At 42.6% G+C, this 114,941-nt stretch overlaps 2 protein-coding genes and 1 long non-coding RNA gene across 15 annotated transcripts; 1 reads left to right on the forward strand and 2 right to left on the reverse strand.

The window, feature by feature from the left end:
* The first annotated feature begins 2,786 nt into the window (after nucleotides 1-2,786).
* Nucleotides 2,787-8,394, forward strand: LOC308196463. The gene is made up of 2 exons (XR_013952225.1): nucleotides 2,787-6,496; nucleotides 6,673-8,394. It is a non-coding gene; the product is annotated as an uncharacterized lncRNA (long non-coding RNA).
* A 1,701-nt stretch (nucleotides 8,395-10,095) lies between these two features.
* Nucleotides 10,096-58,526, reverse strand: COX16 (cytochrome c oxidase assembly factor COX16). Of its 7 annotated transcripts, XM_080595467.1 has the most exons (7): nucleotides 58,389-58,526; nucleotides 53,985-56,302; nucleotides 42,651-42,728; nucleotides 36,874-36,958; nucleotides 33,264-33,314; nucleotides 22,674-22,736; nucleotides 10,096-10,458 (listed from the first exon to the last, which is right to left on the reverse strand). In XM_080595467.1, exons 3-7 carry the CDS (start codon nucleotides 42,671-42,673, stop codon nucleotides 10,342-10,344), a joined length of 339 nt encoding a protein of 112 aa, XP_080451593.1. In that variant the 5' UTR covers nucleotides 42,674-42,728; nucleotides 53,985-56,302; nucleotides 58,389-58,526; the 3' UTR covers nucleotides 10,096-10,341. The 7 variants fall into 7 exon arrangements, with proteins under 7 accessions (XP_080451593.1, XP_080451598.1, XP_080451596.1 ...); XM_080595472.1 differs by lacking the exon at nucleotides 33,264-33,314; XM_080595470.1 differs by lacking the exon at nucleotides 58,389-58,526 and having other exon boundaries at nucleotides 36,874-36,962; nucleotides 53,985-54,045.
* Nucleotides 56,453-112,209, reverse strand: LOC308196455 (deubiquitinase DESI2-like). 7 transcript variants are annotated; one of them, XM_080595456.1, is made up of 7 exons: nucleotides 106,110-106,194; nucleotides 98,412-98,534; nucleotides 79,251-79,390; nucleotides 76,189-76,261; nucleotides 74,765-74,858; nucleotides 73,114-73,255; nucleotides 56,453-59,553 (listed from the first exon to the last, which is right to left on the reverse strand). In XM_080595456.1, exons 2-7 carry the CDS (start codon nucleotides 98,464-98,466, stop codon nucleotides 59,311-59,313), a joined length of 747 nt encoding a protein of 248 aa, XP_080451582.1. In that variant the 5' UTR covers nucleotides 98,467-98,534; nucleotides 106,110-106,194; the 3' UTR covers nucleotides 56,453-59,310. The 7 variants fall into 7 exon arrangements, with proteins under 7 accessions (XP_080451582.1, XP_080451583.1, XP_080451585.1 ...); XM_080595462.1 differs by lacking the exon at nucleotides 106,110-106,194 and adding an exon at nucleotides 71,591-71,660 and having other exon boundaries at nucleotides 59,426-59,553; XM_080595461.1 differs by lacking the exons at nucleotides 56,453-59,553; nucleotides 106,110-106,194 and adding exons at nucleotides 64,938-70,656; nucleotides 71,591-71,660.
* Between the last annotated feature and the right edge of the window lie 2,732 nt (nucleotides 112,210-114,941).

Below are 114,941 nucleotides of genomic sequence, written 5' to 3' on the forward strand. Positions count from 1 at the left end.
CTGGGAGACTAAGGCTATGAAAGACATTGCTGCCTTCCCACAAAATCCAACGAGGGGGGTCCTGCAGCAGAAGCCTCCTACATCCCTCCCTACACCCCAAGATGCAGAGCTGGCTGGTGCTGCCCCTCGACTCTTTTTGGAGGGTTTTGGCCAGCCCTCCCTTGGTGGAAGGCAAATTCACAGCATCCTCCATGTACCTTCTCTGCAAAGGGTAGCTGCAGAGTCAAGGGTGGAGTTTTCAGATAGTCTCCCCCAACACACAGACTGCAAGATACCCTGCAGTTACCATAGGAATGCTGGAGTGAAATTCCTTTGAGTTATACAAAAGGCCCTACTATATCATTTTATGGTCTCTTCCAGAGATAATACATATGATTTCCTGTTCCATGAATGACTGAGGGATTACTTAGGCAAAACTAAACACCCTGCATTGTGTAATTACATAAAACCATAAGGTGTGCCCCCTACAGAAAGCAAAGCAAGGACCACTCTGAGCAAATTCACTAGGAAGAGGGTGCACAGATCTCTGGCTGAAATTTGCTGGTGGAGACCTCCTTGGGAGATCAGACTGCTGCAGCTGCAGCTGCATCAGGATGAAAAACAAACTGGGAAGGAAAGGACATGCCCCCGGCATGATACCACAGGCTGCAACAGATGCACCCATCTCCAGTCACAGTACCTAGAATGGGTCACAGCTCAGGAGAGAAAGACACAGAAAAACCCAGTGTCCCAACAAAATCCCAGACAAAATAGCATTCAGCGCTCTTTATATGGGATGTCAGAACCTTCCCTCTGTTCTGGCTGCCTCTTTTTCATTTCAAGTTAACAGATCTGGGTACAAAAGCCTGGGCTGGAAAAAGCTTTCAGGCACTAAGTCTGGCTGGCAATTACAGCGCCCCCTGTGGATACTTATGTTTGGATTTAGGAAGTTCAGGAACTACCAAAACCAGAAAAAATATGGAAGTATTATCAATATATTATCATCACAATATTTTAAGGGCTTCCAGGCTTTTGCCTGGTCCCAGAACCTTACAAATGGAGGGGTGCAAAACTCTCAGAGGACTTACCTGCGTTGTCTTCTTCCCAAAAAAGGTTTGCATATTTCCTCTAAGAGTTAAAGTAACTAAAAAAGAAAAGAGTCTGTTATTACAAACAGTCTTTTTGCTGGCCTTTACAAAAAAGGAATTGAGACCTCCAGCTGCTTTATAATTTCTCCCACTATAGCAAGCAGAGGCACACCTGCCTTCTGGAACAGCAGTAATTCAGGCCAATGCAGATCAGCTGTACTTGCAAGGCACGCTAAAGGTGACTTGACTTCTAAAAGCTGTCAGGTCTCTTAAAGAGCAGGAATGACAGTAGTTACAGATGCAAAAGAGCCAGTAGGTCACTGAATCCAGCCTGCTGCAAGGGCAGGATGGAGTCTCCAAAGAGACACGCTAAGGACACGTCGAGCCTTATGCTGATACTACACTTGATCTTAGCCAAAAGGCCAAGAAGTGATAATAGGAAGGGGACTGAGGATAAAAGTGACTGGTGGCTGCCCCCATGCACTCTGCCAAGGAGATCCAGAGCAAACCTCTTTGGAATAATACTCAGAATTTATCAAGTTGGGCAGATGGTATTTGATCTGCTCTTCTTAATACATAATCCTGAAAGGTCTATGCCCAGTTTTCTGCTGTAATAATAATGCTGTTTTGCATGTTACAAGAAACCTGAATCAATAAAGTGGTCTCAAAGGGCTGGTTTGCTGACACACTGTTCATGCCTTTGCTGTACACAAGGTTATCTTTAATGGCAGAAAATATCTTTTTATTGCTCCCTGCTGACTTGGAGGAGACTATAGATCCTCTGACCTTATTGCCCATGCAACTTGTGCTCTGGCTGAAGGACGGTCCAAGCAAAACTTGCTTTCAAATTAGGAAAGATGCCTTAGCCTGTTTCATGCAGCAGACAGGACTGTGCTCAGTCCTGCTCAAACAAGTTTATGATTTCCCCTCCTCTGTGACATGACTCCCCTCCTCAGAAAGATAGCTTAGATACGCTGCCTCTGCAGTAGGCAATGCTGGGATTGCAATTATATCTAAAGATCGGTGTTACAGTGTAAAATTTCTGCTGATCTTTGAAGTAAATAATTTACTGAGATAATCATTACGTTGCCAAGAAACTCAGAAGCTTTTCAAAAGAAAGAAGAAATAATAACTTTTAAAAGGATGTCAATATCAGAGATGATCTGATTTTCAAACTTCACTCAGAGTCTATGACCCTGTCCCAGAGGGCTTGGGGAGAGAAGCCCAAGGGCACCAGCAGTGGAGCACAAGCCCTCTGTATTTTTCCAAGCACCCATGGGAAGGTTTTGTCTTAACTTTCCATTAAAGCCAAAAGTGGAGCTTGCCAGACTGCCTACTAAATGAGGAGACTTCTTGGACTGGCAAATGTAGTCTTTGGGACTGTCTATATATGTATGCATATCTATATCTAGCTATTTGATAAAGTCATATAACAACACACTAGGGACATTAAGGTATTCTACATTTTTTTATATTTCATTAAAATTTCATTAAGGTATCCTACGTTTCTTAAATTTCAGATTTCCAGCTACACCTCTTTGCACAAGGTAAAACAGAGAGTGGTGAATCCTCCGAAGGCAAAAGAAACTTTTCCAAGGAGAAAAGGACAACGCACAGAAATATCTTGGTCCAGTACTTCAGGAGCTCCTGGATCACGCTCTCTCTGGCCTGGGAGTGTAAAAGACAACTAACACCTCTTCTCTCAGTAGGTTCTTGGCATTAGCTAAACACACGGAAAGAGAGATGCAAAAACTGTATAGAATATGTGGCAGTTAAAGCGGACACTGCCGGCAACATAATGAATATATATATATATATATATATATAGTATATATAAAAGGAAATATCCTTTTGGGGAGAAGAACTTTTGACGTTTTAACCCTAGGGAACTGCAGAAAACCCTGTGCATCCTTCTGCTGCTAGCAAAGGGGGACGAGGAGGGGAACAACAGACACCTCAGGGATTAATAACTGAGAACCCCACATACCACATGATATATGTAGAAGATACTATCAAATTACCTGAGTCCTTGAGGTTAGTCGAAGGTAGTAATGTACATATCTGGCTTCACCTGGAAATTATCATATCTGCATTATTAAGATCATGTGCAGGATGGGTTAGAAGAACACACCTGTCAGATAACATTGCACATCCCAATGTAGCTTCAAGGGACAAAGACAGCTCAAATTTTAATTTCTGTTGTGAATAATTCATTATGTGGCTAAGAAATCTTGAATACATGAAAGATAAGGTCTCCTCCTCCTGTATGTGCTCCAAATCACTGACCAGACAACCAAGTTTGTCCACAGAAAGTACAGGTTCCCAAATCCAGCTTTTTCTTGCAAAGTCTGAATAACCTGGGTTAGTCAGAAACTTCACTCCAGGTAACAAAAAAGTGCATGATCTGTGTTGGCTGTCGAGGAACAGTGTTCAAATAAGTACTTAAGACAAATTTAAATTTCTGGATATTTGCAAATATTGGTCTTTTCAGCTAAGCTGAAACATACTGTGAACACTCCCAGCTGCTCCATTACAATTACTACCCTAAGTCAAGTTAAAAAACAGTGTTGTAATTCACTTTTAAACCTTCCAACCCCTCCTGTCATTTGTAAAAGGTGAAGTTTTACAGACTTGATCAAATTACATTCAAGTTCATCTGCTCTTAAAGGTTGATAAAAAATAAAAACGATTTTGCTGTTTATTTTTCTAGCATGACCAATAAGGATGCTTGCACTTCACAGGGAGCTCACAGACCAAAAGGCCTGTTATGAGAAATGTGCAATCTCAGAATTTTGTACTGAAAACACGTTTGCATGGTAAAAAGCATCACCAGTGGGGTGGAGAGCCAAATGACAGTAAGACATGACCCCAGAATTGGATGGACTACGGTCACTTCAAATATATATGAATTTGAGTAGGACTGGAGTCTTTCCATCTTTGATTGCCAATTTGTTGCTAGACAGGCAACTTAAAATGATGGAAAGCCTACAACTATCATTTAAACAGGGGCAGTGCCCTTTGTAGACTGGGAAAAATGTTGGTTTTCTTCTTATTGTATTATGGTACATGAGAATTCTCTTTGAATACTTAATACAAAATGACATAATTTAAGATGAAATAAACAGAAATAAATTCACATTGTATTATTAGTGAAAGCAGGGAGAAAGGAGGACTTGTTTCCAGAGGCAACTTCATCAGTTAACGTGAAAGTGACAATGTCATCGGCCAGGGTAGCAGCATGCTGGAGGCAGTAAGGGGCAGCTCTTTTTTTTTTTTATGAGTAGCCAAACAGGTCATGAAAGCTGCTGTAAACTGCAAGCATACAACTTAACTAATGCACGTGTGCTTGTCTGCTGGGCGTAATGCTTGTGTACACAGCCACAGAGGTGTGCAGTGACACACTCAGCCAGAATGTAGGATGCAGGTTCACCAGTTGATTAAAGAATCAACTGGGATAGCTGGGATAGCTGGTTAAAAAAACATATTGTAAAGCATTTTCTATCTGGTTGATTGACATTTTGCAACCTGTTCACTGAGAGGGATTTATTTTGGCAAATTACTGAGAATATTTTTTGTGAAAAGTTTTGGAAACTGCTGAAACATTCTGTGTTGACAGTCTTTTGAGTGAAAAACGCTCTTTAAAGATCAGTTGTGGCTTTTCATTTCCAAAGTTAAGCTGCCTCAGAAAAAAGAATCAAGAAGAGAAAAACATGAAAGGCAAAATAAAACATCGCAGTTCACCCAAACAAAAACATTTCTAAAACTATTACCTTGCAAAATATTCTACTTGACTTTTTGTTCCGACTTGAGACAAGAGCATTTTTAAGCCCAGTTTTTCCTGAGACAGAAACAATTTTCCTTCCTACTCCATCCAGAGGAACCAGTCAGAAAGAACACTTTGTTTTGTATTACTATTTTTGTCCTTAAGCTTTTTTTCTTTCCACTTTTTTTTATTATTTTCTCTTACTTCCTTTTTTTTCCACTTTCATTTTCTTTCCTTTTCTTTCTTAAAATGCCCTATGCACTACAAAACAGGGAAGGAACTTGAGCCTGGAAGCCAAGATTCTTTGCACTTGCTCTCCTCTACTCCTCTGTTATTCAGAAGGAGTATGAAAAGAGCTATATTAAGCTGAAATTTTATTCTGCTGTCCTCTGTTCAACAAAAAGATAGTCCACTAAAGCCACTAAATCACAGATAACACTTCTCTGGGCAACATTATTAGGAACTGACAGCTGGTGATGGATGAAGATCTCATCTTTTAAAGAAAAAAGTACATTTAATTTCCTTTGTACATAAAATAGAGAGCACAGCATTGTGTATCTAAAGATAAAAAGAGACCCAGTGTACGCAGGGTGCCATACTTAAGGGGATATAATACTGGGTCTGTGTTTCAGAGCTTACATTTTACAAAACATCTTCAAATTAATTTAGAAACCACTATTCTTCAATTCTCAGTAGAGAAGGAACACAAAAAAAAAAAGGAAAAAAAAAAAGCGGGGGACATTTTGCAGTCAGCTCCGTTAGAAATAAGCAGCTCAGAGACTAAGCTGTTACTTTTTAGGGAGAACACTGGGAGACAGGAGGGAAATGGATTTATAGGGCAGCCAGATGGGGTTCTGCCCGATTCTTCCTGGGATTAAGCACAACTCCTGGGAGCCACTGGGCCTCCTTAGGCCGACACCATCATGGATTTGGTACTGAACATGCACAGTGGGGTTGGTATTGAACACCAAGGATCTCATCAGCTACCTTGAAAGAGGTATGTCAGATTAAGTATGGCCATTTTTCCATCAACTGAAGCACACCAAGCCAGACCCCAAGTACACTGGGTGAAAGCAGATAAATTTCTTCTGTGGAGGCACAGTAATACACACACAGTGCTCCCTTGTTTCTGGTTTGTTTTTTTTCCCCTCAAATGACTGTGACTGTGACACATTCAACTCTTCACATTTGCAATGCATAACCGTATTTTACACGTCCTTTCTGCGGCACTAACAGCTGCTGCTTTGGTTGAATTTAATTTTAACACACCTCCCAAGCAGGATAGAGATGGCAAGGATGAAACTTTAATTACCTGTCTGCGCTAAGTAAGACTTTAACTGCTCATGTTCAGCAAGAAAATATGGCCAGTCTGATGCCAGTGGTAGGAAAGACTGCTTCGGTCTCCTGGGGTAAGGAAGAGTTTAAGGAAAACATCTGTATGGAGTTTTTGTTTCTAAATCTAGAGACTATTTGTGCATTGGACGAGTCTGGCTGCAAGTCCTCGTAGGAAAAGAAGGTCTAACAGTGTGCAATTACCTTCCTTTGATTACAGACTTGTAGTTAGCTCGTCTAAAACACAGCGGAATTTTTTGTGACCCTTACTCCACTGAAGGATGAAAAGAAGCTTTCCACTGAAAACACTGAGGAAAAAGCAGTCTTTCTAAAAGTAAGTTTATGGAAAAATTCTGTGACCACCTTCATGTCAAAATGGTTATTCTGCTTTCTCTAAGACTTTAGATCAGCCCCTTCTTCTCTCTCATTTCTTTACTCTTACTTTTTTTCCACTGGACATAACAAACATAGTAGCAAAGGATAATGTTTAGGCTTTCCCATTTCTTACAGAAAGAAAAGCCTCTGGAAAACACACGAAATCAAAATGAAACTTGTCCCAGGCTTTTGATGGAAATTCAAACACAGCAACTTAGACCAAATGCAAGATCATCACGAAGTACAAGGATCTACACAGGTATTTCTGAAGGTGAAACCTACTGCTTTAATTTTCACCTACAGACATGTACATACAGTTAAGCAAAAACTGTTGATGTAAAACATCCAATGAACAGAATAACCTTCAAATCACTCCAAGGAGCTGCTTCTCTGTGAAGAAATGGGTTTCTCCTGATCTGAGCGCTCAGCAGTGTGGACACATATCCTCACACACCCATCAGTTAGCAACCCTCTGCTTTTTGGGATTGCTCCCCAGCTGCTGATGGGATATGTATAAGAAGTTTTTCAGAAGTTTCTGCATTCTATACTCTGGTCTGAAAGTCCCATCACTCCTCTCTCATTATGGCACAATCTTTTTTAGGGTAGCTGGAGCCATTTTCAGGATCTTGGAGGATCAGTACTGGCAAGACTGTCTTCTGCATGATTCTAAAAGTTTTTAACACCAAGATGTTATCCAAATATATTTCAGAAGCTTTGAAATTTGAACTGCTATGCTATTGAGCAGGTTTTGAAATCTTTTTAGATCACAGTAGCTACAGCATTCGCTAAGCTTCTACATCTGTGTTACAGCTGAATTAAGGTACTTTACATTTTATCTTTGGGGTCATCCATGAGTCTGCACATACAAAGTGCCATGGGAGAAACAAACTCAGTAGAATTCACAGGGCTGATCTCATGCAAGGTTTGGTTAGCACTTTGGGCTGCAGCTGGGAAGCATCCAGCTGGATACCCACACTGAGCTCTCCCCATACCTGGAGACCCACAGATTCCCACATACACAGCTCCATTTCTGTGCCCCACTCGTGTTCTTGTTATAGAAGACCCCAAAGACCAACCTTCACAATTTCTCTGAGAAGTAAATGCTTCCTCCAGGTGGTTTGTGTTTGTTTGTTTGTTTGTAGTATATATATACATGGACACTCAGCCTGACTTCTTTGGCTTTTATTTTCCATTTCAGCTGCAAAACTGACGAGAAGACCTGGTTTCTTCAGCGCTCTCTTTTACCCCTTTAACACTTCACACCTCCTACTGAAGTCTTGTTTTCATTCTCCTAAGACCACTACATTCCAGTTACCAAAGAGAATTCAAAACCGTCAATCAGTGTCTCAGACAGACAGTTGTGTTTCATTACCTCTGGCCCCTCGGCTACATGCTCTGGAGGCTGAGAATAATGATTCAGGAACTTAACAGGGTTGTCCCCAGGTGCCTTGAAGATCATCAGAAATGCCGTAACATGGCTTTCCAAAGGGTAATTCGAAAATAAGCAGCCAAACTAAGCATGAATCCTGAACCAATTGAAGTTTGCCTCTCTCTTTCTTGTTATGAACTATAAATCTCTACATTTCTGGAGTGCCTTCTACTTTGGGATGCGTGATAACTTAAGAGACTTTAAATGACTCTCTCAACATGGCCCCTTCATATGCATTACTTCCAATTCTGTGGCTGAGAAAAGCACAATATAAAACATGAAGCTGTTGTCCAAATGCATGACAATAAAGAGAAATTCCTGAGGCAGCGCTCCCCATTTAATGAAGAGTACAGCAGTACAATTCCTGTACCTGTCAAAAGTTTTTTTTTTGTTTTTGTTTGAAATTCATAAATGATTCAACAACACTGGATTTTTTTTTTTAGTGGACTATCAGTAAATATTCTAATTGGGACTATGTCTTCATATATGACTTGAAGAAAAGAGACAAGTTAAAAAGTTTTCCAAATGCATGTCACTTTTGCTCAGAGATGCTGAAATAATTCCATCACTTTCCAGAGATGCCATTTCAAAGGTAGTTACAAATATGCTCATGGAAACTACAGGAAATGTAGTGCCTGTGAAAAAGAGAGGTTGGGGGCCCTCCTATCAGCAAGCGACCATCTAAGAAATATCAAAAGTCAAAACTGAGTCTTAAATTACAACATCAAAAGTGTTCTACAAGGAAGTAATTACTTACAACCACATTCCAAAACTGTTGAAATAAGATTGCTGTGCACCAAATACTTTTGTAGAATATCAAATTCGTAAAAATACACAGGATCTGTATATAGGCAGCGTTTTGTCCATCAAGAAAAGTGCTATGCGTAAGGGCTTAATGAGAGAGAAATATCTTTTCTTCTTCCCCTGGGGAAGGGGTAACTTTTCCTACACATTGTTCCTAGAAAGCCACATGCCTGTTTCAGGGGAAGTATAGGTCCACCCTGCGAGCCAGTATTGCAAGACTGGGAGCTAATCCTGCCTCTCCATATGCAAAGTAATGGCAACTTCAGTCAAGGCTGGGAAAAGGAAGATGTGTATCCTCTGGGAAACAGATAACGAATTTGCAGAATCATCATAAGATGGGTCTATGCCCAGGAACATAAAGAAGCATTTCCAGTGGTCCAGCTAGTACATGAACAGCAGCCGTGATGCCAGCATCAGCAGGAGCCCTAGCTCAGAAAAGACTCTGTCACTGTACTTAATGCACTCACGACCTTTGAGCACTCAATCTTGCTGCTGCCGGTAGAACTGCACCAGAATTTGAATTTAAGAGTTGAAAAGTTGCCTAACAAGGTAGGTAGTTTCAGCTGCTCCTTACCCGTCCTATTTTATATCTTATTTGCCCAAGAATGTTATTTTACCTTTTAGGTAAAAAAAAGAATAACAAAACAATGAAATTAATTTCCTTCTTTTCCAGTTCTAGCAGAGCTTAATGCCCTTATATTCTAACTTTTTAATCCTTTCCTTATAGCATTTAGATTGCATGTGACATATATCTTGCAGAGACAAATAAGACCATACCTCTGTGAGTTCCCAAGGGATTTACACATAGGTGTCACTGAACGCTCTGAAACTAGAATCTGTTCATCTGTGCTCTACTGCTCCATTCCCCTGAAAAGGAGTTTTACAAGTTAGGCTGAGAAGCTCCAATGCAAACGTCCTGCCTGCACAAAAGCATCAATAAACCAATCACAAATATCTGCCCATAGCTAAAAAAATATTATTTGACCAATTTCCAGCTGACACTCTGCACATGCCTCTGCACAGACAAGCTCCTGGAAATGAAACACAAGAATATTATTTAGCCACAAATGGGCTCACTGTTCCTGAACAGTTGATATGCCTGTGGAGTCCCTTCCAAGCTTAAGAGCTTGAAGTCATGCAGGGGCTCTCTGAAGCGACATTTGTCTGATCACACACATCTAGATGACAGCACTGCTGTTCTCATCGTGGTACTGAGAAGTGACTCTTGAAATTATATCTCTTGCTGAAGCACCTCAGTTTTAAACAATAATTGTTGAAATGGAAAAGAAAAAATCTGATATACTCAGTAAAATAATCAGCTGTTGTTTTCTGTTTGTGTTTTTTTTTTTATTGAGAACTCTCACATACAGCCTGTGGAACTGTGCAAATGGATGCAAACAAAGAGCTTCATACAACATGGTGCCTTTTGGGTTGCTCTCAGAGTTATACACACTGCCATGAATTGCTCAGAGCAATACTGTCCTCCCATGTTTGTTCCTGACAGTGGAATAAAAAAAAAAGATAGTCCAGCCTGAGACTTTTTCTGCGGGCAGCAAAGTAGGCTTGCTCGATCACTCTGTCTTGAGACGGGCAGCCTCCCGCCGCTGCTTCTGAACAGCTCTGGAATCTTCCCACAGCTGGGGTCCTCTGATGTTCTCCCAGTTATCCAAGTCAGATTTTTCCAGTTTCTGCAGATAAACATAAAAAACAACTGTGTCACTTTGACGGCTCCATGATTTAAAATATGTATTATTATAAATTGTGTTCTATTTGCACAAGAAACAGCATCACCACTGGGCTGATGAACTTTCATCCACCCTCCAAAAGTTATTCAACAAGGAAAAAAATCGGGAATTATCCACACAGCTACATCGATGATTAAGGTAGGCATTACTGCTCATCAACAGATAAGAAACATGTAGAACAGGAATACCGACATCCGAACATGACTGAAGGAGGTATTTTGTATTCATTCTTTCTTTTGACTCTCACCTTGTTTTCCAGATCAGTTCTTCATCCGCAAGTCTGCCTACTATTCAGGTAGAAGTGAAAAGCGTTGGCATAGCTCGAACAGAAGATCATTATAAGTGACCTGAAGTTTCTGTCAGCACAGATACAAAGCATACTGGAAAAGAGGAATCATCTAGCACTAAGAGCCAGTAACAGTGCAATCCCCTCCAACCCATGTGGTTTTACATTGAGAGAGCTATGTGATGCTTTGTACTATTTAGTTTAATAAGGCAACTAACTGCCAGAGATAGGTCATACATGGGATATGCTAACTGGCCAAGCTGTCAGATACTTAAAAACTAGCTAGATTTTAAATTAAATCCTTGCCTATTCCTATCATCCCCAGTCAGAAGGGGCAGTGACTGGAGTCTTTAGCTAGCCTTAGAGGTACACAAAAAGGAGGAACAGGAGCCCTCCTGATTTTACCCACCAAGTGCTGCTGTTGAGGAAGACAAATTTATGCTTCACCTCCACAATCCTACTAGCAGAGATGCAGAAACCTCTTCCCGGCAGGCACAGACCTCAAGTCTTGCATACCAGCCTGCAGCATGGGATGCTGCATCAGACAGGAGACCGAGGAGGGGTTGCACACCTCTGCTGGAACCAGGGCTATTCTGCATGCTAGTGAATAGGGCAATATTGCATACCAGTAATGAGACGTACTGCATTGGGCTTTAAACCTCTGATTTGTCACTAGGGTTTCATCTCAACAAGTGCTGTAAAAACACACCAGAAAATACTTAACCCTAGCCTGAACTTGTGATCTAATTTGCCTACTATCAGTCATCCAAACAAATGGCAAATACTGAGGGACTTGAATAATAGTCACAGAATAATTCAACAGCTATAACAGACCTGCTACTATTAGTTCATGTTATGTAAAAGTTTTCTGTCACTTCTACAACTTGTGGAAATTGCAACAAGGTTAGTCAGATATCAAAAGAAATTAGGCAACGTTCAACAGAAGATATATGAGAACACATGCACAAACACAGGAGACCTTCACAAGGTAGGAACAACTGAATTTTTCATACAATGGAGTTGGCACAGATCTTTCTGAAGAATTGCCTTCATTATTTTATACATTTTATGATTAGCCGGTATTTGATTTCAACTAGAAAGGATCTGAGCTGCTATAGGAGGAGGGAGAAGGAGGGTGTTTAGGGAAGGTACACATCATCCCCTGCATCAGCAAATATCCACTTTGCAAATTCAGAATTTAACACCTGATTCAAATGGAAGCTTCAAAGAAACCACACTGAAAATAACCTTGTGCTTGAACAGAAGGAAGGCATGCTGGTTTTATTAAACACAAAGGTACCACGCAGCTGTGAAGATCTACACTATTCCCAAAGGTGTTCAGCTCACAGAGTCTGAACAAGAAACAACATTTAAAATATATACAACAAAACTTGTAGTACCCAAAGATAGACTACATAAAGAAGTCTATCAGAACAGATATGTATACTGGAGGTCTTTATCAAAAGTTTGTATTAATCTGCCCCTGAAACTTCACAAAGGCACAGAGGAGGCAGAGAGGAGGTTTGTTCAAAACAGAAACTGCACAATCAAAACTGCACAATCTAAACAAAGACAAGAAAACATTTTCACAGCTTCCAACTGAAAGAATAAAGGTACTTGGAAAAGACACTGTGATATAATGACAGAATAAAACAGCCATGGTTATGCACAGTAAATGGAATTGCCTCAAACTATGAACAGATGAATCTATTTACAGAGCTAATTTTTGTCAATTAAAATATAAAGAATTGAAGAGTCTAAAGAATACAGAGAGAAACTATTTTTTCCTTTTTATTCTCATATTTATATAATGAAGGTATCTTCTTTCTCTCTACCAGTTAGGTGCAGCACATGCTGCAAAGTTACAAAGCTCCTTTAGATTGACTGAACTATGCTGTATAGTGAGAATTCAGGCAAGAAATTAGTGTTTTTTTCCAAATGAAGTCAACCTGACTGGTCGTTTTTAATTTTTTTTTTAATTATTTTATTTTAACCATCTGGACTCTGCCCACCTAGTTTCACAGAGACATCACTTAAATATGGTAAAACTACTTCAGCTTCTACTAAATTGAAATCCATATGAACTGGCAATCTTAAAAGCGAAAACCTTTTCCTCCCAGTTCAAATGTACTAAATAGTCAATCATTGGAGACTACAATGAAATGTAATCAGATCAGACCAGCACAATTTTCCCTACTTGTCTCAAATAGCCCAAGGGATATTGAAAATTAGCTGTTTAAAGTAAGATCAGTGTAGTCCATTAAATCTACTGATTCACTTCCTAAATCAGCTAAACTGCCTCTTAAAAGTACAGGACTGACAGAAGCTGTAAATCCAAGAAAAAATGCAGCTATGCAGGCAGGCAGAGTGAACAAAAAAGAACATTCAACTGTTTGCCACACTCTTGACTTTTAAAGACTTTTGTTAAACAGTTCGCATGGCACAAATGCACCAGCAAACAGAGAAAGAGAAAGATCACTGTGGAACTGCAGGTTCAAATGCCTTGCTGGTTAGTAAGTAAAAGCCATAATCCCCTGTAAGCCTTACAATAAAATACTTTTTTTTTTTTTTTAAAGAGTTTGACTTCCACTTTTGCAGGATAGTCATCGTGCCACAAGAAACAAACTGAAATCTGCAGAAATTCACTTTGAGCTATTGGTGCTTAGGTGGAGTTAATTCAAGGTTGCCACCTGCAAGAACTGTTTGGCTTTCATCTGTTTCCTGCATAGGAAAGGGGGAATAAGAAAATCCTGTTTACTGCCTGGCTTGATGCAATAAATTGTGCAATGAGCACCGCAGACAGAAATGACTCCAATTCAAAGAGACAATTATTTCCCATTATTGTAGTAAGTAACCCCATTTGCAGATAAAAGCTGAGCCAGGGAGGAACATCCTCATGGCTGAGAGAGACAATGAAAGAAGTGCATTAAACCTGGCTGTTCTTGCTGGAGTGTCAAAACAGCCTGAAGACCATAAAAGATAGATTGAGAAATTGTTCTGACACACAGATGTAGAGGTGCAGAATGAAGGCTAACAATGTATTTGCTATCTTGTGAGGGACTGCAAATCACAACTTTATCATCATTTATGATCTGGCCTTGTTACTATTCTCTTCTTACAGCTCTTTCCCAGAGCCATGTCTCTGACATATCATTTTCTTAATAAAAACTTAATGTCACTCACTTTCCACAGGATGTGACATAATTGTATATTTAATTATCTGTGATTAGTGCTCCTCAGATTAAAAATACGTATTTTTTTCCAACTAGAGAATGCTTAGCTTTTATGTTATTAATACATAAGCAAGTTACGAAATAGAATGCTGTGGCCAGAATTAATTAGTTTTGTTCAGTAAGGGAAGAAATGTAGGGTGGTTTTTTTTGCGTGTAAGCATCCACAGGTTTGATTCTCTTTTTGGCTTTGCTACAGACTGGCAAAGAAACTCAATGAAACCAACAGAGTTCTTGTTGCTGCCTTCAGTGGGACCCAATGCCACTCACCTATGGCACAACTAATTAATTTATGGTAAACTCAGTTAAGAGACTCTTTTTCCTTAGATTACTTTCCCCTTAGCCCAATTCTGCACTGTGTGGGGCTGTGCTCCAAATCAGAGAAAGTGAACTAGATTAGGAAAACAAATACACACTGTTTATGAATTAACTCTATTTAAGCATAAGACTGCAAACACTTGAACTGGCACAGCTGAAGGAATCACTAGACAGACAGCAAACAAACATCTTTTGCTGGCTATGTTGCAAAGCTTTGTATCACAGAACTGCACCACCAATTTCTCTGTGCATCATTTTCCCAATTTGAAGAATGAAAACAGTACTTGCCTCCACCTCAGAGGTGTCATAGAGTTTAATTAATGTTTGTAGAGTGCCCTCAAAGCCTTGTGTGAAGGTGCTACAGTGATACAAATTACTTAATAAACCAAACAACTAAGGTACTTTGTTAGACCCGTATGGTTACACAGTCTTGAATTTTTAAAGTAAGAGAAAATAGCACTAGACAGACTTTTATCAAAGAATTGGGGTTTTCCATGATCTCCACCTTTCTTAAAATGGAGAAAGTCTTAAAAACTGCACTAAATCTCAACGGATGACCCAATACCATTTATGCATTACACCTGCATACCATCCAAGATGAACTTCTGGATTCAAAGGATTCACAAGCTCTATGGGTAAAGTCAAGAAAACTCAAATCGCACTGGTCAGTTACTTTTAGCTTATCTTCTTTTCTTGAGCAAAAATGTAAATTCTGAAACATTCAACCTATAAAGAATAGCGTGAGTGCAATATTACACCTTCAAGATCAAACATCCAAAATTCAGCAAATTCCACTTTTAATTTTAAGCAATGAAATACATGTAGCATAGCTTCCATTTCCCCTGTACCTGGAAGTTTTACTGATCTATGGTTAACACCCCTCAGGAAGAGAAGAGCATTATCTGAAGAGGTCTGTCCTCATTTCTGCAGCAGATCCACCTACTAGAGGAGCAGCCAGGGATGGACATCTGGGATGTGTGCAGGTTCCTCTTCAGCTATATAAAGCTGAGCTTGGTTGAAGGGGATGTGAGACCTTTTGCAGTGCAGGAGCACAGAAGAAGCAACAAACACCACCTGAAACCTGCAGTTCTGTGGCCAGGAGGAAGAGCATACGGATTTCTACAGCCCATTTGTTGAAATGATGTCTACGGCTCCCTGTCTGGAGCCCACAAAAGCCTGCTGAATTTTTTAGGCTGACAACACAGAGAAGGTTTATTTCAAACATCTTGCTTGAATGTTTTTAAGCAAGGACAATTGTTTTCACTGTGTGTATAAAGTTTGGCACAATACATCCTTCTAATAATTTAAAAAATATACTCTCAAACAAGTAATCAAAAAAGAGGTTTACAAGGATCAAAACATATCAGACTTGTGAGTCACACATGGTTTTTTCCCTCTGAAAAGATCTGAAAAATAAGTTTTTACAGGTTTCTTATGTGAGAGAAAAAAAAAACTGTGATGAATATCAGAGGAAAGGCTAAGAGACTACCACAACAAGAAATGATCAGTTGCCACTGTGAAACGCCTAACAGAAGTGTGTGGGCACAAGAAAAGAATCAACTACAGCAGGTTTACAATAATAATGTCAAATTAAACTTAAATCCAGGCCACTCAAGGACTACTTCAAAGTAACCATACTCCTTCAAATCAGCAGCAAACCGTATTAACTAGTCTATCTTTCTGAGAAGCTGAGTTAAATATTCTGCCTCTCACACGCCGCCGCCTCTGTCCTGGTCTCCGTTAGCTCAGGTAACATACAGAGGTATTGTAGGTTAGAACTTTGTTTCTCATCTACACTTTCCTGCTGATTTTCAACTCGTCTGTCTTCCAGAACTTGCTTGTCAATTTATATGCTGAAGCAGAATGCTTTTCTCTTTGCAGAAACTGTGGTTTTGGCTAGCTGTTATCAGAGCAACTTCAATACTTTCCGCCATTAATAGTTTTTTCAGTGACATCAATGGTGACTTTTTGATTTTTGTTATTGGGCAAATTCATTTTGGAAAAAAAAACTTCCCTTTTTCTCTGTGACTAAGATCCCCTGTCCGTTTGATGAGGACAGTAATATAGGTGTTAGTCCCCCACTGTATTGCCAAGGACAGTAAAGCTGTTTCTCAGCAATACTGCTGAGTGCACAGCAAACAAGTAACTTGCAAATAAATCTACCTTCATTCTACAAATCCACCTTCATTCTGTCTGAACCAACAGGTCCTCAAAATTAAATCACCAAGACTGCTGTACTGAGAAGGATCGAGGCACCTAACTAAATTTTTACAAGAACAAAGAGGAGATTTTAGAAGGTAAAGTCTGGGGTCTTTCTTTGGTTGGAGAAGACCTGTCACTTCTTAAGACAGCATCCCACTCTCTGACAGTAACTTGCTACTGCAGAGTACATTTGTACAGTACAGTTTGAGCATTAAATATAGATAACAATAACTTGAGAGCAAGTAAAGAACATGTGAGAATTGTATAACAATCTTCTGAAGTATTTCAAAATATAGCTTGTGTCCCTACGTGAGCATCGCAGAAAGTACACTTGCAGTCACAGAATATTTCACATAGTGTTTACAGAATGGACAAAAAAAAGGGCTAAGCAAAACAAATGTGAAGTGGTTTATAAAAAGCTGCTTTGCCTCATCGCTAAGACAAGAGCTTCCTTAGAAACTATTTGCTTTGCTGCATCCTCTTTAGAGGCAGGCAGTGCGAGGAATGTACACAGCCTCAACTGTGCAGCTAAATTCCCATACAATACATTGAAAGTTATTTCGGATATTTTATACCAAGGATCTAACAACTCACCACTAGGGGCCCATTAACATGAGAGATGTGCTTAACATCTACATCTACGTAGTCAGCTGCACAGGGAAACGTTCCCAATACTGCCTGGAAGGAGCTAGCAGCATCCCCTAGGACAATAACTGAAAGAATTCAGTCATGCTGGGTCGATGACACTTTCCATAGTCAAACCCTTTGTGTGTGTGTGAGAGAGAGAGACAGACAACACACAGGGTTGGCTCTAACATGCTAAGAGCTGCTCAGTTCCTCTGGGATTAAAAAACCATCCAAGGAGTGCAACAGCTGCAAAGATGTCTATTTTGGAGAGAGGGCGAGGAGCAGAGATTATTTGTTACAGGCATTTACATGTCTCGATCAGGTTTGCTGCCTGCTTGCACTCCTAGCTGCCTCACTTTGCTTTTTACAACTATGAGAAATCAGTGTCTTCTTATGGGGATAAGGGAAGTGCAGATGCAACACACATGAAAGAAACAGCTCACGGCTACAGAAAATCCTGTGCAAAGAGATATGCTAGAAACATGACTAGAAAAGAATTTACGGGTCTGTTTAATAGAGATGAATTCCAGAAATAAGACTGGTAAAAAGTGATGTCCCGTGCATTTCCCTCAGGAGGCTATGTGTCTTGCTTCCTGGAAACTTCCAAAACTCTTCCCAAGATCCTATGCCATACCCACTCAGAATAAAACAAGTAGCACAAACTATTTTAACTAAAATCCTCTCCCTCTCTTGCCCATGGCAGTCCCCACTGATGACAAACTAACACCATTTTGTTCATCTCTACAAAAACAGAAGTGATGAAGACTTATGGTGAAATAAAAATTCTCAAGACCATTTTACATGTGAGTAAAATGAAGTGCAAGCAACTTCACCCTGGGCTTGTCCCAGGCACAACCCAGAGGACAGACAGAACCCATGGCTGACTGGAAGCAGCTTTTCTTAACAACATGCTGACAAAAAAGAGAGCGTGGGGAGGGTCAGAGTGATTGAAGGAAGAAAGAACAGTATCTCATCCTCATTCAGTGTCACAACTTTGGGCAGATTTTTTTCTGCCCGTCTCTGACCCCTCTCAAACAGCTCAAGGCAGTTAGCCACCAGTATCTAGCTCAGACACTGAAGTTAATCAGTCCAACAGGCCGATCTGTTAATTCCAAGACAACAAAATCAGTAATCCTCTGGTACTGGTAACGGCAGCAACAAGGTGCTTGCAGATTTCAGCCACTGGTATTCAGGAAATACCTACCAGAACCATCCTCGTGTCCATGTACTCTACGATATCTGTTGATTACTATAAATTACTATGTCACTACAGTGTCACTTTGTGAAAAAAAATGTTTCACCCATTCTGCTGTGACTACAATCCCCCAAGTCAAGTCAAACAAGCATTAAGCATTTTGAATCATTTTTACAAGAGCTTATTCAAATGCTATTTTCTTTCACTCTTAAAAGAGCAAATACACAGGTTATGTTCCCAAACCACCTCTCCATACACTGCTTTTACTTTTTGAACTGTCCCAGATAAACATTTTAACACTGAAATTACAACACTTCTGCTGTAATTCTCAGGACAAACATTTACATGTTTGTCCAGAGCTAATGTTGACCTTCTGTGATCTATCAAATTATGAAGAAAAAAGCCTGCCACATATTCATATACTTTAAGTCAAGAAAAGGGTTCTCTAGCCTGGCTATGCACAGAGCAGTAGGTTCATTCACTCCTCCAACGCCAAGATCAACAGCGCACAACCACCTGAAAAAAACTTTTTAAAGTTTTGTAGATTTGATATTCTGTAAGACAGAAAACTCATTTTTTCTTGCTGCTGTGTTCAAATGATGTTCCTCTCTGTTAATAATGGACTTTACTTCTAATTTTAATATTTTTCCTGCATTAGAAAACTTGTCAATAGCTAGTACTTTTTTCTTATGAAGGTATATACATATACACAATATAATCAACATTCTTTCTGGAAAAAAAATGGAAAGATACATTTTATTTTTTTTCTTAACATTCTGGTATCTTTCCATTTTTTATTTTTTTAACATTTCCCATTTTTTTAACAAATAACTGGCTATTTTAACAGGTACTTTGCTCACCTAATGCGCCCTGCTTAACAAGTAATACAAACAGGTCTCTGCATCTGTCTGGCTGTACTTTTAACTACTTCAATACTTTTGTGTCACTTGGACATTAGTAATGATTTCACAGTTTCTTCGGGATCACTGAAAAAAGTACTCAATATTGCCTAGATATGTCAACTTGTCAGCTTACTTAAAAGAAAACTCTCTGATGTCCTTTTATCAATCTTCTCTACTTTATAACTTCTCATTTGCAATTTCCATAGAAATCATTTTACATTTATAATTTACATTTTTTACCCCTCTGCCTTCAATTCCCATTGGTTAAAAACATATCTGATTCAAACCTAACTGATTTTTCCATTGTAAAATGTTAATTCTGTAGATTACTAATACATTCTTTTTGAAATTGTTCTTATTTGCTTGAAAAACCATAAACAATTTTTTGTCTTTGGGTCTGCTGTAACTGATTGAGGCCACATTTTTTTAGTGTACTAGACCATTATTTTCACAAAAGTACAGAAACGAAGTGCTAGAATAAGGAATGTTCATTTGACAACACATTTAAACCAACAAATATATTGTGATTCTTAGACATCCACGAGAAAGTCTGTTACTCACCACAAGAATCAGTCCTTTATCTCCCTCTTTCAAACAATATTTTTGTGCTTTCAAATGAAATACTCTAGGCTTTTGTCACAGGTCAAGCACCTGACATTTTTTACCATGTGTTCTACAAGGCGCAGCTCAGCAGCAGAACTACATTCCCATTAGTACCCGTGTCACTAGTGGACAGAGCCAAGATTTATTAGGCAAAGGGGAGCAGCAAGGACTAATTGGCCGTATGAGGACACATAAGCGTGTGAGAGGAATACATAAACAACAGAGAACACATGCAAAGGTAGCTTGCTCCTTTGGCACATCCTAAGACACAAGATAAATAGCATTATTAACAGATCTGAGATATAAGAAAAGCAGTATGTATTATATATGCAAATTCATTCTTGCTCAAAACAGTATACTTTCCAGAAACAGTCCTCTATGAAAAAGGTAAATTTTGTATAATCTGAGAGAACAGTATTTAGTAAACCAGAAGGTAAAAATGTCTTAATGTTAATTTCCTCTCAGTAAATGGATGATACCTGTGATTAGATCTTTGTTCATCACCCTCATGCTGAAGACCAAGTGCAGACTTCAAAGCTTGAAATATGAGAAATGTTTTTGGTTTTTGTAATAAGCCATAAAGATGTATGCTTTAGCAGAAATTATGACATTCCAAAAGAATCCAGTATTTATTCAACATAAACATTTCTGTAAGCACAATAAGATAATTTTTAAAGTCTTGAGTTGCAGGGGGCACAGGCAATGGACATCTGCATGCATCATGCAATCATGCTTCCAAACAGCTGGCGTGGTATCCTCAGTAACAGCTGCAGATACAATGCTAATAATATTGTAAAATAATGCTTCATATATCAAAACAGCAACTTTTTTTTTTTAACTGCCCTTGATCTCTTACTATGCTACGTTTAGTAACAGCCACTAGTGTTATCCTCCACTGTGACCTAAATATAGAATTATAAGATGTTCTTAAGAGCTGCATTTTTGACAAGTAAAGGAATAAAGATGAGGGGGAGGAAATAAATCCCTATACTGGTACACATGAGGTCCACAGAAAACTGCTCTCCTAATGTCAGCAGTAACTCCGTGACTGGTTAGATTTTGTCTACCAGAATAGAGAGGTAATATTGATTAAATCTGTCAAAGACTCACACAGGGCCTGTAGAGTACCTGGCTGACAGCTGAATTGCTCCTGATTCTACCAGTTTCACTAAAGCAAGAAATGAGTATGCCTAGTGCTTGCAAGTTGGTGCCCATAGTAAAGTACACATTGAGATTAGAGTCAAAACAATTATGTGAATCTCTTCTCGTTGCGTGGAAATTTAAATCCGTTTGTTTCGTTGAACTGGTCTGCCCTCTATAACACCCAAGCACTACTTTAGAAGAGTTGCAGCGTGGCAACTCTCTGTGATTTAGATTAAGAAAAAGTAAGATTGCTTCTGTCACTTCTGTCCATCAGGAAGGAGCCTCATTACCCAAGTAGGGTTGTAATATGTTGTTATGCTACTTGTATTTTATTACCATTGATTTCTCCATAAAGCGGATCCAATTATGGTCATTAAATATTATCCTTCAACTATTTACTTATCTTGCTGGAAAGAAAGCTAACCATATCTGAATACAGATCAGTTGATTTTGTGGTTAGGTAGTGAGTTAAACAGAGGGTTGTGGTTTTTTTTACAGCTTGTGGTTCTTCCATATAAATGAATCAGAATAGCCTTATAGTACATTATAGGGAAAGTGAGATACAGAGTAACTGCAGAGGTGATCAGAATTTAATGGATGTGTATGTTTTGTGTTTCCAGTTGAGCTTCCCACATGTACTCATAGATCAAATATTTGATTTCCAACACCATACAACACAGTTCTTTGTAGAGCGAGGATGGTCCAAAATTATTTGCAATAATGGTAGAACATTATCATAAACCTGGTAGGTAGGTAGATGTTCTGCAAAATTACATACATAAAAGTGCAAGAGATAAAATTTATTTTTATTTCACAGACGAATCACAAAAGAGGAACGTAAAAGAAAAGTTTTATTAGCAAGACCATGTACTACTGTTTAGACACTTAAGTATGAGAGCTATGGATGCAATCACAATCAAGATCTTGAAAGGCCTGTGACGGGAATGTTGTATGGGAAGACAAAGAAAAATCTGTGATCAACATAAAGACCATGGGGATAGATAATGTGTTACCTGGATATTTGATCCATGTAATTTAAAAACATTAAAAATTATCAGAACTATCTCTAATCTTTTTTTTCTGGATACGGGGGGGGGGGGGGGGTGTTCAGTCTTCCTAACAAAATAGCTGTTTTGGAGCTTGGTAATCTTTGAAGAAAGTTGTTGAAAAAAGAAGGAAATATTTCTCTATAAAACTTTCTGAAATTACGAAAAAGTAATGGCAATTGTTTCAAAGCTACACAGAAGTTTTAAGAAACGAGAAATAGTAGCAGGCAGCACGTCCAGTACGTTGTTCTGTACTTCAAGCTACAGATCATCATAATCTATGTGGTAGAAGTGTTGATACGTACGTATACATATTCCATCCAAGTCCAACATCAGCTCTACTTTTATAGACTAGGTAAACCACATAGTGGAATTTATTTGTACCACTGTACTTGACACCTGGACATCAACGCAAAGCTGTATTCAGAAAGAAGCACTGCATGTTCAAAAACCTTTCTTTACATAAAACCTTGTTTTTATTGGACATCAGTGAGTCAAAGGCAGATGGCTGATCTAATTTTAGATAGGGACAGATCCACCCCACCAGCGGCCAGAGTAATCAAGGGTAGCCAAGGTTATGAGCCCCAAGCAATAGATTTATTTTACCTTATATTCAGATTCCAGCGTCACATTGTTCTGTTTTAATTTTTCTTTCAAAGCAGGATCAACCTGTAAAACAAACAAAAATATAGCAAAAAACATTTGCTTTTATGAACTTCTAAAAGAAACCTTAACCTCGGATAAACAAAGTATTGGTATATGTAAATCCTCCTCTACTCTAAAAGAGTATACGTGCCGTCTGTTCAGATACCAGTATGATGAACACAGTGTAAGAATTGGGCTCAAAAGAGACATGTCAACAAATCAAAAAGGAAACATTTATAATTAGCCCTGTACTTGCATTACACCTAATATTTAAACCTGCGTTTGGTTTGGTGATTTCAAACTAATCAAAGCCTTAACAAACAAAAGAGGACCAGTAAAGAGAAAATTGCCATCACATTACATATTTTACTGCTGAATGGTATGCTCAGTGAGTAGGCACACAATACACTCTGCTTTACAAAGTCTATACGTGAGTCACACTTCCAAATTTCAGGTGAACGCACTGCTCTTTCCTAGTTTTGATTCTGTACCAACAACACTGGTGATTTCTGCCACCTTTCAGTTGGTCAAAGAACAAACCTAAGAACGGAAATTTGAATGAACCACAGTGGATGAATCTTACATAATTGAGCCCAGAGGAAGCTGTAGTCATCCCTCCCCTTGCTAATTCTGTCTCACGCAGGTCTTAGAGCAGAAGCAAGGAGAAAAAACTAGCATTCTTCATCCTCAGAGAAAGTGTTTCATCTTCTCTTCAAAGAGAAATCAGCCAAATATGCAATATTCAGACACAGTCTTTAAGCTAATCAATTAAAATATCAAATAAATCTACCATGACAAACCATTCTCATTTTTAGACCTTAAATGCAAGCAGTGCTAAATGAATCAGATGTGTAAGGGGATTGGTAATGTATTTAGTTCTACATCTATGCTTCACTAGTCCAACTATGACCAGCTCAATGAACAAAAGTTGTTATTCTTAATTTGCTGCTTCTTGATCTGAGTGAAAAGTGCTCAGTTGTCCTCGCCACTGTCAACTTCGAATGTCTATAAGCAGTCTAGAAAAGAAAAAAGGAGGCAACACAAGTTATTGAACTCGCCTGGGCTACGAAAGAATCCACCTTCAGACCCTGGCCCAACAAAAAAAGCATGTAAAAGTCACTTAGCTCATGACCCGTAGTGGTACTTAAAATACATACATACCATCTAACAATGAGGGGTATTGCTCTGAGAAATTTCCCTGAGCCATAATGCACCCCTTGACGACGTGCACTGCCAGCTAGGCAGCACGCAGCTTGTGAGACCTCTGTTCCCAAGCCTGCTCAGACAGCCCAGCCTTGCACCACCTGTGCATTTCCCTATCCAACCAGAGATCTGGCCTCAGCAACGCATGCATTTGCAACCTACAAACCCATTATAGTCGGGAACTAAGCCAAAACATCTAAAACATTTAAAGTTTGTACAGGATGCAGCTCTCACATCCTCTGTAATAACAACTTTTGTAAAACAGGATATTGGCCCCCTACATCAAATAAAAAATTAGATGCCACATCTCTGCCTTGGTATTCAAGGGCTCCATAGAAGTGCCCTTCATTAAAGACAGATTGCCTCCCTCTTTCTGTGACCACGACCTCCAACAACAGCCATGCCTCATTAGATCAATGAACCCATCCATCACACGTGCAGAAACGAGACCTCTTCGGGCAGCCAGACATGCTTTGGAGCTTGCTTTCACAAAGATAAGAGTGATCACGGACCTCAGTGTATTCAGAACTAAATGCAAACACTATTTGTTATGCTTAGTGTTCTCACAGCACACATATGGGGAAGGGGAAATAAATGCTCCAGCAAGTGAAGAAGCAAGAGAGAGGGAGTTTTATTTCCTCCTACGTTCTCCATTTAAGATGGTGCCCAAGATAACATGGCTGGAGCACCATTTTTACTTAATTAACCACGGCTATAATTTAGCTTACAAAGGCACCTCAATATTCCCATTATCAAGGTTTACTTTAGCAATTTTTAGTGTGTGGCGTTTGCATGGCCACATTTGTATAAGGTAAAGGGAAACAAGCAGTGAAGTTATTGCCACTTCTCCTCCAAGTCCTTCTGTCCTCATACTTCCTTGCGTATTTATTCTCCCCTGCCTGCATACAGGGAGAAGACTAGCTAAAACTGAGACTCAGCACCCTGGGACTCATAGCTGTTTCATGCTGTAGCTGTAATATTGGCAAAAATGCAGAAATGAAGGTTAGTTTAAATTTCTCAAAAAAAAAAAAAGTTATCTCATAAATGAGAAATGAAGAGAAAGTACTTCCTTAGAAGCACAAACTTTATCTAGCAAATTAACTTACTAAAAAAATAGCAGTTAAACCCTAACTTGAGGGGAAACTATGCACACATGTTGGTAAGCTCTTAATATTTACTATGCAAGCACACAAAAGACTTAAGTCCAATCTGCATAACATGTTATTTTGCTTCAAGTTGCACAAAAATATCAGAGAACAAATATGTATTTCTTCGTCTTTACCTTTTTTGTTCTGTACATTCTTAACCCATAAAAAATAATTTGAACACACTTGACTCTGCACAGAAACTGAGTCATGTGCATGTTCCAAAGCCTTGGTTGCAAACCCCCGCTTTTCAGTTGCCAAATCTAGACAAATCTAGGTTACAAATCATTTTTGGAACTAACATGGTAGTTGATGAAAAGTATGTCATAAAGCTCTGTTCTCACGGTGTTTGTACCATGCTGCACTATCCTTGCGACATTACAACAAAAACAGGAAAGCAAAATGGTCCTATTTTCTTTCTGACACGGCAGATGAACATCAGTAAGAGCCATGATCCCAGACCATAACCAGGGAACACGGTGTGGGTTGAGCCAGGGAAGTGCCTGTCCCAAAGGGGTAGCTTCTCTATATTGCACACCTGCCACAAGATCCGGACCCAAGCACATACAGATTGCTTCCACTAGGACTGCTGCGCCAACACACAGACTGCTGAATGAGCTAAAAGTATTCAGCTGTGTGCTGGCAAACGAATCATCAGCTACGTTATGAATACAAATCCCCGTTATGAGAGCTGATGGGGGAAGCACACAAAGCCCAAATGCCCTCACAGCCTAGCATTGTCCTCTGCACCATTATTTTGGAGGCAGGAAGGAGCAGAAGACAACATCCCTTTACACTAGGGGACTACTGCTTGTCGGGAAAAATCTCAGATCCTTTAAGATCCATTTAAATTCAAGCTCTGTCACTAAATATGGAATTCAAAGACCCATGTTGTTCTTTCAATTAGAGAATAACTTTAAATTAAATTCTTACTGAAAACGTATTGGAATACTTGATGCAAGTATTTGGACAGCAAGGCCTGGACACCAATACTGAAAATACCATTTTCCAAGGCAGGCTTTCCCCTCCCTACTTCAATTGTGTAGCACTTGTAAAAAAAGTGAGTGAAACATTCTCAGAGTATTTTGCTCTATACAGGCTTACTTCACATTACGTCAATTGGAAGTGCAAGGACAAGTACACAGACAAACCTCAAAAAAAGTTTAAAAATTATCAAATCAGAATTTTGTCCTATTTTTGTCTCCTGTTCTTTCAGACCTACCCCTACTAAACTTCAAAAGGTTCTCAAAATTCTCAGAGAGAATGACTTTAAAAATATTCTTAGGTGGCTAAAGGTAATATGGGTTAAGCCCAAAAATATTCTCAGAAATCTTAGTAGGCAGCTATTTGAAGCTGTAAGCACCTTAAATCCTGTTAAAACGTGGCCATCACTTCTCATTTTAAGGCTGACATTTTGGTTTTTCCATTAGAACCAGCTGACGTATTTCCCTCCAAGGCAGACCTCCGGGTGCAGACGAGGAGCATCACTGCAGAACGAAGCAGGAATACCTTGGGCTTGAAGCCCCCACCAGACCAGGGACTCCTGCAGCGTGCTGCGAAGAACTGTTAGCCTCCCTTCCCTCTCTTGGGTAAAGAGAAATTTTTATTTGTGACACAAATATTTCTGGCATATTTATAGACCTGAATGTGCTGCTACTAAAAATTCTCTGCCTAACAATTTTGCGCTGGTCTTCAGTGACCACAGTTCATTTTGGTTTAGAAGTAAATAATGTAGACAGAGAGTGACTGTGAGATCTGTGAATGTCACCAATTTTACCTCAAGGATATGTAAAGGATAGCTCTTTCACAAAGAGGCCCGGAGAGTAACACCACTGTCCCCTTTCAATGTTAAGCACAGGAATATGAAGCAGATCAGCCGCATCGCCCCCATTCAGCCTTCAGAAAGGAGGAACAGGCTGACTCATGTTCTGATTTTCAGGGTAGCATCCCTATCACGCCTGGGTGTGCATCTTCAGTAGCCCACCTTCACAGGCAGCCACTCTTTCAGTTACAACCATAACGCTTTACTTGTCTGTATGTACTTACTATTTGTAGACATGGGCTTTAGTACAAACCAAGCCTTGAGTATATTACATGCTCTAAAATTATGGGCTCCCTCATGCTACACAACGAAACTGCCAGGAGACAACCGTGTCATGAGGAGAGGAGTGCTTTTAGCAGTCTCCTCTCGCATCAGTCAGTGCAGTACACTGTATACTCGTGTCCAGAGACTGGCATGTCCTGACCAAATATTTGTATACCAAAGTCTTACAAAACCTTCCCTCTAACAAACATTTCCAGAAGACAGTAGATGTTTCTACCCTAAAACAAATAAGTTATTTTTACAAACACGCGAGTATCCTCTCTTACACCCTAACCCCCACAAAATAATATCCCACTAAAAGATTTCAGCTTTTACTTGGGAAATGAGGAAGGACGATGGATTGGCTTTAATGAATGTGAATTAAGCCTCCTTCCTCCCCCCCCCATCTGCTCACACCAGCACAAACAGATGGGACACAATGCTTCTGCAGTATCCACAACACAGACAGTCCACAGAATGACCGTTTACGTGAAATTCTGCATTTTGTCCTCCCCACCCTTTTTTTAAATTGAGCATGAACCAGCACCACCACTTTGGGCCGTCCCAATAAAACATCTTCTTTGAATACGCTTATCACACGCCTGCTCCTCTAAATGGAAAATCAGCAATCTTGCGTGGATCAACTTAAATCTTCTTTTTGAGAAGAGAGTCCCATAAGATGTTACAGAAGTCTATGTCATAAATATTGCAACTTGTGGTTTATGAGCAGACTGAGAAGTTGTAGACAACAAGGCATAAATCCCAGGACTCGGGCAGTGCCACGTAAAAGCTAAACTAAGTGTCATTCTGCTGAATGAATTAAGAAAAAAAAGGTCAAAGCGTAAGTAAGAGGAAAGTGCAAGAGAAAACATGCTGTTACATGCAACTTCATGCCCAGCATTCTTTAACTACATTATTCCTAATATTTAATACATGGAAAACACTTATGTAAGGCTGCTGCATAAGCTTGGACAGGAATACTTCTGAATACTGGGGAGACATCTGAGACCAAATCTACAACTCGGGTTTGTGTCCTTTGACTCTTCCCTAAGATCTGCATAGAACACAGACAGTTAAACAAAAAAATATTTCATCCAGCCTCTGACAGGAATCAATGCAGACATTTCCAAAGGAGCAATATAAAATCTTATTACAGCAGCAGTTCCCACAGTTATGGTACATGATGTGCCAGTGATCTCTCAAAATCCAAATATTCTACTTGCTTCCAGATGGATTTAAAAAAAAAAAAAAAACATAAAACCTACAATCCCAAACTCCGGACCACACATTTTCACATAATAATGCCAAGGGAAATGCAAGCTATTATGTTAAAGGCTAATACAAAGATGAAACCTTCCCCTTCATCAGCAAGCACTTAAGTATATCTAGATTTCTTCATATAAGATCATCAAAACTAACAAGGGTTCTCTAGCTCTCATTTCCGAGAAAAAAGTACTGAAGCACTTAATCAATGATTTGTATGCTTTCACATCCTGCTTGATTTTGCAGGTGCACATTTATTTATTTGATTTATAAAACGTAAATTAGTGCCTTAAACCCTGGCTCTGCATATGCTACCATAAATTTCATTTCACACTGAAATTCAGTGCAAAAAATGTTCTTTCTGGTACAAAACAGAGTATTCCAACACAGGAAATTCAACAAACAAACAAACAAACAAGGCCACAACTCTAGAAGTAACAGCAAGACCCCCCCCCCCCTTTTATTTTTTTTTGTGAAAGGTTCCTGCAAGAGAACAGGCATCTTGCTGTGTGTGTGAAGATGAATCAGTCCTAGGCATAGACCCAACCACCTCTGCTATCACCTTGAGGTCAGAATGACGGATCTCTCTGGTACAGGATCTCAAGGCTGGCACTCCTGAGCTTTGCTATGCCTTGGTTCCCCTGTAGCCAGGGTACAGGGGGAGGAACTTGCCAAGTATTGTGTGCAGTTTTTCCCAAATCTCCTTTTTAGCTCCTTCAGAAGAAGAAACAAAAGTGTAAGATCTTCCGGTGGATTGGAAAACCATGTTTAAGACCCCAACGTAAACTATACTATGCAAGAAAGACAAAAATGGCTCAGCCTGCTTTTACTGTCCAAGGATTTAATGCTTTAATCTATTAGCAAAGAAAGAGGTGAAAAGCAAGGCAATGGCATTGCCTCGCCTCTGGGCCAAAATGCAGACCAGTGGTCACTAACAGGAGATTCTTAACCTGGAAGAATGGAATTGCAGGATTTGTTGAATTGGCTATTACAAGGCATTGCCAGGGAAAACAGCAAGAGGAGTAAGGCATCTATTTCAAAAATATTAAAATAATTTCTCAAGGTGCCTTTGTGAAGCCTCTTTAGTATGCTATACCTGCCCTGTTACAGCCACTTAAACACTGTGAAATACAAGACACAAACTAAATGCCCTTAAGGTATCAGTCCAGAAAAAGGAAATGCTACAAAAGCAGTACTTAACAATTTTCCTCAAAGTGGGTATAATTTATGAAAAATTCATAAAATCTACTAAAAAATTTCAACTCATTAAATATGGGTTTCATCATACCTTAACTTACCTGTGAGCACTTTACAACGTCCTAACAAACCTGTCAAAATTCTTTACAATGCTTCTGCTGTTAATACATAATTTGACATTTACATTTTTGAGTGTGTTTTCTGCCTATTTTGGTTAGCCCAACACCGTGTTAGTTATTATCAATACAGAATTAACTAGCATATGCAAAAGGCACGTCCCATTCTAACCTGAAAACATTGATCTCTTGCATTGAGAGTCATATCTTTACTGACAAAAGCAAAAGCTTTCACACTGAATAAAAAAATGCACAAATATGAAAAGAACTTTAATAAGACTTCTTGCATATTTACTAAAAATTGATTTCCCATATGCTAATTATAGGGTTAATTGGTTCCATCTGCACCAGGTTTCTGAGCACAACAGACATCCTGCTGAAGGTGCACCTAGTGTATATGTAAGAACTCATACAGAGTGAGTTTGTGATGCTGGTGAAGGGAAGGATACTTAATGGTTGGACCTAAAACCAACAAAATACAACTTCTGGATGCAACTCCTGCAGTCACCATGCTTGACCTTATTTTGAAAAGATTGCTTTTTTGACAGCTATGTGCCTACACTGCAAGTTAAAACCGGGAAAATAACACACATGCAGTTTAAAATCTTCCTTCCCACTCCCTTAGTCATATGCTAGCCTTGGACAGAATCAGCCTCTTTGTGGTAACTCTAAAAACCAGGAAGATCCCTTAAGTTTCTGTTAAAAGCAAGCAACTTGAAGAGAAAATTTGTGAATTGGTAGTTGAAGGCAGCATGCAAGCAGTCTATGTTCCTCTGGTCTCAACCTTTCCATCAATGTACTTGCAGTCAGATCTGGATGGAAGAGGGTGTCCTCCTCAGTTCTGTACTTTAGGAGAAATACCCGTACCCATGTACATTTCTTTCACTTACTGCTCAAGTATATGCGTCCTGGTAACCCAGTTCTGGTAGCAGTCTCACCAATAATATAGCCAAACCAAAGGCACTGCACAATACTCAAACTGCCCTCTTTTGCACTGTGTATCAATTCAGAAACACAAAGAAGCTCATTTAAAGAAAAAAATTGTAACCGTTTCATAGGAGAAACTTTAAAGGCACCAAAGTTTCAATAAAAACAGAAAAGCAATCAAATAAATAAACTTTCCCTTGTAGGAACATAGGCGGGCTGACTTTCAAATGTCATACAAACACATACTACAGTTAAACACATGCACAAGCACACTTAGAGATTAGGAATGCTTTCCTTAATCAAACTTATATATAAGAGAAAATATACTAGCGACCCTCATATAAACAACTCCAGCTTTCACAAAACAATTGCAAGAAAATATACATTGTCTTTTGCTGACTCAATACATTCAGCAATATTAATATATATGTGTAGGGTTTTAACCCTATAAAATTGTTTTTTGTTATGTTTTAGGAGGCCACTTTCACAGACAATACAAGTCTCAAAACTCTCTCTAAGTACTGAAACAATGTTGACTTCTTTTTTTTTTTTTAAGGCGCTTTTAACAGAAACAGTTTTGGGAATTCATTGTGAACTTAGCAAATTTGCTTTGGTTGTCCTGAAACTGCATCTCTGCAAATAAATTATGTTTTGAAAAAAAAAAAAAAAAAAAACCTACCAAGTTTTTATAACTGCCATCCTAAATATCCATGTTCTAAAGGAATTATTGCCTTTAAGAAAGCTTCTCACTCTACAGCTTACATAGCACTTAAGTAAAAATACTTTCCACACTGACATCTAGTGAAGTTTTACAGTAAAAAGAAAAATTCTGTTCTTCTATTTTGCACCCACAGGTTTTCATCTTCCACATTAGCCATATTTCAATCACTAACTTATGTATAAAATCACTAGAATTTGTAGCACATTTGTACATTATGCACTCTTTTATTTTAAAAGATATTTTGCCACTATTTTTAAATAACACATTTACCTGCCAGAGTCCCAGAAATTCTGATGAGTATATTAGAGGAGGTTATCATTATAAGACCTGGGGTATATTAAAGGAAGTTATAAAGATAAGATCTGGGATAGATCTGGGATAATTAAACTTAAAACATGTCTAACAAAGTTACTGTTTTTCCATTATGCTAAGTGAAAATCTGCAGTTCCCATTTCCCAGTAGGCATTCTGATCAGTTGGATCTTGTTGCTTAAGGTATTGTTTCAAATGTAACATATCTATTTGTAGAAAACAAACAAAAACACCATAAAAGAAATATGTCATACTCCCAGTATTAAAAAAAAAAAAAATACTGTAAGACTCAACAACAGCTATCAGAAAGCAGATCCCTAAGCCCTCTGGCTATTATTGTACTTTAAGGGCTAAACATCCAACACCAAAAAAAACAAAAACCACCCACAACTTTACTAAGTTCAATGTGAATTATGAATGAAAAAACATTTTAATTCATACACTTAAGATATTAATAAGACAAGTTCTCTCTCTTCTCTATGCAGTATCTGCAAAGCTTGTATTCATTCCTACATTCTCTCCATAATCAGTGAAGAAAGAAAGAGTCCTTTGGGAATACCTAAATTAGCCTCCTGCTCTGAATCATCACAGAGGATGGAAGGCTGTATGAAAAGCATACATATTCTTTGAGGATTTAAAAGTGGACAGACTGTTAAAGAGAGCTCATGAGTTTCTTGGCCCCAGAGCTGCCAGTCTACCCGCACAGGGACAACAAACTCAAAAGCCTTCTACCCTCCTGAAGCTGCCCTCCAGGTAGGGACAAGACACTCTTAGACCAGCTACAACATTAATTTCAGTACTCATTAAGGTTCCAAAAGCAAAGTCTCGTTTTTATGCCCCATCAAAAGAAGGCAGTTAAGCACTGCCTGACACAACTTACAGGAGGCTCAGTGCTGACTCCAGGGAAAATATATCGCCTATTGAATCACAAGCACAACTATAAATGCCTTGTGCAGTGGCAGATACTTGAAGAGAGAGAGATTATGTGTTTTCCCTTCTCATTAGCGATTGCACTCCAGACAAGAGTTTGGGTTCTGCTGTTTCAGACTGCCACGTAACCGTAGCTTGGAACAGAACCAGTTGACTTGAGACTTTCCAGCCTCAAAACACAAAGGAGAAGAAAGGAAAGGTGCACTTAGACAGAGATCACGCTTAAAATGGAAACATTCATTCCCAGGCAAAGTGTTTTCAACACTTCCTTGGTAAAAAACATAGAGACCTTCAAGTCAAAAGCAGCAGAAAATCCTGGTCTAGGGACTGGGACCTCGGTACTTGAGCTTGAGCTCCAATCTGCTGAGACCAGTGCCATCAGCTTCACAACAGGAGTCTGGAAAGCTAGTTGTCTTCTGGTGCTTGAGGGAGGTGAGGGGGAAAAACAGCTGGATATTAAATATGTTTTGGCTAAAAGCTGCCTGAAGCTAAATTACACACTTGTAATCACTTCAATTGCAAGGCAGAAACACTAGTAATTAATTGTGTCAATGTGACAGGATTTAAAACAACCAAACAGAATTCTTGGTACTGTATAAAATGTAAAAATCTGAAATCTATCAACATTTTATAAACTGAAATTAGTTCCACTTACAATGGCAGCAGAATGAGTTTCTCCAGTTAATAGCCTTCTCTTCATCTGAATCTAATCTTGACAACAGAAAAGAAACACCATAAAGAATTATGAAATGGAAAAATGGCTTCTGTTTAAAAATGAGGAACTCAGAATACTTGCACTTTATTTCAAATTTTGTCACAGAGAAGCTCAGTAATCTGAGGTAAAGCTGCCAGATGTCCAGCTTTCTCCAGACGCAGCCCTTTTTTTCCACCCAGAAATTCTGTCCAGACAGAAAAAAAAGAGAAATTGGGCCATTTGCCTGGAATTTCCAGATGCTGGGCAGCATAGTCATGCAGTAGCTCTGACGCGGTTGCTAGATGCTTGGAAATCCTGCAGAATGTGTGTGCGTGTGCTGGGACTGTCACACTTCCAAATAAACAGTTACCTTGTGTGCAGCCATGCAGAACACACCCAGCATGCTGCATTTACTGAGAACTCCTGAGTAAGATATGCCAGATAGGATCCAAAATGCGTCCCCAGTTTCCTGGACAGAAAACTGAGCAAGCCCTTACATGAAGCATTCACTCTACAGCAATCTTCTGAGTGCACCCACATGCATACATACACAAGAAATCTGGAACAGCACGTGGGGCCACCAGGATATTTACTAGTTCAGGACAAGTAACATAGCAATGGTCACATTGCTGCTGCACACATCTCAAGATTCAGAACTAGACTTACAGGGATCTAGCACCCGGTTGCACAGCAAAATCCGCAGCATGAATTAAACTTGGAAATTTAAAAAAAAAAAAAAAAAAAGGCAGCGAGATTGAGATGCCTAGAAGGGGGATACACGCTAGGCAGCAACTGGAGCAGCAGTAACTACAGACAAATAACAGGAAAGGCTGAAGAGCTTCCCAGGAAAATTAAATCTGCCTTTAAACTCTCGTCCACATCTTGGTCAAGGGCCTTCTGACTGAACAAGAAGGTACCAGAAAGCATCCATGCTTCTACAGGCATTTTGCATGAAGCCTCATAGCTTGTAATCATCAGCTCACTTTGCAGAGATCACATCTCACTAATGCAGATTGAGGAATATCTATTTAATGAAACCTAAAAGATTTAATAGATGCCAAGCTATGCAGCACCATAAAAGCTCTGGTAATAGAGAGCTTGGCCAAAAGCAGAGTATTAGGGATATAACAGATTTTCAGTCCAATGGTGATACACAGGCAGCTATGGAATGGAAGTTTTAGGGAAAAAACCTTTAGATCTAGACAGATACTAAGCCCTTGAATCTTTTACACAGAGTGGGAAAATTGAGTTAAAGACACAACACCTCTCCACCTCTCAAAGACATTTTAATATCATTCAAATAATGTCTGTTAATGTACCCTTACAAATGAGACACAGCATGACATCCTAGCATCCTAGGTAGAAAAAAAAAAAAAGTGATTTCTACACTAGTAGTAGTCATTGCATACACAGACACTAATAGGTAATGGCTTTCCTTCACAAAAGAAACCCATGAAAAAAGCTTGACAAGGGTTCAGTGAAATAATTTATCATGGAAACTCTGAAGATTATTATTTAAGGTCTGTGGCCAAACTCAGTATCATTAACAATACATTTTCACATTCATTGCCAAAAAATATGCTGGCACAATATTACCAGACTGAAACAAAATATTCATTAAAATAAAAAAGTTATTTCAAAGTTAAAAATTAGTACCACTTTAATTCTTCCTCAGTGAACGCATATTACCAAATAATACTGTATTATTATCATCATCACATCCTGATTTAATGAGATTTCCCCAACTTTTAACAACTGTAGTGAGGTTCTGAGCACCCATAGCTGTTTCTGGTTATTAGTAGAAGTCTTCTGGTATTGACAGGTCTCCTGGTTTCATCAGAACAGTCTAGATGGGCTGGGTCTCATTTTTCTTCAACTTGAAACCTGATGATGTGAAAAGGGCAGGTGCAGGCACTACATTATCTCCAGGCTGTCCTACAGTGCTTTAAGCTGTTTGTGGTGACAATTATCACCACCAGTGGGACTAGGTGGATCCAATCACTGGAAGCCGTTCTAAAGCATGTACACAATATCAGCCTCAGAATGGAGCAACAAAACTGTTATTGAGCATCAGGCTGACTACATATTTGGCTTGTGGATTGTTAATATGCTAAACCAAAAGGATGTCTGAAAAATGAAAATATACGTGCCTGTCTGGTACAGCAAATTCAGCAAGCAGCTGTTTATAGATGAAGTGGGAAAGTAATCTGAGCTCAAGCAAAATGGATTAGTTTTTCCTGAAATCAATGAAAAATACATGAAGCCCAACATTAGCAGCTGGACCTCAAAATCTTCAAGAACAGCATGGATAGAGAGCTTATTTCCATACAGTCCCTCTGGACTGAACCGAAACAGCAGAAAACTGATGTCTGAACATCTGGTAACACCACAGTACAGAGTACGAAAAGCTCTGCTACCCCTTCATTTCTGTGCCATATTGTAGGACTGAAATTACTACCTTGGATAATTCTGAACCACGGTCAAAAGATGTAGCAATTTCCAAATTCCCCCTTGCCAACAGGATCCAGGCTGCTTCACTTAACATCCAATTCTAAAACCCTCCACTAAGCAGGCCATGCTTAAAAGCAACGTCTGCTTTAATTTAGCAAAATGTTCTTCATTACATAAAGACAAATGACAGGCAAAGATTTTTTTCTGCTATAAGCAATCATAAATGTATGCCTCTTTGCATTCTCTAAAGAACCAAGCAACACTTCAGTGTTTTATTTTCTTAATTTTTACAGGACCTAGGGCCAAGCTCTTTAATTAATTTAGTCTCTGAAAATCACCTAAATCAACTTACACAAGGAAATTAGCCAAATTAGTTTGTCTTCATTAAACTTGTGACTCAGGCCACCCTGACCTGCTTAAGTATAAAAAAAAAAAAAATCAATCCCTGTGCTCGTGTAATTAGCTTACTGAAACCAATTAAATGCATGAAAGTGCATTATAAATAAATAAATGCTAGATAAATGCTAGTTGAGAAGACTTAATTATTCCTCCAAGTTCAGTGACAGACATGGACACTAAAATTATTCCGTATTTCCTTGCTGACACGTTTAGAAAAGATACCTTCCCCATCCAAAAAAATCCATCAAGCATCAATTAAAGAGATTTTTATGTTGTTTTTTTTTTTTTTTTACACTCAAATCAAACAGGATCTTTTTAACGCTACCTCCTACGGCATTACGGGAGAGGCAGAAGGAAACTCTCTAGAATCACATTATACATCAAAGAGGTTCAGCAGATGAAAAGAGTTCCTTCACCTCCAGCCCATTTCTACTGGTCTGCCAATGAAGCTCCAGGGAAAGAACATTTATGGCAAGCCTCATCTTACCTAGTTGTAACTATCTAAACTTTTGCTCTGAAGTATGAAGATTCTGTTTAAACTCCTCCTACAGTTCACTGAACAGAGATAGATAGGTATTTCTTGAGGCAAGAAACGCTACTTTTAAGATATGCATCCAAAACTGAACTAACTCTTCTGCATCTGAAGTCGTGCAAATGTTTATATCACCTACCGTTCACTGGTCAAATTAAATATATTCGCATGCAAAGGATGGCAACTCACCTCACTGAAATGTGGCAACAATAAAGCGTTGAGCTCAATCCCTCTACTTTTCCTGCAGTCAAAACAGAACATCTTCCTCAAGCATCTACCTGAAAATGGAATTAAGCTTATTGCAGAGGCATTTCTGTCTCAAACCACCTAGCTATCTGAAATAGCTGTCTGGATAGCTATTTCAAACTCGGCATTTCATTCGAGACAACGGAAACACAAGCAAGATGAATCCTAGACAGTGCACGGCATCACAAACATACATTTAGAGTTAGCTGAGCAGATACTGAATGTTTTAATTTCACTTACATAACTCTAATAATACAAATACTCCAATTTAGACTATTTTAAATTAACGCTGTTAGCACTTATCGTGACCTTAACACTGGAAGGGGGTGTTGACACACCTGGCAGTCTAGAGGATGATTTTGGATTAAAATCAAGCAGAAAATCTGCAGAAAATAAAAGACAACTGAGCAAATGGTATGACCTGAGCAGGCAGCAATAGTCACGCCCATAGTTACCATAAGAACTACAACACCATGTATTTCTCCAGTCCAGCCAATTACAAGGACTTCACCTATCCAGATTATTCCTTGAAATCGTGAAGTCACTCAAGTTTTGGCAAGAGTTTATGATCTTTGGGAACACCAAGGTATAATACGATTTCAAGCACAGATATTTATCCATTAAGAACTGCAATAAAAACACCTTGCAATCTTCAGTCAATTGGCTAATCTGGGAAAAAAATGTGAAAATCACACCTTTACATCCTACTACAATACTGTTTGCTATCCCAGTAAATCCTTACTATATTTGATAGCTTTGCAAATAGTATTTTCTAACACAGCTGCAGGTCCTCAAATAAGATGAACAAAACAGCTACAGTAAAGCAGCTCTATCTAGCTCAGGTAGATACAACAATACATTTAATGATGGGGACATTCTGTTGACAGTCTACAATTGTAAGTTTGAAAAAAATTGCATTCCTTCTGGAATTTTAAATGCTACAGACCCATTCAGGGTCTTCATCAATTTTATTTTTAAATCTTCACCTAGCGTTAAACACATTATTTAAAAGGAAAAAAAAAAACAAAAACAAAAACACACACACAAATGCATTCGAGTTGGCAGATCCCCCTTCTTGAATATTCACTTACAATAAGAAGAAAATGCTGGACTGATTTCCTGGACATTCCTGAGGCAAATGCCAGTTATGATCTCACCTGATACAAAGGTCTCATGGAAACAGGTCATTTCTCTGCTCCCATTTCCACCTGAAATATTTCACCCTGACCCAAAACACTTGAACTAATGGATCTCACCTAAGTACTTTAAAAAAAAAAATACTCATTTGAATTTAAATAATTCTATTTGAATTAATTAAGTACCCTATTCTCTATGTAAATTAGATCAGCATTAATTATCTTCCTTTTACAGAGAAAGTGAGACCGACTAAAATTCAGTAACTGCTTTCTACAGTCATTTAATACCTCAATAAGACAGAAAACATTATCAGAATTTCTTAGCATTCTACTTTAGAGGTGCACTCACTTTGTTTAGGACAAAATAGAAGGAAAAGTGAATCAGAATCTACATAGCTTATAATCATGAAGAGGTCGGTCAGTACTGTAATGCTCTTATATATTCCACAATAGGAACTATTTGCAGACTTCAAAGGCCCATTGATGTTTTGCTTCCTGACAAAATGATCTAGAGACTCTAGGTTTCCTAGAAGTGCTCCTGCTGAATGTGCCCTGAAGGAACTTGCTTGGTCCTACCTCCTCCCTGTACTCTGAGAACCTGACTCACAATAACTCCACTTCAACAAAGCCATACCAACTTAAAAATAAAAATTCCGTTTTATTAGTCGAAAGGGTTTGCTGATGGACTGAAGAAAGCCTAAATTTCCCCAGGTAGTTAAAACGTTGCTTCTCTTCAGCCCTTCACAGTAACAATCAGCTAGTGATACAAACCATGAAGTCATTACTCTTGTCCAAGATTCTTATATCCAGAATTAGATCTGAAACAGCAAGTCTCTACCATGCCTTGAATGACAACAGTAAAAAAACAAGCAAACAAAAATTATTACATACTTGAAACATTTTCAGCTTATTAAATAGAAGTGTCATTTTCTGTTTTAAAACACTTCTTAAAAAAGTATCACTAGTCAATTACATACACGACATTAAAGTAAGACAAAGAAAGGGCCTGGTTTTCTGTTTGAGAATAAAGGTGTTTGGAAAGATGCCTATACAAAACTACTCATTTCTCCTCCATTAATCCAATGTGATTTTCCCGTAAGCATACCTGGTTTGCTATACCCAATTTCAATTTGCATAAATTCTTCCCAGAAAAGAAACAATTACCTAACCTAATGATTTCTCCATTAATGGACATTTTGGCAACAATAGATAATGTAGAAATCCTTGATTAGCTTCAGGAGAATTCTGACTGGCATAAACAGGCATTTATATCAATAAGTGCCTCAGCACAAGTTTGATTTAAATGCAGGACACCCGGCGTCCTGAGGGAATACAGCTGATCTAGGTATCCCAAGTAAATTAAGGTATACCCAAAATGCTGTTTTTTTTGTTTGTTTGTCTGGTTGTTTTTTTGTTTTGTTTTGGCTTTTGAAAGAGATGCACTCAAACAATGCCCTGATATCTAACTGGATAAAACATCTCTTCTTGCTACCAGCCCCTCTCCAACTGCAGCTCTGTCCCTGTACCAACCCTCACCCCAGTCATCAGTCGAGCCTCAGCCCCAGATACCAAGGTATGGCCCTGATGACCTAGAGGACAGAGCTCCTTTTGCAATGCACCCTTTGGTAGCCCCTTCCCAGCTCCATTCCTGCTACAGCTCTAAACTCTGTTTCTTTCTCAACCCTAATCCTACTCCCAACCCACGGCATCATCGCCAAACCATATTCTCCCCTAAATCCAAACCACTCTTGAGTTTTTGTTTCTTTATCAAAGAATGCTCTTCAAAACATTGTTTTACACGGTAAACCAGTTTGACATCAATAACATAGGTGATATCACTAATGCAGCTTTTGCTCATTGAATTACAAGTATACAAAGAGAAAGTGGCAGCCACTAAAACATAGGAACTAATTTGCTGAAAAAGGAAAAGGACAAATAGTTTTAAAGGGAAGGGATAATAGTTTAGCATTTTAAATGTACTAGATATACCACAAAAGGAGCATCTAAGTCCCGTCTATCTAGGAGTCATGCTCACAAAAGGGGGTGTACTGTACTTTCAACATCCTTAATATACAATCAAAAAAGATAGGCACTCAGGTATTACAAATCCTAGCCTACATCTGGATGGCTTGCTTAACTTTTTGCAACCTCAATTTTTTTCAGCAGTAAAATGGAAATAATAAAATAATTATAATAAATAAATAAAATAATAAAATAATTTTCTGACACTAAGGCTGTGAAGCTTAACTCATTTAAATTCTGTGAAAGTGTTATGAGCTCCTTATAGGAAAAGCATTATTTAATTAAGCACCATTATTATTCAAAAGGAGCAACTGTAACCAAAAAAAAAAATCCTATTTCTGTTATTGTCTATTGCAATTTTCATACAACTGCCCAACCCCCCAAAAGGAGCACTTGTCCCCTTTCTGATAAGGGCTTATGCTAGTTAAAAGTGTATTACTCAAGAAAATATATTCTACTCTACCATAAAAACCATGGTTTTGACCAGTGACAAACGTATTATGATTGTCAGAATTTTTAATAGCATTTTTAAATTACTCAGATGAAGGCTCTTTTCCTGAGTTTCATGTAAAGTATTTTAACTAAAAATGAAAAACAAGCCTACATTCTAATCTCTTATGCTGTTTTAGTGAATTAGAATGGTTCTTAACTCTTTATGGGCATAGAAACAAAAACTAATGAAACACATTGCTTTAATCTGTCTGTCTACAACTAGCCCAAAGTTGGTGTTGGTAGTTCTCAGCCAATACTGCATCGTTCTTTACCTAAATTGCACGTATTCCTAAATAAAATCATAACGAAAGGAAGAAGAAAATGCAAAAGAGATGCTGCAGCCTTAACTAGTACAGGCTGGAGAAGAATCCAGATGGCCTCTTTTAACTTTTCAGAGAACTCCAGGGTGCAGTAGCTTCCCCTCAGAGCTTTCATGTACTGCCTAATTCAGTGACGCTTCCCTTGATTATACATGCTGGGACACAGAGCCACATAGATGCGAACAAACACATCTATTACCGTGTTTTTTCTCTGGGCTGTGGTCACTGTCCAGATCACGGAGGCCAAATGTAATCACCCAGTATGAATCTGACCAAGAAACTGACAGAAACAACAGGCAAATTCTTGCCTCTGCTGTGATCCCCATCTGGATAGAGGACAACTTCGCTACAGCTGGTCCTGAAAGCCCAGGCCTGAGAGAAAATAACTACCCAGCATACAGCTCTGTAGAAAAGAGTTGTAAGATCACCCTCCCCTGTTTTAAGGGCTACCTCAAATATGGGACTGAGCAGAAGTGGGCCGCGTGGTGCTTCAAAGGCCATAATCAGGTATATAACACAAGGAACAACAGAGAGCAATTGACGTAATTTAGATGGCCCACAACAAGGTCTAAGACAAAACAAGGGAGTCTTCAAACCCTCAACAGATGAAGTTCTGAAAGATGTGGTCACAGTAGAAAGCCGCTGTAAGCCCATTCTTTCCTAGGTTACAAACTCTGTCATGGACCTCTTAGGCAGAGTGTCTGGAGTCTTACACAAGCACTTCTTACACAAAGTGCTACACAGTCTTTAAAAAAGCTTTATGTCACCTGCAAGTCAGCAGCACTGAGACCACAAAGCCTCTCTGCATTGCAACAGCAGGTTTGCATGCTACAAAGTTAGATACAGCAAATCAGTATTACTTCCTACTTAACTAGCATGCTCCTTTCAGATCATTTCACACATAATTTGGAACTAATGGTACACTTGGAGACATAAGTAGCACTGGTAAACAAGCCACTTCTCTCATTCAGAAGGTTTCCAGCACATTTAAAGAAAGGCTTCTTCCACGTAGTACATTTTGCCATGGGGAGTAAAGATTAGCTCCTGTTTCTGTCACAGAGCTTAAAGAATAGGATGTAGCACAATGTTAAAGGTATCTGCTTATCTCAGTCGACTTGAAGCCAATCATTCCCCAAAAATTTAACACTATTTACTCAACACCAAACAGTTTGAAAACAGAACCAAAAGATTATTGCACACCTTCTAAAATATCGAGTTTTCTTAGTCTAGATTACATATAAAAACTTCCTAACCTAACCTCTCCTAACCTCTAATCTAAATCTCCCCTCTTAGTTTAAAACCATTCCCCCTTGTCCTAAAATAATCTGCCCGAGCAAAAAGTTGCTCTCCATCTTTTTCATAAGCCCCCTTTAAATACTGAAAAGTTGCAATAAGGTCACCCCTGAGCCTTCTCTTCAGGCTGAACAGCCCCAGGAGAGGAGAAATAGGAAGATGTGCTATACTTCCTTTCTCCAGACTCAGAATTGCCATTTATAATCAATATAAGGAAGCAAATTATTTATTTTCATCAGTTTCCAGAGACAGCAAAAAGATTTGTCATTATTTCAGCCTCTTTTGTTATCTACACTGCTCACTGCCTAAGAACCCCAAGTGTAGCCCAGGGTTCAGTGGTGAAAGGCATTAACGTGTCCCAATACTAACACTTTGCTTGTCCTAGCAAACTATCCTTTATAAGTCAGCACATACGCAAAATGAAATGAAGAGTAAAGAAAAAAAACATTTCAAGTACCGTGCCATGTAGTTTGTGGACATCGTATCTTATCTGAGCAAATTCACGGAGTCCAAAAGATCCCCCAACAAGATACAGCTGAAAAACAACAAAATGAAAATACGAGTTAGGACTAATGCAAAAAAGCACATCCACATACTGACCCCCTTCATTTTCCGAGGTGCTCTGCTATTCTTCCAGCAGAAACACCAGGAACTGAAGAAAACAAACAACTGGAACATACATCTAGGAGCAGGAGTATGTGGAACGTCAGAGATTTTTCTTCCACTCTTTGGGCCAGGATTTCACAAATTTCTTCCTTCATATACAAACAGGTGCATCACGACTCCCATTCTCTAGGAATTTCGTCTCCTCTTACCGCTTTTTTACCTCCCCATATGGCTTCCTGACATAATTGCAACAATGGAACCTTTTGTTACTGCCACAGCATTTATTCCCATCATTTTCAAACTCTGTGGGGAAGTAACAATACGGCGTTGACTGGCTCTGATGTCTGTGTGTTCCAGATCTAATTACGCTTCTGAACAGGCCGGCTCACTGGAACTGCGGTTCAGTGATACATTATCAACTAAGCTAAGAAATCATATCCAGCACACCTGCACCGTTATTATTGCCTCCTTAGTTGTCTTGCAATTCCCTCCACACCTGCAAAGCTTATGAAAGAGAGCAATACAGGGATTAAGGGGGGGGAGTGCTTCATAGCAGCATTAAAAAAATTATTGTTCTTTCTTATGGCAGAGGGATATTATAAAATTGCCTATGTATTTTTATCGTTGAAAATGGACAGATCAACCAAAAGATCAAATATTGTTACCAAACACCATGAAGGACTTAAAAAGTAGCTTAGAAATCTCTCTACTTTGTGAAAAAATCAGGTTTTTCCACTGCTGCTCTGACCTGACAGACTTTTTCTGCTGTTCTCTGCTCAGGCTGAAAGGCTTCACATCTACAGATGAGCATCTTAAGGAAGGCTGCAGAAGCAAAAGGAAGAGGAGAGGACCAACCTATTTTAACTCCTTTAACTGTTACAGTCCTTCATTAGAGGCTGCTGCTGGTAGCCATTCTCTGTGCAATGATGGTTGATTTCTTGATACACATTAGGTTTGCTCCAATGGCTTGTGTCCAGTAATTGTTATAATTATGCTGCACAGGTAGTTAAAAATGTATGTGCTTTCCAGACAGTATGCTATCCCAAGTTCAGGCCATTGAAGCCACAAAGCCATACGCATTCAATTAAAACAAACAAGCCTTCTACATTTATTCCTTCCATTTACTCTTTCTAGAAGGTGCAGGACTATGTGATTTTCCATCAAGCAGATAAAGCTACTCAGAAACAAGCACGTGAACGTACTCCCCACGCCCCCAGAGCAGAGGCGGGTTACAGACTGGGCTCCTGGGAACAGAGGTGCTCTGTGCAGTGCAGGGAACGCTGCGCCAACAGCCAGGAGGTAAAGGCTCCAGTCTCCTGGCCTGGCCCTTTTGACAACCTTACAAATGCAGCTGATGAGTAGAAACAAACAGACCAAAGTTTTGTGATATGAGTATCCAGCTGCTAGGCCACAAAGCTGCAATTTCAGAAAGCTGATAAGAAAATCATCACGCAGTAGCAAGCAACTTTGAGGGACCTCAAACCTCCGCTGTTTGAGGAATTAATGTTGCTCTTGCAGATACTGAATCATCAATATACATAATAGAGAAGAAAGTGTTAAAGGGAAAAGAATGTCTTCCTCACGTATAACTACTTTGGTAAGAAAGAATAACAAGAAAAAAAAGTATTCAAAATGGTTAAAAAGAATGTGAATATTAAGATTTATTCCGTCAAAGCAGGTTTGTCAGCTGAAGGTATGGTATCTTCATACCATATGCTGGAAGTCTCGAGGATCAGACAATAATTGAACGTTACTATGGCTGACACCTATCAGCTAATGAAAATCTATGCCGATTCTTTAAGTCCTAGTGAGTATTCTGTTAATTAACAGCCTACGAGTTAATTTAAACTTCGTGTCCTAACAAACAGAAATCTGTAGTAGTATAGACAAGATTACGGCTGTTACAAACTACAGCTTATGTTTGTCTTGTCAGTGAGGGGCTGTGGTAGAGCAAAAACAGCTGCACTAGAACTGGTTCAGTGCACAGTTGTTCAAGTAGGTGGAAAGTAGAAATTATGATATCACTTCAAAATTAATTTATCCAACAACAGGCTTGCATAAAGTATGTTGTTATGAGACGCAACATGAACAAAACCATGCTCCAACTAAAATAAATAAATATTTTTCTTTAGCTTTGATAATTTAAAACTATGTAATGTACTTCATAGCTAGGGGAAATCGGGTAGATAGCTGTTGCATGAAATAAGTCATGCTACTCATTTTGCATTTTGTCTCATCACATTCTATCACTTGTTTGACAGCAAACATCCATTATACACTGCATTTTATGTTTGCAGCTATACACGTTAAAAAATTTGATACTCACACACACCTCTCCTCCTTAAGACAAGTTTTGGCCTGAAACTGTAATTTTACTCAGAACTCCTTTACGCTGCTAAAGGGAAGGAAAAGAAGAGAAAGAAAACACTTGGATTCTGATCTACTTTTGCCCTTCATACAGCATAAGCAGTATAGCCAGCCTGGCCAGTTGGACATTTTGCTTGCCAGACCTTACCAACACAGTTGCCTTTACATTTCCAATACTGCAATGGTGAATTGGTCTTTCAATGAAACATCAGCTCAGCTGTGTCAGAGTCAAAGCCCATCGATACTGTAAGGAACAATAACTGACACTGAAATATTACACAGCGTAAGGCTGGAAGGTTAGGATTCAGATTATATAAAAGCCCTGAATATATATAAAATATGAAGAAGATATTTACAATTATATTTGATCGGTGTTTTAAAGAACCAAGCATGATGTCTTCATTGCAAAAACAGACCTTAATCAGCCACATTCAGCACTTATTTAATCAGCCAACAGCATGTGAATACAGTTAGCCAACAGCACTGAGCATGAGTTCCCTTTATCTACACATGCCACAGCAGCAATGGGCAGCTTTTCAGTCAATTATATTTTTTAAACCATGTTCAAAAGCCATGATAGAGAAAGTATCAATGAGTTTACACAACTATAACAGCAGTAGAGGTAATAAAGGACTCAGTGACTGACATTGTGTTGAATGGAAATATTAGCTTGGTTTAAGTTTCTCCTTTCTCTTTTTTTTCATTATGAGGGAAGGTGCCCTCACCATCTTCATTTAAGTTAATTCTATTTAAAGAGAAAAATACAGACATACAAACAACGATGAAACATCAAGATTCAGCAATCAAAATAATCAGAACTGGGACAAGACTGATGTTAAAAATTCTATCAATGTCATTAGCTTACTGGCCTTCCATATTCTGTATGTCTCACATATGTTTCTAGCTTTGCAATTTGTGATGCAGATAATCTCCACATTCCTTGCATGTTAAAAAAGCAGTGCAACAGATGAACATGCTCAGTGCAAGCCAAGGCCAGAAGCAAAGTCCCATGCGTTCCACCTGCAGTCCTGCATTCTTTCACTGCGAGGAACTATTAGATTTAAATGTGTCAGAACGGGGAGCAAAAACTTTACTACACAGTAAACACTGTCTGTCTAGTCACTTGAATGCCTTCAGCAGATCAATGAAACGATGCTACGATTTCACTTTTTCCTTTACTTACACCTGAAGTTTACTCTTAAGAAGGCAAAATTGGGAGACATCCCAGTGAGCCAGCACTTAAGGCACGTTGGTGCAATCAGCTTAGCAGCACAGCTAGCACGATCCCCCCATTAAAGATTTCGCACTGGATTATTCCTTTATGTTTCAGTGAGTACACAAAAACCCCTATGATGTTGTAATGCAATTATGCATGCATGGAAGACTTGCATGTTGCAAAACAAAATGAAAGATAGGATGTGACATAAGAGCACCATCTGTCACATATACTCAGCAACCTCAATACATGTCTTATGTAAAAAAATGACATAAAATTCTCTTTCATTCTTTTAAAAATTCTATTTGCCCACTTCTCCATTGGGAAGTGTGTTACACAATTAGTTATGGATGGCATCAGCCTGATCACTTAACTGCATCTTAGGATGGGTAATACTCGTGTTTGTCACCACCACCAGCGAGATGTTCACTGAGGACTCGTAACAGCACAAGTTAGGCCTTAAGAGCAGATCCCACCATTAACCTTCGGTCCCTTGAGTATAGCAAACTAACAGGAAACAATTTCTCTGGCAGCACCAGCAATGTGCAGTATCCTAAGCATCCCTGTTGCTAGAGAACCTCATTCCTGCTATAGCACCAATTGTGAAAGCCAGATGACTAAATTACTTCACAGTTGTTGTAGATCCCTACATTAATCAGACCACTATATTTAGTGCTGGCAACACATATTACACACTAGTGTAAAGAAAGCAGGAAAATGTTATCATAAATATCACTGAAGAAGGAACGTGCTGATTTTCTAGCCTCTTCTTTAAGAACACTGCAGCAAAACCCTCCAGCTATTCATCATGAGCTTCAAAACTAGAACAGTCGTGAATTTTTAGTTTTTTATTTTAGTTTGCAGTGATCACAGTCAAAAGGTTTTGGGGGTTTCCTTTTTAAAGAACTGTCATATATGCGGTGCAGAGCTGGTGAAAGACAGCAACTTGGCAGCACAGAAGACTGAAGTCTCTTATTTGTTCCTAAATAAAGTAGTGCTCAAGCTGCCAGTCCCACAGCAGAGCCAGGCAGATCATCTTAACCTGAAGCGCCCCCCTCTGCCAGCTCTCGAGAGTATTTTATTTTCCAGAGCAACTCCAGCACTTCGCTCTAACGCAGAAATTGTTGAGAAGAGAAAAAAACAGGGCAGAATCTTCTCAGAAACCAAAACCTCTCCTCACTCACAATGGGAGCAGAATAGGGTCTGCCTTTTCTTCTCATCTGCAACAAATGGAAACCATTTTCAGTTCAGATCAGAGGCATCCTCTGGGGGGAAAACAAAACTATAAAATTCCTTAATTTCATTCAGAAGCCTGACAAAGTAAGAGCATGCACCAATTCTATGCGTATACTAGAATTCACAAACTGCAGACAGTCTGAACCGCATTACAACCAGAAACGGATGAAACATGACGATAGCCGACTGCATCAGTACCGTGCTGGCAACCTGGACAGCAGCTGGTATCAGCTGGGTCCAGCCATAACTGACTGATAAAGCAGCAAGGTGTAGCTTTCACAGAACGTGGAACTTTGTGCAGAGCATTAAACTTGACCCACTGCATCAGAAGAACTGGCTCAGTATAGGGTATGTTCAAAGCAATGATTTTAAAGACTGTAAATATGAATGGCTACAGGCAGGGCACAACAAAAATGGTCTGCAGACTTTCAGCGCTACTATTCTGCCTTAGGAAGGAAAAAAAAAAAAACAACTTGGTTCATTAAAATGCCCATTTCATGGCAGGTTGGAAAGCATAGGAAATGTATTTAGTAGAAACCAACCTTCAAACAATGCAGGGCGGACAGCAACCCAGAGGTTCCTCAGTGTGAGCATTAGCAAAAAAAAGGCATTTTCAGCCCCAGCTTTGTCACTTTGCATTACACCCACTGCTTGGACTGGGCAGATGACACAGGAATTTCATTCAGCAGCTGCAGCTGTTTGAAAACTGGGTCTGCCATGGTGGCCAAGCTGCAGCTGCTGAATACCATCTCCTTCCGAAGCTTCTAAAAGCCAAAATTTGGATTCATTATTAAAATTAGTATTCCCATTACTCAGATGTTCAAATCTAGCCGAGGCACAGTATAATGAGAAACTGTTTATACCTTACGGCAACCTGGGGTTCTTGTCACCTGTTCACTCTATGAAAAATAAACTGAAATCTACATTAAAGAAGATAAAAACAAACCACTACTAGTAAGGAAACACTTCCCTGCTTGACAATGCTGGACAGGGACTGAAAATTCAATGGAGTAGAGTTAATTTTACCCGCTTACATTCACCACCCCTTGAAGAAGGTGGATCTTAAAGCAGGACTACGCACACAGTGTGAGAACAGGCAAATCTCTACTTGTGCTGCTCTTCCTAGGCTCAGCACGGATCTGAAGATCCCTGAGTGCCAGATTAGTCCATCCTAACAGCATTGAACAATGTAAGCACACTTCCTCTCTTTTAAAATGAAACAGAGGCCAAGCCTGGAGTACAAGAGAGTACCTAACATTTATCTGGAAAATACTACTCAGATTTAGAACCAAAAATAAAAGTTTAAGGCATTGATTGAGAAGATGAGCTCAGAAACTCTAAGACCTGCCAGTCAAGTGAAAGATGGATGTCAGCTATTTCAGACTGCGCAAATTGGAGTCCACAAAAGCCCATTCAGCTTGAACATGCTGGCTTCCACTCCGGCACAAACGGTTCTGGGGGTGGTTTTATCTGGAACAGCTCCATGATTCAAACACACACTCAGATGGATGAACAGGAGATGCAAAGAAGTGCAGCACAAGTCATGGACGTATCCCATCATAATCTTAGAGACACAATATTTATAATACAAGTGATTAAAGCATAAAAATGACACTATCCAACTCAATGATTTGGAGCTACCAATTTAAAACTCTAAAAACTGTTTTGTATTTATTGCTTTTCCAGGCTACAGATTTAATACTTGTGGGCTTTTACAGGCAATAACAATTTATCTACAAATATTAGAAGTCAGAACTCTTTTATCATGTATAAATGTAAACTCCTATTCATCTCTCAAAAGCATATTAACATTTAAATGAACTGTTCTGTATATGTCAAATGTTAATGTAAAGTTGCATGAAGTAATATATACCAATAAAAATCCTGCAATTCAATATTATGAATTGTTCAAGGTGATAATGTAAATGATGTTAACAATAACACTGACATATCTGGAAGTAAAAAATGCTAATTGTAGTCATTCTTTTTCACACAATACCAAAAGATAATTTAATAACAGTTTTTACACAGAGACACTGATGGCAACAATAGATCTCAAAAACATGATTACTCATGAAGAAGAATTTTTCACTTTTCTAAGTGTTCATATTATCTTTTATGGCTAGATCCTCCAAAATCAGCAGGGAAAAAAAAGCATGCCTAGTGTAGAGTTTATGCCAGGATTCAGAATTTAGCAGCTTTTTATGCAATGCATTAGGAATGTTGTATTTAAAGGAATCTTTGGATGCTTGGTTATTTAAATACATTTAAATGATAAAAATGTACTTTCCCTACCCATTAGCCCAGTACAACTTCCAATATTGGTGAGTCACAGCACAAGATAGCACTTCCCAGAATTTACAAAATATTTCTGAGCATCAGTCTTGGCTTCTAGATGACCCTGACTTCACCAGCAAACAAAACTAATCCGCATACATGTGAATTCATATCCTGATATCCTCTCCTTTTTTTTTCTTTTCTTTGCCAGAGGAGGTCAATAAAGTTGAGAGAAAATGGGTTCATTAACAAGGCCTGAGACACCCCTGACATTCTCTAATGGTGCCTGGGAGCGCTGACCGCACCGCTGCAGCTCTGGTAGCAGCTCTCTCTAATCTGACCTTTCTTCTCCTGTACGTGACAGGCACTCTCACTGTCTCTTAACAAAGTGCTTATCAAAGTAAACTTGCACTGTTCAAGGCAGCAATGTAGATGGCAATGTAGTACAGTCTGTGTGCATAAACACTGACGGAGATATATTTTAGGAACATGTTTATTCACAGAGAAAAACTTTCACTGTTCCCAGCTACCTTCATCTCTTCTGGCAACACTACGCACACCAAAGACAAGATCTGGAAAGAGGAGATACACAAGGAAAGTACTTGTAAAAACATGGTCATTACAGGATGAGGAGATTAAAGAGAGAGAGAGAAGGAAAAAAAAAAAAAAACAGAATGAAAAGATGTCAAAATCCACAGCTATAGATACGAAGAATGTCACTACATGCTAAATGTTTGAAACCTGTGATACTGCATATATAGAGCATTACACTTATTTTAGGTGTGCAATGAAAATCACCAAGTGAGGCACAGACCATATTTCCTGTCTGCCAAGATGCTGCTTTAGATCCTGAGCATTTAATTTTTCCCTTGTAACATGTTGACAGCAGAACTGGAACTGGATCTGTACATTCCTATTGCAGCTTAGAGAGTACAAAAGATCCTTGTCTAGAATCAGCCAAAGACAGAAACAGAAATACAAGTTCTGGCAAGTGTTGTGAGCACACAAAATAACATTTTTTAACATGTGTTTAAAACCTGTAACTGCTTTGCTGTTTTGAAGTCCAAACACTACCTCAATGACTTGGAATCACCACCTACACTTGTCTGAAAAAAATTACTTCCAGCAACCTTCAAATGTTCAAACTGCACCAGAGGTACCCTAACATGATCCATGTCTTGTAAGAAAGGTGTGACAATGGATCCACCTGATGTCGTACCAATGAGCCTCACTCTCTCAACGTCTTACAGAATCATCCCAGCAGCTGCAGTACGCTGACGGACACATCCCTTTGGGGCTGGTAGAGTTGATTGTGGAACAGAGCCAAGCATCCCAAAGACTTGTAGACTCCTTCCTTTTAATGTCAAGCCTGACTTACCATGATAGGAAAGAGACATCAATACAGCTGACAAAGATGTTTAAATTACCACACTAAGGCCCTCCTGTCATAACAGCAAATTTGAGAGCTACAACTGTAAGGTCACTGAGCTCATCCCAACATCTACACAGATATTGCCGTCTTCACCAGTGCTTTACGACTACGCACCCTGCAGCGCTCAAGCTGTTAAGATATTCCATGCCAGGTTACTTTGCTCTCTCCTGCATGCATACAGTTTTACAACACGCAGAACCTGAGGAGTTTACAGAAAAAAAAAGAGTTAAAGAAAACGCTGACAAATCAAAGTTTCCTGCAGATTAATTCCTGCCCCCTACAGTCTCCCTGGTGCTCACAAAGAAACAGTCTTATCTTCTGAAAAAGCATGACTGAAAACTGTGATTTACGCATCTTACTCTGAAAGCTGTTGTCATTTTGATGTTTTAAAGATGAACCAAGAAAATTCCTTCTGCATAGAAATATTCTAACAGCCCCAAGCCCAAATGAACACACACACACAAAAAAAGGGTCAAGATAACTTACACTAAAAAGGAAGAAATATTTTTAATATTTATTAAATCATGCATCTATATAGCAAGACCCTCATCTGTTTTTAAATTATGATCTCTTCAACCTTGGATCCTTTTTAAAGAGTAGTGCAGGGACTTCTCATTCAAATATGCTGTATAAGAAAGGAAGATATGAAATCGATTTGAATTTTTAAAAGGGCAACATAGTATTGATGAAAAGTCCAGCAGTGGGCTCGTGTCCTCCAGCAGTAGTGAAGAATAAAGTCTCAGCATTGTATAGTGAAAAATTATGTACAGGATGCAAGAATCTAACAGAGAACTTTCATTTCAGTACTATCAACAAATTCAGCAGAATTTAAAGGGTTACCAAGGCATGCTCCTTCTCTGACTGTGCACAGATTCAGCACCTTTTCTGCTGTAATTGATCTTTTAGGAATGTTCTACTCAGCTTCAGAGATGCTTTCAGAGTTCAATAGATAGCTGAGAAACTGAAAAGAACTGCACAGAATTTTCCTTTTTCTTACTCCTTGGGAAGCAACACAGAAACATTCTGAAATATTCACAGGGAAGACTAATTTTAAGTCATGGAGACATGAAACCCTGGAAAGAGATATGACAGAATATTGCTCAATATTATATTGTTGCTGGAGGAAAGATCGCTGTGGTAAGGAAAGTGGAATGAAATTGAACAGTACAAAGACAAAAAAAAAAAGTCTCTAAAATGTCTGCTATGACTGATGGCAAACCACGCAAGAACAGCAGAGGGCCCAGAAGGGCAACCAGAGGTCTGCCGTGGCCCAGAAAGCTGAAGCCCTAGCTCCAGCACTGGAGCAGAACTGAAAATATGATGTTGCTGACAGGTGGCTGTTGAAGCTCTTCTAAGTTTTGTTTTTTTTTTTTTTCCTTTAAACAAGCGTTTTACTTTACTCTTGTTTCTGTGTCTTCTAATAAGATTTCTGTTTTTTCCACAACCAGTATTTGTTCTGCAGGACCCACCCCACCCAGGATACCCTCCCACTTTGGAAGAGAACTGATAACTACATTTTATAATATTTTTTTTCAATCCTTTGAGAACACAAACGATAACAAGCGTATCTTTGCCGTACTTTCTCCTTCTTCTCACAGGGAAAGTAATGCTGAAAGTTTTATCAAAGTCAAGATCTTGCACATCAGTTGCATCACCTCACTCACTGTGCCAGTTAACCTACCAAACCAGATGTATTGTTATTGAAAAGTTACGGCGACATTATTCTCCACCAGTGTACCACTTCTAAGTATCTGTAATTTAATAATTTAGTATTTTTCCTAAACCTTTTATGGAGTTAAAATTGAGCTGCAGAATATTAAGCAGACTGAGTTCTCCTCATTTTGAAAGGTAAGTAGCAAACCTTAAAAAAAAATAATAATAATCAGGTAAACAATAGCGCTGTGACCAAAAAATACATCCAACCTGAAACATCTCAGAAAGGTGTTGTTAAACTCAAGAATGATATCAGAACATTTAAAAATGAGGGAATTTCAGTCTAAGCGCCAAAGAAGCGCAGCTCTGGACAGCCCTCCAGGTACACGTGCATGTAGCAGGGTGGCTGGCCAGCTTTAGTCACGTTCGATCACTTCGTGAGAGGTGTACCACCAAGTTGTTTGCAGTATCAGGGATTGGACTGGCTGATGCAAACGATTCATACAGTCGTGTCATTATCACCTTACCTTGTTGGGATTTTTTGACCTGTTTTCATTTCTCACAAATGTCTTTATCGTTATTTTGAGAAACGTTACTTGAGCGCGTCCAATTGCCTGAGCATTTCCACTTAAAGCTCCTACCCTGGACACCTCTGGAATGGCACTTACTTGCATCACTGAAATAAACAGCCTCAAACCTTTCAATCCTTTTAACTCTAAAAAGCGCCACCGCCTTTCTCCGGACCTCCCCACTTCTCAGAGGTGCGCTGCGGGAGATTTAAGGAGATCTCGTTCATTTACCCAAAACCACTATAAAAAAATATTAGAACTATCCTTTGCCGTACTCTTCATCCGCCTTGAAAGCCGCTTACCCTTTAAGACCTGCATATGCGGAAACGGAGCGGGGGGCTGCACCCAGGGCACCCAGTGCCTGCCTCCCTCGCCCCTCGGGCCGCCCCCAGCCCCCCGGCCCGGCAGCAGCCCGCCGCCCCCCGCCCCGCTCACCAACAGGGGGACGCCGTAGGTCATGGTGCGGCCCCGCCACAGCCGCCGGAGCCGCTCCATGGGCCCCGGCAGCGCCGCCCTCCCTCCTCCCCTCCGTGCCCGGCGGTTCCGGGCCGCCACAGCCGCTCCCTCCGGCGGCGCAACGCGGCCGCGGCGGCGGGGTTCCGCGGGGAGGCTTAAAATGGCGGAGCCGTGCCGCTGCCGCGCTGTGTGAATGCACCGCGTCGTTGTCTGAGGGAAACCGCGTGCGTGAGGGGCAGTTGGGTCTCTCTTCCAGGACTCTGGACGTTCAAAGTTACTCGCTGCAGCATAGCCCTTAGGGGGAGGTGAAAGCACTGTCCCCAAAACTGCAGCAAACCCGAACTTGGCCCTGAATTACCCTGCTGAAATACAATTCCCTTTGGGTGTGTACGGCAGAGGAGCTTGCCCTCGCTAAAGACACCTTTGAAGTTGCAAAAATGAGTAAACAACACAAAACTACAGAGGAAAACTCTCCACACGACCCCGAGGCTGCTGAGCAGCTGCCGTGCGGCCAGGTGGTTTGTGGCAGGCTGTCCCTCGGGAGAAGTTCCCTTCTCGACTCCCAGAGGTGAACGCAGGAACGTGTTTCTGCAGACAAATCTGCCCCAGTAGGCAGAGGAAAAGCCTGCAGCGAATCGTTTGGGAAGGAACAAAGGCTCGTGTTTCTGTGTAACGAAGAAAAATCCATGTGAAAATCGATAGCTGCTCCAGCGTTCCCAGCAGGGAAGAGAGCAGCAGTCCCCCTGCCAGCAAGGCGAGGAGTGCCTTTTCTCGCCTGCAGAGCTGTAGGTACTGCACCGTGGCAGATTTAGCACTGCATATGTACACACTTTTAAGGACTTCCACCAATACAGATTTGTAAGGGTCCCAGTCCCCTCTGAGCACACCTGTGTGTGTGGTGTTGAACGTGTGAAAAAGCCCTTCAGCGAGGGGATTTGATTCAAATTCTCGGCATTTTTCTGTGTTCTGCACTTTTGGGCTTCTGCGGGATGTTTGGAAAAGGGCTTGGCCTGGGCTAAGTGGACCTCAAAAACAAAACGTGCCACTTTGAAGAATGATGATTAAATGCTGACTAGTGCAAAGGAATGACTAGTTCACTGAATATCAGCAAACGTGGGGATTTTACTGCCATCTCAAAAGCCAGCCTGCGGAGCTGAGATCAGGGGTGTTTCAGGAAAGCAGGTGGCATGGAGAGACAAAGAGCTTCCATAGTTTACAAGTGGGGTACCAGGGAAAGCAGGACAGCAGGAAACATTGCCATTCAGATTGGTAAGCACTGAGGGCACCGCTGAATTTAAACTTATACAGCTTCTACCCTCCCCAGTGAGACATATTAATATTCACTCAGTGGATGACCAGTACATAGCCAGCTGAATCTTACTTACAACAAAAGACAAGTCATCTCAACACTGTTAAGGAAAATGTGCAAACCCCAATAGGTTCTGTAGGTGAATACACATCTTCTTTCCTGCGGGCTTTCTTCTGTGATTTTGGACTTTCCATCAAATCTCATTGATTAGGCAGTCCTCAGGGTCTGGCTGTTAGCTGTGTCTTTCATTTTGTTTCCCAAGGAGATAAAACTACCATGATCATACTTCCAATTTTCCTCCACTGTTATCCCTTATCCCAATCATATTGCACTCCCAGAAACTTTTAAATCCAATCAAAACAAAGCTGGATACAGCAGCATTAATGGATCATCTACTGAGGTTTAGAACCAGCAGTCATTCATTCCTGGTAGCAATTTAATGTGTTCCACCATCCCCTCAAACACCTGAATTCCAGAAATGCTGACTTTTGTCTGGGAGTGAAGAGAGCAAAAGAACAGGCCTGTGTTCATCTCTAGGCTGCGTTCAGACTGGGATGAAGTCATCACAGAGCACTCCTATCAGCACTGGGAATGATCTGAAATTAAGAGAATTGCTATTGTAGATACAGAAGTGCTGAGAAGAGCGGTTATTACTTACCTCATTTCTCTTACTGTAACTTTCCATAAAAACAGTTTGTCTTGTAACTCTAATACTACAGCATTATGCTAACCTTACCTTCGTTATTGCTGTCTCACCTGAGGACTATTAGTTCTCTGCTAGAGAAGTAACCCTCAGCTGCTGATGCCCACATGCAGCGTTGGTGCCCTCCCATTCCAGCTTCAAAAAGGGCACAAAAATTCCTGGCAGTAAGTAGAAGGGTTAAGAGTCTGTGCTGGTGCCATTGGGTGCTCTTGTCAAGACTCATAAGCTGCTCTTTGTTTTCACTGATAATTGGTGATATCTAAAATTTTTCCATGGTGTTATAATCTAAAACAGTCAGAGAAAGTAAATATGAAACTAAATGCAAATGTTATATAATTACATAATAATAGCAATAATTCTGTGTTAAGAAGGATAAGACAAGTGCTTAAACCAAACATGCTGTGCTAGAGATGAGCAGTAAATTAGACTTAAAAATGTTTTCATTTTTAATAATCTAAAATGCTGTTAAATTACAGAGATAAAGCTATCACCAATATATATTTTATTTCCACAGTGTGCCTTTGTTCTTGACATTGTTGGTCAATCACCTTGAACAGAGAGGGCTGGGGAGGAACCTTTTTGAAGACTGGACTATATTCTGGTTTTGAATTATGACAGAGGTTTCATGCCTCCTTGTTATGACCCCAACTGCCATAAACAGACTGACAAACATAAAAGTAGATAAACAAACATCTGTTTTTTATGACACTGACAGCTCTTCCCAAGTGTTACTCCCAATATTTCAAGCACATAGTCATGTCCCCAGGAAGGTTGAGTGCAGCTTTCTTGTCTGTGTTACAGTACAGCCAGTTAAACATTTTACTTTGTGAAATACTGTGAGAGGGTTTTCCTCATGAAACGTGCCGCTGGAGCCATAGTTCTCTCCTAGGTGTGTGCGTGAAGTTTTACATGGAGCTCAGGTGCTGAATGGAAACCCAAGGGCTGGCTGGCTGGCTTTCGCCACATCAGGAACGAGGCGTTTCTGACTGCAGTTTCCCTGGCCTGCATGGAAGCTCTGGGAAAGCCTTTCCGCACTTTCCTCCAGAGAAGGACTTTAAAAAGAGATTTGAAAATTCACTGCACGTACTGTGCTGCTGGCTATTGGCAGGCACCCTGGGAACTTCAGACAAATGGAGCTTGCGCTGCTGGTTTAGGCTACAGTGACCATGACTGCAGGGGAAGAGAGTACACAACAGTACATTGTGTAACGTTTCTGGGCAGCAGGATGGAGAATAGGATAGAAATCTTATTAAACATCCCTGGACGAGCCAGGGTAATCAAGATTGGTGCTGGATTGGATACCAGGAGCTGCAGAATTGGTCACAATGCAGTGTTGGCTGTGAGTAGCCAAGGTTAGTAAGGAACATGACTTTAGTTCAGTACAGAACTTGCAGCAATTTGTTCAGATGATAAAAATGAGAGGTGTGTTGTAAAAGGTTTGTTGCCCAAACACACACGCATCACTCCAGGAAGCAGTGGAGTGAGACCATCCTGTGCGTTGTATTTCCATACGATACATCTCACCAAAGCCAAAGCCTCTTTCTTCACGAAGTGTGCGCACATGTAACAAACCATTAAGCACTGCCCGTACAGACACGTTGTACAGCATAGCCAGCCATGAAAGCACACACTTCTGTATACCTGAGCTAAAGAAACAGATAGTTGGACTTAGCACACTCTTGGTCTTGCAGCAACCAATGAAAGGAGACAACCCATCTTAAGCGCTTGTAGGTTTTTTTGGGTGGAGGGAGGAAGTCCTGACTTGGTAACAGCTGTTGAGAACAGCATTTCTAAAACGGAAACCTTCTGTCAACAATGGGCCTGTTCCTTTTTCATCCTCCTTTGTGTGGCCAAGAGGAGCTAAAAGGGAGAAAGTGGGGTCTGGATTTCCCCTTTGATGCTCTCCCACATCATCTGAATAGAACTCCTAGTGAGGTAACTGAGTGCAAGAGTTGGCGTATGTGTCCTTTTCTCCCTCCTCAGCTTCCTTGTCAGCCATCAGAATGAGCAGAAAAACATCCAAAGACCAGATTTTTGCCAACAGCCGGCCTGAAGAGACTAGTGAGCCAGCTCTGCCCATTTTTCATGCCATTTGAAATAGTGCACACAACAGAAGGCACCATGGTGGCCCATGCATAGGAAGGGTCATCCATGCTTTCCTGATGTGGCCCTAGGTTTCCCCCTCCACCTCCAGAAAGGGAGGAGAAGGAAACACGTTGACATTCTTTGGGTTTGCCACTTATTTGTTACCTTCTTGGTTGGCTCTAAAATAGGCTGGGAAAGGGTGGCTTGGGAGACACCTTTTAGGTCTCATGAATGCAGAACAAGCTGAAGGAAGTACTGATCTTCCCAGCAGATTCCTTCTCCTCACCTTACTGCTCCCGAAGGCCATATCCCCCAAAGACAGCCAGCAACCATCAGCTAGGAGAGAGATTTGCCAGCCTGGGGAAAGGGAAAAAGAGGAAACCAGGAACACTGCCTAGAAATAGGGGAACTGAGAGGGGTCTGTGCCAAAAAGCACCAATATAGTCAACAGTCATCTCTGCACCTACTTAGCAGCTGCCTTTAAGCACTAGCCCCATCCTTTTTTTGACCCCAAAGAAAAGCCACAGTAACACATTCATTTTCTAGGTTCTCTTTGTTATTATTTTCAAGAGCAGGACTGTCATTCGAGCTCTTAAACTTGAGTACTGAAAACTGGTGTTTGTAGAACAGCAGCACCTTTCATTTGTCCTTCACGTGAGTTAGAAACCTGATAATTACAAAAGGGATGGGGCTGAGTGGAGCTTGTTGCTGGTCTAAGAGATGAGGTTGAGTTCTGGCTCTGCCTCCTTCACTGGGTGTGGGCAGGAAATTTGCCATCTGGGAATGGCAACCCCAGCCAAAATAGAGTGGAGGCTGCTGGGCTCAAGTGGGTGGGGGAAGAGATAAAAAGATAAAACTGCTCCAGAGGAGGAACGTCACAGTATGGTGCCCCTTGCTCCTACATGTGCTCTCATGCTTGAGAGCCAGCAGTTCTCCATGGATCGAGGAGCATGAGGATCCCGGGAGGAAAATCCAGCTTAGTTGCCACACTCCTCAGCTCGGTGTTGGAGTTCACAGTTGTTTTGGCAAGCAACTGTCATGGCAGCCCTTCGAAAAGGGTCTGAAGCTTCTCCTCCTCAGTAGCAGGGGTCTTCCTTCCCCTGCGTTGTCAGGGGAAAATAGAGAAACCAAGGTATGTGAAAGGGTGAGCGAGGAAGAAATAGTACACGAGAGAGGAGAATGTTATTAGAGAGCATACTGGGCACAGCTTAGACCCGGGTATGCCTACAGGTTCGCGAGGTGCCTGAGGCTGAGGGGGTGGCGGAGGTGGAGGGGGACTCCTCATCCGTTGTGTCCCCCTGCTCCTCCTTGTGGAGCCCGAGGCTGATGTGGCTCTGCAGGGCTGCCGGGGTCAGCCACTCCTTGGGGAGGCAGCTCTGGAGGAAGGGGATGCAGGAGCTGAAGTAGGCCAGGCGGTTTACCCAGCGGGGGATCTCCTTCCCGCACAGGATCTGTGGAGCAAACCAAACAAGAGCGTGGTTAATAGTACCCAAACATCTGTGGTGGTAGCGTCACCTCCATCTGCACCATCACCTCAGCTGGTGTGCTCCCCATTGCTCTGAAGAGACCTGTTTGAATGCAGGGAGCATCCTCTACAGCCAAAACCACCACCCTCTACAGCCAAAACCAGCTCTAATCGCAAACGACTGCACGCAGCGACTTCTCAACACACACACAGCCCTGCCAGCCATAGCCCGCATCAGCATCTGAGCAGTGACTGGGGAAAACAGCTCATGGCCCTCAACATCTTCGGCCAGCCTGTTCTCCAGGCAGTCCGTGGGTTAAAGGACAGGCCTGCTACTGCCCCTCAATCAAGACAATGACACTCATTTTTTAAATTGTTCAGAAATTTTGGAAAAAGATTTAAGCTGTTGCTGGGCAGACTCTAGGAATCGAGAAGCTGAGCCTGACTAGGCGGATCTCCGGAGATGCCTGAGAAGCTGCTCTTCCTGCTCACTTTTCTTCCTTGTGCCGACACACCAGGTCAGTCAGGTTACAATACCTAAGGGTCGTTTTCCTATTGTCATGTTACCCTTTAATTTCTCCTTGCATAGCATTTCCTAAATGCGGGGAAGAGATCTACAAATGTAAAAATACTAGCTTCTCACTAGGTCTGCGTTTCATTGTACATGCTGCTGGCCCCAACTTGGGTTACACTCTGCTAGCACAGATACTTTTTCTAAGTCGTATCATATTCAGCACAATGAAACACCTTGCTGCATACCGCAGACCCTTCCTTCTGCTGCATTTGCCCACACATACATACAGGTGCCAGATTTTAGTAGCAGTATCTGGCTTAGGCCACATAAGGAAAATTTCCCTTTGCATTTCACCATTTCCCCTAGCAGACACAGAAGAGACACCTGGAACTTACCAGCCTCAAGGATCTGTCCTTGGTAAATACACTGCCTGTGCACCTCTACACCAGCATGCTAGAGCCTGAGGTCTGTAACAGGTCATAACACCTGAATTCTCCTTCCCACCCAGCACTGTCTCCAAGACAGATTTTGAGGAAATGCCACCCCACAGACCTTGATCTGTACTTTACGTGGATTAGTGCTTCCAGGGCTGTCCACGCTGCACCTTCTGCGAATACTAAGCTCCTTTCATTTCTCTCCCACCTTCTTCCTGTCTAAAACTACACTTAATTTAATACCAATTACTGCAAAAACTAAGAGGTTGTTTGTCTCTAATCCACTAAAGAGCTTATTTGGCGAGATGTCTGTTATTGACAGTGGAAATGCAGGAACCTTGCTTAGAGGTTTCAAGGGATTTTTCAGGGAGCAGCATTGGAGCAGTTGCAAATAGGACAGGCCATACTGCTGGACAGGTCTTAGGACTGATGGCCAGCTGGTCCTTCAAGAGTACTTCGGTCTGGCCAGAACAATCTAAGCTCCAGTCTGGCAGTCATCTTGAATATAAGGAAATTAGCTTACTCCGACAGCGTGGAATTTCCAGTAAGGCGTAGAGAAGGCAGAAAACCTGTGATCATGCTAATTTGACTGTGGAACTAACTTTATTTTGACATGCATTGTTTAAAAAATCAATGTGTGAAAATGAAGACATTGTCATTAGGCATCAAAGAACGAGCAGAACCATTTGGCTTCTTAAATTATTTTCAGGTACAGACTCCTGTTCTTTACTCAATGCCCTGTAAATTACAAGGGTAATCAAGGACTTCTAATTCAGTTCTTAATGGTGCTGCATTTTACTTAACCTCAGACACAGCCATATGAATCTGTATTTTTGATATTTTTGATCTGTGGACAGTTCCTTCAGTAGCAATTCTTTATCCCCATCCGGATTCCTGGTTTCCATTGCTAGAACTACTGCCTGAATCAATAAGCACAAGCACTCTCTACCTGCATTTAAGACTCATTCATAGAATATTTGCTGATCTATTTGATTTTCTCATCAGACGCCTCTGATCATTTTCATGAGAATACTGCTGAATTTTTAAAACTGTATTCAATATCTTCTACTCGAACATTGAACTTGAGCCAAAACCAACAAATGCAGCAGAATTGCCTCTAGATGTTGTAGCATTTCTCTTTCTTCCTGCCCAGGAACTCAGGCAACATATTGCCAGTGTAGAAAGTGACTCAGTTCAGGCTCCTTGTGATGCATGCATACATGTGAATTTAGTTCTCAAGCAACCATAGGTCTTACTAAAGATTTCTCCCCCTCAGATATTAATAGAAAAACAAAAACAGGGTATGATTCTTCAGAAAATTAGCAGAAACGATAGAACGGAACAAGGTAAGACTGCTTGAAAGGGAAATACATCTTTAAAATCTGTCTTTCTTTCCTAAGCAGATTCCCTAGCAAATGAAATAGCACTTCCAAATGTGGAAGTGGTGCTGAAACATTTGCTGTTTGTTTATGGGAGCTTCTTCACCCAGAATGAATCAGTGAGGCCAGGAGGAGCCATAAAAAGAACTGAGAGATGTGTGGGCACCATGACATCAATCAGCAAAGGGCTGTTTGTGAAGCTTAAGGATAATGATAAAGTCAAAGTGGTTTCCCTTTCCTCAGTCGTGTTTGCCCTTGTCTCTTGTCAGCAAAGCCTCGTTACTATTCCACAGCAAAACACAATGCTCAACAGGAGCAAAAGGGCAACTGCAGGGAACTCCACTAACACTATAACCTTCTCCTGTTTTCAGCTCCTTGCCATAGAGTGTGTCATGCTAGATCATCCAGCCGTACTTGGCTCATGGAGAAGCCTGACTGTGATGGGATTGAGCCAACCGAACTTAAATAAAACAACACAAGTAAGATGAAGTGGGTGTTTTCCAACTGCGTATGAATCCAAAGAAAAATTACTGCAGCTCTTTAAGGCAATTCTCAACTGAAAACCACGCACTGGAACGATGATAAACTTACAGAACCCTTTTACCATCCACTGTTTCTACAAGAATATATATATATATTTTTAAGGTTCTTAGAAATTTGGCATTTTAGAGTTTTTTCTTGCCTGACAACCAAGTTGTTTTTTCTCTTTTGAGAGGGGTAAACTTCCCTGTGATGGGTCATGTAGCTGTCCTGTCAAACTTAGCAGATAAGCTGCTATGGGTCAGAAATCACTTGTCCTGGCCATCCTATCAAATTGTCCTGCTATCATCCCTTTCAGAAATACCCAGTGGCCACTCCAGAAAACCTACCACAGCTACAGCAGAGCCTGAGCTTGACACCTGAATAAAGCACAGCTGAGCCTCTTGGTATGGCAGCTGACTGGGGAAGGAACTTTAAAGAAACAACCAGAGCCACAGAAGGGCTAAGCCTATGTGAGATGCAAGCCTGAAATGTAGCTCAGGGGTTGTAGCTTACCCGAGGCATATAAGTGCTTGGGTTGGGCAACCCTGAGTAGTACAGGAGGGGCTGGACTATGAGCAGCAAACCTCAGGCCATTCAGGGTTTCCCTAAGCTCTGCAGACCTCCTGTGAATATTGTCCGGCTATCATTGCTGAGCATAGCTCTTCCTCATCTTCCCGCTCTGTGAGGTGCCTGAAGGCGTGAGTTATTCCACCCACCCCGCAGAGACAGCCAGCCACTGCCGCAGACTGAAATCCAGCCCCTGGGACAGCGGGTGCAGCTTCTGCTGGCCGGCCGAGACCAGTCCCCACTTCAGGCAGAAGCCCCCGCGCAGGCTGCGTGTACTCACAGCTTCCACTGAGCGGCACCTTGTGACTGCCAGCCAGGGCTCCCACAGCTGCAGCTGCTCCTGGGGGCTGCACAGGAGCTGCAGGGGACTCTGCAGATGCAGCTGGGTCAAACGGAAGCAGCAGTTCAGGCATCCGTGGCTGAAGCCGAATGTGAGGGAGAAACGGGACCCGGCAGTTCGGGTGCTATTTCTGCACGGCTGTCAAATCCACACCGCGATTTCAACTCATCAAGAAGCAGCTCATTTAGGGTGTAAAAAGAGCCTCTGAGCATCTTTAGCCGTGCCATTTGGCAGGAAACAGACCCTAGTTAAAACATACAAACAGCCCTGGGTGTAAGGACTGTAGCTCATGACTCTTCCCTCCCTTAAGTGCCCTAAGAGCTAGGATTTATTTCTCAGCAAGACCTTACAGCTCCGTGTAAAGCTTTACCTTGAGCAGGAGAGCATTTAGCAGCTGGGAAACATGGGTTTGCATGCCATCCAGCTACAGAAGAAGCTGAGTCTTCTGCCTTACAGAGAACAATGCAATCAGCCTGCTGTTATCCTCCCCTTTCTTCTTTTTTGAGGCAGGGAGAAGGTATGTGCCGCATTCTGTGAGCACTGTTAAAATATACTAGACATAATCTGAGGTAGTTTAATGGACTGAGCCCCTTCCAAAAGAGGGTGAAGGGCTGATCAGTTGTGGATCCTAAAAGAAAACGCACAAATACAATAAGTTCAGTGCTGTGCTGGATTGTGCAAATTGGGGCAATTCAGGCCATGCATAGAAGTCTAGGTCAACACACTTAGGTATATGTTTTTTTAAGTGAGCCCTTCCAGAGGCACCATGCAATACTCTGATCCATGAAAATCAAGCTGTGCGGAGGCAACGTTACATTCCTCAAGCAATGCGTGCTAATTACTTCAGTCCTTGTCATGGTGCTGAGGCTCTTGAGAGTTCAGCACTGAACATCTGCTCAGCCACCCACGGCTACTTCCCCTCAGCAGCCCTGCTTAGAATGAGGTGGCGGCCACGCAGGGCACGTATCCATGGAGCTGCTGTACAGTGTTCCCTTGGCACATCTCAGAGAACGCAAAGGGGCTTACTGCTGCCTGAGGGAGTCCAACACACAGCCCACAGCACTTCAGGAGCAAAGTCTTCAGGGTCCAAGGGGAATCTTTCCTGTGTTTGCTCCTCTAAGGCCTAGACCACACAGCATAGACAGCACTTATCTGAATTTCAGAATAAGGCCATTAGACACAAACCAGCACACCTGCCCAGGCAAAGCTCGCAGGCTGCACTATGGCAGCCAGACACATGTGTAAAAAGAGAAATATGGCAATGCAATCAAATTAGTACTCAGAGACACATGGAATAAACCATTAACCCAGTGCAGGAGGACACCTTTGCCCAATGCTCACAGAGCTGAGGAAATCTGCGTGTCTCAGCAGGGAACATACCTCTAGCTCTGCCCTGCAAATGTGACTACACAACATCTAATGGACCACATTTAGGGCAGAATTACAAGAGGCATCACTGATTTGCCTTGTACCAACACTGCAGCATAGCCAAATGCCTCTGGGCATGAAAGTGCTTGTAACCAGCACTTCTAAGTGCAGCCAGCAGGATGACAAGGTAGGCAGCAAGCAGCCTCCTAACAGATGACCATTTCAGCAGCGCCGAGTGTAATTAAGTTGGGCTTGTAACTGATATTTAAAATACTGCAAACAACTGTGATTCATTTCTATTATCATGATGGCATGGAAAGGAACTCTCTTTTCCTAGCAGGTGCTGCTTCAAGGCCAGTGGCTGAGAACAGCTGTTACCCAGTATGATCATCCATATGTTATGGTATAACACAGATATATATATATATGTATAAACACACACGTGTTATGGCTGTCCTGAACACGACCAGGCCAACCCACGTCCACGGAGTGATGGACATGAGCAGCATCCTTTTTTCCTGAATAGCTAATCAAGAAAATCCTGTGTTTCAGTCTCAGTCTGAAGCCTTGTTTCCTTACCTCAGTAAGCAGCCGGTTACTGAGGATGGAGAGACAGTGAGAAGAGAGAATACAGGAACCCATAGGAACAGGGAAAGACTTTGTCTGGCAGGACTGCTAAGCAAAAGCTTCCAGTCTCAAAAGCCTATCAACACTCTTAGTTCATTTACACCTCTGACACTTTTCATTTATCAACAGGCATTGGTGAAAAGGACAAGGTTTTTCCTTGCCATCTTTATTTGTGTAAAGGAGGCATGTCCTCAGCATTTGTGCACACACACAGACTCAAAGGGTTCACAATGGTGTGTCTAGAGAACTCCCCAGAGACTATGAACTAACTTGGCTCCAAGCTATTATGCTTATTTATAACAGGGTAGGCCACAGGGCATTTGGTTTGGAAAGACAACTGCAAAAATAAAGCAAATAAAGCAAAATAGATGGTGCAAATCCCCCACATTTACAACAGTCCCAGGAAGCTTAAAATGTTGGTTGTTTTGGTTTTCTGTTTTGTTGTTGTTTTTTTTCCCTCCACTCTTAAAATATCTTCACATTTAATCTAAAGTGATCGATCTACCTGAAAAAAAGGGAAAACCTGAAATAACTGCAGAGGCACATGTGGCAAAACCAGACCATTTTCAAAAAATCGGAATGATGTGCTAAGAACTTGCTATTTTGGGGGGTTGATTTCTTTTTCCAATTATTTGCCACCTCATGCTATTCCCCTGCACAAGCAGGTAGACAGAGGAAAGAGGATGGACTGAGAGACCTGGAAGATGCATGTAGGATTTATTCCATTAACCCTTTTTGTTGGGCTGGAATACCCTTTCAGGGTAGCAAGGCTAGAAAGGGTAATGATGGAAGAAGAAATGTATACTTTTATACTAGCCTTCATTCCAAGGACTCCCCAAATACTTCACAAATTTCAACTAATACACAAACCACACTTAGAAATCTCATTTTGCCACTACAGAGAAGCTCTATCTGTAATACCATTTAGCAGATTACTAACAGTATACAGTTGTGCATATTTACAGGCAGAATTGAGAGAAAAATGACATCCATCTGAAACCATGAAGATAATTTATGGGTGCAGGATGTCTTTATTAATAAGCTGCTTCTGGATGTAAATGGTATTTAAGAAACAGAAAAGCAAGACAGCCTGTTCCCCAAAGAGCTAGCGACATTCAAAGGCTACTTGAATGAAGCACGTCTTTCCATCAGCTTTCCTGAAGACTGGCTCAGGTGCCAGGAAACAAAGGTTTCCTAATGTTCTTTCATAGCCCATGGTTGCTTTTCAGTTGGTTGGTTTGTTCATTTCTGTCCCTCTTTCCTGTCTGTTTGGAGTGCTCTGTCCCCTGCCAATAACAGACTAGCACATACACTTTTGTGCAACAAAACACCCATCTCCTCCTCATAACAGAGGCAACTGAAAAGCAACTGTTGACTAAGGAAAACATGAGCATCACTTCGCTCCTTAGGATCTGCTGAAAACTGGTTTATAAAAGCTTCTGTTGCTTTCAACTGTGACACAAATGCCTCCTGAAGTTCCCTTCTGTGATGTTTAATGCCTTCTCTCTGAGCTTTCAGGCTAAGGAAAGCTTCCTAGTTTTTAATAACATTACAAGAGCTCACGTGTGTCTGGGGATGGACCTGGAAAGCTTTAGGGCTGAATTATTTATTGCGATTAAAAAGCTGCCCTCGTTTGGTCCTTGACTCAGCAAACCTGCCTTTCTCAGCAAATTTGCTGAAAGTCAAACTACTTTAAGGAAAGCACGATTCTGGTGCAAGTCTGTTATATGCTGCCAGTTTTGCCTTGGCTGAAAAAGGACAAGTAACCAGCCATGGAGAAAAGAAGATGTGTCGGCTACCATCTCATGTCACCTCAAGCACAGCCCCACGGCAAGTGGGGAAGTAAAGAAAGATGACTCCCTTCTACCAAGGCTCCAACCACAGTTGTTGAGTCTGGATACAAAGCATTTGACTATGTCCATAATCCCCATCCAATAGGGGCCAGGCTCACCTAGGACGCTAAAGAATTCTTCAAGGCTGACCTAAGCAACCTGAGATGCTTAGGAGATTCTCTTGCCCTCCTGTGTTGAAGACAAATAGGCCAAGCTCACTTCATTAGTCCCCAGGACTACTTCCCAAGGCCACTTCAGCTAAAAAACACCACCTCCAGTTCCCCCGAACATCTTTCTCTCTGGGAACTTCTACAAATTCTACCACTTCAAAATGAGCTTCTAAAACCACAAGCACCTTAGTTTTGATTTAGGCCGCTCTCTTTTCCTCCTGGAATGTGTTATTTCCTTGTTCATGTAAATAATTAGAGTAGGACAGTTCCCACAGGAGAGGCTGAGGGTAACCCTTCTCCAGAACATCTTGCAGCTGATATTCTGGAGAGTTTTTTGCTGGAATGCAGAAGAGAAGGTAAATAAATCTTTGGTCTAACTTGCTCTCCCATACCCCAGCAAGCTTTCTCTTTATCCAGGAAGCTTGTGGTTAAGTCTTTATCCTAGTGCAGCTCTAACAATTAGCTCTGTGAGGATGTCTTCTGGGAAAAATATTTTCCCAGATAGCATCTCTGAGCACAGTCCTCTGGATCCAATCCTTTGGATGAAGAAATGCTGATCAATAAGGAAACAGATCCTTTGATATTTAAAGGAGTAAAGGGGTGAAAAGGATCCATGAGTACAAAAGAAAGCTGGAGGAGATACCTGTTTTCCTTGAGAGTTTGTAATCCCTCAAATCCAAGTGATCTATCCCAGTTTATGATTCTCTGACATACACAGGTCAGAAAGAAATCATTCCCCTTTCAAGAACGGGAAGAGAAGAAATGATAAAATAATAAAATCTTCTGTCTCTGCTGTCCTCAGGTAAAGTTCCAACATCAACAATCTTTAAGGTGAATCAAATCTGTACCTCTCAATTCATTTCCTAATTATGATGAGCATCAACTTCTTATCTTGCCAAAAGGGCCCATACGACCTACTGACTTTATTGCTGTTCTACAGCTGGCAATTGGAATAAGAGAGGTTATCTTCCCTGGTGCTCACAGAAGCCTCGCTTCTTTGATAATTGCGTGCCGTGTGTCCTATTGCAAGGTGCTAAACAATTTATTTAAATAGCAAGCATTACAGTTGCTTGGCAGTAATCACATTGGTGAAGGGAGAAGGAGTGGTTTCCTTGAGTCATTCCACTTATCCTCCAGTTCTGGTACTGATTCAAAGGTGTTTTTCTCCCTTCCCATGGTGGTTTGCCCTTTTCTGAGACATGCTGTAGCAACTGTCGTCACTCTGGTAGGAACAGGGCTCCATAGCTTATCTAAGATGGGAAACTTCAGAAGCATGGAAAATTGCTGGTGGGAAGTCAAATGAGTCATCTTCTGTTTGTGAATGGGCTAAGCAGCAGAAGCTTTCTCTGAGACTTTAAGTCGCAGTGACAGTGACCTTACACTCAGTACTGAGGAATATCACCGGACTGGAGAAGAACCTGGAAGGAGAAAACGTTCATCCTGCTTCCGATCCTGCAGTTATGGCTGTTTTCTCTAACGATGTCCTTGGGCACCATACACTCTCCATATGCCTACACATGAACAGGGCTCATTATTATTTGCCCCCATTTGAACCCCCTGACAGTCAACCTTTCACCTCTACATGTGTTTGGGGGTACAACTTGTGCCATATGCTTTTGCCTTACCTAGTATCTGCCTTACACAAGTCCAAATTGTATTTAAGAGTTACAGAGTAATCAAGAGCCATGCTCTGCACTGAAATAGAGCTCTCTGGCAGCAATTTCACAGTTCCCAATATCTGTGTGCATCTGCCTTTATCTATGCCCAAAGAACAGGCTTGGTGATAGTATAATTGCATCTCTTTCTCAGCACCCCAAACACACTATTCACAGCAAACTTCCTTGCTTCCTGCTGCTGCAGTAACAAGTGCTCTTGAAAAGCAATGGCATGGTTGTGACCTCAAGCCTGCAGGTCCTTCCTTCCAGACCAGGCATTACTTTGTCTTTCTTCTGAAAGCACAGCTATATTCCTTTCCCTTTACATCTGCTTTACAGAAATTTGTAACTTCTGTCCTTGTTCTGAAAACCAGGAAACTCAACAAATCACATTATGGAAAGGACTAATTATTTTCGCCTCTCTTTTTATTTTTAAAGGCTTTATTTTTTTCCTAATGTTTAATAGCCAATATTTTTCCATCTGGGAGAGTTTAAATAGCCCCTTTCATCAGCCAGGGCAACTCATAAAGAACATAAATATTTTGCTGTTCCGTGAAGGCCATTTGTATGTATTGCTGGAATTGTTAGGAACACAGTGACTTAACAACAGATGATCAAACAGAAGGACTTCACCCAGTATTGATGTGGTCCTAACTGCGTTCTCCCCACACACATAATATTATCAGAATGCTAAAATCCCTGCTGTGTGCCTGCTGCATCACCTCCCTGAAGTGCCTGGAGTACTGACACGCAGCAAGGCACAGAAGCTCAGAACAGCATGGAAAGCTTGGGCTTGGCTGCTGGTGGCCTGACTGATTTTTCCTTGCAGAAGTCATAGGCATAAGTCCCCTAAAAGGAATGCCCATCCTCCTGGACAGTTCCTTCAGAGAGCATGGTACTGATACTGCTTGATTTTGGTGACTGTCAACATAAGCAACATGAAATGAACAAGCTCCTTGTAGGCAAGTTGCTAATTCCAGCTTGATGAACCTCTTCATTTTAACCCACAAGCAATTTGCTTAAGTGGTTTTATAAAAATGGGTACCACGGGACCATATAGCAGCAGTCAGAGTGGCTGAAACAACACTAACTAGATTTTCACTAATTAGATCAAGCTCCCTCACCTTCCCACACTGACAGATTGTGGGGGTAAAGGGAGACCGCCAAGGGGTATTAAGTGGTGTGTGTATCAACTACCTTAAATTGAAGCCAGGTACATACACAGGGAGTGCATCTAATTTCTCTCTGATGACTAACCACCAGGAAATTCTGCATTGTGTTACAGCAGAACTTCCTTCAAAACTGTAGCGAAGATGGTATGCAGCACTTCCTGGGCAGAGATTTACAATCTGGGGTAGTTCTTCACTTCTTAAACATTCTGAAGTTCCCTGATGAGGAAATACTTCTCAGAAAATCCACAGGAAAAGATTCCTGATCACACACAGCATGTTCACTGAATCTCACTCTGAGAAAGCTTTCTCCATGAAACAGCATCGGAGAAATTCAAGTCTGAACTTCTGCTGCTGAAACCACGGCACTCGCAGTTTTCTTTCCACAGGAGTTGCTTTGTTAATAGATCCATCCAGCTTTGATCCAGTCACTGCACGTTAGAAGGCCATGGGGAACTGGCAAAGTGGGGAAGAGATCTAAGTCTTGAGCGAGTCCAAACACGCTTTGCAGTCTGCAGCAGCGAGAAAGGAAAATTCAGAGCTAAGTACCAGCAAGGGAGTAACAAAGCCCCTTGTAACTCACAAGTGAGCGTGGGCAGGAAAATCAGAAGGCCCAGAAAGGATGTGTGGAATTGTAGGGAGAGGCTTAAGCACCACAGTGGCATATAACAGCACAGCTAAATGAGTTTTTTCCAGAGGTAAGTATCAAGAAAAAGGCAAGCCCAATCGTTGAGTAGAGCTTATTTGCCTGTGCTGGACCTGCTGCCGTCCAGGGATTTTTCAAGATGCATGGCCAAATGTTCATGACATAGGTCTGGACATCCCCTAACCATTAACATAGTCAGTCTGCTTTGCCTGCTTAGACACCAAGTTTTATAACTGTTAAAGACAACAACTGCCAGTTACCATGGTGAGACCTGAAGCATCGTTATATTAAACATGAATTTAACGGAATAACTGTTTGTAGGCAGAAGTAGATGAAAGATTTTAGATATATGTTCTATTTGCTGAGAAAATACTATTAAAAAGGACAAGAAAACAGAAACTTTGCTTTCAAAGTCCTACTCCTGTGACTTCAAGCAGTCCGTGTGAGGATGAGGAGCCTGGCCTACAGGTGTCCTGTATGGATATGAATTAGCAAGCCCGCAGCCCAGCAAGGAAGTTAGGAAGGTCAGGCACAGCCCTCGAGCACATGGCCATACAGCCACGTCTCGAGGCTTGCCAGACGCATTTGTGAGAACACCTGAACCCACACATCACCAAACAGCTCTCAAGTTCCAGCTCTGATAGGGCTTGCTGATATAGAGCAACACAAGCTGCAAGCCAGCTAATTAACCTTCGCAGATGAGAGCTTTTAGGAAGAAATTTCAAAGCACTTTTCAAAGGAAGGAGATCATCCAGCATACAAGAGGGGACAGTCAGGCACAAAGCAGGGATGAGACTTGCCTGGCAGTAGTCAGGAGGCTCAGAACAACCTGAAGTCACCACACTGCTTGTGCTCCGGGGCAGATTTATTCTGCAAAACAAAGCTTCTAACAGCCTTTCTTTTAAGTCTTTGAATACTTTTTCCCCGTTTTCTGCTTTTAGGTACCACATAACATGGCTGTGCATAAATAGATACTAATTATTATTATTGCTGGTTCACAGATGAAGAGTCTGAAGGAAAGGACAATACAAACACTAAGCAGATTAGTCTCAGAATTGGTCTCAGAGCACAAATCTCAGTTCTTTTTTCTACCCTCTATGGTGACACATACCTTGAGTGCCACACATTGTGTAGTCAATGCATTCGGCTCGCTTTTAACAGCCAAAGGCTGTACCTTACAGCTCTACATGGCAGGGATATGAGCAGTCTAATCTAGGGAGGAAGGACGGGGACAGTGCTTGGGTTTTGTTTGTTTTTAATGGGAACTACAAGAACAAAAGAAAGTACCAAGGCTGTAAAGTTAAGCAAGCATTCAGATGTTGGGAAAGGAGAATAGAAACTTCCATTGCATTCAGCTCAAACAGGTTTTGTCTTAACAGATTTCAAATGGTCTTTCTCCACATGGAGGAGATTCTATCCTTGCATTTGCTGTAAAATGCCTACGGAAGACACAGGAACAGTGGCATTATTTTTTTGTTGGTGGTGGTTTTGTTTGATTGATTTTGTTTTGTTAAATGGAAGGTCACTTGCATTTCCTTCTTTTCATTTCTTTTCTGGCACTGGGTCAAGATCCCAAATACAGATTTACATAAGTGCTGAAATACACATACCTTAATGGAAACGTGCTTTAAACATCTCAGCTAGGGATAGGATGGAAGGCAGCTTTCTCCCAAAATAATATATTTGTCAATTCAAAAATTAAATAATCAATATCTCAAATTAGGAAAGAGGGTAAATTTGCATTTCTCTGTGCTTCAATTATCTCTGAAGAGAAATAACAGCTCTGTTAAAATTCACAGCGTTTTTGGGAACATGGAAATATGTAAGCACCAAAGACAGCTATGAGAAAAATCAATACTTTTTTGTAAAATGAGTTTTAGATGGTGCACATTAAATAAGGAAAAGGAACACTCACTTCCTGAACACTGCAACATTTTATTAGCAGAACACCGAGAAGCCTCTTTTATTCCTTTTCACATCATATAAGGTTCTTTATGTTCTTGCTATTAAAACAATGCACATCTGCATACAAGCCAGGTTTGCCTTTCCAATTCCTGCTCAGCAGCCTGTTCAGTGAGCCACAATGCAGGCAGTCCAAATTTTACCCTCAGTTTAGACCAAACCTGTGACAAACCTGACGCATCTCCATCTCCTAACCCCACCGTTAGGAACAGCAACTGGTTTTCAAAAATATTAAGGGCAGAGACAGGAGAGCTGACTACTGACTCTGAAGTGGCAGGCTGTGCTGATCCTAGCTCCCCTTCTGTAAGCACTACTACAAATCTGAAGCAGCAAAAAAAAAATAGGAGATAGTTGTGCCCACCTCAGCCAAAGCCGCAGAGAAGTGATTACAGTTCTTGTGCATCAGATGGTACGCGTTGCCTTTGTACTCCTTGCCCAGTTCTTCCATAATCTTATCCACATCTTCTTCTGTGAAGTCTGTGGTGCCCAAGGCAATGGATTCTCTAGTTAAGAACAAAATACAACACAAAACATGGAAAGCTACAGTGTAGAGAGTGATACGTACCCAGGGAAAAGAAAAGAAAAAGCAATGGCAAGAAGGCCAGGTATAAGACAGGGGCATGAATATCTGGGGCTATCAGAGAGACCCTTACTAACAAAATGGTGTACTAATATCCTCAGGTTTATCGAGCGAGTCCAGAGAAGGGCGACCAAGCTGGTGAGGGGTCTGGAGAACAAGTCTTACGAGGAGCGGCTGAGGGAGCTGGGCTTGTTCAGCCTGGAGAAGAGGAGGCTCAGGGGCGACCTCATCGCTCTCTACAGTTACCTTAAAGGAGGCTGTAAAGAGGTGGGGGTTGGTCTGTTCTCCTACGTGCCTGGTGACAGGACGAGGGGGAATGGGCGAAAGTTGCGACAGGGGAGTTTTAGGTTGGATGTTAGGAAGTACTTCTTTACCGAAAGGGTTATTAAGCATTGGAACGGGCTGCCCAGGGAGGTGGTGGAGTCACCATCCCTGGAGGTCTTTAAAAGACGTTTAGATGTAGAGCTTAGCGATATGGTTTAGTGGAGTACTTAGTGTTAGGTCGGAGGTTGGACTCGATGATCTTGAGGTCTCTTCCAACCTAGAAATCTGTGATACTGTGATACTGTGATCTACATAGCTGGTTACAGCACAGGACCAGTCCTGAGAGCCTCCTGCTCACACCAGCGAAGTCTCAGCTCTACCGGTCTGCTTGCTTCCCACTCTGCCCGCAGCCCCTCTGCAGAAGCTTTCAGTAGGACAGAGGAGATGCGTTTCCCTTGGTGGAGAGGGTTTCCACAGTGCGGGCCAGGAAGAAGCAGACATAGTTTTATGCATAAACATATTGTTTCTCCCAGTACTCACTCAATAGTGTTCATTCTTCTAGAAGTCCCCATCATCCCTCAATGTAAACTGGCAGTCTGCGAAGGGCAAGTCCCATCTGCCACGGGCAGTTCCTTGAACCACAGCCCCAAAGCCTGGACACCTTGAATAGCACCTTAATGAAGTATCCTCTCAGTTTCCTCTAGCAGTTGGCCTGTCCTTTGTGATAGTGTAGCAATAAACCCAGGAGACGACTTGTCATACTCCGTGCAATACCCATAAATAGGCGATGCTCGTGAAAAGACAAGCTTGCTGTTCCCCTCTGCACTGGCTCTGCATAACACACAGTTACTCCCATTCTTGCTGACAGATGAAACCAGGAGCACAGAAAGCAAAGAAAATGGGAAGAGAGAACTACATTCATTTGTAAGGCATTTGTATACATTTAAACTCTGCCAAACACAGTTCAGCACTGCTCCCTGTCTGCTGTACACCCTTTAATCTGCCTTCAGAACCCCTGCAGGGCTGCCTTTGAACCAGGATCATGTAAAGGAGGCAGTGAGGGTGCTAATGAGAGGGAGAGGGGGACCCAGAGGAGAGGACTTCCCCTCTCCCTCTAGTAGCTGTCATTGTAGGGGGGAGCAGGGAAGATGTATAAAAGGGCCCTTACTTGAATTTAAAGGTCTCGCCAAGCTCTACCGCACTGCCAGGTGTGATCTCGAAAATCCCACTGAAAGGGTAGGGATGCCCTCCATAGGCAAACTCTGACAAGGAAAGAAACAGACTGTGAGTAATCGAATGAACGCTGTGTCAGGAAAAAGTCTATGGCAGCTGTCTGCGTGGCTCAGCATCAGCACCAGGGGCTGGGCTACTGCTAAAGTCAACCCCAGCCAGACTCCAAAAGCCAGTTTCTCTGTCCAGGCACCTATCAGCCCGAGGATACTCTCACAGCCTCGGCTCCAGAGCAGGCTCCATCAGTGCTAATACTAGTGGTTGCACAGCTAATTAGCAGTTAGTGCTGCTAATCTACTACTCAGCACCAGGAAAGCTCTCCAGGTCTGTCTCTGTGCCTATACAGGCCAGTGGAAAGTTCTGTGGTGGAGGCACCTGGAAACACTGTGAGAGGCTGTCAGCGGTGGCACCGAGCTAGAAAAAATCTTTTCTCAAGTAGGGAGAAATCAGTCCTCTTCTTCCAGAGGGCAGCACGGCAGGCAACTACAGGGAATTCTTTGTAGGAAAAGAAAAAAAAAAGATTACACTCTGCTGCCTTAGCATGTGGGCTGAGCCTGGAGGCCCCTCCATGTTATACAGGCCACCTTGCATGGTCTGTGAAAGCTGCTGTGTTCAAGACAGAACACAGCACCCCAGGGATTTTTATCTGCTGCATGGCACTAGCTAAAAATATCACGAGTGAGGTAACCCCAGTCATTCCCATTTAACATTGGCTGAAGAAGGAGACAAAAAGTCTGTGATGATGTTCTGTCCTTTGGCTTTGCTGTGCTACAGCTGTTTTTCTGGATAACTTGACTGCATCCCTTGGGTGCTGTAATCAACTTCAACCCTATCCAGACCATTTCAAAAAGCCTTGCAAGACATTTTTTTTTTCAATTCTGCTGTTTTAAAATAAAAGCTTCCAAGATCTGGAGATGCAAATTTTAAGACTTCTAAAGCACAGACATTCATAAAGAATTACTGCAAAGCTGGTTTATTCTGGCATGGAATTAGTACAAACATTCTTATGCAGGTTTTAAGACAGCCACTGATCCGCATCTCTCTTCCCCCTCCCCAGTCTCTCCTCCTCCTTTGTTGCAGGTCTTTCCAATGTTGTTTGGTCCTCCCTCCCTATCTGCCAGCCTGCTACACACCTGCACAAGCTATAGAGGCTGCAATTACATGCTGAAGATACAAAGAACTACTTTATTCATGGCAGAACTGCACAAGTTCCAGCTGGACTCCACAATGGACTCTAAAACAAAGCTGGCTGAGTTTCTCACTCCTTGCCAAAAGCTATACGTTTGGGATTATTTTCTGTATCAGACTAGCCATGCAATTTTCTCTCTGTTCTACAGGTAATGAAAAGGAAATACTTCATACCTCTGCCGTAGATCTCGATGCCAGAGTGGAAGACACCAATCCCCAAGGTGGAGGTGTATTCGTTTATCCAGTACTACAGTAAGAAAAAAAAGCGCATTTGGGAGCATTAGCAGAAAAAAAAAAAAAAAAAAAAGATCTTGCCCTGGGGCATATACCCCTATCTCCCTTCCTCAAGGCAGCTTCTCTTAAGGACAATGATAATTCTGAAATTTCCCTGAGACAAATCGAGGCTCCTTATAGAGAAACAGAAGTGGGCACTGTGTTTATACAGCTGGCTGGGATTACATCTCCAAAAAAAATACTCATCTAATCCTTTCCATGTAAGGCATTTTCCTATATTAAGATACAACTAGACCTGAACCTGCATAAACCCAGCTTCCATAGGATATGTGATTATTCATCTCTTGTTTCCCTTAACTAGCTAACCATTTCCCCTCCATTCCAATTTACTTGTCTTATTTTCAAGATAGTGAAGATCTTGAGTTAAAGCATTCCCAAATATTTTCTGTACACAGTTTTACAACACCTCCCAACATCTACTTTTTAATCGGTTAGTTTTAGGCATGTTTGCTCAGGAAATGAGATCTCGGAGACAAATCTATTCCTCGTGTTAGTCAGAGAAGCACCATTTAGTAGTTATCTATATGACATCTAAAAAAAAAAAAGGGATCTCCGAGAAAAGAAACAAAGAAGCTCTGAGCATACTAGCCAACATTTTGCTCAGAGGCACCTTACAGTATCAAGCACTGTTTTCAGAAGAGACAAAGGTCCGCTGCTCCAAAATTATATCTGAGATGACCACAACTTCACCCAAAGTGTGAGACAAATTTTCGAGAGGAGCTGTTAAATGACTTTGTTGTTCTGGAGTCCATCTCCTCCTCACTGAACATAGAGCAGAGGAATACTACAGCACGCATGCACCGCTCCTCCACCAGCACTGCTCAGGGCCTGTTTCCACCATACCGTGAAGGACAGTGCAGACATCCAAGCAAACCCCAGCTAAGCTAATTCTGGAGTGGGAAGCCATACAGCCATGCCAGGGCAGTGCTGCACTAGAGATCATGAGCCCTGCTCTGCACAAGCATTTATTAGGTTAGCTGCAGAGCTGCGCTGCCACAGAAACGATGTTTTCAGGCAATGAGTGGAAACTGCCAGCGCCTGGTATATTTACAGTTCGCTTATGGCAGTGGAAATGCATCTCTAGTAACTCTGAGCAGCACAATTCCTGTTGTAATCAAGCACTGCAAGGAAGTGAATGTTGTTCACTTATCCCTGTACAACAACATGACGGGCTCATTAAGCTAAAATTCCCTTACGGCTCTGGCAACAGCTTCTGGTGGAGCCAGAATAGGCTGCAGCATCCCTGGTGCCTGGCGACACTGAGCTGCCACGGTATGAGCACAGCCCCCTCTGCTCTAGGCAAGCAGAGGTCTGGCATACTCCATCTACTCTCCTCACTCTGCTTGCTTATGCATTTTTGATGACTGCATTGAATGCAGTAGTTCTGTAAATCACCAGGAAATGGTTTCTGCATGACCACTGCGACTCAGGAAAAAACACAGTAGTTTTGGCATGAAAAGCAAAGGCCCAAGCCTGACTTGACATGGGGTTGGTCGGTACTGATACCTTGAGCTGTGTCCCCCAAAATGCCCGCTTCTGGCAGTACAGCAGTTTCCTTTCCCTTCAGGATATTCTGTAATGCTCCTTGTTCTTTGAGTTTTGGTATCATAAACAATGCATTACTGCAGGACACCAGCAAACCTCCTGACCCAGGCTGGACCCCTGCCCACTGCTCTTTTCAACCCTCATATCACCTCCACCTCTCTCTTCATTGAATTATACAAACTCTTGGGTTTTTGGATACATCAGAGCACTGGACTGGAGCTAGATCAAGTAGCTCTCAACCTCTGCCAGCTGAGATGGAGCACCTGCACTAGCGGTGAACCCTCTTTTTGAGGGCCACAGCTGGTATTTAGGAATAAACGTCCCCTTGCCTTTTGCTGCCCTTCCCCACAGACCTCTGTTGGCCTGTCCTCTGCAGCATGGACATCCCTGCTCTGACTGGGGAAGACAACACAGAGGCGGAGACCGCATGGAGGAGCCCACACGCCACCAGCCACATCTCCTGAGAAGACCAAAGCCCATCTCACGTGGGCACAGAGCCCTCAGATCAGTTCTTTCTTTTCTCTCTTCAGTTCTCCTCAGGTCTCACGGGTTAGCTCCTCAGACTCTCAGATGGCCTCAGTAAGCTTCAGAGAAGCGCTGGTTTCCAGAGAGCCCTCCTGTAACTGCTCCCAGCGGGCAAGGTAAGGAGGTTGTCTTCGTCCCTCAGGCCGAGCTGCTGTCTCACAGGAAAATTCCAACCACAACGTGCCCAGGTCACACCAGCTGCTTTGCTCAGAGGAGTAACTAACAGCAAGATTTATTTTAAGTTGGAATCATTCTTGCCAGTTATCAAAGTCAGGGCTACCTGCTGGGGCTGATCAGCATCAGGCTTCGTACTTCAAACGTGAAACTTGAACTGAAAGGCACTTTCAGCTATAGTTCTTCCTTCTTCTGTGGCATCCAAACAACAAATAAGTAGAAAAACAGGACAAATAACACACCAAACATGACCGCCTCGTGCTGTCAGATCACAAAGCCCTCTGTCCCTCACCTGCGGGCACCGCTCCTGTTCCCAGCAGAGCCACAGCCCCAGAACCACCCTCTGCCCCCCAGAGAGGGACAGCAGCATTTCTCTGGCTGGCACCAGGTACTGCAGGACTACAAGCATCACATGGACTCCTCCATATTTATACGCTGCATTCTTCAGTATGAATCCCTTTAACAAACTGTTATGGACCTAACCGTAACAACCTCAGCCACACCTGAATTTCACCTGAACAGAAGCTGTACGGGTTTAGCGCTTCCTTTCAAGTAACCTTGACAACACGGGGGTGTTAGTGAAGTGGGATCTGATTTGCATCTTAGGTAATACTGAGGATTTTTGTTTGCAGTGAACTGTTAGCAAAACCAAAATGCAAAGCAGCTCTGAATCACGGCTGCTGCTGTCCTCATCTCACCCCCATCTCCAGGGTGCTGCAGAATCTGCCGCTGGTGTGTGACCGAGCACGCAACAAACGCTTCACGGCACTTTGGCACAGCCCACGGGTTGTCTCAGGAGGAAGCTGTGCTGAAGCGAACATGTCAGTCACTTGCTGAGCTGGAAGAGAGAATCCAAGCCAGATTTGAAGCCAGGTTTGTACACACATGCATGAGCTGGCCTCGTTTTCCAAGGGCTTTGCAGTTCTGAGCATAAGAATAGCAGCAACAGTCAGCAAATACTCATCTCTTGAGTAAATTGGCTGTATCTTAGATTTAAAAAAAAAAAAACACACACCACACAACCTACAGCCTGTTCTGAGCCAGCTGAAAGAGCTATGGAATTGAATTCAGCAGTATCTTAAAGGGACTCGTGATTCATAGCTGCATTGCATGCTGCCTGCAAAATTGTGTCATAAACCCTGCAGAAAGGACTTGGAGCAATCTGTCTTATTTCCACCTTCAGCCAAGACAGAGAACAGCTCAGAAGTGAAGAGAGGCAAAGAGGAAGGCTAGACAGACTTCACAAAAGCCGGAGATGGCCCAGGACTCAAAATTCAAGCCCAGAGAGGAAGCTATTCTCATTTTACAGTATATCAGTTAAGAGCTTTTCACGCAAGTCCCTGATGAAGTAGAATTTGAAGTTTTCTGTTTTTTATTGAAGCCATCTCCGATTTCACAGTTGGTTTCGTTCAGAGATCAAAGTGTCCAGTGAGAGTTTAGATGCTAGGGGATACTCTGAGTCAGCTATTGTGTTATTCACTTTATTTATTTATTCATCTTTCATACTCAGAGATAGAAGTGAAAATCTTACCGGGACAGCGAACCATATCCCAAATTTTAAGAAAAGAAACTAAGAAGCTTCATTATATTGATATGCTGCTGGAAGGTCTGGGATAGAGGAGCAGACAGTGTGATACTTGTAGATTATGAACCAGTAAATAACCAAATCTCCTCCTCCATATGCATATAATTCAGTAGGATTGCTTCCTTTTCCCTGTGAATCAACTGGCAAAACTTTGCTTCTAGGAGCAAGAGAACAGTAATGGGGGACCAGAGCTACAGATAATATTCTGACACTACTGATGTGTATAGTGTTAAGGGACTGAAGGAAATGGTCAGATCCCCTCACACTCTGCTAGTCTTCAGAGCATGAAGCACTCCTGACAACACGAGTCCCATCACAGACTAGCTGCCCTACTCCTGGGCTTGAGTTTAATCCTCTCCTTTTTGAGAGCCAAGTCACATGCCATCACACCAAGCCCTCCCTTGCAGAGGTGACATCTCCTATCCACAGGATGGGGGAGCTGGCTCACTGCAGAAGAGACCCTTGGCTTGACAGATCCCAGGGGCGGACACTCAGGGTTCCAGCTGCTACTAGTGTGCTCCCTGAAGGAGTTAGTCAGACTGACAAGGAGCCTTCCTTCACTCCTCTACCTTTAATACACTATGCAAACTTCACGCAAAATGTTTTTTTCCTTGAGGCTTTGTCTTGGCCTTTGCAGTGCTTGGCCTCCGCTGTTAACTTACCTAGGCAACTTCATGGAAACTTGCAGAGAAGTGTGAGTAGTCATAAATGCACTGATCGGTCACATCTCAAACACCAGAAAAATCCTCTGCAACGTTAAAGCTCAAACCAAAAGTCAGTATTAAATGCAACATCAGATTGATGCAAGAGACCAAGTCAGGAAGCATCAGAGTAGTATCTAGCATTATTTTCTGAGATTTGTTGATCCAGATGTGAAATATGAGAGTAGAAAAAAAAACAGAGGTGAAGCTAGAAATCACTACAGGAAATCCATCAGCGAAATCTCAGCCCTATACAGTCAGGTAGAAAATGTTCAGCAACTTCAGAAGAGTTTCACTTTCTCCAATACATTTTTCTGAACCAGGATCTTGGGCCCACATAAGTGGAAGGAAAGAGCCCGAAGCAGCTCACAGACTATTCCCTGAGTAATGCTTGTAGTGGTGAAGGAAGCATTATCTCACTATAGACATGCAGGACAGCAGGCTTCCAATAGATCTTTGCCAAGGGGCTTCAGTCATATTGCAGCAGTATTCACTCGTGTCCCACAGCCCTAAGCATGTGCACAGTTCTGCCAATGTGTCTTGATCCTTCTGCTGTTCACTCCTGGCCTAGAGCTCTAGTAATAAAAACTCACTATCACGTGGAGTGACATCAAATTATACAGCACGGCTGCTGTTAGTAAGTTTTCTTTAGAATTGGATGAGACCCAAGCTCATTTCAGTGTGACCTGCGTCTCTTTTACACTCAGTTCTCTGTAGTTCCAAGGTCTGTAAATTAACCAAGTTTAAAATGCTATTTTCCTAATGTACAGTGAATACAGATTAAGCATGAAAGGATTTAAATGCATTCAGGCAGAACAGCAACTAATAAAAAAAACAAGAAGCCTAACAGGATATTGAGAGGAGGAGTGATGACAAAGACCTGTCTTTGGTACTTCACACCTGGGAAAAGCTGTCTGGATAGGTGTTCACCCTACAGCACACGCAGAACATGACTCTTCCCAGCTGGAGGATCACTTTCTATGCCAGGCTCTTTTGCTGCTGGCAAAAGGCATCAGTCTGCAAGACCTCTGCTTCATGGGCCAGGGTCTGGCAGCCCATCAGGCCACTCCAAATCCAATTAGCCAAAAACGCCCGTTTTACTCACCTATGCTAACTTTCTTTAGCATTACCTGGCATTTAAGTGAAACTTAATACTGCAGTAAGCAGTTCTCTGTTTACAAACCAAATCCACAGGATCAGTCTCCAGTTGCGAAAGGTAATAGCTGGCAAGTCTCAAGGAAAAGTTCCCAGAGTGGTCACTGGCATCTTCATGAACAACCCTACCGGCAGAAGTGACCCGATCAGAAGTGATCAGAAGGAACCACAGGGTTTCCTACAGCAGAGCAACCAAGTGCTGAGATGCCTGCAGCTTCAGTAAAGCCAGAGAGCTCCATGGAGCACTGAGATGAGCGGTCATACAAGGTAGGACTTGGGGACCTCACTTCAGACTTGGACTGGGACATTTTAGAACTGCCTGGAGAAGAGACATCCAAGGAGTAGTCACATTACAGAAAGAAGAAAAAGACAAAGCATCTGTGTGTGCAGCTGACTCTGCTCCACTGCATTTTGGATGGAAGGAGCTTTAACCTCCCAGACCAGCCCTTCTCAGCTGCTGTTTAGGACAGTTCCCCATCATTCGCATCAATACACCTCAAACTGGGAATTTCCTGGGCAATGACAGCCTGAATTTACAGCTTATTCTGCTAAGCGTTACAGCTCATGCTGCTAAGTGTATTCCTTCACACAACCCCACAAACACTACGCTCAGAGACAAAGCAACCCAACACATCAGAGAGGCCTGCGTCACACTCAACTACACCCAACTTGAGAGGAAGGCCAGGCCAGGCCTCAAGAGCCACCTGTCTCGGCAGCTCTTCTGCTTTTTAGCCAGGCTCTGCTCTGCAAAGGATCTTTTCCTCTCCAGTTAGTTAAATACACTCCTTAGCTATCTCCTCAGGAGGAATTTCTTTGCAAGTTGCAGTGTTTTTTCAGACGTTATTATATACTTCTGAATTGCCTGACGCACGAGCCAATGCTAAAATCTTAGCAATCATGAAACAAAGAGCTTATTTCTGTGGCTTCTAAACACCGCATGTGGATTAAAAACTACTGCTGCTGCTGAGGGAGAGTTGGAAATCTACTTATGCTTCAGTGTTGTGATGTAATGTAATTTTACTGGAAGAACAGCAGGACAGAAGAACATTAATCATGCTGCAGAAAGGAAACAGTATGCATTCCAGCAGTTAACTTTGGGCTAGGCCCTGACTATTTTACATTTTAAATTATGAAAAAAGATTTAGCTGTGAGAATGGGATACCTTCAGTGTTGCCATTTACCACCTCCTCCTACAAAAGGGCAGGCATAGTACTGGCTCAATATGACACCACTTGAAGTCTCTCACAACCATCTACTTTCTCCGCCACCGTTCCGCTTTCTACCCTACTGCACTGATGGCAGGCATTATCCTGCAGCCATGCCGGGGAGGAAGCTGACCCCTGCGTATCTTTTGCCTGCAACCATACACATCTGTAACCTGTTATTAGAAGGTAGCATATTCTGCACTAAACATAGTCTGCTCCTGCTGAGGAGAGCAAACGTTCACCCAACCGGTGTTTCAGAGCTTGAGTGAGGACCTGCTTTATCAGTGGAGAGAGAGGGCAACTAGCTGGCTGGATTAAGCAACTATTTTCTGTTCCTGCGGAATGAACATACCCATATCTTCCATTTGCAGGTTCACGAAGAAGCTGGCAGAAGTTAATCCACCAGCCCAATGGTCTGTCATGCCAGTTGTGACACTAATGGCCCAGCTCAGGCGTCTGTGTACACAACGTGGTATTTGTAGTAGATCGTTTGTGCCATATGAGAAGCAATATGCCATTTTCCTAACCTCCCCATGCTTCCCTTAACCTCAGCTCCGACTGTGCCTGAAGGAGAGGCAGGGGTGGGACTGGGGGCATCCAATGAAGCCACTAAAGGGGGACGTTGCTGGAGATGGGAACAGCATGTGCCAGTGCTAAGAGCCTGACCCAGACAGTGGTCTCATAAAAAACCTTGCAGAAGGACAAGCGGTGCTATTGCACACCATTTCACATGCTGCATCTCCTTAGTTTTGACAATTTCTGTGTACAGTCATAATCTCAAGTATATGGAGCCAGAAGAAAAAAAGCATCCATTTGCAGGATTACACTGAAGTGTTTTAGCTCCCAGGTTAGCCTGGGAGCTGTAAAATACCAGACACGCTGTATACAAGCTGTACACAGGACTTGTTCAGTAGAATTATCCTTGTGTTGCAGGACTGAATTAGTTACTGCATGATTCACACAGATAATTAGTCATTATTTTCCACTTGGACAAAGGAAAGTGAGGTTACAAGGAGCAGAAAGGTAGGAAATGCAGCTGGGAAACTGTGTGTTAGGAACTTAGGGAAGTGCCAATACCTTTGCCTTAGATGCATTCACAATGACAAATTGAGAGGTATTCAAAAAGAACGGCAGCAAAATGATCACGGAAATGGTGAGACTGAATTACAAGAGAATTAATTCAAAAGAGCTTAGCAAAGCAATGACTACAGATGACAAATTTGCAAACATTTGAAGGGCTGATGAATTATGGGAGAAGACTTCTGAAGAATGGTACAAAAGGATTCAAGTAGGAGTAACAGTTTGAAAAGAAGAGAGACTTAGGCTAAGCATTTAGAAGTACTTTGGCAGTGAGAAAGCACAAGGAAACATTTATATGACTGAAAGCTACATCAGGAAAGCTTTAGTGTGCCTGTGCATGACAGAGTATTGAACGGTCTGATGTGTTTTCCACTGCTAACGTCTAGGAGGCTGTTAACAGTCTCAGTTGAACACATTTTGACCCCGCACACCTATGTGCATTGTAAGCCCTCGGCTCAGTTGTTGGAGCATGTCAGGAAGCAGGTTTCCTACCAAAGGACATTTGGGTGACCTGTGCACCACTGGGACGTAAACACCCTACGGTCCGGTTTACAAGGAGACATCTGAAGCACAGTGTAGACACTTTGACTCTGGAACTACCAGGCAAGTGAGGGCCAAGCTAGAGCCAAGCAATATGGACTCAGGGCTCTGAGCTTCACCTTGCCACGCAACAGCTTTCCTCAAGACCAGATACATCCTCAAGATCGCCCAGTTCTGTGGTTCTCTCTCCAAAGAAGAGACTAGCCCTGTGCCAACAGCCAGCAGTACAAAGAGGAAAGTGACATTCTGTGCATCCTTTGAAAGTGTGCACTCCAGTCTACATACTAAGCTTGCCTAGACCAAAATACCTGCCTTTGTTCAGAGAATCGGGCTGTAGGAGACACGTACCCCAAGCCCTCCACAGAATAGCTAATTGCCTGACAGCTGTAGCTTGGCCCCAAAGTGCTGAAAAGCACAGTTCATCTCTCTGCTCTGGCAGATTTGTAGCAGGAATTTAAACTTCAGCCTGTCACATCCAAGATGAACACCCTAATCACTAACTATAGCTTCTCCATCAAAGTGATGCATGTGCAAGTAAACAGCTCCAGCAGGAGAGATTGAGGGAGATCCATGCCACCACATAAACAGGCAGTTAAGACTCTCTGACCAGAGGCTCCTGCCCTGCTCAGGTACCTGAATCTCTCCCTGACAGTATCAAAGCCCTAATACAACACTGATTCTTCTGCTCTGGCTTGCTCTGTCAGGATGCACCTGCCTGGCAGAAACACAAATACTTACTTTTTTGCTAGCTCAGGCACACGAACAGCCCACGTCTGATCAAGTAAGGCAGATTTTTAGGGATCTCAAGTTTCTAATGAGAACATCAAAAACACTAATGTCTTTCAAACTATGAAGTACTGCTGATCCTCCACTACACTCTCTCCATTCATAATGAGTTCAGGAATAAAGTTCAGCAGGATCCAATTTAGCCAGAGGCTCCAAGAGAGAATGTTAATACCTATGAAGACAAAAAGTCTGCTCATCTTGTTAACATGGGGCAGGGATCCATTGCGGGGGGACTGGAGAGTCTGGCCTTCTTCCTGAACGGTGTTTCTTTCAGTTACCCTCTGCCAAGTTACTTAGACTTCCCAGCTGATCCAGACCAACATACTCATCCTCATTTCACATCAGCCTTGCTCACCTGCCAAGATCGGTCTGCCTTTTCTCCAGACCATATCTCGTTAGTCAGATGTCGTAGAGAATGGAGAATCATCACCAAAATGCCAAGCTGCAACCATTCGGTAGAGATGGGATGCAACAGACTAATAGTAAAGCCCCTGTTGTCAGAGATATGCCCTTGACAATTTAGATCAGCTGCACACAGGTCGCTTTCAACTTTATTTTGGCAGGAACATTCCCTTAAGTACTGCCCTCTGAAGGCACACTACACTGAGTTATAACTGTGGTGAGGGGAAAAACTACCTAGTGGAAGGAATTAGGTAGTAAGCTTGACTCAGATTTAGAAATATTTAGAAACATGAAAGGATTAAAAAAGAAGGGAGGTGGGGGGAACAGGAATATGGATGTGTGGAGCAAAAGAGAAAGAGAAAGAAAAAGCAGCCCAGGAACCAAAGAAGCAACGTGCAGGTTTATCATCATCTGGATGTTCACCTATCCCCTCAGAGAAAAGAGCCTCCCTGACATAACACTGGAGGGGAAGAACACTCAGGAATTGCTGCTCTGGAAACCAGAAGCCAAAGATTGTTCACAGGCATGGTGGAGAAAGCAACTATTGGGTTATACACTTTCTATAAATTTAAAGATTTACTCAAAGGTGAGCTTCTTTGTTGTTCTTATGCTCACTCTTAGGAGAGGTGATTCAACAACACTTTACGTCTCTATTTTGCAGTTCTTCCTAGGATTTCAAAACACTTTACAAGCATTGAATTGTTAAGCCTCACAGCATTTATGAGGAACAGGAAAGCATTCTTCATTTCAGAGATAGGGGGAAAAAATACCAGAATACAGCTTGTGCTTTGACTATGCAGTGAATCAGGAGCAGAGATGACTTCCAGATAACAGCTCAAACAATCCAACAACGCTTCTATACTGTCCACCAAAAAAAAAAAAGTGGGCTACATGGTTATTACAAGATTTGTTAAAGTTGAAAGGAGTGAGGCTGATCCATAGCATCTCCTCTTCTGAAAAGAGATGTCGCAGTGGCTTTGTTTGCCAAAGGCACTATAGCCTATTGAAGAGCTTGCACTTTATCTGACAAACTGAATGAAAGAACATGGAAGAGGCTTTTTAAAAGTTTCAGCTGTATTGTTTTTTTCATCTTTAACTGTCTCCGAAGGAATTCTAGCCTTAGCAGTCAAATCTCTTACTGACAACACTTCACTCATTTCTGCCTTACAACTCAATTTATTAATATTTTCACCCAGGACAACAGCCTTCTAGATATACAAGGCAGGGACATCTCTCGTCACACCAACAAAGAGTAAGAAACTAATTAAAACAACTTTGATTCTGCCAAGTTCCTGCATGGATAACTACTTGGAGAAGGCTGAGGTGACAAAGTCCTCGTAGTTAAAGCCATCACAAAGGGACAAGAAGTCTCTTTTGATGTCACCAAAGGACTAAGAACATCACAGGCAGTGGAGTAAGAAGCCCTTTTGTACCATCCCATTAATACAGACCACGACAACATACTGTTTTCAACCCGTTGTGCACAGAGAGACCCAAGGGAGACAGAAGACAACTTCAAATGAATCTGCAGGCTTAGCAGACAAATTCATTAAACAAATAGTGATGTCTTCAGCAGAAAAAGAAAAAAAAAAAGAGGCACAACAACTTGAACAGAAATAAAATTATTGCTCAAAAGAAAATAGGAAAAATATTTTGGCTTCAAATCAGAGAGGGAAGTGCATTCAAAGATCTATAGACTAACCAGAGATGGACTGTATGGACAGTCCCAGAGGTAGATAGGAAACAAGGACACATGAGGTTCACTTCCCCTGCTTTGCTATGGGCATACAACAGACTTACTTTGGACCAGGTCAAAACTAAGATTTCATCAGGACGGTACCACGTTCAAACTCAAAACTGACCCTTCAAATTCTTCAAATTCCTGTTTACCCTGAAGTGGCTAACTCCAACAGCATCAGCAACCCGAACGGACTCTCCTGCTCCACTGCAGCTGAAACAGATGGGCTCCACACTCAGCCAGTTCCAACAGAGATGAGGATCTCCTCTCCCTTCCAGCACTGATTGTTTGCTGCTGGAAGTCCATGGATGCAGACCTCACCCTGGAGTTCACAACGGCAGGGGTAGCACCTCACAACCAGGAGTTAAGCCTACCCACCAGCAAATCTGGACTTCTACAGGCAATATCATAATCATATAAAAAAAAAAAGAAAAAGGAAAACACTCTCCAGATCTCCTCTCTGGGCAAGTTCCACGTAAGGCCAAAAATCAAGTCCAGTGCTTACACGTCATATAGACCTATAAATCCTCACTCCCTGTCTCCTCACTCACTTGCCAAGAACATCTGCACCTGTCCTGGGAGCCAACAGCAGCAGTGTCAGGAAAAAAAGAGTGGGGTGGGGGCTGTTTGCACCTAAGGAATCTGTATTCATGCTGGCTTTAGTGGCACGTGCTCAAAATACCTTGCTGTGCCTGCGATAGAAATTGGCTGGGTGCCATTGACATTAGTTTGCTATTGCAAAAATCAATATTTATCTCGGAGCTTCTGAGAAGGGAATCTGTTCTCCAACATGGACGGGGGAAACCCTTTCACAACGTGAGCTGAGATTTTTCCTGGAGAGATTCCAGGGGCCATGCCTAGCTGGCAGTGTTTCTAACCAGCTTAGCTTAGGAAAATGCTGGGAAACACAGATTCCCTCAGTTTGTGCCTTGTCCTTTTTTCCCCACAGCGCTTTGTCCTGTCCTGGATAACTCTTCAAAAACAGTGCCAGTTTCACACTGCGCCTCGTCTCTCTGCATTACGTTTTCCTACAAGAAAAAGGGATATTGGTGCATTTTTGCCAGAGTCATACACACTCTCTGCTGTTCCAGCACAATTACTGATACTACATCATTGCAGGGATGTTTCCATATTACAATTTAAGGGATAAAGCAGAAGCCAAGGAACTTAACTATAGCAATGATGAAATGCTGCTGTGCCACGGGGATTCAAATACACCTTCCCTCAAGAGGCCAGTTTTTGCTGGTCTGAAGGCAATAAAGGAGTAGAGCAAGGAACAGTTCCTTGAGAATCAAACTGTCTAAAAAAAGTGGGTTGCCCTGGAACCTAGCCCAATGCCAAACTGGTTTTTGGAAGAATTATCTTCTAAGCACAGAACTGATAGAAAAACCGATCGGGAAAGTTCAGATAAAGTCCTTTATAACCCATGATCAAAGGGCTTCCACACTGTCTGATTTTCCATACTGTATAAAATGGCTGAAAACAGTAATAACCACAAATAGTGCTGGAAGTCTGAGTGATCATTTTAGTTAGTAACATTTAGCTATTGGATGGTGACAAACAGCTCTGAGGATACTTTATATCCCATATGAGGATGCAACAGAATGATTAACATGTGCAACGTGCTATGATGGCTGGGAAAGATTTGGAAAGCTGTGGGAGTACCTTAATGACTCCAGTGCAACACGCTGTACTCCTGTTTGTTTGGGTGCTACGAGGGATTTATTTTTCTTTCAAGGATTCCCACTGTCTTTATTTAACAAGAAGGACTGGACATGCAGACCTGGTGTCATTTAATGGCCATCCATTACTGAAAGACCGAGATTATGGCTAGCAGCAGAGCCTGGCAGCAAGTCATCCGCATTTAGTAATATGGAGACACTGTTTTGGGTGAAAATAATTTCAGATTACAGGGTGGGTATTTGCGTAGCCCTTGAATGGGACAACCTCTGTGCTTGCTTCTCATGGGAGTCACGCACCCCCATGCACAGGGACAGGCACAACCATGCCACATGTGCAGCTCCATTAGGAAAACATTAAACCTACCCTACCCACCACCCCAAAAACAGCACAGCATGCATGAGACCAGCGTTGGTATATCATTCAGGCTGCCCTAAGTAATTCCCATCTGCTAGGCACAGTAATCATTTTAGACTTGTGCCAAAACACAATTTCTGTGCTAGTCCCCTGTGTCTAAACCAGACCTGAAACGACCTCAGGGATTCAGCAAGCTGGTTTCTTCATGGACGTGCACCTTATTGAATCTCCATGTCTGCCACATACCCAGGAGATCAGGGACTGAAGGGGAAGGGTGCAATAAGGAAATACTTCAGAAAGATCAAGGAAAAGAATTTGCCATATATAATAAGTTTCACCAAGAATATCCCCTACCCCCAACTTTTTTTTTGTCTCTATAAAAGTCCATTAGATACTGCAACTGCATCTTGGCTCCTATTTATTTTAGTTAAAAGGAAAATGGTTGTGTATCTGTACCACAGCATGCAAAGGGTACCATCTGCCAGATCCCTGAGAGGCCTGCCAAAAAATTCTCCTGCATGCAGGGTAGACAGCTAGTCTGAACTGTGGCCAGGCTAACATAGGAGAAAGGGGTAAACACCATAAATGCTTCATCTAGCGCACAACATCCTCTAGCAAAGACATCTGCTCTCAGATTAAATTATCCCTATGGTTTAGTACTTTCAAGAACCTTCTAGATGCCCAGAGAAGTGTTGTAGAAAAAAGAAAAAAAAACCACTTACTCAGTCCTAGCTGACAATGGGCCACCACTTTTCTCAAAAGCAAGCTAACTCATTACTAGGAGTGAGGAAGAACACTCCAAGCACACTCCCATTTGATTACTGCCAAAAATAAGAGCCCATGCTCTTAATAATAGGACACTAAACCCATAAGTCAAGTTCCATGCTCACCCAAAAATGCTGCCCAGAGAGACAGAGACCTGAAAAAATACTGCACTCTTACTAAAGTGGTCCACTGGCTCTATGCAACGTTCAGACAGTAAGGCAGGAGAACAAGAGCAGAACTCCATACAACTGGACCTCACCTAGGTGCAGACATGGCTCCCACAAGAGATGAAGGGGTTTGTATGACAGACGTGGGTCTCATTTCTTCCACTTTGCTTTTCTTTAAGTTCACTCATGCAAGCTGGGGACTGCAAGTGGACATAAATCTATAAGTTAAGCTAATTATCCCGCAGACCAAGAGAAAAGAAAGATATTTATTCTACATTGCAGGGAAGTATCTGGACACTCCAGGAATGAGAGTCATGAAAGTGATGAATGGATAGATCTGAGACCATTCAGTTCCCACTCCATATATCTGCCTTCTCCTGAGTTAGATGGATGCATGCAAGAGGTAAACAGATTCATCAAACAAATAAGATCAGCAGCCCAGCTGCTGTATTTCATCTTATGGTAAACTTTCATTTGCTCTAAGAAGTGTAAGTTTGGTATCATTTATACAATTCCTTCTACTGTGCTTCCCTTTAACACCTCAAAATATTGCTCAGCCTCTCTTCCAGTGAAGGAGACCAAAAAAAAAAATCAGTATAGAACGTCACAGTGGGAATAAATTTTTATCCGACTGGACACTATGACCACAGGAATGTTTGCATCTGAGAGTTTTCTTCTTGCAAGTGATTAGGGTAGCCAGATGGGGTTATAAACCAGTCCCTGTTTGCATGCATGCAGCCAGATCTAGTTGACAAGTAGCTTGCAATCTCTCGGGAGCCAAAACTCTCTCTTTCTACAGGGTCTTCATGAAATACACCGGAATTCCAGTTCATGGCTGGGTCTCAGTCACTATCACAAATAGTTCCTTAACAGCAGGAGAAGGCAGATACCAGCATGCTGTAAGCAGGAGAGCATTAACTGATTCCACATGAGAATATAGATAAAACTTGCACAAGAAACAGTACATACTTGCTCATGCATCACACGTGCAAGCATACATACAGTCTGCACCTATACAGCAAAGAATTAGAGAACAGCAACATTTTAACTCTGGCTTTTATGAGGGTCTCTGCTAGTGGTAAGAAAACATGCCTAAGAGTGTGTTCAAAGCCAACCACGGCTAGACTCACAATCAACCTCTTTTCACATATATTTTAGTAATAAAGTCCAGAATCAGGCCCAATATTGCACCAAAGGAGCAGCACTATATATTTGTCCTTGGCAAGTCTCCTTATGGGAACAATTTTCTCCTAACTATACCTTCTCCACAGCATGGTCACTTGCACTGGAGTGCTGTGAATCCCTGGAAATGCTTGTGCTGTGTCAATACTTAGCCTGCAAAAAGGTCAGCCTCCGTCAGCAAGGAAACACAAAAGCAGCAGTTTTCTTAACTCTCTCCCAGCTTACTTCATCCCCAAAGATGCCTTGCTGTGTTTGTACATTGTGAGCCATGAGAACAAGTACACAGCTTGGTTTTCTTCCCTCCAGCAGCAGCAGCTTCTGGGTAACCAAGCATGAAAACACTGCTGGATATATATATACCAGCCATCAATGCATCATCTTCCCCTCTTTGGGGAAAAAAAAAAGTGACGTCAGCTGCATTTCTATTTTGGGCAGCCTTATAGCCATGGTTGTTACCTCACTCCAACACCAGTGGGGTTTGGGCAGTTGTGTTTGCAAGCATCTTCTTTGCTTTCCCTTCCATCTCAGTTCCAGCTAGGCACGGGTTCTTCTTCATGTCTGATCAGACAGCAATAGACAAAGGATGCGCGCGAGACCAGCCCGAGGCTGAATCACTGCGCTGGTGCCAGCTCTAAAGAAAAACACTTTCCAAGAGAAAGAATACCAACTACGCTCAGAGAGATCGGATGGAGAACACCACGCTTCGCGCCATAAGTGAGCCTTTGGAAGATGTCTGAAGCAAACAGGGGTCAGTAGGGAGCTTTCAAGTCCCAATACCACCCAAGCTTTTGGGAGCACCCGAATGCATTCTGTGGAACGTGGAATCATTTGCCATTTTAGCACTCAGGTTTTAGATCAAGTGCAATCACATAGAAGATTTAGACAGCACAAATCCACAAAACGGGTGAGAAAACATCAAAATATCCGACAGAGCTCTCTTAAGATCACTCCTCATCCAAACTGTCTCTGAGCGTGGGCTTTCAACAGCAGATAATGACATTGTCACTTAAGACTTCTAGACAGACCTGAAAGAGGTAAGAATAGCCTCTCCAGTAACATCTAGCTATTCCATCAATCCTTCCTTCAACACGTCAGAAAAGGAAAGTCTGTAGGGCCAAGTGATAGCAAAGCTGTAAAAGGAGAACTCAGACCTGACATGTTTTTGCAGAGAAACTAAATAAAATCTTTGCAGCAGAGCCTTCTTGTTTCCACCAAAGGAAAACTGTTGAGTGTCCCATGCCTGAACCTCCCACTTTTATTTTTGTAGAAGAAGTAGGAAGAGCGAGGAAATCATAAGAGGCTCTGTTTAAAGTTGACGTGGATGAGTTTATGACAGAATGGACAGAATCAGCTGTGAAGAATCCCAGGGCCAGAACAATATACACACAACAGTTTCAGAGGAACCACAAGAACAGAATAGCTGTGTAATTATTTTGGGCAACCTCTCATGTAAAACATCTTCTGGACCCAAACACCTGAAGGTAGCAACTGTACTGCCAATCTTTAACAAGAAGATCCACATGAAAGAGGGAATTACGAGTCTGCAAACTGGATATTTGGACTGAATTAACCAACAGAAGCTATAATAAAGGACAACATTAATTGATAGTTCAGGATCTTTTGGATAAGGGTCAACATGACTTCTGTAAACTTAGGTCCTATAATATGTGGCACAAAAAATGTAGATAGGAATTAATTAATCACTGTCAGATACAAGACCCATCAAAGGAAGCCAGCAGAAGTCATTTCAGGGCAGGGGAGAGTGAAGGCTTTTCACAAATAGGTAGCAGACCCACCAAGCTCCTAGCAAAGGACGTCGATGCATCTGCTACAGAGAACTGGAAGGAAGACGAGCCATTGGGGATTACAAACTCTAAGAGGCCCCTGAACTGGAAGCAGGGAAAGTGTTAGACAAAAACGTCATAGGCTTGTCCTGCTCCATCTCCAGCAGTGGCCACCACAGGCAGACACTGGGGGAAGAACAATAATATTGGACTAGAGAGACCCTTGGCCTGAGCCAGTTTGGCCATTCTTACGTTCATGTGCTCTCTTCTGTGTGAAGAGCAGAGAAAACATTAAAAGGATGCAAGCCTCCCTGAAACCTGTTCTCCCATCATAACACTGATTTTAAAAAGGAGCAGAGTTTTATTTCCCAAAAAGAAAGATAAAGAGGAGACCTATTTCAAACTTCTATCTGAAAGACTCTGGGCAAGCCTTATGAGCCACTAGAAGAGAATCTGTCTCCCTCTTTGATAGTCAGGATACAGTTTAAACAAAGGTTTTGAGATTACACAGTAATTGCCCAATTAGCTCTTGCGTGCAAAAGGGATTCTCTTGTGTTTATCCATATCCAGCAGGGCAGAAATCCAAAGCTTTCTGCCCACTGTGGATTTGCTCTTCCAATTCATTAGGATTAATTTCTCCACCACCCACACAGTTCTCTCAATCTCTTCCTCCCCTCCCTGCCCCATTGCCACCTGTCAAAGCTATAAAGATGATTGGTGCTTCTTAAGAGCAGCACAGAGCATCTTTATCCATCTATTTACTGACAGACGCTTTCTCCCCTCCTTTGCTGAACAAGTTCTCTCCAAAAGCCTGCAGCCTGTCAAGCTATCCCCAGAGCACGTACGTGCGCGCAGTGTCTACCCACGTCCCCTCCAGTAACCCCAGTGTGTAGTGTAACTCTTCCAGCCCCCTCGAGTCCTAGGCAGCATTCTGTTTTGACAAGTCTCAGAGAAAACATAAGACAACTTTCAAATCTAGTAGCCATCAAGCTAAGCAGTGATCTGTATAAACTGGCCAGCATCATGCCTTCAGGCTGGCCCAATTTATTTTTTAGCACTTCTAAAGCAGAGGATGAATTTGGGTAGATGGACATACAAGCAAATCCTGCTGCCTAGCCTTGGGCCAAAACCAGGACGGACTGTTTCTCCCCATCTCTGCAGCCCAAGGCTTGTACAGAGGCACAGGAAACAAGAGGGGCATTAGTTCTTCCAGCTCTGTCTCATCTACCCCTGCTTATTAAGTAACATCTTTTTCAGAAAGCCTCTTGAATTATATTACCAGAGCTGTTCTGGAAGATAATTGGTTTGGGAAGAGCCATCTCTGATCCTGTTGGTGTCACAGTACGACATGAAATCCTAGGAGCTCTCTTTCAAACTGGAAATCATAATAGCAACAGAGAGCTTTCATTTCAAGAAGAATGAACATGGGAAGAGTGCTTCTGACCCACAGTCCCCTCCACTGTTGGAAATTATTTGAACTCCATCAAAGGAGAGCACAGGTAAACTGGAAAGCCTCAATAAAACACTTTGCTTAGAGACATCCGTCACAGTCCTTAAAAAAATAAAAAAATTGGAGCACTTTCAGCAGCCACAGCTGGGCAAGAGGAAGAACAGTCTCACAAACATAACTCCGAATGAAAACCCAAGAGACGGCACAGCGACAAGACACCTAAGAACGAGATGAGCCAGTCTCTCCGCATGCCAGCTCCTCAGCTAGAGGATGAGAATAACAGCTTTTTCCATCTCCGGGGAAGTGCTGGGAAGTACAAGAGAGAAGACTGAGCAAGGATCACGTGCTGGGGTTGAAAAGGCTAAGCAGATCTCTCGAGTACCCTTCTGTTACCGTGCCTGCCACGGCAGCACAACACAGAGATATTCAAATTCGCTTTAAGCTGGCAAGTATCTGCAGCAGCCCCCGGAGCAGAGCGCTGCTCACTGGGAGCTAATGTATCTTGGCAAGATGCATGGCACACGGCCCCCTCGCACTGCATTATTTTCTTACCCACCGCTTCTGCGCCCTCAATCCCTCGAACAACATCCACTGTGCTGCAGCATGCACGTCTGTGATTTGCACACCGTCATCTTGGGTTGCTGGGGCTTTCCTGTCGGGATTAAACAAATAGCAAACTCTGCGCTGCCTTTCCCTCCCCCTTACCTCACTCTCCCATTGCTTTTGTGCATGCTAAAGTGAAATGCTCCCTCTGAATCAGATTTCAGCTGTCACAAAGCCAGCTGTTTTCTCCCAGGAAGTCTGGGTGCTAATGACAGAAATAGCAGCTGCCTCTAAATAGTTCACCTGCCACAAGCGGTCAAAGGCCAGTAAAATCAAAGGCCAGGAGCAGGTGCACGGGCTGATTGCTTAAAGAACCTTCCCGGGCAGGGGGAAGGAAGCGAGGAGACCTCCCCATCCACACAAAGGCCAAGGACAGCCACCAAGGCAGCAGCAGCAGGGCTACGACAGGGAGCGCACCCACCTGGGCATGGCGAGGCTGGTACCACCTGCAGGATACAGGGCTGCTGCCACCAGGCACCCTGCTGCTCTCTGCCCTTCCTTCAGCCCACCCCAAGCAGTTACACCTCAGACACCAAGCAGTGCTTAGGGCTGTAACCCCTCCAGCATCCCACAAGCCTCTCCACCCACCCCAACGAGAGCACTTCGTACAGGTGAGACAACAGAAGACAAAAATATTTAAGTGCCTTGCTAGAAGTATGACTGAGGGGGGAACTAGGACTACGGTTTCGGTGTTTCTCTTTCTCAAAATCCAGTGCTTTACTCAAAATGAAGGTTTGGTTGTTCTCGGCGAGGGTCCAAGGACATGCTTCGTTGGCAGCATTACACAATCTATTTAGAGCTTTTGATTCCCACATGTTCAAAGCACTTGTACTTTTCACAAAAACATTGTGGTGTCATTGAACATGATGTTATGTTTGAACTGAAAGGAGGAAAAAACATCTCTCCCCATCTATTCTGACACACAAATACGAGTTGGTCTCCTACTATCACACTATCTTAGGAGAGAATGAAAGATGAGTGAACTCAACCCTATCTGTGCTGATTAGTGACAATCCATCGCCAATTTACTGAGAGAAAAAATGCTTCCTGGAAGGCCCACCATCATTTCTTTCATTCTGCTTGAAGGCATCCTGGGCTAGAAGGAAGGATGGGAGAACCTGGAGGACCCAGAGAACCTGAGCCCCGGTCATATCCCAGGGGCAGTAAAGAGCACAGGTTAGGTCTGTTTTGGTAGGTCCATTCAGTTGCATCACCCAAGAACTCACACAGTAGGATTTTAAACGGTGGCAGGGAAGTATAACATTGCCTTCACTTGTCAGCTTAAGGAACTTATTAGAAACATGCTCTTACCAAAGGGAAATCTCAGAGTGCTCCAAAACACTTTTGTAAAGAGTTCAGATGCTGGCAGTGTTTAGGTAGAGCTACCAATGAGACTAGCACCAGCTGAAGGCTTCAGGAGAGTTCAGGAAAGGTACCTTGTGCCACACTGCTCAGGACCAGACAGCAGGACCTTTGTTTTATTTGGGTGACCCTGGACCTACGACATTATTTAAAATGCTTCTTCTGCAGGCAGACAGAAAGAAACAAGTTTGCAAAAACTGCCTTATGAATGAATGGAAAGAAGTCAGGATGTGGGCTTGTTTTCAGATCTGCTTCAATGTATGCCATCAAAACTAAAACAGAAAGAAAATACTGGTGTCATTCCCTTTCCAATATTTCCAGCTAGAGGAGCTGGGGGGTCAGGTTTTCACATCTGAATACTCCCAACACTGAGAAATGCCTTACATCTTGATGCAAGCCGAGTGATAATCCTCCTCCTCTCACGTGTGCTCAGGTCTGTCTCTGTTCAGCCCCTCTCTTTCGGGCTAGCCAACTACCTGCACACAGACAGCAGGCACGTCCTAGAGCCCCATGTGTGCTCACATGCCCCGCTGTTTCTAGAGCAATGGTAAGCAGCAGCATATCTCAGAGACAGGCGATTAGTTGTGCCCCCCAGGGATTTAAGAGACATTCAGGTGCCTTTCAAGGGAGATAAACATTGAAGTGCTTGTCCCAGTACGTGCCCATGAAGGACAAAACAGCTATACTGCAGGAGCATTACGCTTCCAAACATACCCAGTGGTACAGCACCAGGACTGCTGCAGGATCCAGGACACAAGCCTAACTTTCTCTTCTGGTTTCCCTGTTCCTATATGCATTGCCCCTGCTGGCACATTTCTGGTAGCACCAGGGCATCTGGTGTGGGGCTCAGCTGAGATGACCATCACTTCTGGGTAGCTTTGTCCATTCCTGAGTGCTTACGGTCCTTAAGAAAACAACAACTTCACAAATAATGAGTGGCAGGGCACTTTTCTGACTCGACTGATAAAACGGTTCTCCATGCTTCACGGGCAGTTCAGAAGCTTGACATAAGGGATATTGTGATGATTAATAATTAACTGGCTGGAGACACAGAGCTCAAGGACAGATGCCTCCCATCTGCAGGCTCCGTGAGCTGAGGCTGCACTTTGCAGGAGGAGGGAGGGGAGCCAGCAAGGCGAGAAGGTGACAAGGTTGGTGTGCCCCTAGGACGCTAGCAGCCTTATCCAGACGCTTTTCCTTTTGCCTCCCAACACATCAGAAGGTATTATCCTGTGCTTCTCGAGGTAGCTTTCACTACCCTAGTCACTGGGGGATCAGAGCAGCAACGATCTCTGCCAATTCCTGGTGAGAACTCACCTAAATGAGATGCATCCTTAGAAGCTGCATTCGTGTATTTAATAGGCTTTAACATCAGCTTTAATGAGACACCTCTGAGACCTCAGGAGAGGTAACAGACAGCTGGAAATGTGCTTCAAAGTCCTGTGGGTGTGAGAAGCAGAATTCAAGTTCAGTTCAGATGCACCAAGTACAGGATTTTTAAGCACCTGATGTGTTAGAGACTATTAAATTGTTCTTTACAACAACTTTAAAAATTTCTATCTGCATAAACGTGTTTGATCCAGCAACAGCTTTAACTGTATTGAGATTATCCAAAACAACAGCTGCAACAGGAACTGAGCTGCATATCTCAAGGTAATTACACATTACAAAGGGAATCCTTGGAGCATTTCAATAACATGCCATATAAAAAACAGCACTTAAAAACACACAGACATGCTAGCCTCCTAGCATAACTTCATTGCAGGGAAGGATTTGGAAGAGGTCAGTTTTACTCCAGCCTGCTTCCTGCCTCCTTGCCTTCCACTCGAAAATAGGGGGTGTTGTAAAGGACACTGAAAAAGTTTGAGTTCTGGTTGGATACGTGGCGTTGAAGAAGAAATACTGTGAGGGAAAGAAGCATAAGGAGCATCTTCCTCTGCAGCCCCCTTTTCTCTTGCCTCCTGATTCAATTCCCAGAAGAAATGTTCCCTCCCGTGAGCTCTGTCTGAATACAAGGGACAAAAGAGGACACCCAGCAGTGCTGCAAGGCCAGAAGGACATGTCCCCAGTCCAATTAACGAGGTGCTGGGACAGATGCCCTTCTGTCCTCCCTTCCCCCCCATGGAGCATCCTGCCTGCTTGGCTAGGCTTTTCCATGCCTCTGGCTACCATGATGCGGCGTCTCCTGCCAGCAGCACTCTGCCCAAGGGAAGAGCCAGAATTTGGCCCAGACAGTAAAAACAAGCAAAACTTGCATGGATCCACATGGTTTGCATTCGTTTATCTTCACAGAGCCTTTTGCTCTTGACAAGCCACAGCTTTTATGCTTATGAGACCTATACAAAAATGGTAAGTTTCATAGTGCTTCCCTTCTTCTGGCCCCGTGAAGACCTGAGCTTGAAGTGGACCCATTCATTTTGCCTCTCTCCGTTCTGTTTCTGCTTGGCTTACACTGGAATTACTCTGTTCTGGTTTAGTTCAGTAAAACCCATTCGTCAAAGCATTTGTCCCCAATATCCTCACAGCAGCAAGCACAAAAAGGCACAGTGCTCCAGCAGCAGAATAGGTCGGCTCCACGTTCCAGAGATCTGCCAAAGAGAAGATAGCCAGCTGCCTTGGATAATGAGCAGCCATAAAAATTAGAGTGAACAAGGGCATAGCAAATGACACTGCAATCAAGAACAATGATGTTAGAACTGGAGACAGATCAGCCAAAGCCAGTGGGTGGATTTCGGCTTGGGATACGTACTTCCAGCTCTGGCCTCTGCAGATTTGGAAACATCCAGCATTGCCTTCCCACAGGGCCTTCGTCACAGGGGTACTTTCATACGATGCACTAGCCTGTGCACTCTTAGTGCTGAGACAGACTCAGAAGAAAGGCTGCACAAGTAATTGACTTTTCAGGTTTTGTAGCCAACTAATGAGAAAAGGGCAGAAGAGATCCTTCTCAGGGCAAACAAAGCCTGACATCTGTCTAAAAATGCCCTGAATGGAAACAAAGCACTAGGAGGAGAGAAGAGCAAGGTAAACTTCTATATACCAGGAAGAGTAAGTGCTTTCTGCTTGTACCTGACAATGAGGAGTCCTCTCCTGGACAAGTGTCTGGACAGACCAACTTTCTAACCTCCTCAGTCTGCGAGAGGGGATTTGGTTCTCCATCTGCTTCAGAGGGAGGCAGCCTGGCCACGCTCTCATAGCTTATATGGAGTCAGGCCTTCTCAGCACTTCACGGTAAAGCAGTTTCCTTCTATATAAAGTGAAGGAAAGACTCCTCCTTATAAAAAAAAAAAAAACACACTTTCAGTGGGCCAGAGAACAAGTTTGAACAACACTATAGCCTGGTTCCAGCCTAGACACCCTCCTGGAACAGCCAGGACCCACTGAAATATTCTCATAGTGGACAAGTGGATGTTTCCAAACAAAAATTAAACGTTTTGACATAAAAGGCCCAGAACAACCAGATCCAGAGCATCCTGCTGTCTGCCTCTATGGCAGACTTGCATGAAGGGGCATTTGTTTGAGTCCCTCGGGGATTTTAACCAGGTCTCTGTCACTCTCGATGAATCAGCACTCTAGGTGGTAGAAGTCAAATGCAGAAATACCACTGCTCCTTCCCCCGCACATAAACAGTGCTCATGTCAGAACCTCTGGGCATGTCATGCCAACTGCAAAACCACAGGATACTCCAGACATCTCTACAAGGTTGATAGCTATGAAACAGGATCTACAAGGAAGGAGACCTGGACCTTTACTGAGAGGAAGCCAGACATCAGATGGATACCCTAAAATGGCCCCCGATGTCTGTGCTTAGGGAGCTAAATGCGACCCTTCATTTTCCAGCTAAGGGCTTTGCTAAGAAAACACCTCAGCCCTGCCTGAAAACACCAGCAACCTCTTCTCAGGAGTGTGCTGAGGCTCCTGCCCTACATACCACCCAAGAGTGCAGGTTAATAAGCAGGAACAACCTCTCGGACTAGTTCCATGCTTAACCTCTTGATCCTCTCTTTCTGCCACGTCTCACATTCAGCAGGCTAATCCAGAGTTGGAGGGAGATGGCAAACATAGGGCAGTTATAAAGTCACCTGCCCGAAATGGAGCAAGACACACAGGCAAGTCAAGAAGAGATGTCTAGAAGAACTCAAGCTGATTTCTCTCATCACGCACCTAGGGAAAGCTAACCGATGGCAAGGCCTATAGCTCACTCTAGAAGGCAACACTGCTGCCCCAGGGCATGCAAGGAGCCTAATCATCAACTAGGAAAGCTTTTTTCCTTACATCAATGTCCAGTATAAATCACTAGTAGAAGATATTGAAGAGAACACCAAAGGGCTGCAGTTCCTTGTTGATTTAAGTAAGACTATAGGTAAAGCAGAGTAACAGATCCAGGGCTGAAGGTTCAGCAAACCATGTTATGAACAGAGCTTTCACTGTGCCAGGTCCTCCATCTCCCAGAGATGGGCATCTATCAGCAGCCACACAGATACTGACCTGTGTGTTGACCCACATGATGAAGGCACTTACTAAACAGGCTGAAACGCTTTCAGCATCTCTAGCACCTGGCACATGTTTATGTAGATAAGCATCCCTGTCTATCAAAGATCAATTGTAAACCACAGCATTTCTCTTACCCTTATCATTGCTTTTCCAGACACCTTAATATTCAAAGCTGAAGAACTAAGTTACCAATTAAGACAATTTTCCACTCTTAGGACATGGCCTCATATTTTGCTCTGAGATGAGAAATCTCACTGATTCATGTGCTTATTAGATAAAGCTCTGAAGTAATGGAATATGTTTTCACTCCTCTAGACCTCTCACACAAGAACATTTCAGTGTTTACCCAGAACAGCATCAATTTTTTTTTTTTTTTACCCCAAAGGAATTTGAGTCAGTTTGCAAGAGAAAGATTCACCAGACTTGTGAATTTTGTTTCTCTTCTTCCCCAGCAGAAATATAGATTTAGCATATTGATTGATCTCTGCCTCCCTCCCCAGCTTCAGCTACGTCATCTTGGCACAATGACGGGAACAACAGAGACTGAAACACAAAATCAGGGCAACCCAGGTCACTAAAGCAGCCTGCAGTCCTAGGACGCCCATTTAAATTCAGTCCATCTCACCAATGCACAAGCGTATACCTGCCTACCACCACGCTCAGAAATAGATCCAACAGCTGTTCCAGCTTAGTGGCTTTGTTTCTATCACTGGTGCTCAGCTCTCCGCAGCAGAAGTCCCCTGCATGTATAAGTGGTCCCTGTGGGCTGCCTCGCTGGGAGGCTTGATGACCAGCTGAGCCATGGCACCAGAGTGCCTCAAACCCATAAACCTGGGACGAAGTACAAAATGCAGAAGGATCTGCTTTGCTACAGCCAGCGTGGATCTTTTTGGTTAAGAAAGTGACAGTCTTCAATACTGCCAACCCATCAACTTCTATCAGTACTAAGACTGATTTGAAAAATAAAATAATAATCTGAGTGACGTTAGGAACCTTGACAACCTACTGAGCCATAGGCTAAACCTTGCTGCCAGAAGTGTCACATTCTACAAGGAGTCTGCCTTGGTGTTGGGGGAAGCCCCAAAAAGCACTGGAGAAAATTCACTGGAAGTCAGCTTCCACACGGCTTCAAGAGTAAACCGCCATTTCTCTCAGAGGTGCTCAGAGACAGGTCAGCGGGTTGTAACTTTGCCTGTAGATGAGGCTAAAGGACAAGTCCCAGGAGCAACAGAAGTTTTCTGTAAAGTTAGAACTGACCTTGCCTTGAGAACCTGGATGTATATCTGCAATCCTGCCCACAAACAAGTCAACTCCTGCCTCTCCACGAATTCAGGCTGCCTTGCACTAAGCCCTTTAGAGGCACTAAGAGATTAGCAACTGCAGGAGCCGACTCAAGAGCACTGCTGTGGGAGCTGGGCTAACAAGGGACCTGTGAGGCTTTGCTTCAGAAGCAGAGCTCATGCATTTATTGCACTGTGTTAGCTTTTCCCTAGTTCTCCTCATTCATCAAGGTTTCATGTATTTGCTGATGCTGATGTGAAGGAGAGGGCGTTGGGGAGCAGCCTTCCTAGCACACGTGGCACTCGCAGAAGTGTGAATTCCTGCGGTGCTCCGGTTGAGCCAGTTCAAGTCATCCCATGGGGCAGCAGAGCGCCGGTTCAACAAGCTGCTGATGGGGTGAACGCTGTAGCTGGAGAGAGCAGCGCTCTGTGTACAGTCAAGAGGCACAGTCAGGAGATGGAGATCATAAAACATCTCATGCTGAAGCTTAGAGGAGTCAGCTAGAGAACTGCGGTGCTGGAGAAGATGAGCAGCAATGCGGACAGGTAGCCGGCTTGTCACCCTGACAACATCAAACCAGACTGTTCCTGACGGATAAATGCATCTCCAGGCTGTTGCTAAGACAACAAAAAAAACATTTATTATGCATAAATGGGCACATTTCATCGCTGGGCTTATTAACCCAGGCCATGCCACTTACTCTGTAGCTTCTTAATTGGGTTAGATCAGATGCCATATCCCGATTGCTGCTTCTTGAACTAATGGACTCAGCTGCAGCTCAGTGTATTAGCTGCTTTACCTCTTCTTCCTCCAATTGATTTCCTCTCTCCAAAGATGCAAGAAAGAAGGGATGTCTAGTTTCATTTCATCATTTTCCCACAGGCTTGACTCAGGCACTGACTACACCACAGCGCTCTGCATCACTGACCTGCTTTCCTCTTCCCTTCACTCCTGTGTTCAGGCAGAGCAAGGCAGCAACCCCACTCTGACTGGTCTGCCTGCGGTCAGCCTGATGTCACTACAATTGAATTGATGCAGACTTGGAGAAGAGAAGCAGAAACAAACCCTAGCTTTGATTTATTTGAAAATTTGGATATACCGCTTGCAGATTTGCCAGAACGCCCTATTTTTAAAGCCATGAACGCTTGCACTGGGAGATGTTGCATCCAAGAGAAGTGAAGCCATGGATAGACCTCTCATACCTTGGGCTAAGGATTCTGCTGACATCCCGGTAGAGCAACTTTCTCTACTATCCTACTTCCCCCCATTTGCGGTAGTTGTCTACCCAGTCTCTCTGGCTTCTAACGAAGAGTTTTCTTCACAGATTTCTCTGGATCCATAACAACATGTAATAATACATAACATATAACAATATTATATTACCATCACAGATTTTGCAGTGGGATCTTTTTTTCACTTGACTTACTGCGACTCCAAGACCTATGCAGCATGAGCATAGTTTAACAATCTCACCAAGAAGCCAACAGGCGGCCAATTAAACGCTCCAGGAAGACAAAGAAAACAAGCATTTGATATCTACCAGTCCTCCCTTCCCACTACCGCCTGTGACTAGCAGCAAGTTCAGTTGCTCAGAGAAAGAGAAGCAGTTCAGCACTTATGTAGGACATGTTACAGCACTGTGGGGAAACCCACTACGAGACACCAGGCAACTGCTATCTCACCAGTCTGTTTTGTTACACAGCATGCTGTACGGGATATGGTCTGAAGGCAGCAGAGTAAGGTTCTGTGCAAATGAAGAGTCAGTGACAAAGTAAAATCCTGAGACCATAATCTTCCCCTTGTCACTCAGCAATTTAAGGATCTACCTTTAATCTCATCCCATAAGAAGCCTGTGAAGAAGATAAGACACCAGAGATCTTCCTCAGCCAGGGCTTATTCATGAAATTCTTACAAGCTTTGAGAGTAGTCACAGAACAAATAAGGATATCATACACCTACCAAGCTTTTCCAAGAATACGGCAAACTTCAGTGAACAGTGTGTTTTTGAGAAATGAAGTGATTCAGATTTGGCAAATAGTTTTGGACAGAGATGATTGGCAAACATTTTTAGGAAGAGTCAAAACATTTCATTTAATGTGTTCTAAGAAGTGGCGATTTTGTTTCAGAACAACTATTTTTTTAATATATTAGGAGATGCCAGAATTTAATTAAAATCTCCCAAAAGCAATATTTTGCATTTTGTTCTCCATTTGTTAAATATATTGTTTTGCCAACGTATGAAAGAGAAAAAAAAAGAAGAGATCCCAGTGACTCTCTATCACTTCATCTTTCAAGACCACAAGTTGCAGTATCGACATAAAGCATCACTTCAGCTCATCACAGCAGGAAACTCCGCAGGTATCAAGCTAGTTGATGAAAGAGTCCTTTTGCTTTCCATTTGGCTTCCTGGAATACCAAAGGCGGTCAGGTGATGCAGTATTTCTCTATACATAGCAGCTCACAAACAACTCCTGAGTAGTGCAGAAGGGGGACCACCACCTGCAATAGGATTTCTCGCCTCTCCCTTCTGACTAAGTGAGCTGCGAGCATCCGAGACCTCTACTTGCAGTAATCACAAACATGTTGACATTTTTCTGAGTAACTAGACTCACTCTTCCCTCCAAACAGAGAGATAATAAAATGTTCCATGATCTAGTCAGTGCTTAAAACATTTGCTCCAGAGAATGAAGTGTTCTGCTTGCAATCCTGCTGCTGCTTCTAAGGCAGATTCAAAGACTCCTTATGTACTGAAGCTAGAGGAACAAAGAACCTCTAATTCCTTCAGCCTCAAAGCACATAATTATAGTGGTCAGGAGACTCACTCTGCCTGTTCCACCTGCATAGGAAGCCTAAAAAGGGATGCTAGAATGGTAAGGTTGCACTGGTTTTCAATCCTGTATACGTCACCATCTCCAAATCAGATGCAAGCAATGCATGTTCAAGTATAAGGCTGAAAATAGCAGGAAGAAAATGAGCTCCCATCTCCATAATACTATCCTGTGAGAGAAAAATTAGCTTAAAGCACTAAAGCATTGGGTGTTTATACTGTGGCCATACAGACCCTCTAGCTTTACATCTTTCCTCACAGACCACTGGCCTGTCCTCTTTACTAAGAGACTCTCACAAGCCTCTACTCAGAGCACATAAAATAAACACTCAACTCTCACCCTATCCCAGGGCCTGCTGCAGAATACCATAGGCAGGTTTCCCCACCACAACGTCTTCATCTGAGAATCCTACCTCTCTTCTGGGGCTGTGAAGAAAGCCAGACAGCTCCATGCAACTCCCCATCCTTGAGGCAACATCCTACTGCTAGGCCTTATTCCCTAAGGCCAGCTCTACACAGAAGGCATTTATAAAGTTAGAAAGAAACAACCTCTTCAAAGCTTTTCTGCCCACCTGAGCCACTTGCAGGCTGTGATCAGCTTCTGCTGTGAGACCACAAGCTGCCTGGCTACGAGGAGCACAGGCCGTGTTTCCTGGTGGCCCAGCTGAAACTACTTCTCCTCTCCCAGGGAGAAGGACGGACTCGTTACAGCATACTCAGCCTTGCTGAGACATTGTGGTATCACCACCAGAGAAAGGACAGTGGAGGTCAGCTGCGCTGTCACTGTCCAGAGCCACAGCTCATTTGCCAGAGACATTCACAGAGAATGGGGGAGCTGCTTTGCCACCCCACAGGGTTTCCTCAGCCCCTCTGGCTGGTGCCAGGAGCCCACCCTGTGGTCACAGTGAGCTCAATGTAATTTTCCCCTCTGGGCTCATCAGCTCCTAAAGAACTAAGTGACAACTTGCAAAATGCAAGGAGCTTTGGAGCTTACCTTAGTAGTAAAGACAGACACTTGTGATCTCTGAGGCTGATTATTGAAAGTTTGGGCCCTCAAATATGAACACACAAGTATTTAAAAAGAGAGAGAGAGGAGCTAGAGCAATTTCACTGCTGGCTGCACTGCACTTCCTTCTGTCCACCACTTCCGTGAAAGGTAGAGGTTTCCCTCCCAGTGAGTTTTGTACTACCACCTCCCTCCCTCCCCCCCCAGAAATGCCTCCTTCTGTGCAGATGGAGCCTCCCAGGATGCTCAGTTCCACCACGCTGATAAAAATCAGGAGTGAGATTCAGGTTTCCTGGAACTCCTGGAAACAACACACATGACCACGCTTTTACATCCTCTGGCCAAAATGCCACCGCTACTTCAACACAGGCTGCGAGCAGTAATACCACAAGCACAAAACAGAGGCCTTTACCACTTCCGTGGCGACAGGAACTGTACGGTGTTTATTTTTTTGTCAGGGCTACTTGGCTGATCCACTCGGTGGTGTGATGGGGAAATCAAAACAACACCGTCACCCACTAATCAGTGAAGCAAGAGAGACCCCAACCTGTCATCTTCAGGGCCACCCTTTGCTATCAGCAATTGCCCATCAGCCCTATAGAGGGCAAACGACATAAAGGATACAAAGAACTAAAAGAGTTTGGGAATTATAAAGAATTACATTTTTGGCTACCTCTCTAAAGGTAGATATCATTGGGAGAAATCTCAGAGCTAGCGTGCCTACAGTGACCTGAATGTTATTTACCTCTCATCGCTCCAGAGAGGATGATAAGCAATGTCAGTGGAATCCATGGGATAAAGGTGGGAGAAAGATCATCTCAGGGGCTCGTTTTCACCAGCATAAAGTACAAGCAAAAATACCAGCAGATCGAGATGACAGCTTTGTATGTTATCAGCTGCAAAGACGGTGGAAATTCAGGACAACTATACATACAATAAAAAGGGACAGCAATGATGTAAATATATTTTCTTTTAATTTAATAGCACGAATGTGCTTTGCAATAAGCTGAAACATGATGGGAGCCCCCAGCTTGAATCTCTGCCAAACTGACTATTTTTAGATGAATGCGTTTAGCTAGCTTGTTAAAGATTTAAACCTAGGCAATATTTGCAGTCGCTCTTATGTCAGATTTCAGGAAGTGACATTTATTAACGTTACAATGATGTAGTTACCTATTCTAAGGTAAGACAGAAAGAATTAAAGCAATAAGGAAACAGAATGTGATCCAGGCTGAAGAAAATCAACCTTGTGATCTAAGTAAGATCTCATCCACGATGAATAGCTTATTAAGGAGGTTTGGAGGGAAGGGATCAGCAAGTTATGAAGGGGAAAATGATTTATCTTTCCAAAGGTAAAGTGATAACTGACTAATCGGAGCAAACTCTATCATAGATTTTACAGAGAGAATTATTTCCTGCAGGTCTCCAAACAGCTGTTGGCTTAGGTTAAGTCCACGCAAGAGATGGATTCAGATTCGGAGAGATTCATCCACAATCAAGCCCCTGATCTGTGTTGTTATTCTGTATTCACATTCACAGCTTACATCAGACTTCAGCATCCTGCATACTCTTTAAAATATCCTTGTTGAGCAGCAAAGTTCTCCCTCTCTGCCTTTTTTTGCAAGTGTGTACTGGTGTGTAGAAGCTCTTTAGCAACAGATAAAATAGGATATAATCACTCTGCGTGCTGGGGGTTAGGGAAATTGCTTTTGATGAAGATATTCTGAACACTTGGAATACAAGTGATTTTTGCTCAATTCTTTAACGCTGAAGAAAATAAGTCTAATAAATAGATCTACCTGCTTTAGCTATTTGTGCTAAACACCTCATTAAGCATAAGCTTTTTTTTTTTTCCCCCTAAAAGAAGCATGGTACATATCCAATGGGTAAAAGGATAAATGGCTATAATCTTTGAATACACAAGACTACACAGAATGGGTATTTCATAGCTGCACAAAGCCCATAATTGAACTTGTGCCCTAAGGGTAAGCTTTCCTGCAGTGTAAGTGCTTCCAGATGCCATACAGGGGTCACGTTCCTTGTCAGGAAAGCAGAGCTTTACATCCAGTTAATTGTTATCCCCAGCTGTCTTTTTTTTTTTCCTTTGAGACTAGTTTTCCAACAGTCATTCAAGCAAATGTGCTCATTTCCCAGTTCCCCCGCAATTCCCCACCACAGTGTAACAAAGTGCAGATTTTGCATGGCTGCATTCCAAACTCCGTGGTGTTAAAATCATAGCAGCAATGGAAAAGCATGTAGCCTCAATAATCATAATGTAGGATTTGAACTAGAGGTGACTCAGTGGTAGTCAAACAGATGCTATATGAAAATAGAATGGTTTCTATGTACAGAGCATTAACTTGTGGTTAACGTTAACCATGGAGTTAGTACTGACACAGGAAGGTTTGCGTGGCTTGCTGGGATGCAAAAATTACTCAGTCTGAATTAAACTGATGACCTTGATTCAGTTCACTGTGCCTGGGTGTCCATCTCAGCACACAGTGACCATGAACAGCAAGTCCCTTCTCCACAGCTTCCTTTGGGCATCATCTTTGGTGTCAATGTCATTAAAGAGAAGGCAAAGACCAAATCTGTCCAGATCCCTTCAGCTCAGTACTGATTTGAGACAGCTCAACAGTAACCAAGAGGAAAGCTCAGACCACAGCCTGCAGCAAAACAAAGTGAAAAAATGCAAGGAAGACAGTGCATACAACAAAAGGGCAACGCAACTCCTTTACCTTCAAATTATTAGCTAGGCACACGCACACTCAAGAGTTCAACGTCAGCCTTTTGATACCAAGAACTAGCCATCAGCTGCTTGGGTTTCCAGACCTAATGTTTGAAGAACAGCTTGGGGAAGTTCACAGTTCAGGCTGCCAAGCAACTGACCGTTAAACACTCAAGACCAAAGTCTAGGGAAGGAGTTTACACCAGCTTGGTCAATTTTGCCAATACTAGCTCTGGAAGAGGCAGTGTTAAGCTATTCTTGTTGTGCTTTCCAGAATGTCCTTCAATACAGACACAGTCCTACCTGAAGAGTCCTTACCACTCCCTCTTCCCTCAGGAAATAAGCCAGCTTTTTCAGCCAACAAAAGATCACTTAATCTTTGTGACAAGAAGAGGTCTGGCATTTACTAGAGCCCACTCTTTGGTGGCTATTCTCTGGATTTTCCCAACAGGGAAACCCACATTACTCTGTGGGCTTCCTATTGAAAGTTGTCACCCTTTGATGACAAAAAGCAAATGTATGCCATAATCTTAAAAGTACGGAGCTGGATGTAAAGAGCCAGTCACAACATGGGCCACATAAAGTTATATTTTCCCCAATAAAGTTCACTCAATTCTTTGGAATATTTGAAAACTTTTTTTTTTTTTAAATCACTAGCTCATACATTGCCATCAAAATGTTCCTTACCTTAACACATCTATCCTAAACTTGTGCCGGGCCAGAGAGCAAACAGGTTGTGCCAAGCCTTCTTCTTTCTGGGGGCTTGTGCCAAGCCTTCTTCTTTCTGGGGGCTTGTGCCAAGGATGGGATTCAGAGATCATCTGATTTGTTAGCCCAGGGAGTTTCCACTGACATTGCCCCTTGCAGAAGGAGGGCAAGGGAAGCAACTTGCTTCACTATGAACTTCCAGGAAACATTTCCAAGCAGCATGTCCCTATGCTCCTCCCTGTGCTGAAACTTCATCAGTTCAGACTGCTTTTTACTCCTGCTGTTCCAATTAACCTTCAGAGACAATGATTAACTACTATCTCATGTATATGAGGGACTGATCCAAATTATTAGCCTAGAAACCACATCCTTAATACAATTCTACAGATGTTTCTCATCCCTGGATGATATCCTGACCCCTTCCTCACAGCCTGGCAGTCCTTGATCACTCAAAATTAAATGACGACTGGCTCCTAGAGAGAGGTGATCACATCTTCTTTCTTAACTGGGACACTGGAAATTAAAAAGTCCTCCCCTCACCCACTGCTGCTCCTGAAAAATCCTGCAGAGAATCCAGCACGGTTTTACCTGTAATCTGCCACAACGTGCTAAACATTCCAAAAAAAAAAACAGTGGTCAGTGTCATCTCTGACAGCCAGAACATGACATATTTAGATGAGGAGACTGCTGGAGGAGGGTGGACATCACCCTCTCTGGGGATCCGTGCTTGGCTCCTCTTCGTGCAATGCCTGCCTCCAAGCACAAGCTCCCTCCCAATCCCTCTGCTCCCCATAACCCAAACTGTTTCGTACTCACCATATCATAGACGTTCAGGATCACCGGTTCATTGGCCATTGTTGATTGCAGCTGGAGGCTGGATTAAAACCTTTCAAGTCCCTGCCAGATGTGTGGTGCTGCCCCCAGGGTACGCTTTTACCCTGAGGCAGACAGAAGGAAGAGCCTCATCCTGCAGCCTCCGAGGGAAGGAGAGCGGAGGGAGGAGGAAAGGAGGGAAATCTCACGGCTGGGGGGTGCGGGGTAAAGTTGGTTGCAAGAAGGCAGGAAGGCTCGGGCTGGTGTTGCTGGTTGTACAGGGTTTATTTCACCCCTCCACAGCGTGACAGATGCCGGGTTTCCTTCTAACTCTGTAGCTCGCCTCCCGGGGGTCTGTAGGCTCATGCACGGCCGTGGCCAGGCACCGTCCGGCTCTGTTAATCCCAAAGCACAGAGAACAGCCTCCGGCCCCAGGGACGAGCCCTCCTCCGGCTCCGGGGGTAGCAGCGGGGGGGGGGGGATGAGCAGCTCTCGGCGTCCTTCTGGGCAGATCGGCGTGCTGGGGGCTGCAGGAACGCCGGGCACGGAGCAGGGCCGGGATCCCCGATCCGCTGGGATCCCTGGTCGGGGGGCCGGGATCCCTGATCCGGGGGCCGGGGCTCAGGCGCTCCGGGGAGGGGGGCTCTCGGCCCCCGGCAGGACGCGGCGAAGAGGCTGTGCCAGGGGGGCTCCAGCGCGGGGCTCGGCGGTGGGAAGGAGAAGAGGAAGGGGCTGGCCGCCCCCGGGGCAAAGCCGGGGTGCTGTGAGGGCCATCGCGCCCCCGGCCCGGCGGGTTGACCTGGCGGCTGCGCCCGAGGCGGCGGGAGGCTCTCGGCGGGGCCGGCGGGAGGAGGGCTGCGGGTGGGCCGGGGCCCCCCCAGCCGTAGGCTCTCCGCTCTTATTTCGGGACCGGCTCGTCCCGGGCCGGGCAGCTCCTGCTGGCTGACGGGCGGGGGGTCCTACCCCGTCCTCTGGTGGTGGCTGGCTGCATCTCGGCACGGGGGAGGGCGGGGAAGGGCCGAAGCCGCTGGGCAGGGCGCGGAGTTGCACTTCTGTCAGCGGCGGGGGCCGGAGTTTCTTCTGTCCTGGAGCTACTTTACGCTCGTCTCGCGGCCGGGCGGCTCTGCAGTGGCTTGCCAGCAAAAGCTCCCCTCTGACCTGGATGCGAGAGTCAATTATAAAATCCACTGCGGTAATTTCATCTTCCCTTCGCTCCTCCTCTCTCTTTAAAGGGAGGGCAGGGTCTGCGATGGAGCCGGGAAGGGGCGCAGTCGTGGGGAGAGGGGGGGGCTCCTGCACGCAGGGACGGGAGGTGCCGTGCAAATGACCACGGTGACCTTAGATGTTCAGACACCGCAGACTTTGTGGAGCAGCCCCAAAAAAATCTATATAAATAAATAAATAAATAGCAGGGATGACCTCATCTGAGCTGGAGGCGTATCTGAGGCTCTCCGCCAGCTCTCAGCCAACCAGCTCTGAATGAAAATCGCAGGGAGCCCGTTACATCAGCAAAGCCCAGCATGCCCCAGCCCTTCCCGGCGCTGTCCCCGGCCGCAGGGCACCCATCCCGGCGGGGAGAAACGCTCGCCTCCCTTCGGCAGGGCCAGGAGGACAGACCTGGACAGGAGGACAGAGCTGCAGCCCGGCCAGCGACTTGTTACACCGCGTGCGGGGGGACGTGTGGTGGAGGCAGGCGGCACGGAAGGGGAGCGCGTCCACGTCCCGCCTTGCTAGCTGCCTGCCAGGAAACTTTTCCCCCAGCCGGTGCCGAAGGAGACCTGGCTTTGCCCTAACTGTACACGCTTCCATTTTCAAAGGGGAAAGCCACGTCTCGGGCGTGCAGCATGGCAGGGACTCCAGCACTGGGATTTCATTTGGGGTAGCTATCCCGTGGGCGGGTTAGGCAACTCCAGGCACCCCCAGCCCTCCAAGCCAGCAACCCCAGCTACCCTGCTGGGTGCCTTTAACCAGCTGCCTGCAGCAGTCTGAGGCCTGCAGGAACAGTCGGTACCGGTGGGAAAGGGTGCCTCCTCCTCCCTGCCACCGCAGATCCAGACGCTGCCCAGAGGACAGGTTAATCCCCCAGCAACATTCAAAGACTGCTAAGCAACGAAAGGCTCCCTCCACAAGGAGCTAAGCGCCATCATTTGTGCCCAAACTTGCAAAACAAACCTCCTACTGAATCTCACAGGGCTCTTGCTAACTGCCAGAGATATCCCGAGATTGTTACTTTGGGGTATCTCTGCTGCTCTGGTGGTGGTGATGTTTTAAGAACACAAGAAAGGGAAAGGAGAGGGAATAGCTTATATTAGACCAACTGATGTAATTGGAAGAGAAGAGCAGCACAAAAGCTCTTCCCACACTTGTCCACATGCTTACTTGCTGAATTAATTCCCATGTCTGCTGTGCCCAAAGTTCTCTAAAATAAATGAAGAGACTTAAACCAGGCCCACACTCCAGCAACAGACATCTATAAATATTTAGTAGTTCAGAAAAGTGACAGTCACAAGCTTAGATGTTTTGTCCTAAAAACATTTCAAAAATAATCACCCAAGGAAAGAGTAAGACCAAAATCCTACTTTAAACTTAGAAATATAAAAAGAAACAAAATTAAAGCTAAAAGCTTGTCTTTAAATTCACCTTGCTTTAGGAGATCAAAGCCAGTCTAAATGTGCATTTGTAATTTAAAGGACTTTTGCTGTAGGAAATGCAGTAAATGTCACTTGCGCTGGAAGACCAGGATTCACTCCACCTAACTTGAAATGTAACTGTGAGAGCTACATTATGAATGTAGTTGCTCTAGGCTCCCTCATATGCTTATGGAAAGAAGCTGTTCCACACAGTGACACAGCCTCACCTTTTAGGTGATCCTTTGAAAATTCCTTTTTTCACCCCATTCTATTCTAGGAGACTTATTGTAACTCCTGATAGAAGGGATCAGTCTGAATACAAATGTCCCAACATTCATATAAGCTGTTTAGCAGCCATATAGACTCTTTACAAGCCTTGCTTTGGGCTATGTTAAAGTGTTTCACCAACAGCTGGGGCTGATCCACTCAAGAAGCAGAACTGTTCTATTTCAGGTGCATGAGTACAATTCTGCAGATAGCCCCACTGCTAATAGGCACCATAATCAAAGCATTAAAAAGCATTAACATTTAAATGACTTGTAAATACAGAGGAAAAGGGAAATTCTTACTACTGATTACAGCAGCTGGAACTAGCTTTGGGATCTGTTTTGAATTCTTTTAACCTTTTACGCTAATTTTAGGAAACAGCAGAACCAAGCATTTTCCCATACATATGCCTAAGGCTAGACAATACCTTCATTCACATTTAAACAGCCTGCTGCAAGGTCTGATTTTCTGAGATTCTCCACATCCCTAGACCCCCTTAGAAAGGATTCATTTGTGTTGAACCTTGGCCTTCCATACTTACTATTCATGACATAGAAGGGCACGCACCTTCAAGGATCACTGTCTGTAAATCAATGTGGTCTTTCATGTGTTCTAAGATTAATACAGAGTGCGGCGAAAGGGTTAAAAGTAGACAATAATGCCACCAAAAAACATGAAATAGAAAACCAAGAATCAGGTACAGCCTTCAGTAATTACCTGGCACAACGACCAAGGCTGTAGCTGGGAGCACCTCAGCCACCTCCTCCAGGTTCCCAGTGACACAAGTGGCACTGCTGGGCTCTGAAAATAGCGCTATGACACTCCACTGGGGACAAGAACAGAAAGAACAGCAGTGCACGAGAGCACTCATGGATATATTAGAGATGATGGTCGTACCTGTCTACTTGCACTGCTAATCAGAATTTCTTGTTCAAATTAACACTTTTCCTTAATTTCAAAGGCTCCTTAGCAACCCAGTAGACAATGGGGCTTTCAGGCACATTTCACAGCTGGGCTGCCAAGTTTAAACTTCAAGACACATAATGGTCTTACCTCCACATCAGGTACGCCACCCCTGGCTGTCCATCATCCT

Source organism: Anser brachyrhynchus (assembly GCF_964034855.1).
Source record: "Anser brachyrhynchus genome assembly, chromosome: 5".
NCBI lineage: Eukaryota > Metazoa > Chordata > Aves > Anseriformes > Anatidae > Anser > Anser brachyrhynchus.

Coding starts and splice junctions, on each gene's coding strand:
- COX16 (XM_080595466.1), bottom strand. CDS start 53,654: ATGCAAGTAAGTGCCATTCCAGAGGTGTCCAGGGTAGGAGCTTTAAGT. Junction 22,737..42,650: donor TCCACAAACTACATGGCACG/GTACTTGAAATG, acceptor TTTGTTTTACAG/GTTGATCCTGCTTTGAAAGA. Junction 10,459..22,673: donor CGCTGGAATCTGAATATAAG/GTAAAATAAATC, acceptor GTTTATCTGCAG/AAACTGGAAAAATCTGACTT.
- LOC308196455 (XM_080595456.1), bottom strand. CDS start 98,466: ATGTTAAAGCCTATTAAATACACGAATGCAGCTTCTAAGGATGCATCT. Junction 79,391..98,411: donor TAAGGATGCATCTCATTTAG/GTGAGTTCTCAC, acceptor TCTCTCTTCCAG/CTCAGCAAGTGACTGACATG. Junction 59,554..73,113: donor TCTCTGCGGCTTTGGCTGAG/GTGGGCACAACT, acceptor TTTGCTCCACAG/ATCCTGTGCGGGAAGGAGAT.